The following is a 121,896-nucleotide window of genomic DNA, read 5'->3' as shown; positions in this document are numbered from 1 at the left end:
TCCTACAGCTGCATGAACTCAGGGCCGGTGGGTCAGACCCCGTGACCCAAGGGACAGGGATGATGCACAATCAAGCTGTCAGGGAAAGGGGGCGGGGGCACATCCTACGATGAACCCTGTTCTCCAGCTTGTCAGCCAGGATCAGAGCTGCCTTGTTTTCTGGGCTTAGATCCGAGCCTCATGAAGCTTAGCAACTACAAATAACAACGATCCTTTACATTGTTAATGCTTTGGTACAAGCTTTTGAAAAACTCCTAAATGGCAGAAACTCCTGACTAGCAGCCACGGAATGGCCTAGAAGGGTAGGTTAGGTGGTCTGTTTTCCTGTGCAGACTTCCAAGGCCTGACCAGATACCCGGAGCGACCCGACACGCAGTGTCCTCTGCCCTACAGGCGGCGGGGTGGGCATCGCACCAAGAACGAGCTTATAAAAAGGAGTTTTATTAAATGAAAGAGAAATCTGCTCAGTGGGTCAAATGCGAAATAGATATACAAAAACTTTACACCCGTGTCCCGGAGGAGGAAGGCCCCGTGCGCTGGCCCAGACCCGCCCCCGCCGCCCCGAGTCCTGCCCGCCCGTCCCGCAAGAGGCTGCGAGGGGCGTGGCAACATCTTTGGCACACGGCCTCCCGGGACGCTGTCCCTTAGAAAAGTAGACTTTCCATAGTAAAACCTCTAAAAACACCTATTTCTGCAAAATTATGTGTTTCTGTAAGTGGAGCTCTGCAAATATACACGTCTTTCTGGAGAAAAGGAGACCCCATCCGAGGGCCCGCACGGCCGGGAGCCATCAGGGGCCGGGGCAAGACGCGTGTGTCTGCTGAGCGCCCCGCAGGTCACATGAGGTCGTTGAGCTCTGCCTCCAGTGCCGCGGCCATCTCGTCCGCCTCCGAGCTGCTGCCCTCCTCGTCCTCCCCGCTGGACTCCCCGCTGGACGCGCTGCCGGTGTCCTCCTCGGGCAGCTTCCGCTTGTGGCCCCTGCAAGACAGGTGCATGCCGTGACACGCTCGCAGGGGCAGGCACACGCACACCGGGACACCCACGCACCTCGGGACGCACCCTCGCAGCGCGGCGCTGTCCCGTGGGGCCGTCGATGCAACAGCGCTGTCATAGTTTCAGTGCGAGGAGGAGCTGGAGCTGGGGGTCAAAACCGCGCGGGGCCAGCTCTGTCCGTTCCCATGCCTCCAGGCCCCCGCATCCAGAGGTGGCCCGGCAGCGACAGTCACGGAGTCACGGAGGAGGTGACAGAGCGCCCGTAACCGTACGGCTCGTGGGGACAGGAGTGCGGACCGGTGAGAGGGTTGGAGGGCGTGCCCCTGCTGTCCGTGTCCGCCCCCTGCCCTCCCCCAGGGAGCCCTCGCAAATGCCTTCTCCCCAGAGCTCCAGACACTGTCACCTCTGATTGGCTCCGAGGAGAACCAGACGGGAACAGATGTGCAAAGCACGACTGGAGAGGCTGAGTCGACCGTGGGAACTACTAATGCCATTCTGCAGACACAAAAGCCAAGGCACATCCCAGGGGACCAGATGGGGCCGTCACCCGGTCCGGCCTGAAAACTCCACTTTCCTTAGGCGGCTTAAGGGGAAATACCCTGATGACCAATGACACCACGATGGTGGCGGCTGCCTCCGTCCTCAGGACAGAGTTGGCGGACTCGGACCGGACTGTGCCCGCGAGATTTCCGCAGCACGGGGCCCGCAGCGAGCACAACACTCCCCCAGGAGGTGCCCGCTGGCCCCGAGCGGTGTCCCCAAGCCGAGGAAAACCAGCCTGACCACGCGCCCGCCCTGGGTCTCCCCTCACACAGGGGCACCTGGGCCTTGTGAGTCAGCCCCCCTGTCTCTTGTGCTGTGATGGTGGGGACACAGGCAGGCCCTGAAGATTTTCTGGCGCGCGCGCACACACACACACACACGTGTATATGCACATGCAGCACACATACAACGTAGAGAACCACACGCGTACAGGAAATCGGAGACCACGGTGCTGGTGGAAGGAAAGGCGTACAATTTATTTAAGAGAAATACCGCCAGCAAAACCAGATGGGACCAGCAAAAGACACGTTGCTGATCGGTCACCGTCCCACCTAAGAAGAGGACGTGCCTGCGGCAGATAAGGCGCCGGGAGCCTGCCGGGAGGCCGGCAAGGACACCCAGAAAGAGCAGCCCCCTGGGCTGTCCCTCGCGCCCCAGGCTCTACCGCGTGCGTGACCGCCAGGGCGGCAGTGCCCTCGCCCGACCCACCAGAGCACTTTGTCAGTGCCACCCGTTCAGTCCAAAGTTTAAACGACTATTATTTTCCCATCGGCTGAATATTTTCTAAGGAAACAAACGTTTACGCTGTTGCAGAAAACAAGCGGGGCTCAACACTGAAGTGCAAAGTGGGTTTCTCTTATCAGCATCTGACCGTTAAGATCTAAGGTTGCTCCCTTAGGAGATCTCTGGAAAACATACAAGCAAAACCGGTGTAAAGGGTTTCTGAGCACAGGGATGGATGCTTCAGGGAAATTACCCCGAACACTAGGCCGTAGGCCTCCTTTGCCCTTGGCCCCCTGGAGGGCGGCGTGGCCTCAAGGCTCTTGGCCCGCTGCAGTTCTTGGGACGCGCGTGCGTGGCTGCTGTTTTCCGCTCCGGGCCGTTACGGTGTTGGCGGAGCGTGGGACGCCCGGCAGCACCAGGACGTACTCGGGCACAGGAGCCACAAGGTGCCCTTCCCGGGGGCGATGCCGGGCGCGTGGTGGGCCCGCGGCCACGCCTGCTGAGGGGGTCCCGCCCGCGGACCTCACGCCCGGCTCCCATTCGCACGGAAGAAGGGGCTGTTTGGGGGCCCCACGTGCAGCGGCTCACGCCCCCCAGCTCTCTCTGGGGGCGAAGGGTGTGGACCACCTCCTGCCCCGTTTTACGAGCTGGTTTGTCGGAGCGTTCAGTCCTGAGAGCTCTTTACGTAGCGCGGACAGCAACTATTTCTCAGGCGTGTGCCGCACAGATTTGTGTCTCTCACACTCCGAATGGTGACAAGTCTTTGGACTATCAGTACACAACTGACCACGTAACCCGAGGTCACAAATACTTAGGTTTTCTTCACAATCTGTTGTGAGTCGGCCTCTGAGTTCATTTCTGAGGCAGGGTTGAGATGAAGTCTGCATCTGGACACCTGTGGCAGCACCATTTAGTCAAAAGGAAACTTGAAGAAACGTACACAGAAATCCGTATGTATATACACGCCTATGTTCAGGGAAACCTGCAGTTTGAAGGAAGACAAGAAACCCCCCAAACGATGTAGAGATGAGAAAGTCTTCGTTTGGGCGGAAGAGACCACAAGCAGAGCCACACACACGGGGTCAGGAAAAGATCTGCGGGATGAGGCCACGTGTGACCGAAGACCTACGAAACAACCCGCTTTCAAACTGGTAACACAGGAAGTAACCTGATGGAGAGAAACGCTCCCAAATCAGAACACAACTGACCCAATAAACTCAAAATGGACAGAAGACCCGAGAAAGACACCAGGGCCTGTAACTGAGGTGATCGGTGGGCCTGCTCAGGCTGGAAAAGTGAACACGAGAGGCCGGAGCCCCAAGGAGCAAGGACGGCGTCCATGGCTGCAGCACGCGGGCTGTGTGGCCGGCGCCGGGCGCCCATCTGTATGGCCAGAAGCTCTGGTTGGGCCCAAACCAGGGCAGACATGAGCCTGAGGAGACAGACAGCTCAGCAAAGGGTTAATTTTGGATCTGTAAGATGTCCTGAAACAAAAGCTATTTTAAGCACAATTACCCTGAAGCCTCTGGAATGGCTGTCCTTTTGCTGAATGGTGACAAAAACAGAGACACGTTTAGAAATGACACGTAGGCGTAGATGAAACAGACCACTGCCCGTAAAAATGTCAGGTGGCCATCTAATTCCCATAAAAAGGGGTGTCCACTGTCCATACTACTGTGAACACCACCAACAGAAATAACGTCCATGAGCCCTGCTTGGGGAAAAGAGTGGGTGGGCCCCGAGGCCTCACAGGGATGCACCAGGCGGTCACCATGCGCGTGCGGCCCGCGCTCCCCAGGCCCCCAGACCTGCAGCATAGGAACGCCCGTCCCGGCTGCTGGTGAACGGTGGAGGTTTATCCAAAGCAGCAGTGATTCTGAGCGCACTTACTTAAGGAAACTCAGAAGAGCGCTGGCTGCGCCCCATCCCCCGGGCACCCAGCTGGGCCCCAGGCCTGCAGTGTGAGAGGAGGCGTGGGGGGTGAAGTCTGTGTCCCACCAGGGTGCGCTCACCAGCGGCAGCTCCCCCGGCACGATGACGCGTCACCCAACCTGACCGTGAGCACTGGCAGAGCAGCTCTGTGGCCCGCGCCGCAAGGTTTCCCAAGCCACGAGCGCGAGCCATCTCCCGTGCCTCCTGATGCAAATGGTCTGCTCTTGGCCCAGAGCTGGGCCTGCAGCCAAGTTCCCTTTTGTCCCTTTGACAGCTTGACGCAAAAAGCAAAAACAGAGAGGAGACAGCTGCTGCCCGCGGGGACGAAGGCCCCCAGGCCCAGGAAGCAGCCGGACCCCCTGTGGAGGGGGGACCCGGAACCGTGAAGAAGCTCGGCTCCCCAGGCGGAGGCGGGGAGCACCTGCAGGCAGGGCCTGAGGGGAGAGGAGGGACCCCCCCCACACCCAAGAGCAGCACCAGGGCAGGACAGGAGTTAGCCGTCAGAACAGCCACCTTACAACGACGATGTCGTGTGGTAACATCTTTTGTGGAAACGTCTGACCTGCACTTGGAGAGCGTCTGGGACAGAAGCGGCCCACACCTGGACAGGCTCACTGCGGCAACGTCCTCGTGCTCAGACACCTCCCGATGAGGCGGAGTGTTGGCATGGGGTGACACGAGCCCTGTTTTCCACCAAATCCGTGAGGTGGGTGTTGTCGCTCCCATCGGTGGCCGAGGAGACCGCACAGCCACATTCCTGCGGGGCTGGACCACACACGACCCCACGCAGGTGCCGCGTACGTCAGAGACACGGTGCGCCCACCCTACAGATGAAGGACTCTCCCGCAACAGGGTCGTCTTGCAGGGAATTAACAGAGGGAGCGAGAGAACACAGGCGAGCCCCACTCGGGTGGTCGTGCGGGGCGTTCCCACGGAGCCCAGTGCGTGGCTCAAGACCAGGGAAAGACGGTCAGTGCCCAGGTGGCAGTGCGGTGTGCTAAGGCTGGTCTCACCCTTCCTGTGACAAAGCAGAACGTGAGACGGACTGAGAAGGGAGAAAACCCTTACTCCTGGTTAAGTAACATTCGGAGAATAAATTTTTATACACGATTAGATTTTAGTAATTAAAAAGCATCTCAGGCCTGCAGGTCACAGCTAACAAACGCCTGTGAACGATCAAAGCTTCGTCTCCCCTCAGCACAGCACACGTTTATGTTGTTTTTACAGCCACGTGTGCGGTTCCGCGGAGAAATGCGAACAGATTTAACGTGGAGAAAACGGAGAGCTGGAAACCCTCTCATGTTCAGGGTGGAAAAAACCCTCCCACGCTCAAGGCGGGAAATAGCACGAACAGGAACAAACTTCCTCCCGGACGCTGCAGCTTCCGAGCACACACTTTCACTGGCGCCCCGAGCGCGCCGAGTTACGGACGTGGATGTCTCAGGGACCGTGGCAAACACACGCCGGCATCTGACCAAGGACCCCCAAACGGCGCCCACAGGGCATGTACTTTTCAGCTCACCGGTTAAACCCGCTTGGTTTCCCGGCAGAAAAAAAGCCACAGGGCTGCACGCGGCGAAGTCACCGTCTCGACTAACAAGCCCTTCTCCTGTGTGTGCAGGTGCGGGACAGCCCGGTCTGCATCCTGCGGAACGGCGACGCGCAAGGCGGACAGAACACGTGCACGGCGCGAAGCAAGCGTGGGCACCAGTGGGCACAGTGGGCGCCTGCTCACCTATGAGGACGGACGCCAGCAGCGGCCGGCGCCTCAGGCACAACTGCAGGGAACCCGCTCCTCGTCGTGAGTGGGGACACAGGCAACCAGGTCACCTGACCCACGGGCTCGGGCCTTGCCTGGGCCGCGGGGGGGGGGGGGGGCAGCCAACCCCCAACGTGCGCTTCGTGCCGTCACAGCGGCGGCGGCCCCCAGGGTGCTGGCTCCACCCGGCCCGGCAGCAGGACTCACCTATCCTGGGCAGGACGGGTGTCTCGCTCAGGGAAGCCAGGCTTAGCGAGTGCGAGTGAGTACATAACCCGGAGTAACCCGGTTACCCGGCAACCAGGCTTATCGAGTAGATGACGGGAGCGGCGGCTGGGGCATGAAGCGTGTCCTCAGTGAGTCCTGGACACGGATGAGCACAAGAAGCCCTGCTCTGTGCGACCAGGACACGGAAGGGCCCGGAACAAAATCGAGGCCTCTCACTCTGACAGACGGGCAAGGTTAAAAAACAGAATACTTGACTTGATTCGGTGGTTTTGCCACAATCCTGCATGGAGCACGCTCCCCAAACGCGGGTGGACAAGAGGTGGGCTCGGGGCTCCGGGCGCCCCAGCCCGACGGGCGGCAGGAAGGCCGTGCCGCTTTCCCGATGGACAGGCAGGCTCCTGTCACCGAACGCCAGTCCGAGGTGAATTTCCACAAGCGTCTCGAGACCTACGGGAGCCCCCGCTTTCCGACAAGCGCCCTCGTGGGACGGCCCACGCAGGCAGCGGCTTCAGCACGCGTGCCTTCGGGGACCCGTGGTCGGCAGTCAACACGCAGGTGTCAGGGCGGGGGAGGGACGGTCCCCAAAACACAAGCGTCTGGATCCCCTTTGCTGCGACTGGTTTTGGAAAGCCTGACGACTGACGTGAAGTTACACGTAACGAGACGACTTCTAACACCTCGCAGGGAAGGGCAGGACGGCCGCCGGTGCCCCTCTTTGTCACCTCCCCGTCCACGTCCTCACGTCCTCGTGCAGCCTCACGGGCACCGCTGTCGGCAGACGGGTGGGCTCACGGGCGCTCACTGTGACCCCACACTGTGCAGGGCCCTGAGGAAGGAGTCCTCCCCGTGACCGACAAACGGGTCACCATCTGTTCTCGGGTCACGGGTCACGCGACCCACTCGTGCTGGTTACGCGCACGTTCACCCCGGCCCTCGTGCACTTCTGATCCTGCTCCTTCCTTCCTGCCTCCTCCGCACGAAACCAGCACACCCCACGTGACGCCCCAGGACGGGGGCTGTCCCCTCGGACTTCCTTCCCCGCCCAGACCCCGCGTCACGCCCTCACAACCAACAGCGGTTTCCCTGGTCGCACGCCGGTGCAGACTCGCCGCCCGGCTCAGAACCCATGCTTCCTTCCTGCGCTCCTCCTGTCACGCACGGTCCACCTACGCGTGCCGCACGCGGCCACGGTCGCTACCTTCTGTCCCTTTGCGTCCTGCGGAGCGGCTGAGGGGAGAGGCTCACAGCACGTCCCGCTGGCCCGCCCGCTCGCCACGTCTCCCGAAGCCTCTCGTACCCACGGCCTCGGCGTGGGCGCCGGCAAGCATCGCGCTTCTCCACTCCACGGGCCCGACGGTTGCGTCCACGCTGCCTCACGCAACTGCTTTTTCTCTCCACTCGGTGAAAAAAGGAGAGAACTCGGAATTCTTCCTGCCTGCCGATCGCCCGCTCACCCCCACGGGGCTCGCTGCTGTGCGCGTGGACGTGGGTTCTCAGCTCTGTCCGGGTCATCGGCTCCGTGACCGAGGAGCTCCCTTCGGGGTTTCCCGCGAGGGCAGCGAGTTCTCTCAGTTCTCGGCCGGGACGTCTTCTCCGAGCTTCGAGCTTCGTTTGCGCCACAGCTCCGCCTGGCTGACGGCCTTCTCTCCCGTGTGGCAGCGTGCCGCCCTGGGGCCTGGGGCCTGGGCGGTGTCTGATGAGAAGCGGCTGCCGGGCCCGCAGCGCCCTTGTCCGCCTCGCGCGCTTCCACCGCGATGCGTCTGGGTGTGGCTCTCTGTGCTGAGCCTGCTTGGGGTCCGTCAAGATTTCGGGACGTGTTAGAACGTCTTCTACCTGATCTGGGAGGTTTTCTGCCCCTGCCCCTCCCCTCCGCGCTCCGACGGCTCTCGCTGTGGAAGGTCGGCACGCTAACCGGGGCCCCGCGTCTCTGAGCGCGCGCTCCCCTGCTCGTTCTCTCTTCCGTGGTTCGGATGGACCCCCGGAGCACATTTTCTTCCTCGCTGCCCTTCTCAGCGCTGTCCGTGTACTAGCTCTCGTCCTCCTGCACGGCTCCTCCGGCCTGGAGCTCGCCTGGGATGGCCGTCGGGAGTCGCTCTGTGAGCTCGGACATCGGGCTCCTGGGCGTCTTCCCTTGAGTGGAAGCGGCCGGGTCCCGCCTCTCTGGCCAGGGCAGCTGCTGCGGCCTGGTGACCGGCGAGCTCATTTTCCTCCGTCTGAGGCCCAGGGCACAGCCCGTTAGAAGAGAAAAGCACGTTAAAATGAAGCCACGGCAACACCAACATTCACCTGTCGTGTTGGCCATTAGCTGCCACCAAACACTGTGCCACAGAAAATGAGCGTCATCACCTGCTCTCATGGAAAACCATTCGGCCTTCCACGGAGGCACGAGGCCACCAAGTGCCGGCCTAGAAACGCACGTGAGGAGCACACCCACACACAAGCACGACCAGCACACGTGGTGTTCACTCCGGCTTCATGTGAAACAGCAGGAGACAAAACCACGGACGAGACACAGAGGAGGTGGCTCCCAGAGTGAGGTCAGGGGGCAGGGCCACGACCCAACTGCAGGGAACAGAGGGGGTGCACACCCTAAATTACACCTCAGGTGCCAGAGCCACCGCTGGCCACACGGGGGAGATGCCCCACCAGCTGCCACAGGACAGGACGTCCTCGGGTCAGCAACGCCCCAGACTTCTGTCCCGGCCACACGCCTGCCTGGGGCTGAAGGGGACCCCGCCCGGGTCCACCGACACCACAAGCACCTTTCACGTGTGCCAGTGCCCCAGAGCATTTTAGTGCCGTCTGTCCCGACACTGCAGTGAGACTGGGGGAACCTTCTGGAAGGACGAGACCTGCACAGACTGTGGGAGAGCCCCCCCAGCTGTCCGTACGTCTGCAGCGCAGGCTGGAAAGGGGGAGAGAGCCAGCGGGACTGGGCGGTGTGAGCCTGGGACGTGTGTCAGCGATTAGCCGTCAGCCGTGGATTTCTGTGACGTGAGAGTTACCAACCACGTTATGCTATGTTCTTTGGCCGTGAACGGATTAATAATTGGTTTGGCAGAAATACTGTCCTTTTCGCGTGTCTGCTAACTCTAGAAGCGATGGAAGCAGAGTCTTACATCAAGTTCTAAGTCGCCTCTGCCGAACGCGAGCACAGAGCGCCGCAGAGGGTCCCAGTGGGAGACCTGGGCCACCGTGTCCGTGCCAGCCGCCTCACCAAGTGGTGGGGACAATGATGCATCTGAACGGTGTCGCAAACGATTTGAAGGTAACTCATTTGAGCAAATGCTTTTCAAACACATACTTGACTTTTTCATCTTAGAGACTGACCTCAAGGAGCGAGCGTACCCCACGAGCACTGTGAATAAAACGGCACCCGATGTCGCTGGTCTAAAAACAATGAATCATTTCTTGGTAGACAAGTAAAAACTGCCACCCTTCTCCTTCCAGCAAAACTGGCTTTCAGGTTCAAGGGACAAGAAGATCCGTGGAGCCACTTGGCCTCGTGGAACCCGCAGGAGGCGATGCCGAGCAGACCTTCCCGTGGGAGCCAGACCTGCATCGCTGTCATCACACGCGGGGAAATCATGAAACAAGGCCTCCCACGTGCAAAACACAACACAAAAAACCCCAAAACGTTTAACTTCAAATAAAAATACCACCGCGTAAAAACTTAAGCAAACTTCACCCCACCTCTGGTACCATTACACGAGAGTAACATACAGCCAGAAAACCACACTCGCCAACTCCCCTGGCCAAGAAAGAAACGAGGGCCCCACGCCCGAGTCCCCCGCGGCAGCTGACTGGGACCCACCGTGCGCCCCGTCCGTCCGACCCCAGTGAAGGGTCAGAGCCGTGAGGCACGTCTGGAAACACTGAAGCTTTTCCGACAGCCACACGTCCGAGTTCCAAAGCATCAGGGACGGGCCGGGGGCGGCCGACAGCTCTCTGGGGAGGAGCGGCTGCCGTCCGGGTGGCAGGTGGAAGAAAGCGCTGTGGGAAGCGAGAGGCTCGGACTTCCTCCCCAGCTCTCCGGACGCTCAGGGGCCGGGCTCCCAGGACGCCTGGCGCCCACTGGGGGCTCAGCCCGCGGCACCCACCACCACACACCCGAGGACCTCAAGCTCCTGTGGCCATGTCGGCACCTCCTGCGTGGACGCTGTCCACAGGACGGGCCGGACGCCGGGCTTCCTCTGCCTGCACAGGGCTGACCGCCGAGACACAGGACACCCAGCCCCTCGGGACCAGAACCACGCTGCTCCGCGGTCCCGTCCAGACGGCCAGCCCCCAAACCACATCAAAGCAAAGGCTCTTTCCAGCAAGCCCCGGTGCCTCTTGTTTCTGGGCACACCCGAGCAGATGGGCACTATCAGCCTGCCCAGCGCCTGCGTCCACTGCCCCTCGAGCACAGGCTCCTTCCTGCGGGCTCCAGCCAGGCCTTTCTGGGTCTTTGTGAAATCTGCTCTGAATTTATTTCCTACGTGACAGAGAAAACAAGCTCAACCAGAGCGCGCTCCCCATCCCCGAGAAGCCATCACCACCCTTGGCATCAGCCGGCACCACCACAGAGGTCCTCAGAGTGGGCGGGAGGTGGGCTCCTCGGAAACCCCAGCGGGACCTCTGCATGGAGAAGGCGACACAGCTCAGCACAAGCATCGTGCTTCTCATCAAAGTTGCGTCCTAAGACGACCGGACAGCACTTCAACGTGGCTGGAAAGGTCTGCCGTGGGACCAGCAGGGCGGCCCCGTAGCACAGCTGCGGACGCACGGACCTTCTCCGAATAAAATTCCGACACACGGACAACGAATCTCTACGTCCCCTCCGTGTGCTGCTAGAATTTCTGGCCCGACCCTGTCTTCTACGTGGACTGGCTCCAGTACACCAAACTCTCTTCAAAAGCACTTACCTACCGAACGTCTTCGGGTCAGACCAGGTGGCTTATAAAGAAAAGAGCCCCCACGCAAGCAAGGGAGGGGGGCCGTTACGTGCAGCTACGTGCACAGGCTGTGCCGGCCTGCCGACGCCCCCATTTCAAAGGGGAAAATGAAGACGCGGGGAGGTTCAAGGACTCGCCCACGGTCGCACGGCTCAGAGGAGGCTCCAGACGCGGTTCTTAAACCTGATACCTGGGACGCGTTTCTACTCGCTTCTCACGACGGCAGGGTCAGGCCCTGCGAGGAACCCCCGGCCTGGCACGAGCAGCCGTCTGCTCGCACAGGTGGTGCCCAACACTCCCGCACACGAGGGGCGGGACGGAGATGCCCGTCAGCAGGGGAGAGAGGCTCGCACAGCAGCAGGTGCCCCGCCAACGCCACACGCAGACAGACCCGGAGCAAAGCCGTCTCCCTCCCCGGGCTACGGAGCGCCCGCCCCGCGGTCAAGCAAGTGTGGGCAGAGCGAGGAAGGCATCTCCTGATGTGCCAAATTCGTTTGCCTCCGCGCACCCTGGTCCACGAAGCTCCTGGAAGATGCATCTAGTCCGCCAAAGTAAGAGAGCAAAGAAACAAGATGTTGGAGCCGGGGATCGGTGAAGGCCTCTCCGGAGGCGGAGACGACAGTCCCCAGCGGGCAGTAGGGCCCGAAGGGGAGGCTCGGGACACTCGGGACAGCGGTTCTGGCTCCGGGCAGACCGAATTGAGCCGCGGTGGGGAGAATACTTAGAAAAAGGCAAAAAGGAAGGAAACTGAGCCAAGAGAACATGATGTGACGATCAAATCCAAGCGAGACAGAAAGATGCTTCAGAAAAGACGTAGAATCCTCGCGCGCTGTTTGGTCCGGGACAAGATGCAGTCACGTGGACACTGAGCCACCACCAGCAGGCACGGTCAGGTCACCCGCGCCATAACACAGCTGGGCACGCGAAAAATCACCAACTGCGTCAAAACGTGCTGGCCACGGCGTCGTCCTGCCCTCCGTGGCAGGGCTGCCCGGGTCAGGCAGACGGAGTCTTACCGCTTACACTTACACAGGGGAAAGACTCAGATCTCCGTGAGTAGCAACTGAAACAAAAAAGACTGTGATAAAAATTCGCGTCCCCGTAAACGTAACATTCTGAAATGCTAAAGCCTGAGGAATCTGTCACGTTACCGCATCGCGCCTGCAGACCTCGCCTGGGCCGGCCCTCACCTGCCCCCCTCACCGGGCCCTCACCCGCACCGCCTCACCTGGGCCCCCGGCTGTCTGCTGTGCTCCTCTCGCTGGATGCTGTGGCCTCGAGCGTGGCCCGGGGCTCCCGGGGCAGTGGCCGCTCCTGCGGCCCCTCCTCCTCCGGCCTCCTCTTCTCGCTGTCGCTGTCATCACTGCCCTCTCCTAGGATGTCATCCACCTGGCAAAGGGGGAGAGTCAGGGCACACACCCGACGCCTACGACCCGACGCCCACGGCAGGGCGGCGCGGCCCCATCTGGTCCCGACCACGTGCGCTGGCCTTGGGCATAGCTGCGAGTCTAGGTGCGTGCCGGGCCGAGTCCGAGATGGGTGACAGCCCAGACCTTTGCAAGTGGCACGTGAGGTGGGCCAAGAAAGCAGAGAAGGCCCAGGCCGTCCCTCTAGCGGGGGGGGGGGGGGGGGGGGAGGGGGGGCCCCCTCCTGGGATCCCAAGACCCCGAGTGTGACCCTGGGGCAGGACATGCGGACAGCCCGACAGTCACTTCTCGGCGGCAAGACTCTAACAGGATTCTCTCTCCAGTGCGCTAACGAATGCTGTGGTGAAGAGTCAAAGCCTTCTGTTAAAATGCTCATGATCGGGAAGCCGCACTCGACTGCTTTCCAGGAGGCACTCTGGAGTCTGGGGAGGGGGACGGCGGCCGCTGCCAGTGGGGCCCAGCTGTGTCCCCAGAGGCTCAACAGAGGGTGCCTGTCCCCCTGCCTGCTCCAGGGCGCTTCTTTTCTCCCACAGACCTCACATTTCACCTTCACGGACGTGCCACGTGAGGGTGACGGGAACTAACGGCCATGGCCCAGGGTCAGCGCTCCCTGCTCCCCTGCAGCCTGGGGGAGGTCGGCTGCCCAGCAACCTGAGTGCCGGGCCCCCAGGGACGCCCGCTGAGGGGATGGAAGTTGCCTCCTAACAGCCGTCGAATGGCAGCAGGAGCAGTGACGCCGGATTCGGGGGAGCCTGGAGACAGAAGATGGGGTTCTAGACTGCGTCCTGCTTTCCACCTGTCTGACCTTGGTCTCCGTGCCTTCCTCTCAGATCCACCACTCTTTCAGCAAAGACACCGGATGAGATAAGAATCAGGTGGACAGGAGAGAAGAAGGGAAGGAAAAGGAGACAGCACACGGCCACAGCAGACACGTCACGCGTCGTGCGGATTCCTCTGGGTTTCCGAGCACCCGCCTCCAATTCCGCTCTTGGAACACTGTTTTCTCAGAAGGCGATGCTTCCCTGGCGCAGCTGATACTGTTCTTTTTCTTGGTTCTAAGTTAATATGTGATGGAGAAATCGTACGGCCCCCCGTCGGGTGGGCTGGGGGTCGCACAGCCCACGGGCAGCACAGCCAGCCTTTCACAGACCCATTCGCGGTCACAGCAGCCGAGCCCGGCAGGCAGACATTTCTGGACTCCACTCCCAGGCTCCGAAGCTCTGAGGCAACGCCTCTGTGACGTCCTGAACACCCGGACGAACGCCTGAGAAGTGCCAGACTGTGACAAGATGGTAACATCAACTTATTTAAAAAGGCACAAAGTGGAGTTTGGAGACCACCATACTAACACTACGCGTCGCTCAGCCCTCAGTACCCTGACTCAGAGCTGAAGATGTTTCCCCACCCCCCAAAATACCTGAGTAACAGAGTCCACGTGTAGAAACTTTACTCAGAAAAAGCAGTGATGTCAAAAATCCTGTGAGCCAACACAGTAACATTTTTAGGACCTTGAACTGGATCAGTATTTAACAAGTTTATCTGATCTTTGGTATGTTTTGTTGGTTTTTATTTTCATTCATCTGAAAGTATTTTTTTTTAAGTTTGCTTATTTATATTGAGAGAGAAAGCAAGAGAGTTCCAGTGCGTGCGCAGGGGAAGGACAGAGAGGTACGGAGAGAGAGGATCCCAAGCAGGCTCCGTGCTGTCAGCACAGAGCCCAACGTGGGGCTCGAAACCATGAACCGTGAGATCATGACCCGAGCTAAAATGGAGAGTCGGACGCTTACCTGACTGAGCCCCCAGGAGTCCCTTCTCTGATCTTTAAAGCTGCCTAAAGTGGGTACAACAGGAGGAGATGCTTATTGGTCTCTGTCCCTGGTTCCTGACAGAGCCCCCAAGCCCCTTCAACCTGATGGCTGACAGCATCATCCTTTTTCCTAATGAGGCAACTGCAGGTGGGCCTCTGGATGGGGCTGGTCACCAGAGCCCAGCCAGAGCGGATGCCTGGGGCCTGCAGCCCCACCCCCGTCCTCAGGGAGGGGAGGGGGCTGGAGACTGAGTTCATGACCCATCACGCCTCCTCCACAAAGATCCCCAAAGTGCGGGGTGCGGGGAGCTCCTGGGTTGGCGAACGCACCCACGTCCCGGCAGGGTGGCCCGCTCCCAACTCCACGGGGACAGAAGCTCCTACGCTCAGGACCCGCTGGGACCTCACCCCGTGTGGCTCTTCATCTGGCCGTTCCCCTGTGTCCTGTCACATCCTTTATGACACGGTAAGCCACTCAGCGTAAGCAAGTGTGTCCCTGCCCTAGCAAATGATGGAACCCCAATTCGCAGCCGGTTGGTCACAAGTACGGGGGACAACCCGGGACCTCCCCCTCGTGCCTGGCATCTGACGGGTGTGGGTGTGCGGGTCCAGGCAGTGTCGGAGCCACTCAGTGTGGCCCCCACACATCTGGGGAAGAGCAGAGGAGTGCCGTGCTTTCCTGGACGAGTCTCAACAGCTCAGCATGGGCCGGCGGGTAGGACAAGAGCCACTGGGTGTGAGGGCGCCGTTTCCCCAACGGCCAGCCCACCTGCCGCAGGAACCTGGCAGTGGCCACAGCCAAGGCGAAAGCGGGGTCTGTGGGAACCCTGACGGTGCGTTCAAGGCAGCTTTTAGACTTTGTGAACTTGGAACTACAGGGATGTAATGGCAACTTAGATGTTAAATTTTTAAAAAATGCATTAATTCAGAAACACGAGGTTTTCAGCCTATTCCAGGAAAAAATATTCCTTTCCAAGGAAAGGCAAGTGGTGAGACGTATTTAACTCACGAAAACTTTGATTTTTCCCACCAACAACTGGGTGGCGCCCCGAGGAACCTCCCGGCAAGTCCGGACAACTGCAGCCTCTCCTTACAAAAAGGGTCAAGGGCCTGCCCTCCTGCCCCCCCCGCCAGTCCCGTTCGGGGACGGAGCTGCTCACGCCTCCCCTCCCAGGCAGCGGGCACCCCCACGGGGCCGTGAGCTGCTCTGCACGGACCGCAAGGCCGCAGGGACACCGAGGGACAAAGCCTGTGACTGACAGAGGGAACGTTCCGACATGGAGCAGCTTCAACCCCAGACCCGCGATCCGTCGGTCGCTCACTCCCAAGGAGCTCACTTGCAGGTGTCGGGTCTCGATCAAATACAGAAACAGTGTAGCAACAGCTAACTAAACAAAGCAACAGCTTCATCAACAGGTTATTCACTGCAAGGTCCTTGGAGGTGACCCACGGGGTTTGAGCTAAAGGAATTTGGCAGAAAGCACAGAGCTAATTCTAAGCAGCTACGTTCAGGCGTCGCCGCTACATTCAGTTGGCTGTGCGTACTCTGTGTTGATGCACGAATCTATTAGAATCGTTAGTATTAAATTTTCCTCTGAAAACATTTCAGGCCTTTGACTCTGCATCATACCTTTTCAAGAGAAAGACAGGAACTTAAAAAATCAGGCATTTTATGTCTGCCCACCAAAGTACCATCACTGCCTCGGAGGCCGCGAAGTGACCCATAAAGCGTCAGCAGTGCCGCTGACCGGAAAGAAGTCTCCTCGCTCCTCCAGCGCGGCGGACGGCCAACCAACGCGCGTGCCTGCTCTGCCAGGTGTTTGGAAGGTTCAGAAACATCCTGCACGGCCAAGCTAAAATTGTGGATACATGTCAGAATCTGGTCGTACTCAAGTTATGCTTCAACTTGCTCTCCCTCGTTCTGTTTTACTCATATAGACGTATCTGCTTCAGAACAATGGACACCTTTCCAGGGCTTTCTCTTATAAAAAGGTAACTACACACTTTTTGAAAACCAGTGATCTGCAACGAACCACTTACTTTATAAATACTATTTAAAAGTTGCTAGAATACGTATTTCAGAATCTTAAGAAAGACTTGAAAAGCAAGCGTGTGAAGACAAAAACCTCGCTTTATGGTGAATTAACTACCGAAGTCTCTCAAACAAAAGGCCCACACGCATCACATCAAACGCCCTGGAAACCGTTCCCATCACTCGCCCGAAGACGCAGGCCCACGAGGAGCTGAGGAGACCTAAGGCAGCTGAGGGGGACGGTGTGGGAGGACAGACGCCTGGAACGGTGGGCGGCCCGGCCCACCAGGAGTGGGGACCCTGCAAAACAGGCATGGGTCCCGCACGTGCCTCTACCCCTCCTGCTCGCTCCGGGGCGGAACTCGCAGAGACAGGGACCCGACACCCCCGGACAATCCGCTGTGGGCCACGCGGAAATGACCGTGTTGTACGCGCTGGCTGGGACTAGGGGTGGACAACCGTGCGTCCTGGTGACTCGGGATAGTCGCGAGTCGGATGGAGGGAGACGCGTGTGCAGAAACACGTATGATCGGACTACTCTAAATGACCGGACGAGGTACCAGCCACACGGGTGCACATCTCTGCTCGGCCGCAAGCGCAAGCTTCCCAGTCACTCCAACAGGCGACCTTCTCTCTTAATGAAACTGAAATGGTGTTTAGACACATTAAGCTTTACTTTCCCGCAGATGATGCAGAGAAAAGGGGACAGAGGCAGCGCTGCCCAAGCCCACGTGCTCTGCCCCAGCCTGCCCAGGCCTGGACAAAGCCTGCCGTTCTCTGGGCTGCAGCGGCCCGGGAGCCGGGCACGCGGCCGCCGGCCACAGCTCCTTCTCCGTGGCCTCGGTGTGGCGTGCCTGTTCCCAGACTGACCTCATGGAGTGTACAGGACAGTCTGGGACACGAGAAATAAATCGGATGTATGTCCACGCTATCCTAGTATTAAAAAGCTATCTTCACGTTATTGTCTTCAACCTCAGGTGTTGTTTCTAAAGCTCAGTATTTGTTAATTATCTCAAGATCCCTGGGAAGCTCACGACATTAGTTACAGAGCTGCTGCTTCCTAGAACGCAACAGGACCCCACGTTAAGGCACGAGGAATTCGCTCACAGTGGTTTTTTTGCTGAAACACTTTGGGAAGCCTGCTTGCTCACAGAGATCCCTGAATCTCATACCTGTGTTAGGGGGTCCGCGAGCACCTGCTCCAAATGGAAGCGTGTGAACAGAAAGGTCACTTGGCAAAAGTTACCGAGGTGTCTCTGCCCCTGCCCCACCTCTGTGCCTGATCATGCTCAGCGGTGACCATGAGGCTGCCCAGGCTGTGCACTCATAAGGCGAGCCTCGCCGCCCAAAGTGTTGCACACAGAGGAAAAGACCCAGGCTGTCGTGAAAACAAGCAGCTAAACCTCTGCAAGAACTTACCGCTAACAGAGCGCACGCACACACCCGGGATCAGACACCCCGGATCAGACTCACACGACTCGGCTCAACCACGCCCGGGACTAGCCTCAAGTAACTCTCGAGTAATCTCTGGCCAACAAAAACCAAATCCCACCACACGCCCTGCCCTCACGTCCCTGCCTGGGGCTTCCTCTCCAGACGCGGTCGGCGGGGCCCTTCTCAAACGCGGCCTTTCCCACGCGGCTTGCCGTGGCCCCGGGGAGAAGGGAGCCGGGAGCAGACACAGGTGTACCACGGGACTCCGCTTTCAGGAAATCCGACGACGGGCCAGCCAGTTTACAGCATCAGAAACCAGTAAATTTATGCCTTTAACCAAAGCCTGGAGGTTTTCGGGCACCGTTCCTCCAAGAATCCTGTCTCGCGCCCATCTCCTCCCCCTCTGTGGGACTCGGACGGCCCGCACGCACGCTGAGTGAGGCTCTGATGCCAACCAGATGTGCCCGCGGCTCTGACCGCTGCCTCAGGTGGCAGCTGCAGCCCTGATCGTGGGCCCTTTCCTCCTCCTACCAGCACTGTCTCCTGCCAATTTCGGGGACAAGTGTACAGAGAGTGTATTTTCCAGTTCTGAATTTCCCACCGTCGTTCGTCGTTTTGCATTCGCTCCAAGGCTGCTCCCTTCTCCCCAGGGAGCATGGCCACTGAGATGCCTTAAGGTGCTGGTCTCCAGAGCCCGACGTCGGGGCTGGCTTGTGTGGGTGCCTGCTGCTGCTCACTCAGACTGTGCCCTGGACGCTCCAATACTGCACCCTCTTACCGCCTCTGGGAACACACGCGTGCACTGTAGCAGGTTTAGCCTGATCACAGTGGGTAAGACAGAAAGTCCCGCCTCAGCTTCCGTGGATGCTGTCTTTCCCAAGCCTCTCAGGGTGTGTTCTGTGTCTGTGCTCCTGGAGGTGAGCCTGGGGCCCGGGTAGGCTCCTGTACAGACTAGGGGGGCACTTCTCTCAGAGCACCCTGAGCTGTTGCCCAATATGGTGTAGCTGGGGTGACCCATGGGGCTAAGAGGCAGATAAGGGAGCCTCCATATGCTTTGGGCCACAGGCTCCTGTCCCCAGACCCTCTGTGTTTTGGGTGCCTACCCCAGAGTGGCAATACAGCTCCATGACAGGGGCTGACCCAGAGCAAAGCCTGGGGGAGAGACGTACATCCCTCCAAAATGAGGGCCAGAGCCGGGGACACGAGAAAAAAATGCCCAAAAACCCCACTAGCATCACTTGGCCTTCCCTGCTGCATGGTGCTGACTTCCATGAACCAACTTCTTCCCTCCCTCTCTCTAAGGAATTCTGTGTCTTTTGTTTTTTTTTTTTTTAAGTGAGTCCTAGGCCTAACGAGGGACTCGAACTCATGACCCTGAGATCAAGAGCCGCATGCTCTCCCGGCTGAGCTGGCTGGGCGCCCCCAGGGCCCTGCTGTTCCTGTTTGTGGACCTTAGCTGCAGACCTCACAGGGGGCCAGGGAGGCTGGGGTGGGAGGCAGGGGTTCACCCACCTGGGCCAGCACCGGGGCCAGTGCTGGTTTGTTCTTCCTCCCCACACAGTGTTCCCTGTGCTTCTCAGACGTGTGCTGGGGCATCAGAGACTGGTCCTTTGATTACATATGGCGAACGCTTTGTTTACTTATCTGACTCTAAACTAATTTTGTTTTAATAGGATACTGAACTTTTAACTTTCAAAATAAGTTGTTGTACATTTTAACTTGAAGGACGGAACTTTTCTACTTTGGAGCCACAGCCCACACGTCCCACCATAAAAACTGCTCATCAGCCTCGGAACGGACAGTGAGACCTCCATTCTGCACTTCCCTTGTGTGTTTGCTTAAAATGAACACACATGTGGGGCGCCTGGGTGGCTCAGCTGGTTAAGCGTCCAACTTTGGCCCAAGTCATGATCTTACGGTTTGTGGGTTCAGGCCCCACGTCAGGCTCTGTGCCGACAGCTGGGAGCCTGGAGCCGGCTTTGGATTCTTTGTTTCTCTCTCTCTCTCTGCTCCTCCCCCACTCATTCTCAGTCTCTGTCTCCCAAAAATAAATAAATGTTAAAAAAAAAAAAAAAAGCAAACGAACACACACGTGAATAAAGCTCGCCTATGGAAACCCAAGGCTGTGATGCAGACTCCCGCGGGGACGCGACGCCCTGTGAGGACTTACAGGCAGAACACAGAGCTCCATTAACCCTGTGGGTCCTGCTTTGGACAAAACACGAGTGCATTACTGACCAACCACGACCACAACTAAAACCGTGTCACAGCCACCTGCATGTGCCCCCAAAGCTGGGGTCCTGAGGAGCTTCTGGAATAAAGCTGCTTCATCTCAACATTTTGAAGCCAACGGACAACGTGCCTATTTTATTCAGAATATGTACTTGCTGCCAGATGGGGCAGACCTGCCATCGGGGGTGGGAAGCCGCTCCTGATGCCCGAGTCCCACACCGAGGGAAGCATCGAAGCAGAGGGGGAACGTGCTGGTGTGCAGCCTCAGGCTGAGGTCACCACCCGGCAGCACCCCAGCATCGTGTGACTCCTCCGCCGATAAAATGGGTGAGACCGTTCACATGGATGGACACCAGGGTGCACGCATCTCGTGGACTCTCAGGGTCACGTGGCTCCCGGGGACACTCCGGTTAGCTCGGATGGGCCCCCCTTTAACGCCCCAGACACCAGCACGCCCATGCCCGAGGCCCCACTTCCTCTCAAGAAAAGGACCACTGTGTACAGGCAGGAAAGGTGTGAGCCCACCGCGCATACTTATCAGAAACAAACCTACACGTTCCACAAAACCATGGCATCCGTACCAGAAAGTAAGGCTCGCCGTCTTATGCGTGACACAGAATTGCCGCCACGGCACGAACACGTGGGCGGGCGCGCCCAGCACGTCAGTCTGAACCACAGCACACGGCGAGGTCACCGAGCTTTGGCAGAAAGCGCTGTGTAAACCACGATACACAAAGTATAACCATTCGGCGAGGACTTGACTGGAAACAGAAAGGGGCATGCTAGACTTGCGTATACAGCAGTCCCTCCCTCATCCGTGCAGGGACAGTGCAAACCCCCGTGGACGCCTGAACCCTACACGTGCATTTACGACACGGCTCGTCCACAAGTCAGGCACAGGGAGAGGTTAACAGAAACTAACGGTAAGACCTGACGAGTGTGGTGACGCTGTGAGAACAGCTATCTGAACGCGGCGTGTCTCTCGTAGATTCCCCACCCTTCCTCCTCTCGTGGTCACGTGGGGGAGGTAAATGACAGGGGCGTGCGACGTGCCATCAGGCTGCCGCTGACTTTCTGATGCTGTGGCTGGAGTGCGGTGGGACCAAAACTGCGGAAAGGGAGGCCGTGGCTGAGGGGCGCTGCTGTGGTTTTAGGACCGTCTGGAAACAGTAACCGGAAGATTGTCTCAGACCCTGGTTTGCAAGGATGCTGGTCTGAAACGCCAGCGTGATGTCTGGTGCATGACAAGGACAAAAGCCCAGGGGCGGGCCCTGCAGGACCTAGAACACTTTGTCACCGGTGAGCTGTGCCTCTTGGGTGACTTGAGTGGAGCTCCGGCAGGACAAAATGGGAGACAGAATGAAGGGGACCGGGGCTGCTGGGGGCTGGAGGTTGTGTCTGAGCGCCTTTGATGGACCCCCACCTTGGGACACCCTGGCTGCGGAGCACCTGTCCATGCTGATGACAGGCTGTCTGAAGAGCCCCCTCTAGTGGACTAAAAAAATACAACTACAGTGGCCTCTGAGTGCACAGGTGAGCACGGGGGCATCAGGACACGGTGTGGGTGGTCACAGCGGAGGAAGCTCATGTTGGTCAGTCTTATTTTCTGGGACCTTCGTTTACTGAACTGAGTAAGACACCGGCCTGCTGAGGGTACAGAATCCTGCCAGGGGACCTGAGGCAGATTTCACAATTCCTAGAACCTAACTGTATTTGAAGTAAGTATTGGCAGATAAGCCACTAATGAACTGATACGAGAGACATTCGGTTACTCAACTGAACGTTCCCGATAAATCGAAGAACGAATACACAAAAAGCAGGCCACCCAAGTCTCTAATGCGTACCAATTTCTATGGAAACCAGAACGACGCTGAACAGCAGTCCCCCCTGAATTATCTCAAAAGGACAAAGACCACCAGAAAACAAAAGCAGTCGCACACGTCAGCGGCAGAGACAAGAGCCCCTCTATCACAAGCAGCTCCAGGTGTGGGGAAGCCGCCCGGGATTCTCTCCAAAGATTTACTTCAGAGTCTCCCAAGAGCATCACCCTCCCTCCCTCCCTTCGGCACAGGCCAGAGACCTCGGCCACCGCCTTGCAGCCCGTGACACTCTCTGAAACCTGCGTGCGCAGCACGATCATCACACATCTCCCCCTTTCACCGTCTCTGCTCCCCGCTCCCGATGGCGAACCCAGATCCGTTTGAGGGCAGCGCGCCTCACGAGACCCGGCCGAGCCCACGCGGGACTCTCAGAGCCTCCGCCTCGAGCTCACGGAGCAGCAGCCCAAGACCAGCGTCCGGGGAGGCAGCGTGCCTGCTTTCCAGAGGCATGTCTCCTGCCGCCCGACAACAGGGCTCTGAGGCCCACTCTGGGCACGTGGGTGTTCCAGGAGAAGGGGGCACACGCGGCAACAGGCATCTTCTGACACCAGGGTATCCCTCCTATCAGAGGCACACTTTGCCCAGGATGTCCCCGTGTGGCCTGGCGCAAAGCTGCTGAGACCACCTGGGGCCCCCAGCAGCCAGGTGCGCGGGAAGGTCTCTCCAGCCTCGGCCACGTGCTGGGCAGGAACACCGCCGTACACGGGCACGGTCACGCACGCTCGCTTCCCCGCCGCTCAGTTTCCGACCCCTAAACCCTGCAGCCTCCGGCCCGCCGTGCTTGCCCAGAGCCAGGAATCGGGGAAGAGGAGTGGAGGTGGAGTGTGAGCGCCCGAGCGTGGCACCTGCCTCCCTGTGGGGCTCACGGGACGCGGCCCTCTACTGCCACGGCGGCCCAGGGCTCGCCAGCTCTCAAGTGCCGGGCTGCTCTGGCCTTTGCCACTTCCTACCGCCGGGGAGCCGGATCGAAGGCTCGGAGGCTCCCTTTCCTTTCTCTCAAAGTGACAGAAAGTTGCACGTAGCACTTTCATTTCACGGTAAGATTCCGACGTCCCCTGACCTGGAACAAATACCAAAGTAGCCGTCACTACCTAGCAGGTCGGTGTGTGCGCGTCTGCAGGGTGGCTGGGAGGACGGGGGAGGCACGCGCCAGCGGCCCTCTCCCCCAGGTCTCTGTGGGGTCAGCGACCTGCTGGATCGACCCAGAGATCAAAGAGCAGCGCTGAGGAAATTCTTCCGGAGAAAACGCTTGGGAAACAACAAGAAAAAAGCACCTCCACCAGCTAAATATTCAAAAAATGGCCAAGAAAGGGAATCGACACACCTGCAGACAGGCTCCAAGCGCTGCAAGGTAAACCGGCGACGGAAAGGGACGAGGGCTCCCAGTAAGATTCCGTACCGAACGTGCCACTGACGTTCCCCTACTGAAGATAAACTAAAATGCGCTTTTCTACGCACGGGCCCTCCCACCGGTGGCAACGAGCACGGAGCACGGTGCGGTGCCGGAGCAGAAATCCAGGCGGCCGTGGGGCGGGCCGGCCGGCCGGTGCACGGCTTCCGTCCCAAGCAGAGGGCTGGTTGGGCGTGACAAGGGGCCACGTTCACTCGGACGCGCGACGTGGCTTTCTGCACTGACGCCACCCGCACACCACCTACAGACACACGGAAACCCCGACGGGGGGGCCCCTCCCTCGAGGGTACTGGCCGGGGCAGAAGAGCAGGGGTCCCGGTGCCTGGGGGCCAGCGGGCCTCGGACGGGCTCCTTTCAGGAGATGAAGCACCGGGCACATGACAAAATTACCTGCAGTTTTGGCTGTTTTGTCCCAAACGGAGACCCCTACCGTATTTAACCTCTAATCCAAAATGGATTCACGGCCCTATTATCACTATTCCCACACTTAAGGATCTGAAGAGACAAAAACGCCACCGATGTCGCCTAGAGCCATTTAGTGGCGTAATAACAAGAGCCTGCCGTGAACTGCCAACCGTCACCTGTGTTTTAGAGCCCCCGTGACCCGGGCAGGAGGTCACCTCGGATCTCCCGCTGGGCAGTGCAGGCCGCCGGCGGCCCCGGCCCTGCCCGCCCGATGCCGGGCCCTCGCCAACGGCGGGGTCGGGGGAGCGCGCAGGCACCCCCGGTGGGGCGCGGCCGGGCTTTCCGGGGTCGCCGACGCCCCGACGCATCACTCCAGGCCGCGCCAAATCCGCCAGCGGAAGCGTCCCTGGGCAAGCGAGGGCGGAGCGTGAGCGCGGTGGGCGCCCTGCCCCTGGCGTGCGGCGCCCGCGGGCCTCACCTCTTTGTCCATACTCTCTAAGTCCTCCTTACACAGCGTGTACAGCGGCATGGTCTCTGACATGCTGGGCTGTCGCTTCCTCCCGCCGGGGCCGGGCCGCTCTCCGCGTCGGGTGTCCGGCAGCTCCTGAGCGAGCATCTGTGGTGGCGGCTGAACCACTCTGAAACGAACGTCACAGGGCCCGCGTGAGGAGAGGCGCTTCCACGGCCTCCCGACTCGGAGCTCGTAAACAAGCACAAAGGGCATTTAGTTACGAAAAGCCACCCTGTCCCTCCACGGTCCCCGCGCGCTTCCCTCCCGCTGAAAGTGGACGACCCCGCCCACTACCCCCCCCCCCCCCCCCCCCACAGCACCGCTGCTCTTGGGTCCCTCGGCTCAGAGCGAAGGACAAGACATGAAGAGCTAGGGAGCACGTTCCTAGAAACCAGCAGGAGAGGTACTTATCCTCAAAGTAAGGTCGAGCAAGCCGCAAGAGTTTTTAAAAAAAAAAACAAAACCAACGCAGCACATCTCTCTATTCTGCCCAGAACAGAAAGAACGAGCTGCCCAACTGAAGACACAGGCTGCGGGGACTGAAGTCGGTGCGCCGTCCACCCGGGCACCGGGGAAGGCGACCCAGCATTCCAGCCGCACGGTTCCGCCCATCAATCAAACACGAACACAAAAGACCAGTGAGCACTTCCAGAAGGCTCTTCCCCGGAGCCGATCCCAGGACCGGCCGCACAGCATCTCACGGCGCCCTCGGCACACGCGTCCGTGTCGGCGGCAGGCCCGGAGCACGCGCTCTCAGGTGGGCCACGGGCACGAGGACACTTCCGACCCCACTGTCACCGCCCAACACGTCCGCTCCCTGAGACACTGACGACGCGGCCAAGCCTCCTGATTTTGAAGACGACGCGGGTACGAAGTCTAAGCCACAACACGGAAAAGCAGCGGCTGCGTGTCTAACGAAAGGGGGACTTGTTAGGGACGGACACGAGGACCTGACACCGGGGCCTCGCCAGTGCCGTCCACACCACGCTGCCCGCCGCCCACCCCGCAGCCAAGACCCCCGGGGCGACCGCGGGAAACGGCCACGTACAGTCTCCCTTCGGAAAAGCAGGTGCAGTTTTAATCAGGGAGCGCTGGCCGGCCTACCTCTCGGGCGCTATCCCTCGAAAGGGGGTGATTCTCTTCATCTCGTAAGACACCGAATCGGCCCCCAGGGCGTCTCCCCTCACCAACGACACGCCACACGGGAGGCGGCAGAATTTCCTCCTGTGTTTCCATCCAAGGGCGGAGCACAACAGGCAGGTGCAGAGGCCGGTGGGAGCAAGAGAGTCACAAAAGTGCAAGACAAGCCATTCTTGGCGTTACGTTCCTTTCCCGTTTGGAAAGCAGCTGATACGTTACCGCACAGCTCTTTTACCGTGGTAACGTGCAATGGCTCAGTTTCGTCTAACGTGGGGAGATCTGGTGGACTAAACCCCCAGGACGGAGAGCTCCCTCTTCCCGACCTGCAAGGCCCCCATGCCATGCTGCTCGCAGAGCTCCCCAAAAACGAGACCGTAAATGCAAGAGGAAACGAAACTCCAAAGACTCACGGTCTATTCTGAATCACAAGTTGACTTTACTCCCAGGAAGGCAGCTGGGCCTCCGCCATCCTCCTGGGGGCGCCGGCGGGGGACACAGAGAGCTGACTCGAGGGCTGACGGAAGAGGGCCAGGAGCCAGTGACGCAAAACACCAACGGGCAGACACAAGGCCCAAAGTGGCCTCATCTCTCCAGGAGAAACCCACAGAGGGACCCCGTGCAGAACAGGAAAGCTTCAGACAGTCACTTGCTCTCCCACAGGCCAATACCACACACCATGCCCCCGTCACAGGTCTCAGAGAATGCAGAGTAGGCGGTCAGGATCTTCCTCCGGGCCAGCCGGTAATGAGCACCCCCCGACTACGCAGTGTCCGTGGAGACCCTGGTGGCTGGGGCCGGGACAAGGAATGAGACCCTCACCCCAGGCTGGGAGGTGTCAGAGTCAGACGTTGACGTTCACCTGGTTGTAACATGAACACCCACCCGCCCTGTGTCTGTGGCGACCCTGGGGGGTGACCCGAGGTGACCCTTTGGCCCAGGAGCAACAAGGACCCCAGGCTCCCCACCGGGGACAGGTGCGTCCACCGTGCTGCCGGAGCAGAGCCAGGGGGAGACAGCCAAATGCGAAGTTTGAGTAAGGTCGAGGCTCTCATGACGTGCCGTGAAACCACCCAGGCTTCAGCTGAAAATCACTCGTGGGGCGCCCGGGTGGCTCAGTCGGTTAAGCGTGACCCTCGGTTTCGGCTCAGGTCACGATCTCACAGTTCACAGGATCGCGCTCCTCGTCGGGCTCTGTCTGGGCTGATGGCCTGGAGCCTGCTTTGGACTCTCTCTCCCCACCCCCGACCCCTGCTCCCCTGCTCGTGCACTGTCTCTCAAAATAAATAAATAAACTTAACAAAAAGAAAGAAAGAAAACCCCTTGTCCTCCCAAGAACAGCAAGACCTCAAGCCGAAGGAGGAGGACAGCCGGGGAGGTGCACTCTGTGGGGGCAAAGGTCGGGGACTCTCGGGCACGTGGGACAGCATCGCAATGAAAAGGATTCGACAGGCCGCCAAGCGCCGGTCACGCGGCTGCAGGAGGAGGCCTGGCACAGCCACCGCGGCCGGGGAAGCACCACGGGGCAGCGTCAGCACGAAAACACGCCGATACATGAAAATTTAAAACTGCACTGGACGGGCTCCACGTCACGGCAAAGGGGACAGAGCCTGACGCGTAAGAGAAATGGCTCAGTCTACACATCAGGGAGAAAACAGACTGAAAAGGAAGAAAGAGCAGCCTGAAGAACACGTGATTCAGTACTGGTGTCCAGGAGCCCGGAACGAGGACAAACACGACAGAACTGGAAAAGTCCTCAAAGAACAAGGGCTGCAAACATCCTAAATTTGGGCAAGACATTAAACTTCCAGATTCGAGAAGCTGAGTGGATCCAAAGAGAACACACCTCCGAGTCCACATTAAAACACTCCATCGTCAAACTTCTTATTCAAGACAAGGAAAACACTCTTGAAAACAGCCAAAGAAATGTTACTGGCCAACAAGAGAAACAGAATTCGAATGACAGGCCAAAGACAAAAAACCACGTGATATGAGTACAGAGGAGGCATCTGGAAAAATTTAATATCCATTCAGGATAAAAACTCACAGAAGAATGGGAAGAAAGGGAAATTTCCCCCAATTTGGGAAAAGCATCTACAGAAAAACTACAGGTACCACATCATACTTAAAGGTGAAAAACGAAATGTTTCACCTTAACATCAAGAAAAGGCCCAGGGCGCCTGGGTGGCTCAGTTTGTTAAGCGTCTGACTTCGGCGAAGGTCATGATCTCACGGTTTGTGAGTTCGAGCCCTGTGTGGGGCTCTGTGCTGACAGCTCGGAGCCCGGAGCCTCCTTCGGATTCTGTGTATCCTTCTTTCCCTCTGCCCCTCCCCCGCTCATGCTCTGTCTCTCGAAAACAAATACATGTGTAAAAAAAAAAAAAAATTAATAAAAAAAAATAAAGAGAAAAGGCCCAAATGTGTGCAGATCGAGGGAACAGGTGGGGACCCAGAACAGACCTGCACAGAGGTTCCCCGACATGTGACTCGGGTGCCAGAGCGGCAACAAACCTGACCCCCACCCTAGAATCTCACACTGTGCACAAACTCAGGAGACCATGGCCTTAACTACAGAACGCACAGCTGTGAAACTGCCAGATCAAGACACAAACCTTCAGAATCCAGGACCACGCAGAGCCAGCACACTCGACACCTAACGTAGAATGCGTGAAAAAGGCTGCTAAATAAAAGCTGACTGATTCAACAAAATGAAACTGCTTCCGCTCTCCCGGACTCTGCAAAGGTACAGAGCAGGAGAGAATACCTTCGGGTCTCACGGTTCACAAAGCTCCAGTACCGACAAAATACAGATGATGATTACACGCAACACAACAACCCAGCTGGCAAATGGGCCAGAGACACGCACACTTGACTGAGGAAGCCCACGAGTCGGGACAGCGCGTCCCTTGAGGGCGCACACCGTCCGACGGCCGCGGTGACATACGGCGTCTACACCACAGGCCAGCAGCGGTGCAGAGAAGGGTCTCTCCTGCCCTCTTGGTGGAACGAAGGCACCGCTGCCCCCAGAGGAAGCGGGTTTTGAATAAAACCACACGCTCCGCACACAGCCCAGCAGCTGCACCCCTGCGCGTGGGTCCTGAAGAAAGGGACTGAGCAGACGCAAAGGCTGGGAGCAGCCTTCCTGGCCAGGACCCAGGCTAGACACACCCCTGCTGTCATCCTCAGCAGGACGCTGCAGCCAAGAGGAGAAAGCCAGCAATGCGGCAGCAGTGGAGACGGATGCGAGTGGGGGTCACGTACACAGTGCCTGTGTGCGCCACACCCCAGGGAGGGGCGGTGAGTGGGGTGGGGGGGGGGGCGCGCTGGAAGGGGGTGGAAAGGGGAGGGGCGTCAGGGGCCCCCTGCCGGCGGAGGTTCTGACCATGTCAGAACAACGGCCAGGCCAGTAGGCCGTGAGACGGGCCTACAGGTTTACAAGATGCCGGGCAAACTGGGTGAAGGGCACACAGGGCCGCTGTTCCATCTCACAACTGCCTGTAGGTCTACAGTGACCTCAAACTACAACTTCTAATAAAAAAACCCCAAATGCTCACAACTAACAACACACCTTAACGATGGGCAAACAAAAAGGAATTCAGAATTCTGGCCCCATCCCTGCAGGGAGAGAGGGAAGGTCTGACGACAGCTTGGCGAGCGCTCCCTGCTCCTCTGTGGTCCTGGCCGCCCCACCCCTGCCCCAGACCAGGAGTCCCCTTCACCGCCGCACCCCAGGGTCCCACCAGTGTCCCGCCTGCGGAAGCCTGAGGTAGACTGCAGCCGGCAACCAGACGAAGCCTGTTCTTACCCCACGTTGTCCCTGAGCAGCACACGCGTATCTCACGGGGGAGAAGAAATGCCCTCGCGAACGCCCACGACGGTGGGAGAGCCCCAAGGAGCTCTGACCAGCCCAGATCCAAAAACATCGAAACAAAGAGAACAGACACCCACGATCCTCAGGGCCTCAGACAAGTGCACGGAGCGGTGTCCGCGCCCACAGCTCCAGGCGGCCTGTCACAATGGGGTCTACGTGGGGCTCCAGGCTCAGAATGGCGCCGAGCCACCGATCTCGGGGCCCGCCTTCTTGCAGCCCTGGACACACAGGTGCAGGGGGCCCAGAGCCTGGAAGGGGCAGCGGGCAGGGGCCCCGCAGCCCACGGTTCCATCTGCGAGGCCTGGGGGTGTGGATGTCTGGGTGGCCGCGGGTGCCGGGAGGATTACGGACACAGGCGTGTGGGGCACAACGTGAAATCCAATAAACAGGTCTCAATGGAAAGGAAGACCTTACTCTATGGCCGCGAAGACGAAACAACGCATGGGGTCGTGAGCAGCCCCCCAATGCCCGTGAGCGCATGTGCCCGGCCCCCTCCTGTTCCCCTTTCCTCTGCTGCTGAGATGGGCGTCACCTTCCCTGTGTGTCATTTCGTCAATTTTGAGAACAGGACTACCCATAAACTCTACCGACAATGGTTATTTCCAGAACATACGGTTTCCTACACACAAAAAAGGAAGCACAATTGACACAAGGTGACAAGTTACTTAACACAGCCTCAAGCTGCCCCTGGTGCAATCGACCACAGCAGGGGGACATGTTGGTCTGGAAACAGCGGTGCTTCCCACCACCCTTCCGTGATGAGGAAGATTCAATGGTCGCCGTTAATGACCTTCTGCATACCTACGCGGACCGGCAACGATTCAGTTAATGTTTGGCGGAAACCACGCTTCCAAGTTCAAAAAAGAAAATTTCACCGAGAGCCACCTCTGAATAAACCACGGCTCAGTGTGTTTTCCTCCAAGAAGACGGAGCTGAAACGCTGCTTTTTCAGTCATCTGAAACTGTTCACACAAGCCACACACACGTGTCACAACAGAAGGGCAGTTGTGCGCTGCTCGACCGTCAGCGTTCCGGGAGATCAGCGTTCCGCTCTATTCACGTCCACTCCCCACCTGCACGTGTGCTCAGACAACACCCCGTCACTTCTTCTCCCACGTCCTGGATTTCCTGGCATCCTTCCACTGATTTCGAGCAAGGCTGAATGATCCCCAAACCGTTCTGAACCTAAGTCTGAAACGTTCCAAACGTTTGTTGTCTACGCTTACAATTCACTAAAACGTTTGTTACTGAACCTTCAACGGCACGAAAAGCAGGTTCTAAAGAACAGGAACTGTTCACGTGAACATCGGTACGGCGTGGATTTCAGGCCTCCTTCCACCACGAGATGACCGGAAGCTGTGAGTCAGGTGCTGTGCGCGCTCTCAACGCACACGCCGCCCCGTGACGCGCACTACAACTCCCTGCAGAATGTCACCCACGAAAGGAACCTGAACCACACGACCATCCCAAGGGCGGCATCACGCCTCTCCAAGGAGGGGGCTCTAGGTGCTTGACGGAGGCCCACAGCTTGTACCCCCTGTGAGCGGCACGGGCCCTACGGCTCCGCTCGAAGTCAAGCGCTAGTCCTCCGAGGGGGCCCGGTGGGGGGCTTCGCGGGGCAGTCTCAGGGGGCTGTCAACTTTAAAGCCCACGAGGAAGTGCGTGGACACCGAAGGCTGAGGCCACTGCAGCACACGTTTGAAGACAGGACACACCCCCGCCCCAGTCCCATGGTCCACGAACCCCCCAAACCCGACTCAGGACCACCAGCCGCCCAGGGTGCAGGGGAAACACCACCCCTTGCAGCCCATCTTGGCTGAGCCTGGCAGTGGAGACATCAGTACAGAGGGTCACAGCACTGCCTGCGAGAAAGGGTAAGAAACTCGGGCACGCCCCAGTGACGTTCCCCTCACCCCGCCTGCGTAAACGCCTTCTCCCCAAGAAGCGTGACGCGGGGAAGGCTGGCACTACGGCATCCCACAGCCCCACGGACTCAGGCACGGGGCCCAGGCCCCACCTTCCCACCCGCCACGTGCCTTCCCACCGCACCCCAGTGTCCTGCACCAGCACGTGCGGTACTAGCACTGACGTTCACCGGGCGTGTCTCAGCACCAACACTCAGCAGCGTTGCTGAAAAGGCCCTGTCCCAAGTCCCAGCTGTGCCGACAGCTTCAAACCCCAACCTCTGCCCCCCCAGCCCCCGTGTTTGGCTTTGCTCCACACAAGCTGGGCCACCGTGTCGGGGCCTCCCAACCACAGCTTCCAGGACTGTTCGCCGTCAGCAGGAGGATCAGACCTGTAAGAGGCAGGCCACGGGCCACCGCACGAGCCGGGGCACACGCCCCAGGGGAGACGCCGGCTAAGGGGGCGCAGAACCGTCTATGCTCCTTGAGCAGAACGAGTGCACTCGGTCCCGTGACCTGCCGGTCAGCACAGAGGTGGCCCCCTGTAAGTGGTCTGCCAGCTGACTGCACTGAGTCCTATTCTCCTGACCACCCCCCCCCCCCCATTCCTGCCCCAGTCTCCCCTCCTGGAGCGTCCACTCACACCTGCCTCCACCTGGACCGCATCTCTGGTGCTGCATTGGGCTGAGGCTCCCCTCAGGCCTCCCTGGCTGCCCCCGACAGCTCCGGGGCCACACGTTTCTCGTGCTGCCATGCTGGCTTCCGGCCGAGCTGGCACCACGGTCCATCAGTGTGTCTAACAGCCTCTGACCAGAACTTTATCAGAAGCACCTCTAAAATCTCCGCTAATCCCGTCCCTGTCTTCAGGCCTCCTGGGCCCCGGCGTCCACCTTGGACCTCACGGGAGTGGCTCCCTTGACCTCACCTCTGCAGACCTGTGCCCGCGTGGCTGGGCCCGACACTGCCCTCCCCAGACAGCCCCCATGGCCTGGCCCGACACCAGCCTCCCCAGAGCCTCGACAGCGGCCTGAACCCCACCGTCCTGCACACCTGTCAGGCTCCTCTCAAATGGAGGGACCGCAGAAGTGGGGTGAGCTCACCATCTCAGCAGTAGAAACGAACTCTCGCGACACACAGAACGTGCCAGCGGGCAAAGAGCGTGTCCTGAATCCTCAGACTTAAGACAGGGGAGCGCAGGACTGACCCAGTGAAGAGTCTCCCCTCCGTTCCCGTTTACAAGCAGCCACCACCTCCCTCACTCAGATCTCGGCAGGAAGCAGGACCAGACACCAGGGGGTGCCCAGAGCTGGCTTCTCCGCCGCCACCATGGGGTCGGGCTGGGGGAGGTGGGCCGACATCAGGGCACGGGTCCAATCTGCAGACGGAACGGCCCGTCGGAGACAGCGCCGGGTAAATGTGAGAGCGTGCCTGGGGTGCGCAGAACATCTCACCGGCTAGACCCTGACCCGACCTGTTCCAGGGTCAGGGAACAAGACGGGACAGACTGTGCAAGAGGCCGATGCCACAGCGGGTGAGCCCAGCCCCAACGCAGGACAGAGCGAACGCCAACTTCATGTCCCGCCAGCACCACTTTGGGTCCACTCTCAACGTGTGCGCGGTCTCAGGGGCTCAGAGGGCCGCCTGCTGCTGCACGGCCGCCCCAAGCTCATGTACCTGAAGGAGGAGTGTTCCGTGTGGACCGCCAGGGAGCTGGGGGGCCCGGGGCCCACAGCACCTTTCCGGATGAGCTTGCCCGTGTTGGCATCGTAGATGCGAACTTCCGGCCCAGACTGGGCCCTGGGGTGGACGGGCGTCGGGTGGAACAAGGCGGTTGGAAGTGCACCCTGCCTGTCGGGAAAGGCTGCGGGACCGTCCTCCCTGCAGGACCAGAACAAGGGCCGAGAAAGCACTGGAACAGACCCAAACACCCAGCAACCGCCGCTTAGCGGGGCCGCAAGCGAAAGCCTATGCCCCGCACCTGCCTGGAACCTCAGCCAGGGCCTGCGGTCCCCACCCCCCTGACGCCCACTTCCGAACTTTACCCCAAAACAAGCTCAGACACAGAACAGGAGGCGTTTTCTCAGGCCGTTCTCGACAGAACAGGCCTTCCCCCTGCAAATGCATAGACGGGGCCTCTCCTGCAGCACCACCAGGTCCGGCAGGCTCCCCTCTCCCCCCTCACCATCCCTCTGCCGCTGGCACGCTGCTGGCACTCGTGAAGCCACCACATGGCTCACGACACCGCCCCAAGGCCAGGAAGGAAATGCAGGCAAACCGAGCTTCCCTGCTAAGACCCAAGGCGGCGTGGCACCGTCCGGACAAAGAGCGCGGGCAGCGACTCTGCACAGCGCGTGCTCGGCAGGGCTGGGAACGCCGGCCCGGCAGCAAGGGCCCGGCCTGGGTCGTGGGGACCCCAGGGGAGGGGGAGGCGGGTAGTGGGCACGGCACTCACCTCTGGGCCCGGCCATAGTCGGCCCTGAGCGGGAACAGCTGCTCCTCCACTCTGTCCCAGCGCTCCAGGCAGCTCCACAGCCAGTCGGGATTGACCACGTGCAGCTGCCCGCATTCCTGGGCCTGGCGCACCTTCTCTGTGCCTGCAGGGGGGGGGGGGGGGGGGGACAGCCTGACACTCCAGCCTGGCTGCGGGCAAGGGGCAGCCCTGAATCACTCTGCCTGGCACAATCAACGTGTCTCAAATCGGGATTTCATTGTCCGTGCTGCCGGCCCCTGGCCCGCCCCACGCAGCAGGGGCCCGCAGTGGGGTCTCGCTAGACCCCCTCACCCCTGCCAGGAGGCGCCCATCTGTTTCCGTGGGGAAGTTTCCCACTGCCCCCGTGACCTGCAGCCAGCTGCCCAAGGACTCTTCCCTGAGACCGTGCACTTGATGTGTGCAAATGCCCCCAGCTTGCTGCTGCAGGAACGCTGCCCAGATGCCCTTCCAGCTGCGTCTCGTCTCCGCTTCTCTGCTGGATGCTCAGGGCCCCACTCAGCACCCCTGCACCCACTGTAGCCCAGGTAGGGCAGGCACAGCCGGGCTGAAGCATGGACAGGCCAGGTGCAAGCTGGGAGGGAGGCATGCAGCGTCCCCCGACGTGCATGCAGCTGTGTCCCTGGAATGGCTAAAAAGACAGCCGGGACACCTGCTGCGCCCAGGCGGGGGTTCTGGGCTCGCTGCACACACGGGGTGCGGGGGCTGCCATGAGCCGGCCCCCCTCCCAGTTAGGACCTCCCAACATTTCACACCAACACGGAGCTTCCTTCCATCTGCCCCTTTATGCGACCATCAAACAGGGTGTGATGCACGCGGGGACAGAGCTGGCCTGATGGGGAAGCCTGCCCCGTGGGTAGGCCGCCACCTGGAGGCCCCGGCCTGGAGCATCGGGGGCGTCCCTGCTCAGAAAACACCATGCTGCGGTCTGCGAGGACCATGCAGAAACGATAATTGTTTTGTTTTTTTCTTTTAGCAACCAAGTGGTTTTTCCTGACGCCGCCCATTACTGGGGGGGCGAGGGCGGGCGGGGAGGCCCGTTTTGTTGGCTGAAATTCCTGCAGCCTGAGCGTCTGAGAGGGACTTTCCTAGAACGACTTCAATTTTCACTCTCCGGGTTTCGATCCCTTTTGACTTACTCGGTTCCCGCCAGAGCCCGTGTCCGGTTTTCAAACCCAGGCTCAGCCGCCCTCTCACCCGCTGAACCGAGCACCCAGACGACCGGTAACTGGGCTCCCCTCATGCTCAGCTGGCCCGCGGGCACCGCCCACTCCAGAAGGAGCCCGACTACAGGGAGCGTGTGGCGGCGACCGGGAGGCACACGCGCACAGCACACACCCACACAATGCCACACGGGCACAGAAACAAACTTCTGAAAACTCCCCACGAAACGAGCAGACGTGCTCGTTCGAAGAGCGGTCACCCGAGACCGACGCGGACGTGCTCGGCACCGGGGGCACCACGGGCAGGACTGGGGCACGGGCGCTTACCTGCCCTCGCGGCGATCAGGTGGGTGGCCCTGTCGGGGTCGTCGGGGTCAAGCACCAGCTGAGTGAGGATCTTGGCTCCAAGGGCTGTGGCGTGGTAATGCTCCCGCGTCTTCTCGATGGGGAAGTTTGTGGGGTGCAGCCCGCTAAATATTATGGCCACGTCTGCCAGCACCCTGCTCTTGAGCTCAGGGACGATCTTGCGTATGTCGGGGGGTTCCTGGCTGTCCCCGCGGAGGTAGCGGTCGTACTTGGCGTAGTAATCAGAGTGCACCCGAGCGAGGATCTCCTCCAGGTAGACCAGGTGGTCGTCCTCATCCGTGTCCTCCTCCTCCTCCTCCTCCTCCTCCACACTCTGGTCCAGGGACTCGCCCGCCGTGATGCCCGACTGCTCGCTGTTCTGCGACTCGGTCTCGGCCTCCTTCCTGTCCGCAGAGCCCCCGCCCAGCCCGCAGAGGCCGTCCCGCTCGTCCTCGTCCTGCACATCCAGATGCTCACCCGGGGCAGACTCTCCACAGGGACTGGCTCCCGCAGGCCTCTCCCCTCCCGGACCAGGAGGGCCTCCCCGCTGCGCCACTTTCCCTGCATCTCGTGAGCCCGGAGGCCTCTCCAGGCCCTTCCTCTCCCCGCTCTCGCCTTCAGAGGATGACTGGGCGTCCGACTCGCTGTCACTGGAAAGGTCAAAGTCCAGGTCACCGCCTGCCGTGCCCTGAGCGGGCCGCTTTTCCAGCGACGTCCGACCGTGCGGCTGAGCACATGCTGGGGGTCCCCTGCCATCAGCCAAGGGGCCATGGGTGGCGGGCCGGGCGCCTCTGTCCTCCTCCTGCCCAGGCAGGGGCCAGCCTCCCCGTGGGGAGACACCCCCGTTGAGCTCCCTCGTGGGCTTCCCAAGGCCGTTACTTTGCTCGACCCCAGGGATTTGCCGTCCCTCCTCGGTCTCCCTGACGGACGGAGCGTGTTCCGCGACGTCGGCAGCTTTAGAAGACTGAGTCACTACAGGTGCACACAAAAGGGAAGGGGACCGGTATTTAACGTTCGCTTGTCAGAGCAATGGCAGTGCGCCCTGCGTCTGCTCTCACCATGCTTCCAACCTGGGCTCGGCAGCCTGTGGCCTGGAAGGACCAGACAGCCAACATTCCAGGTTTGTGGCCATAGATGGCCACTGGTTGTGTTTTTTTACAGCGGTTTAAAAACGTACAGAACACTGCTGGTTTCCACGCTGTGGGCGGACAGCCCGTGGGTGGCACCCCAGCCCTGCTCTGGCCGCCCCATCCCGTCTGTGCCCCGCAGGAACGCCCTCAGGTCCCGCCTTCTCCTGGCCTGCACCTCCGGCAATCACTGCCCACCTCAGAACATCTTATGAAATAAAGATCATCAGAAACACTTCCAACCAAAACTCTGGATTTTCTCCAGACAGACTCTGGCTTCAAGCTCACCAGACAAGCGAAGCCGTGTGGCACCCTGAAGGCTCTGGGCCAGGGCACAGCGCCACCCACCAAGGAGCTGGAGGTGCTACAACCCACAGCTCATGCTTTCCAAGGACCGCGATGGCCAAGTTCCCAGCGTCCTGCTTGTCTTCTCAGAAACAAGGATGGGGCATCCGGGGGGGTCAGTCGGTTACGCATCCAACTCCTGATTTTGGCTCCGGTCACGATCTCGCAGTTTGTGGGTTCGAGCACCATTTCGGGCTTTGTGCCAACAGCATGGAGCCTGCTTGGGATTCTCTGTATCTCTCTCTCTCTCTTTGCCCCTCCCCTGCTCACGATCTCTCTCCTCTCTCTCAAAAGTAAATAAATGAAAATATTTAAAAAAAAGAAAGAGAACCAGGATAACAAGTCTCAGATGTACTAAACTAAGCAAATTCCTTAACCTTTATTCAATTACGAAAATACTTAGGTTAGTGTTATTAAAAAAAAAAAAAAAAACCCAAGTGGAAACCAAACATTGGTTTGGGTGTCGGTCTCAACCACTGAAATACAGACGACGACAGAGTGAATCTCGGACTGACAGCAGCCACGGCAGAGACGGGACACGGGGCACACGCAGGGAGGTCTGGGCTAGCTACTCCTCTCCCGACCAGGTCACCCACCTCTCCTCCTCGCCTGGGACTCCCGTGACCCAGAGGGAGCATTGATGTCCCCTGTGCCCTGGAAGTAGACGTATTTCTTCACGGTTATCAGGTTGGGGGCAAACTTCCAGACATCTTCCCGGTCATCGATAATGCACACCATCGAGTCTCCACAGGGAAAGAGATTTCTGGAAGTAAAAATGCACCAGAACTAGCACACTTTACAAAAAATAATCAGAGTCACGATAATCTTTTCTAGTAGTCAGTAGATCACAGATTCATCAGAGACAGCCGGAAATCGCACTGCAGGACTTTGGTTTAGCTCCTATTTAAACTCTCAAAGTTCCCAGGTGAAGTCAGAGGACAGCAGCTACACCTTCCCCACCGCCTGTGACGTTCCTCAAGGCAGAGCCACGGCGCAGAGAGGTTAGCGTCTGGGGGCCGTGCCCCCATCCTGGGCAGCCGGCAGACGCTGCACAAACGGCCACGTCCCAACACATTTACAAACGCAGGTTAACGAGCCAGCGTGCTGCTGCCCCTCCACAGCGAAAGGCTTCCAGATCAAGGCGGGAGGACGTGACCTTACAGCCCAGCTATCTGAGACAACGGTTTCCTGCAGCGCGCCTGCGTGGTCTCTTTTTGAGTCCAAAAATACGATTAGAATGCGCGGGGTCAGCAGAAACGTTACCAAGGGTCCTGGTACCCTCACACAGCCTTGTTAAATTCTATTTCTGTCCACAATTCTGAGCTTTGGACAAGCTCGGAGGACTCCAAATTCAAAGTGAATTTGTTCTCGGATCTGGAAATAAACTCGGGGGGACTGCCTCCCACCATTCCGTTCTCTGGTGGCTGACGGCTACAGCCACCCAGGTACGCACGTTCACGTGTCCAAAAGTATTATTACTCGGAGTCTGTTTCCCGTGGGTAAAATATACGGCAGCTAAAATAACGACAGAGTTGATGCTTTCTGGCACCTGTAACTCTAGACGAGGGAGATAAAAGCTGGGAAGAGAGCCCTGCTGCCTGCACCTCCGTGAGCCACGTGCCGGTCACCTGCCGGGGAGGGAGTGGGCCACCTTTCCCCAGTGCTGCTGCTGTAGGCAGCCTCCCCCCGAGTCAGTCACGGACAGCACCGCTCATCGTCCTTTGTTTTCATCAGTGTGACGCTAACTAGCAAACACAGTAGCTGTTTCTGAAAGGAGTGCTCATTCTCCTCTTGGCTCCTACGGTCTCGAATAGGTCTGGGGTGGCGGGGGGGGGGGGGGGGGGGCCTGAATCTGAAACACGGAACACTCCATGAGGAAGCCCAGCGGTGGCAGAAGGCCACAGGCCTCGCTGTCACTGCCCAGGTATCCTTAGGAAGCAACATACAAGGAAACAAACTACAGCTGATGCCGTATCATGATGGGGGGGGGGGGGGGCTATCTTTCTGGGGAGAAATGGGCCAAGTCCTGAAATGTCCAGGAGCCTTTGGATGGGGTGGGAGCGCCCGCTCTAAGAGCAGAGGGGGGACAGGCAGGGGCCCATGGCGGTGCCGGGAAGAGGTGGGAACGTGACTCCAGATCTGACGAACCCAGCAGGACTCGCAGCGTGCAAGCCCCTAAGGAAATACCAGCCCCTCCTCCTCTCAAGCTGTGGTGCCTGGGAGGGCTCCGATCCCCTGGCTTGTCACCTCCCTCGTCCCTCACGTCCCAGCCCTGTTCTCAGCTGCCCTCCCCAGACCCCCGACTTCTGGGGCCCCAGCCAAGCCCCACCCCAGGAGCCCACCCCTGCCTGGATGCTCGGGGAGTGGGGGGAGGCAGGGCTGTGGTGGGAAGACAGCAGGCTTTCTGAGTGCCATGGCGGGGGGCGGGGGGCGGGGGACGAAGGAATGGGGGGAATAAACCCAGAATCACGGGTCTGGTGCTCTCTCCACCACAAACTTCCCAGTGAGCCCCGGAGATGAACACAACCAGGTACGTACCTAAGGTTTCCTGTTTTAGAAAATGGGTCAATACATTCATCCCTCGATAATATTCGATGAGAAAAAAGCTTCTTCTCAGGGTCTAAAAAGCCTTTGGAAAGAAAACAAAACGAAGGTCAGGCATGTGAGCCGCGAACGTCCTGCTCTGCAGGTGGTGAAGCCCCTACTGTGCTGTGAGGGCAGCGGGGACACAAAGCGTCACACACGGACACCCACCGCCCTCGTCTTTCCTGGCAGGACGGTGATTCGCTCGCGGTGCCTTTTACCGTGTTTAAAGGCATGAGTTTGTGGAACGTTTACCGAATCTAACACCGCCTGGAACTTGGCTGAGAACAGAAGATGAACACGGCTCAGCAGCACGCCCCGGGGATGCTCGCGGTGCGCGGGGCGACAAACACGCGAACACAGTCCTGTGGCGTGTGGGGCGCCGGGACTGAAGAGTCCGGCTGGGCCGCCACGTGCGGCTTCCCCGCACCTTCGGCCGTTTGCGAAGCAGGGAGCCAGGCGCCGGGCGGCTTCGTGCCCATCCGGCGATGTGGCCGCGTCCTCTGGAGACCCTCTCAGGGTGTATCCCCTCATCGCTGTGAAGGCAGGCACGGCAGCCCACCTCCACAACTCGCTGTCGGCCGGGACCCCAGGACCACCAGACACACCCCATCAAAGCCAGTGCGCCCCAGGGCCCTGCTGTCTGCACCGCGTGCCCCACACCGCCGTGCACAGGGCCTTCCACATAGCACTTAAAGGGTTTAAATCTGTGCGCTTATGAACAAACAACGCTCGCTCAGAGAAGAAACGTTACAAATGTACATGCTTACTAAGTAAGAAAAACGTTAAGTCCCACACGAACACTGATGTCACTCAGTGGCTAAGCCTGAAGCTTCTCAGAGAATTATTGGAATCTCTACAGTAAGTGGAAAAGCACCTCAAACGCGTAACAGTTTTATCCGAACAAAAAGAGACGTATCCCGACGACACTAAGAACATACACTCCGTGAAAGCGAGAACTTTCAGAACGCGAAAGGTGACAGGAAGAGGAAGGTGTAGAAACCATGGCTGGAAACTGGTGAAAAACCACGGCAGGGCCCCAGCAGCCTCCTGCCAACAAGCAAGACCACCCACCTGGTGCCAGAATGCACCCACCCGGCCCCAGGGCCTGCCCGTGCCAGCGTCCTGCCCTCCGAAGGCTCGACCACCTCAAAGCCACGTGGGGCACTCATCCCTCGGGCCACGGGTTTCCTCCCAGGGCCTGTTGCGTGCGCGGTGCCGTCACCCGTGCTGGAGGCGGCCACGCGGTGACTGTGGGTCCCCCAGACTCAGTGCTGCTCGGCCGAGGGGCTCTGCACCCGCCCGTGCGGGGACGCTGGACCACGGGAAGGGGAACTTCCTGCCACGTCTCTGGATGTGGACTCTCAGGCACAAAGCGCATGAGGCGCAGAGGGCGCAGACGGCCCGAGGCGGGCCTCGCTCTGGAGGGCTGAGGCCCCCGGGAACATCCTCTGGACTGCCAGGGACGCCTCCCCCAGGCCCTTCTATTTACACCGGTGTTATCTTCTCTACCCCATGCAGGTCCTCCTGATGGAGGTCCAGAGAGATGCCAAGGCTCCGCAGGGGAAGGGCAAGTCGTCCCGTGCCAGGAGGCAGCCTGGGGGGGGCACCCGAGGACCTAACCGCTCCTCCACCCGGGGTGCTGGTGCTCACTGGTACGAGGCTTCCACGGAGTGGTCCCACCACGTTCACATCTCAGGAAAGTTCCTTCTTGCACGAGGAAGGAACTTCCACACACAGCCGATGTGCTCGTGGTAACAACCTCCTACGGGGCGCCAGGTGTAGAGGAGGATTCGGAAGTCACTTCTCCGTCAACAAAGACCAAAACCAACCCGTAAAAATATTTCCGTTCGGAAGTACTTTATTTGGCCACGAAGGAGCTGTGAGCACCTACAACGCAGGTGCCAACATCCACAGTCGGTCAGGGCGGACCGGGCCCCAGCTGCCCCTGGGCGGGGTGAAGGCCGGGCTCGGGGCTCCGCCCCCAGCCAGACAGGCCACTGGTGGGCCCCACCAGGGACACCTACGCACACACGAGGCACACGCACGGCCAGCACACAACCACTAAGCTGCACCAAGACAACAGGTTAACACTAAGTCACCACGTCATTCATTTACAAATAAGAGACAATCGTTTTACCTGCACTTAGAGCGTCAGTAAGCAACACGGCTCCAGAGGTATTTCCAAACCGAAACAAAAACACCCTGAGAAGGCTTACGAAGCAAGTTCCGACGTTTCCACACAGCTGCAGTGCCGGGCAACCTTCACACCAGCCCGCGGCATGCGCCTGACCAGAGAGGGGGTGGCCTGCCCATTTGGGGAGGCAAGAGCTAGCTCGGGGACTGGAAAGGAGCCTGGGAGAGCTTCGTGTGTCCCCTCGTCTTTAAGGACGTCACTGAAAATGAAGGGAGACCTAACCCACTGGGGACAACGCCCACGCGACGCGACCGAGGACTGAGCCGCCCACCTGCGATGGTGTGAGCGTAGAGCCGGCTCCCAAACGTGAAGACGTGTAGCTCGTACAGCCTGGCGATCTTCTCCAGGAACTCCCTGCAGTGCGGACGCACACGTGTGTGCAGCATCGGCTCGCCGCGGCCCAGCTGGAAGTGAAAGATACCCTGGAAGAACAGGCGTGCCCGGTGAGAAGGCATGAGGCGCCTGGACGGCACCTCCGGACTGCGCCCCCCACCCCCTGCGGTAACCACCCAAGACACGGTCAGTGAGGGTCCCGGCAGCGAACCCACCCACGTCGCTGCCTGTGATGAACCGCCACGGTCACCACGTTCGGCAACCACGGGCTTCAGCGGTGTCAGCAGATCCTCGCACCGTTTGGACCGTGGTCTTTGTCTGTTAACAGCAAAGCAAGGAACTGTGTCCTCAAACCCTAACACTTGCCAAGTAGCTCGGCCACGGCGGATCACTTAGAACAGGTCTCCGGTGATCCACGCATGATCCCCCCCGCCCCCCCCCCCCCCCCAAGTACTGATGGGAGTAAACCAAACAGTCCCACGGAACTTAGTCTGGCTCAGTGACTGCTTTAAGATACGGGTTTACTAACTTACAAATACAACACCAAACCTGAAATAGTATTTCAAACCACTTTTAGTAGACAAGTAAGATTAGTAATGCCAACAAGTTACATGTCATTAACATACAAAGAAACTTATTTTCCTTAGGAAACTAAACGTTGATCCTTTTAATCCCTATTTATTGTTAATCTTCTCAGTAAGATAACTCTGAAACACTGAAAACTAAAAGTAAGCGACCCTGGGCTTACTTAACTTTTTACTAGCTCTAAAGTGGTCAAACCCTTCATGAAGCAGCTGTTCTGTTACAACATTTTGGAGTATGGAATTCTAGAAATCACATTCCGTGTCCTCCACAGGTGCATATAAACGTCCTTAAAAACACAAGTTCAGATCGCCAAAGTGAAGAGTTAAACACATCTTTCTAGACGTCACAACAGGTGTGCGGGTGCACACCTGAGTGCTGGGCAGAGCCGGCCCGCAGGTAACCCGTGGGCACAGGTGGGGGTGGAGCCACGGAGGCCAGCCGGAGCTGAGGCCCGTCCACGTGGATGGGAGGAAACCTTCACCTTGTAGATCACACAAGCTGAGGAACAGGCATGTTACGACGAGTTTAAACTGCTGTGAAATGAATTAAACGTGCCGACTTCAAAGGCACGATGAAGACCAGAGCCGGCTATGGCCACGTACACACAAGCACATACGTGGAGAAACTACTGCTTTACGTAAAGTTCTCCAACTCTTTTTTTTTTAAATGTTTATTTCTTGAGAGAGAGAGAGAGACAGAGAAAGAGAGAGAGAAGGGGAGGGGCAGAGAGAGAGGGAGAGACAGATCTGAAGCAGGTTCTGCACTGACAGCAAGTAGTCCAATGTGGGGCTTGAACTCACAAACCATGAGATCATGACCTGAGCCAAAGTCGGAGCTCAACCGACCAAGCCACCCAGGCGCCCCTGAAGTCCTCCAGCTGTAAGATAATTAAGCAGAGTTGTTATGAATGAAACAGTCGCAGAGTATTTACTAACACCTTATGCTGCACACAAAAATATATGGTGACACGAGATGTTACGATAGTAAAAAAGTGCTAATACAACTAAAACGTGCTGCTGGGGCTCCTAGGTGGCTCAGTCACTTCAGCGTCTGACTCTTGATTTCGGCTCAGGTTATGTGCTCACAGTTCGTGACTTTGAACCCCATGTTGGGCTCTGTGCTGACAGTGCGGCCTGCTTGGGATTCCCTCTCTCTCTCTCTTTCTCTCAAAATAAATAAACTTAAAAAAAATACACGCTGTTTTATGGGAGACAGAACTGAAATGACAAGGACGTTGCTGGAGGACAAGTTCTCCGCTCACGAGTATGAGATCAGTCCTCACCGTCAGCAACGTCCGGAGGCAGAAGTGACTCTGCAGCCTACGGGACTAGCGGAGATGGTCCACGTTCGCGCCTGTGTCACTGGATTTATTCACAAGGCCAAACTAAAACGGCCTGGTGTGTTCCGAGAAAAGTTTGCAGCGAACCCCCCCACGACACACGCCTATCCCGGGACCGTGAGCAGACCTGTCCTGCTGCTCTCGGGGTCTCACATCCCCGGCTGCTGGCCTGTCAGAGGCTCTCCCACCACGCGCAGCCACAGCTAGGAACCGACACCTGCAGGCACCGACAACAGTCTGCACATCAACCCCACCAACAAAGACTTTAAATAACTGACCACGTCCACGCCGGTGAGGCCTCCTGAGTCAAGGAGGCAGAAGCTGGTGCCAGCCTTCAGACAGCCATCCGTAACGGGCACGACTCAATGCCTTGGGGAGGGGCCAGAAATTTAAGTCCCCAGGCTCCACACAGAGGAAAGGAGCGAACGGTGGGAAGAGGCTCGACGTATACTCAAACAGGGTTCCGCCCCTGACCCTTTACTTTCTCTGGAAATTTAATTTCGCGGAAGGATTTATGCAAAGCGGACCCAGCCTCTTTCTGCTGTCGTGAGTGCAGGCCCAGGTACCCACCTGCACCCCCGCCCCCAGTGTTCCAGGTACTTCCGGAGGTGTTGCCGGCTTGTGTCCCCCCCCGGACCTCTCCTCCCTTGCCATCCACCCCACTGTCTACCGCTGGGCCTTGGGTCCTCCAGGCCCCGAACCCTCAACCTTCCTGACTCATGGGACCACGTGTGGACCAGGCGCCGGAGGGTGGGAGCGTGCCTCGGCACCTCCCGGTGGGGACCAGCTAGGGGAAACGGCCCTGGGAGCATGGGCCCTGGGCTCCCGCCCCAGCCAGCCTCCTTGGCCCAAGAAGCGTCGCCGAGAGGAGCTGCTGGGGCCGCTCACTTTGTTTGACATCTGCTGGCAATGCTGTTCCGTCGTGTGGATGAGCGTCTGGTCCAAGTCGACCATGAGTACCAGCTTTCTGTTTCGATGTAGCCGCTGCTGGTCTTGCCTTCCCAGCTCCTTGGCTTGCTGAAGTGAAGTAGAAAGGAAAGTCGGTAAGTACATCTGGATCCAAAACAAAATTCGATTTTGTCAGGAGAAACCAAAGGAAGCTGGGAGAGGTGCTTCGAGGCTCTCTGCATGCTAACACAGCACATGGGGCCACGCTGCCCAGACCCCAGCCTCCCCAGCCAGTCCACTGGGTCCAAACTCTGATGACGTTATGATTTGTGATCGTACCTGTGACTTAACGTGTAAACCAACGAAAAAAGAAATGAAAAGAAACCGGTTGTGTCCACAAAAACAGACGGGGGCACACCACAACAGACTCTTAACCACACAGAACAAACTGAGGGTGGCTGGCGGGGAGGTGGGTGAGGGAGGGGCCCGGTGGGTGACGGGCACTGAGGAGGGTGCGGGCTGGGATGAGCGCCGGGTGTGGCCCCTGAGTGACGCATCACCGGAGTCTACTCCTGAGACCGACACTACGGTGTGTGTTAACCAACCAGAACTTCAATAAATTTTTTTAAAAGCACAAATCTCATCAAATCGTGACTGAAAAAGTTTCACCCACCACCTACATAAACGGGCAGCCGGGAGACTGGTCCCCACCAAGAGCCGAGTCTCTGCACAACCCATCAAGGGCTTCATCCTGGTGCCTCTCCCTCACCCGCCATTTGCACCCCTGGCCTATGAAAACGGGGGTCAGGACACCCCTGACCCACACTGCCTGCGTGACTTCTGAAATGCAGGGGAAGTAAGGGTGGTTTCGTGCGCTAGGTCCGCGGGTACGGGGATGCTCGGGGACTGCCCCACAGGAGGGCCGAACTGGCGTGCTCTCCTGTCCCCTCCCTGCCCCCACGTCCGCTCCGCCGGCGCTGCCCGCTCAGGTCCGACGCACAGCCGCCTGCTCCCAGCCCTCAAACTGCAGCCTCCGGCAGCTTCCGGCCTTCCCCTCGGTCGGCCTCCCAGACCCACTGCTTCCGGCCACGCACCGGGGGACCATGTGAGCCACAGCACCCGGGAGAGCTCCCGGCTCTGAGGCTGTGAGGCCAGCGCGTCCCCGGTAAGCAGGACCCTCTGGGGAAGCAGACAGAAGCAGGGGGGCGGCACGCTGCTCACACACCGCCGGTCCCACCAGCGGCTATGACGCCCGCAGACGCGGCACTTTCTGCAACCGTCCTCTGCACGGCACAAGGCCCACACATGCTCCTTGCCGTTCTCCGGAGATGTTCTGTCCGACACGTCGCCCCCGCCAGAGGCAGGACTCACCTCGGAGCTCACCATCAGCTCTGGGACGCTGTGCACCATGGACACTGTGGCCGTGGACAGAGGCACCTGCTGCTGCCCGTTCTTACTCTGCAACCTGCACACGGGAGAAGGGCCAGACGTGAACACCCTGAACGAGTTGTACACAGAAGGCACGCAGGACCGTGGGTGACCCCACGACCCACGCCCGGAAAGCACCCGGGGCTTCCAAGGTAGGATTTTAATTCACACTTCAGGTGAGGCTCACTGCTAGCTCAGCGCAGCACGTCCTTCTGCGGCCAGCTGCTGAGAGGCCATCCGGGGTCTGACAACAGGCCAAGGTCTCACAAAACACGAAGGTCTCTTGGAAATGAACTGTGATGGCCACACGGCAACAGAGGCCCTCACCTACGCAAACACAGGACAGTCCGCGCTGCTCTGCACAGACAATGAGCGCGACCGCACAGCACTGGTGGTGAAGGAGCCCAGGGAGTGGGGCGGGGGGGCCCGGGGGGCCCCGGGAGGATGTGCAGTGTGCTCGGCGGGGAGGAGAAAGCAAACCGAGCACGCCTGTGAGCATCCGACGTGCTCCATGCTTTCGGGACTTATGGAAATAAAGCCAGAAAGGACACCTCCCCGGGAGACTGCCTCGGGTCACCGGACACAGCAGGGTGCCTGAGGTCGCCCGTGCCACCTCCAACGCGGAGAGGCGCCGCCTTCCACCTGCAAGCTGCCAGGACTTACTGGGTCAGGTCTTGGCCACACTCGGCACACAAGCCTTTCATGACAACCGGGTGGCTACAGCCTTCCAACCGCACCAGGACGGCCCTAGAAACAGAGGAGAAGACGGTCCCACGTCAGGAAGGGGAGAAGCACAATCCCCTGGTTGACCACACGCCCCGAGGGTGTACAGCCCCCGGGGTTCAGTACTGATCTTCCCAGCGACCCCCACCTGACCCGGCACGCCTCACCCCGCGGCGGGGCTCTGCTTCCGGGGCGGGAAAGGAGGGCTTCTCGCCCACGGGTCCCCACGGGGCGACCCAGAACCCACGCACGACAGACGAAAAACTAGGCACGTCCTGTCGGGAGAACGGACTTGGGACGACGTGAAAGCCTAGGGTATGTGAAATATTGACACTCTCAGGCTTCCGAGAAACCATTTAAAACACGGAAACCTACGCTAACGTGGCAAGGAGCAACTTGCTAGAATACCAACAAATAACCAACGGTGGTTGTCGTCTCCCAAATAGCATTCCCAGTCTACAGAGCGGCTCTGATTCAGCGCAAGTTTTCTGACGGAACTCCTGTAGTATTCCTAGTTTTCACCCCACACAACGATTTCCACACAAACCCCAAGGCTGCGTGGTCAGAGCTCTGGAGGCCCTGGAACTCGGGACCACGGGAGTCTCCTGCCCCTTACCTAGACCCGGGAGGGGGCACCCAGGCGGTGGTCAGGCCAGCATCTGGGACGCGGGGCCTTCCTGGGTGCTTCTTCACAAAGCAAGGCCGCACGGATGGCCACCCAGATGGCCCCAGAGCTTCCGGACCCAACGGCCTCCACGGGCGCACGGCTGCCAGGGACGGCACCCCCCTTCCACACAGGGCCTCCTTCTTCCCCTCCTGCCCGCCTCTGCCGCTCACGACCGGGTACGCGGTGCCCCGACGCCCCTGTGTGTCCGCAGCCCGGCGGCCGGCTTGGCCGCAAACCAAGCGCGGGGCAGGGCCACGCTCTGCCGCCTGCCTTTTCCCTCTCCGTGGGTGCGCGCTCCCGCCTTCAGCACCATCGCCACCTCTACCTGGAACCCGCCGTCTCCCCAGTCCTCCGCCAACCGGCCCAGAGATGTCTTTGGGCTCTATATTCCTGCCGGCAGGCCCCGGGGACCCCCCCCCCCGCCCCCGCCCCGCTCGCTGCCCACCTTCTCTGGGTGCCCTGTGCTGTCTCTTCAGCCTTCTACCACCAGGCCCTGTGCTGCTGGCGTCCGGAGCGGGCGCTCGGGTCTGGCCTTCCCCACCTGCCCGGCCCCGCAGCACCTCGTCCCGCCAAACCCGGTCCCCACTCACGTCCCTGCAGAAGAACCCTTCCTTCATCATCCAGACCCCACCCCACCCCCACCAAGCGGCTGCCACGGTCCGGGCCTCTTGTACCCCAGCCCTCACGGCGGGCACCCCCGAATCAGCCCTCCCTCGGACAGCCGGCTCGGCTCCTGCCACACGAGGGACACTCCCTCCCACGGAGCTGCCCGCCGGGTAGCCCACCTTGCGGACGACCCGCTGTTCAGACTCCGTCCTGCCGGGGCCCCTTCCTCGCCTGTCCTGCTCTCCCGAGTGCAGGCGGGGAAGTAAGAGGCCCAGAAAGGCGACACGTCTGGGAGGACACGGGCAGAGCCGGCAAGAGGACAGCCGTGCACCTTCCCAAAAGTCAAAGGTGTAGGTCAACTGTTGGCTGATAGGGTTTTCCGGGGGGTCTGTCGGGCCTTCTGGACCCTGGCAAAAAGCTGCTGGTTGCCCCCTGGAATGCTAGGGGTAGGTTTTAAAAATGCTGATATTGCCTGTGTTTTAATTACAGGTTCTGGGGACCCACAGTCGCGTAAGAAGGCGCAGGCCACCCAGGCACCAGGAGCAGAAGGACTCCAGTCTCGGGTGTGGTGTGACCTGCTGGCCAGGCCTCCTTTGTGGACACGGCAGACACGCAGGACATGAAAAAGCCAGTCTGCACTTACCCACTTCACTCGTTTCTCTACGCAAACTCATGGCTTGGGGTGTATTTTTTCCAGGAATCCCCAAAAACGGGAAAGGAAGATTTCACCCTCTCCTAAAACACTAGCCCGAAGACACATTTGCTGTCCAGCTCGAGCAATAAACAGGTCGAAACACTTTGTGAGGTATGTGTTTCCAGTTGTTAGTCAGCCTTTGCGTTTTCTTAACAGTGGTTTTTGAAGATCAGGTTTTAAATTTTAACCCAGTCCAATTTATCAGATATTCTGCGTCCTTAAGAAATCCTGGTCTTGCCCAGGTCACTGACATTCAAGGGGAGTCCTGAATGGGCAGCTAATTCTAGAGGACTGATTCTCCTCCAGTAGAAGGAAGCTTCTAGGACAGCCCCTCTTCCAGGACAAGGTGACAGGAGGGTCATAACAAACCAAGAGGAAGCAGGTGTGGGATGGAGAGGGGAGCCAAGGCGAAGCCACACAGGTGAGGCACAGCTGGCTTCAGATCGCCCAAGCTAAGAGCACGTGGCAAGTGGCAGACTCGAGACCAACCGTTCAAGGGTCCAGAGCCCTGAAAGCAGCAGGGAGGACCCACAGGTGGTGCCGCAAAGGTGCCGGGAGCGGGGCGGGCAAACGAGCTCTAAGTGCACCAGTGCGGGCAGGAGATGCCAGGAGAAGTGAGAGCCGAGGGACCCAGGAGCGCCGTGGACACTCGCAGATGTTCTTGGAGTGAGCCTGCCAGGGACCAGGCACGAAACGGACAAGTCTGCCTGGAAAACCGAGCGAGGGAGGCACAGGCACCACCAGCTGCCCACACAGGTGGACGTGTGCCTGGACGTGGACAGGACCACGGAATACAGGTCTCGTGGGCTGCTTCTCCCAGGCTAGGGCTTAACCGCTGCCAACAAAACAGATGGCAGGCCTTTGGGGAACCCCAACAATTAAGGGACAGGCGGAAAAAAGAATGCCAATCGAAAAGCAAAATCATCATCGCTTCTCGGCCTTTTGGCTAAGATCAAGTGTAGCAGAAAACAAAATCAGTGCTCGCAAGGGCTGAGGAGCCGGGTCCACAGCAGACACTAGGGAGGGAACATTCTGGGAAAGGAGTATCAGTGTTAAACGCCCCGAAGAGACACCGGACAGCATTAAGACACACACCAGGACGAAGATGTCCACATCGTGACTACGGGTGGTGCTTTCCAAAGCACACACATTTGTCAGAACTCGCCAAACCATGCAATGCGTATCTGGTACCAGCAGACCACCAACGAACGAGGACACGGCCACCAAACTTGGTGATTGAGGGCTGCTGGTGGCCTTTCCAGAGGACCCTGTGGCAGAGCACCGCAGCGAGGCAGAGAGGAGCACGTGGCTGGTCCCTGGGCACCTGCACTGCGGCCCGGCCCTGTGCCCCCAGCACCATCCGGTCACCGGGGGGCTTTGCACGTCACCTGCGCAGAGCGACCCAGGCTAAGGGAGGCGTGCCATCCAGTGTGACAGCCAGTGTCACGGCAGCCGGCCTTCCTGTCACCCCGCAGATCCCTAGGACCTCGCCATGCCACTCCATGGCCACTCAGCTCCCACGTGCTCCACCAGTGGTGTGCCCCCCGAGTGCTGCCGGAGGTCCCCCCGACACGGGGGCTCCCTCGGCGTAGACCAGCCTGCCACTCGCCACCTCTGCCTCTTCTTTCTATCTGAACCCATATCCAGAGCCACACCTCCTCCCAGAAGTCCTCTCAGCTCCCACCGCACTGCGTGAAGCGCATATGCGCTCCGCCAGGCCATCCCGTGAAGGCCCAGGAGACACAGAGTCCTTGCTCTGTCAACTTGTTTCCAAGTCCCAGGCAAAGCCTAGCTGCCAGCAGGCAACCGGGAGGCAGGTGGGGACGAAGGGGCCCGGGGGTGGGGGCACACACTCTAACCATTCCACACGCCCTTGGCAACATGGCCTGAGCGTGTACCTTTCTCTACAAAGTCTCCTCTCTACAGATGACATTAAAAGTCATGTAACTTTCTGTGCTGCAAGGAGCTTTGCCTGTCTTATTCCACAGAGCAGATCAGGGCTCAGTCACCTGCTGTGTTTGCTCCCCACGGGAAGCTGGGCCTGGAGACACCTCCAGCTGTCACAACCTGGGGGCAGCTACTGGCACCGACAGGGAGGGGCCCACTGGGCACAGGATACGCCCTTGCAAACCCCAGGGCAGATGATAAGCACACGGGGTGTCAGCTCAGAAGCCCTTCCTGGTGGACCATCCAAGCCACGTGCCTCAGCAGCATCCATCCACCCCCAAGAAGAAGGCAGTCAGTGACAGCCAGGAAGCAGGTGCAGGGGGCCCTGCTCTCAAAGGCACTTGGGATGACTCGAATGACCCCAAAGACCGGAAAACAATATTTAACGTTGAACAACGACTGGCACATGAAACGGACACCACACAAAGCTTCTATGAGGACCCCCTCTGTGGCGACACTACACGTTGTCATCACGTGACACGTGTAAGAGCTACGTGAATGACTCACAAATCAACCTACCCCCCCAGAAGATGCCTTCGTTCCAAAACTCAACACCTCTCTCTGATATAAGAGTCACCCATAGCGTTCAAAGCTCAAAGCTCCCTATTGTGAATACGAGCAGAGAATGTTCCTATTTACTAAGTTTAGACACGAGGTCTCCACCTAAATTCACCCTGGCAATGTCTGTCATGTTACACCTGACACAGACGTGGGATCAGCACAGGCGGGTGAGTCCACACAGCAGGGGGAGGAGGTATACCATCATCTGAGGCAAAACAAAACATCCCTCAATCTTCCCAGACTACCCAAGTCAGAAAACACTAACGTGCCGCATCTAGCAAAGCGGCCCCCAAGCCAAGCAACGTGACAGTAGAAACCGACCACTTGTAAATCCATACAGGGTGCCGAGGCCACACCCACCAGGCGAAGCAGGGGGAAGTGGTTAAAAACACAACACGGTCTCCACACACAAGGGAGGAGCCACGTGTCTTCGCAGAGACGTTTCCGGCAAACGCTGACCAAGGATAAGGTAAAAAGATGCCCTGTGCGGCCGCTGAGCCACCCCAGCTGGTGGTGTGCCCCTCAAGACCAGCTTCTGGAGTTTGCTGCAGCCCAGGAAGGAGAGCAGGAGAGCTGCACACCGGACTGGACCACACGGGACACACACACACTGCACACACGGCACACGTGCCCGAGTGCAGCACATGACGACTTGTGACTGTCACAAAGGACGGAGACGTGTGGCCAAGGCAACGAGCTGTCTGTCCCCCACCCCTTTCCCATTCGGCCACACCAACACTCACACGTGGCCCAGGGGACAGCAGCTCGGAAACATCTCGTCTAAATTAAAAGGAGAGTAAAGAGACCCTATTTTCTGTCTGAATTAAAAGGTCATTCAGAACTGTCTTGCGGGGTCAGAGCGGAGCTCAACATTATCGGTGGACTTCTTCTGCATCTTTACAAGGGCTAAAAGGATTCTCAAAAAAAGTAACGGATGGCCAAGAGAGAGGGAAAGGGTATTTTTAAGAGGTAACAGCAATGCCCTTTTTCGGTACATGATTTCATCTGCAGATACTGATGCGAGAGGGATGAAAGGCAGGCAGTGACCCTACTGTTTCTACCCTCGACCCCACAAAGAGCCAACACCACCACACCCTGCGGGGAGGGGCATGCTGTGACCTCTGGAGAAAACACTTCACCCGGGAGACCAGCCCCAGAATGTCAAGTCAGTCACCAGTAAATGCTAACTTTCCTAGTCTGTCCTTGAAAAAAATCCATAGGAAAATCACGACGCGATTCCTAAAGAAGTAATTTTTCCCGAAATACACAAATATCGAATTCTTCCTGAAATTTTTGCACGCATCAGCTTTTGTGTCTGCTCTGATGGGAAGGTCCGAGGGCACAGGAAGAGCACAGTGTGAGGAAGCCGGGCACCCCGACTCTCTGCTGGCGGAGCCAGCGCTATCGCAGGCTGGGTCTCACCTTCCGTCTTCCTGCGACAGGCCAGGGCGGCTCACAGCCCTCCGCCAAGCTCTAAACACGGAGCTCAGCACACAAGCGCGACGGGCGAAACGTCACTTGTGCGCCCGGATCTCGGTTCACAAATGTCAGTCTCCATTAAAAGGAAGCACAATTTCTTGGAGAATGGGGTGATTCCAGAGCTGGGGAGCAGGAGCCTAAATACCACTTGTGTCAGAAAACACGGCCACGCGCCGACCCGAGGGCCTCACCAGAGGAGTCAGCGTGAGGGGCTCCCGCTGGCCAAACCTGGGACAATCGGAGCACTGAGAAAAAATGGTAGTAATGGACTACAACCCATTGAATGAAACAAGAATCCCAGAGTCTAACTATTAAATGAAGGGTTCTTACAGTAGAAAGCCAACCAGAAATGGAGAAGGAACGACGAAAGGCTTGAGAACATCACCACTGGACAATCCTGGTAAAAAACAGGAAATTCAGACAAGAGTCCTCAAGATGCCAAAAATGATGGGCGGCCATTTGATGAGAGAACTTAAGATATTTACGGAGTAACAAAGTATCTCTCACAAGATGCTGAACGATTACGACAGGAAAGTTAGTAACATCTCACCGGAACAAACCAGAATGGGACAGACCGAGGCTACCTGTCGCCCGACAGGCCTGCTCGGGACACGCACAGGTACCCAGGCAAGCCCTGCCCAAATGCACACGGCGATCGGAACGGAGTCAGTCTGCAAAACCACCAGCTGACGAGAAGAAAACGGAGGACCAGACAGGAGAACCGCTCGAGGCCGGAGATCCAGGAGCTCAGACGGCTGAGCCTGACACAGGACCCGTGTTCTTTCGCTTCCAAGGACATTACTGGCCCATCAGGGGAATCCAAAGAGCAGAAAATAGCCCGGCATGGATGTTATTTCTGATTCTGGCCGCTGCACCGTGGTTAGGTAAGAAAATGTCATTCTGAGGAGACATCTGCAACGTCCTCAACTTGAGGAAGATACCGCGTGCGAGGAAGAAGGGTGAGCAGCCGTGGCAGCGTCCCGACCGGTGGGAGAGCCGCGTGACACCCGGAGGAGAATTCCTGGCACTATTCTTGCACCTTCTCTCTAGGTCTGGAATCACGTCCAAAAAGAAGCAAAAGAGCACCCTTGCTTTGATGGCGAATACCGCAGGAGCGGGGGAGGCGCCGGCGACGAGGCGGAGCGGTGGTGGTGGCCACAGCGTCACCCCGCCGTCGTTCAGGCTGGGCGCACGCTGAAGTCAGAGCGGGGACACAGCTACTTCACAGAGCCTCGGCCACCTGTGGCCTGGCGACGGAGCGTGTGGTTGGAAGAGACAGAACCCACAGCATCCGAAGAAACTAAAATAGGAAGACTATCCACTCTCCGTGCCCGCGGCAACCCAGAGTCAGCCACTCAGGTTCCGCGAGGAATTCTTTCTAGAATTCTCTCAAAACTGTATGAGCTTCCAGTGGGTCGACTACGATTTATTAGACAAAACTCCATTCCTCTAACGCGTTTCAAAGCAAGCGCTCCCCTGTACCGCTGGGCTCAACAGGCTGGGAAGGACTCACAGAATCTCAGCGTCGTCTCCAGTCCGCGCCTCAGAGGGCCACCAAGGTCTTCAAAGCAGATGCCAGCAATCGTACTGCTTCCGGTCTTACAAAGCAATAGCCCCCTCCCCACACCCCACCCCGGTCTCCCCATGTTGGTCCTGCCCCACCACCAGACTTGTTCCCTGAGTATTTCACACACCTTCCTCTGCAGACTTCGACACCTCCCAGTGAATGACAATGAACATGAAAGGAGACAGGTCGAAAAGAAGGACATTAGGTAAAGTAACAATTAACAGACTGAATTTCTGACAGCGGCTTGTCCTAGTGTTTTCAAATCAAAATAATTGTGATCCACGTGAAAGTTACAAAGACAGATGTGTACTCTCATTCTGTTTCCCTCCCCACACTGGCACCCCCTGGATGAAACGTGGCCTAAGGAGAGAGCGGCAGGGAGGAGGATATAAACGTGAAGCCTCGACAAGGCAGTGTGCTGGGCGTGCCAAAGCCCCTTGGGACCCCAGCACCCTCCCTATCTGAGAAGAAAGGATTCGGTTCCTACCTCTACCTGACAGCAAGCACAAAAACGTTCCTCCCACTATCGGCCAAAACGACAATCTAGTGACGAATTCAGGCACACCCAGAAGCGCTATTTCTAAGTTCCTAGAACTGACTGTTCGCTGCCTGAGAATAACCACGGACGTGGATGGGACGAACCCTGCTGACGCCAGCGAGGACGAAAACAAGGACAACATCGAGCAGGTGAGCCTGGCTGTGCTGGTGCCTCACCTGTGCCCACTCACCCCTGCGCGCCAGGAGCAACACTGTCATCGGGTCCGCAAAGAGCCTTACGATGAACCACGGCAGTAAGACACCCTAAACCTCAAATGCCAAAAACACACACAAAAAACTCCCTACTGAGAACTTGTCATCAGGTACGTTTCTTTGCTGACTGGTGAGATTAACGTGCTGGGTTACTCTGATTTGCTAGTCTGGCTGATGGGATCAAAGCATTACACATGGAGATTCTCACTGACTAGTCCCCGGCCCGCCTGGGCCCTAATGGCCTTTTGTGTACAATGGGAGGCACAGAAAAACCAGGGCCTGACCTGTCTGGGCCTCAGTGGCCCTCTTTGTATAATCAGAGGAAGGCGAGGACACGAAGAGCCTTCACCTCGGGAACTTTCTACACAGCCTTCTACACCAGCACTGGGCTTCACCTCCACAACTGTGGGCGCATGGGTTTATACGTCCAAGCGGCGGTCAGGTGAACTCTGACTTCAAAGTAATGAGGACAGCAAACCACAGGGTGCCATATACACACAGCCCAGTGAGCTCCTCCCTTCCAAAGGAGGCCGGCCAGACGGCTCCGGGGAGGGTGCAGCCCCGAGGCAGCTCCCATCCCATCCTGTCCATGCTCACTGGGCAGGTGCGGGCACCTTACCCATAGGCCAAGGACCAGAGTGCCGTCTCGAAACGAGTGGGGAGAAGTACACACAGGAGGAGGCTCCTGGGGTTGGGATGGAGGCCAGTCCTAGCCCATCCTGTGGAAGGGGAGCAGATTCTCAACAGATGCAGAGGCAGTGCAAGCCACAAGGAGAGGGGCAGACCAGAGCACATAGCACAGCTAGAGGGCCAGACTGTGCCCAAGGGGACCAGCCACCTGAGATGTCCCGTGGCCCTCGCAGAAGGAAGCTGTGAGCCAACCACTACAGCAGGAAGCAGGAATGGTCACCTGCCCCGGTTTCTGTCCCAGACAATAAAAACAACCACATGAGTCATGTGTATGTACACACCATACCCACACACCAGCCCAATCTCAGAGCACAACACTGGTAAAGTCACACACGAGGTGTGGGTGGACAGGTTCGCCCCCTAAAAAGAGAAAGGTCCCTTTATGTGATTAAAACGGAGATAACCAACAGCTAGAGTCTATCCGAGGAAAGCGTACTAGCATATGTACTATTTTGTTACCCTAAACTAACTGGGCTGCGGCTGCACCCCCCTGAGCTATGATGCAGAACTGCACCCGGCTTTACAACCGCGTTTGTCAAGGTTTACGAGAAGCTAAAGATGTGCACCCCACCCCCAGCAGTTTACACTGCGATGACCAGCGTGGAGCGTGCCTGATCGTCCCGTGCTCACTGGGCAGTTAACTTACAGACGCGGAGTCCTGCGGCGGGGGGGGGGGGGGGGGGGGGGGGCACCTATCACAGAAGAACAGAATACGCCTATTTCCTAAAACTGCAATTTTGGCAGCTGAAAACGTTTTAAGTCATGCTTCGGAACGGTTAAATCCCCACAAGTACTGACTATCGTCCAGCTTTAGAAAGACACGCAGATGCACAACTGCGGTGTGACCCACCCACCAAAGTTCTCCCCGAGCTGTCCCTCTAGCTTCGGCACCGGGGACCCCTTCCTGCCCAGTGCCCGGCCCAAGACCCCTGCAGATCCCGCTCCTCCGACCCCACTCACCCGGGGGCCACCACCTGGCCCGGCTGCGCGCACAGCTCCCGCACCACGCCGGCGCGCTCGGACCTCAGCCTTCGCTCGGCTCGCACACAGCCTCCGGAGCCAGCGCGGGCAGGGGCGGGACCGGCGGGCGGCGCGGAAGCGGCGGCCTCACACACGGCCAGCACGGAGCCGATACGCACGGCCGCGCCCGCCGCCACCTTCCACTCGAGCAGGCGCAGCGGCCCGGGGCCCGGGCAGCGCACCTCGGCCACGGCCACCGGCGGGCCGCCCTCGGCGGGAAGGGGGCCCGCTGAAGGCGCCTCCATCGCGGCCGGGCGGGGTCGCTGTGGAAAGGGAGGCCGGGCGGGGCGCTCAGGGCCCGGTCCCCATCGCGGACGGGCGGGCGGGCCGGCGACCCCGGCCCAGGCAGTGAAGGCGACGGCGCTGCAATTCGCGCTCCGGCACCGGCTTCCACCCGCCGCCCGGCCCGCGCCAACTTCCGGGACAGCGTCTGACGTCGCGTGACGCTACGTGCGTGCGCCGCGGGGCCCGTGTGTAAACACACGCCTACGCGCAGCCCGGAGAAGCGGCTGCGCCGGCCGCGGATGCCGGCCGCGTCCGGGGCCGAAACATGTTGTTGGCCCGGCCCGGCGGGAACAGCGTGGCCTCGCCCCATGTGCCCCGGCGGCGTGGGGCTGCGGGTCCCGGCGTGCAGCGCGCGCCGCTGCCCAGAAACCCCGGCATGCACTGCGAATCTCCACCCCTCCCGGCGCGCGCTGGGTCCCGGCATGCCGCGCGCCGCCCCCCCCCCACCCCCATCCCCCGGTCCCAGAACTCCCTTGGTGCGCGGAGGCCCAGGGTCGTTAAACTATGAGTCCCAGCATGCAGCGCGGGCTGCTCCCCGCAGCCCAGTCACGTGCCGAGGCCCCTTTTGGAGACTGCGAGTCCCGGCATGCAACGCGGATATCCGGGCGCTGCGGGCCCGGCATGCCGTTCGCCACCCGGGGTCAGAGGGCGGTGGGCGCCTCGCCCAGGTCGTTGCCGGACTGCGGGGTTGAGGGCGCGGGTTGGGTGCCACCTGGCGGGTGTCCGCGCGTGGGCGGACCCCGCCAGCTGGGCCCTCTCGCGCGTGGGGCGGCAGAGGACAAAGGAGCCAGGCAGCCGCGGCGGAGGGGAGGGAGAGCGAGAGCGAGAGCGCGCGGCCGCGGGACCCAGCCGGTACCTGGGCACCACTCGCTCCGAGTAGCAGCATCCCTTCCCCAGGGCACTCTGTGTGCTAGGACGTAGCACAGTGCTCAGGAAACGTAAAAGGACTGAAATCAGACCACGCTCGTTCTCCAACCCCAACGGACGTCGTCAGGAGCGCGCTGTAAAGGCGCGGACAGGAGTTGTGTCTTTGCAAAGTCAGCTTTGCTCAGTCGTAAGGCAGTGGTAGCCATTGTAAAGCAGGTTCAGGATTCCAAGCTCAGTGACGTTGCGTTACACGTTGAACTTGGCTTCCTGCAAGTCACCTAAAGTGACAAAAGAGAACAAGGGATAAGAAGTTTATGCGCCAACTGCAAAGCCGGTTGAGATGAAGCCGGGGTCTGGTTCGAAATGCGTCAGCGGTTCATGCACGCCGCTCCCTCTTCGAGCGGAGCAAGCATCCCCTCCGTTCGGAGAGCCACGGGGCCGAGAGCCATGGAGCCTCCCGGGGCAGCGCTCAAGCCCTCAGACGTCGGTTTTATTTGGGCGCGGGGAGTGGGGGGAGCGCCAGCGTCTGGAGAATCTGGAGGTTGGTTGCGGAACTCCTACTTTTCGCAGGAATTTAATCAGCTTTAGGTCTTTCCAGACCTCCTCCGGTTCTTGTGATTCTCGGCGCCTGGTTCTTCCAGGTTCCATGGCCTTGTGGGTTCTCAGGCCTTAGTTCTGCCAGAGTTTGGGTGAGCTCTGCTCTCGGCTGCTTTCCTGATTCTATCACAACTTGGCATGAGTGATGCCATCTTGCACTCTAGAGAACTAAGTTAGAAATCAGCAACAGAAGGAAACCGGGGAAAGTCACAGTTGTGTGGACATTAAGCAGCGGTCCTCCGTAACTAACAGGGCAAGGAGAGAATCATGAGAAATAAGATGCTTGTGAATGAAAATAAAAACCTATACTAAAACTTGTGTGCTGCCTGATAATGCAGCGCTTAGAGGGAAATTTATGACAAAAACCCCATATTAAAGATATCTGGAATCTAGCCTTTGGCCATAAGAAATGAGAAAAGCAAACTAAAAAAGCAGAAACAAAAATATTGATTAGGGCAGGAATAAATAGAAAACAGAAGAGCAGTGGGGAAAAACTTACAAAACCAAAAGTTGGTTTTTTGAAAAGATTAACACACGACAAAACTTTAGCTGCATTGACCAGGTTAAAAAAAAAAAAAAAAAAAAGAGGAAAACTCTAATTACCGAAATCAGGAAAGTGAAAAGAGCACTACTGACTTCGCGAAATTAAAATGATAATAAGGGAAAAATATAAAAACTGTGTGCCAACAGACTAGATAATTTAAGTGAAATGGATAAAGTTCTGGAAAAACCAAAATACAGAAATTGAAGAAGAAATAGAAAATATGAGTAGACCTGTAACATATGTAGAACTATTGCCACTTTTTCTGAGTGTTATAAAAGGCCTCGTGGACTCCAGAACTTTCAAAGAGGGGTTCTATGTCAGTACTTTCTCAGTCCTTGGTCCCCACCTCTGATCCTGCTAGTGGTCTCTGGAAGCTTCTTTCAAAGCTCCTGAGTCCTCAGTCGTGGTCAGGTGTTGAAGGAAGCCACACTCCTCAGCAAGATAGAGCTATTGTGGTTTTTCCTCTGGTTATCCGAGAAGCAGATACACCTCACTAAAAAGTATCATTTTTCTAGAATTAATACAGTCTAGCCTTGGGGTGAAAGCGTACATTTTCTACTAACATGACTTTGATCCTGGTCCTTAGAAAATACCAACACGTGTTTCATGTTGTTGCCATGAGGGGCTGCCGGCTCTACCCAACCCTACTGTGCAGGACAAGAGCCCCACACGGTGTGGACTCCATCGTACGTACCTTGCAGTGGTGGCATTTGTATATTTTTCCGATTGCTGATGAAAGGAAGCGACCCTGCCTCCTCACCGTCCTCGGGCCACTCCAGCTGTCACGGAAATGTGCTCTTTTGGGGTCTGGCAATTGCAAGTTCTCCAGCCCCCGCCCTCCCCAGATGTACCCAGTCCCAGAAGCCTCAGGAGGTCAACCTGCAGTGTTCCAGGTGCTATCCCAAGGAGATCCCCGGGACTCATTTCGTGGGGCCCCCAGCCTCCTGCGTGGGTCTGACGGGCCTGGTGCTCTCCGTGGGGCTTCTACAAAAACACATCACACGGTGCCCAGGATTGTTTTCACTGGCGTGCCGGACGCTGTGTATCCAAAAAGCACAGAGCTAGAACAGCCTTTCTCCCGCAGGCACACGGGGCGAGAGGCTGGTCGCCCGATCGCAGTCAGCCTGATCTGGGGCAGGTGGAGGCCGAGGTCCGGCTCAGTCCGCTTCCGGGTTCAGAGTATCTCCGAGGTGAGACGTGCCGCGTGCTCTCGTAGGCCCTTCTTGTTCGTGAGGGGTCGTTTAGTCGCAGTTCCCACAACTGCAGGAGGTCTCCCGCGTTCTTGCAAGCCTGGCCACACGGCCAGGACGCGCATGCTTCCCTAGCACCACGCAGATGCCCTGTATTTGGGGCTCCTTTGTTTCTGGTCGATCGCATCAGCACCCCCGCCCCGACCCCTTGAGTATCTTCCCTTCTGTGTCTCCACCTTCTCAGATGTGGGCCAGACTCGCCAACTGCCTCACGGACGGAAGGGGGGCCGTGATGACAGTGTGCTGAAGAGCGGCTCTTCCCTCTTCGGGATTTCCTCCCTTTCGGCCCTCTTAGTTTCTAGAACTTTCCGGTGTCTTTAAAGACACCATGTTCGCAAAATTGCCCATTTCCCCCATATTCTTGCAACAGGAGCGATGGCTGGTTTCTGCCTACCTCACCCCCACTGGAAGGCCACGAATGGGTTTCTAACAGGAAGTGGGGAAACGGGACGAGGCACGAGGACCGTCACGGTGGGGGCTCTGGGGGGGGACCCCTTAATGGAACGCTTTGTGACACAAATGGGAACAGGACTAGGATGTTTAAAAGTTGCTGACGTCACCGGTCAAAACTCTGACTTGGGTTTTGGAGGGGACCCGAGGCCAGGAGTTTTGCTCACCGGGTTGTTCCGATGCACGGCAAGGTTTGAGAACCACCTTTGCGGGCCGGGGGTCGTTACTCTGTGTTTTTGTTTTTGTTTTTTTTTTTTTTTTAAATTTTTTTTCAACGTTTATTTATTTTTGGGACAGAGAGAGACACGGAGCATGAACGGGGGAGGGGCAGAGAGAGAGGGAGACACAGAATCGGAAACAGGCTCCAGGCTCTGAGCCATCAGCCCAGAGCCCGACGCGGGGCTCGAACTCACGGACCGCGAGATCGTGACCTGGCTGAAGTCGGACGCTTAACCGACTGCGCCACCCAGGCGCCCCTACTCTGTGTTTTTGAGCAAACGTGCGAGCTGTGATCCGTGCTTAGGGCTTCGGCACTGCCGGCCGCTGAGGGCAGAGTGAGCCTGGAGGTTGAGACCCCTCGCCTGGGCCATCTCGACAGATGGCAACGGTCGCAGGGAGACTCGCCGAGTCACAACCACCAGGTCTTGTCGCTCGCTGGGCACATTAGTGAGAAGGAGGAGACCGAACCGGCCCCTGGAAGAAGACGCATTAACCGGGAAGGGAGACCATGAGCTCTCTTGGCGTCTGTCAGGTCTGAGCTGCACGGACACGTGGTGGAGGCCGCCAGCGGGTGGGACAGCGGGGTTGGGGTGCAGATTCCTGGGGACACCCGGCAGCGAAGGTGGCACTAAGGGCAGCGTTTCTCGTGCGGGAAAGGTGGCCACAGCGATGTAGGCAGAGAAGGGAGCGACCGGCAGGGAGCGGCCAGCGGGGTCCGGGGCTGTGGCGAGTTCCAGTGAGATCCGGGCTGATGTCGCCCGCAGGGAGGGAGCTGGCCGGCTGCTGCGGTCTTTCTGTCTCGCAGACAGGAGTGGGGGCCGGGGAGCGCAGACGGGCATCAGAGATACTCCTTACCCAGTGCTAACATCTAATAGCCTTTACTTGGATCCCTTCCTTCGTTCTTTCTCCCCCCATTACAAATTAGTGGAGTGAGTGGATTCCAAAATCTATAGGTAATCCTAAAATGAGCCCCTCGGCCAACCTAAATCTACAGCATTATGAATATCGTTACGGCTGCCTGTGCTCCCGTCAAGCCCATCCCACCCCGAGTCCCTCGATGTGCTGTTTGTCACGCTTCCTTTATGTGGGGTTTTACCGCGTGTGTGCGTGTGGATGCGGTTATGCTTGCTCTCGCGGTTTGCAAACATGCGTCACATATGTAGGTTGTTGCTTCCTTTGTCTATGAATGGCTTTTTCATTCATCGTAACGTATCCAGAATTCATCCACATTGCTTTCTGCGGTTATAGTTTGTTCACCGTGACTTCTCTATGATAGCTCACTGTGGGGGTGTGACAGGACGTATTTAGCATTCTCTTGGACACTGGGGTTGTTTTGGATTCTTAGGAAAAGTGCTGCATGTTTCCTGGTGCCTCTGAGCTAGTGTCCGAGGGTGAAGCTGCTGAATCCCAGGATAGGTGATGCAGATAGGGGGCAACCCCAACCCCTTCCCTGCAGCGGCTGCCTCAGCGTGCACGCCCACCACGCCCTCGGCAGCTCTGTGCCACGCTTCCTAATCTCTGCCAATCTGGGCGATGGTCTGTGTGACAACCAAAATTGTAACACGATCCCATGCGGTAACGTGCGGGTTAGCTTGCATTCTCTCAGTAGCCACTCGGGCTAAGTCATTTTTCCTACTGTTTACTGGCCTTTCGTCTGCAATGCCTATCCGTGCTTCTCGATCACTTGTCTATTGGGTTGTTTGTTTTCTTATGGATTTGTATAGTTCCGTATGGCTTCCGAACACCTTTGTCGTTTATATGTTACCCACATCATCGACCAATGTTTGGCTTGTCTTTTAAAAAATTTTTAAAAAATGTTTCTTTTTGAGAGAGAGAGACAGACAGTGTGAGCAGGGGAGGGGCAGAGAGAGAGAGAGTGAGAGAGAGAGAGAGGGACACAGAATCCGAAGCAGCTCCAGGCTCTGAGCTGTCAGCACAGAGCCGGACGCGGAGCTCGAGCTCACGAGCTGTGAGATCATGACCTGAGCTGAAGTCAGACGCTTAACCGACTGAGCCACCCAAGCGCCCCTGGCTTGTCTTTTTTATTTCCTTTATGAAATCTTTTGATGAACGGAATTTCTTAATTTTAGAAATGTATTGCCCAGCTTGGGATCATAAAGATAGCTTCCTTTTTAACTTCTAAAAATCTGTAAATCTTTGCTTTTCACAGGTCCTTAAATAAGAAGCGGATGTTTGTATGTAGTGTGAGGTGGGTGAAGAGACTTCTTTCCCATGAGGTGACCAGTCGTTCCAGCCCCACGTACGGGAGAACTTACCCCGCGCTCCTGATCTGTGATGCGTCTCTGGCATACAGCAGGCCCCCATTAAGTGCGCAAGCCTGCCTTGGACATTCTGTCCTGTTTCTGTGATGCATGTGAGGTTCGGCAGGTCCCCATAAATGCACGAGCCTGTTTTAGGTGATCTGTTCTGGTTCATGGTTGCACTGTGCCAATTGCTGTCGCTTCGCGGTAAGTCGTGGTATCTGGGAAGTTTCTTCACAAGCTTTGTGGATATTCTGGGCCTTCGTTGTTTTGGAAATTTTAGAATTAGTGTGTCGGGTTTATTGGCAAAACCTGGTAGCGTTTTGATCAGAACTGCATGGAATCTGTAAGTCAATTTGGGGTGAAGCGACATCTTTGTGACTTGAGTCGTCCCGTCCACAAACACAGTTAGTCAATCACTCCATTCATCTAGCCTCTTTTTAACGTCTGTGAGATTTTTATAATTTTCCCCATATACGACTCGCACATTAAAAAAAGTTTATTTATTTTGAGAGAGAGCCTGAGTGCAAGTGGGGGAGGGGCAGAGTGATGGAGAGAGAGAAAGAGAGAGAGAGAGAGACAGAGACAGAGACAGAGAATCCCAAGCAGGCTCCATGCTGTCAGTGCAGAGCCTAACTCGGGAATTTTTCTCCATCTTTTACTGTTGACTTAAATTAACCTCATTAGGGTTAAATACAATACTCTGAATGATACTACTTTTTTGAAATTTAAGGCTATTGGCATAATTCCAATATAGGGTTAATATGTGCTTTCAAAGAGTGTGTATCCTTTCCTTATTTGATGCAGGGTTCCATATCTACCCAATAAATCAGGCTTGTTGAATGTGTCTGTCAAATCTCCTAGGCTTACATATTTTTCTGATCGACTAAGCAGTGGTTGAGAAAGATAAGTTGAAATCTCTTGGATGGTTGTGAATTTGCCAGTTTCTCCCTGGAGTTTTGTTACCTGCATGCGTGTGTGGGGTGTGTGTTTGTGTGTTTGTGTTCGTGTGTGTGTGTGTGTGCATAGAGAGAGTGGGGGGAGGCTGTTACTAGAGGAATTCACATTTAGAATTTTTTTTTTCAACGTTTATTTATTTTTGGGACAGAGAGAGACAGAGCATGAACGGGGGAGGGGCAGAGAGAGAGGGAGACACAGAATCGGAAACAGGCTCCAGGCTGTGAGCCATCAGCCCAGAGCCCGACGCGGGGCTCGAACTCACGGACCGCGAGATCGTGACCTGGCTGAAGTCGGACGCCTAACCGACTGCGCCACCCAGGCGCCCCATCACATTTAGAATTTTTATATCCTTGATGAAATGAACCTTTTTCATTGTGTGGAGCCCTCTGTACCCTGAATGATGCTTATCATTTTTTTTTTTTTATTAAAAACACTTTTTTAAATGTTTATTTGTTTTTGAGAGAGAGAGCAGAGTGCGAGCTGGAGAGGGGCAGAGAGAGAGGGAGACACAGAATCCGAAGCAGGCTCCAGGCTCCCACTGTCAGCACAGAGCCCCACGCGGGGCTCGAACTCACAAACCGTGAGATCGTGACCTGAGCCGAAGTCGGACGCTTAACTGACTGAGCCCCCAGGCGCCCCAAGGCTTATGTCTCAAAACATATTTTGTTTGAAGTACTACGATGGTCGTAACTTTCTTTTAAAAAATGCTTGCCTGGCATATTCTGTTTACTGTTAGCGTTTGTATACCTTAAGTTTACATGTTTATCTTATAAACGCAGTCTGGCTTAGACTTTTATGACTTAGCCTCATAATCTCTATCTCTTAGCTGCTCAGTCCAGCATGCTTATATTTAACCTCATGTTCCTATGGCTATATTTTCTCCTCTATCATCTCTTTTCCCCTTTGGTGATATGTTGAAATCTGCTTTCCTATCTTTATTTTATTTTTTCTCACTCCACTTTTATTCTTCTGATTGTCACCATTGAAATTTTACTTTGTGTTCCTAACTTAGTAAGTGTGGAGCTAAGATTCCAACCAGTTTCTTTGCAAACAATACACGGCCTTAAAATACGGCTCCTCTCTAGATTTACATACTACAATTGTCCAGTATTTTGGTTCTGTGTTCTTATGTCCCCGCATTAGGCACTGCTATGATTTCATAGACCGTGTTTGTTTTGATTTGACGTATATTTACCAGTTGATTTGCTCACCATGTTTTCTTATGTTTCATGGCTCAGTCTTTTCAAGTAAGAAACCATTAGTTAGGAAAGAGAAACAATCCAGTGGAAGGGAACTGGTTCTGTTAAAACAACGGATATCTAACATATATCTAAACTATCCGTGTGATGTGTCACGACCCGTGACGCGACGCTTACACAAACTCTGCTGCGCGTGAGCCAATCATAACCTGCTCACGGGATTGGCGCCCCCTTCTTGGACCGCACCCTCGCAGTCCCGACCCACGCTCACACACCCCGTGGCATCTTCCAGGGGGCCTTTTATATGAACCTTTCCGGGAGCACTTCCTAGCACTTCGGAGCAACGAGGTAATCACGGCGTCAGAAATAGGCCGTGACCCTTCCCGCTTCTTTTCTTCACTGTCGTGCTTCCCGGGGACGGAGATGCGGTCAAGTCCGGGGCTGGCTCCGCCGGAGTATCTGTGGGATTATGATTCTCGCGACAGCCCGCAGAGTTAGAAGATTCTCTCAGATTCTCACTGGGTGTATTGATTACAGCAGGCAGACGTGACATTGAAGTCTTGTACCGTTTCAGTCTTCCCCTCTGGCTTAGGTTTAGCTTTTTTAATTACTATTTCGAGTCAGGTGTTGAGAAAACATATTTTAGAGTGAATCTGGTGCTCTGAGTCACAGGTTTTCACTTAAAGGCCCACTTTATCGGGTTTAGAACGAGACAGTAAGCTTTTCTCCCAGCTGGAGAGTTTGCAGGCAGCTCGTGGCTCATGTGGGAAAAGTACATATTTTGGGGAAAGTAAGCATTAAACTTGTTTGACTTTACATCAGGAGATGGGTGTAAAAAAGTCTTTTAAAAGAAGACTCTAGGCTTTATAGACTGAATGTGGTTAGTCCGCGCAGCTTATGAGAGGGCTTTTCTGTTTATTAAAACAATTCCTATGGGATATTACTGCTAATTTATTTGATGATTGGTTTAAAAAGACTTTATCATTTAGAGATGTGTGCTGAAATATTTACAGATGAAAGAATACGGTTCCTGGGATCGACTTCCGCAGACTCTGGCAGGAGGAGTGGTAGGTGTGCCCGGAGCGAGAGCAGTAAAGAACATCATTTTGCACACGTTCTGAAAACTTTCATAATAAAAAATGTTAAATGTCATGTTAGAGGAAATAATCTTCCTGTACGAATTCCACATGTAATTTATGTACAAATTACCTTCTAATTTGCTTCTCCTCTCACGACTGCCAAGTTTCCATTACAGCCACTGGAAAGAGTTTCTAAAAAACAGGTCCCAAGATGAGCATCTTAGGGTAATTCAAAACAGAGAATGGGGTGGAGTCATTGCCTGTCAATTCATTCTCTGTTTTGAATCCAGCACAAGGTAGATATGAGGGTACACTACAGGGTTGACAGAGTCCTTGGTAGAAAGAAATCTCTCTCCAGTGATTCTTTACGATGTTGTTTTGTGCTACATTTTATCACGAGGACCATGAACACCCCCGATTTCAAGTTCTAACCCGCTGACCTGCGTGTCTGTCCTTACGCGAACACCAGCTGGCCTGGACTGCCGCAGCTTTCCAGCGAGTTTGAAATCCGATAGTGTAAATTCTCTAACTTTGTTCTTTTTCAAAATCGTCTTGGCTCTTCTAATAGGATCACTTTGTCAATTTCTACAAAAAACATGCCAGGATTTTGGTAGTGATTGTATCAAATCTATAGCAGTTTGCAGGGAACTGAAATATAAATAATGCTGAATCTTTCCGTCTGTGAACACAGAATGTCTCTTGATTTATTCAAATCTTCCGCAATTTCTCTCAGCGACGTTTTGTGGTCTTGAGTGAACAAATCCTGCACTTCTTTTGTTACATTTGATGCTAAGTATTTTATTACTTTTGATGCTGTTATAAGTAGAATTGTTTTCTTAATTTAATTTTCAGGTTGTTGATACTGTGTGAAAATCGGATTGATTGTTTTGCAGAATGATCTCGTATCCTGCGGTCTTGTGAAGATAATCTCATTTATTAGTTCTGGTTGTTGTTTTTTGTTTGTTTGTTTTGGTTTTTTGTGGAAGTCTTAGAATTTTCTCTACATAGACTCAGGTCATCTGTAAATAGTTTTGTTTCTTCGTTTCAACATTTATGGTTTAATTTCTCCTGCTTTCTCTCATCCCCTCCCTTTCCTCCTTTCTCTGAAGGGATGTGGCCATTGCTCTGACTGAAGCCCCCACACAATGCTGAGTAGAGGTGAGGTGGTGGGAGCAGACCCCCTGGCCTTGCTCACAGTTTTAGGGGGGAAGGCACTCAAGTCTTCAAAAACTATCAAAAACTATCGTGATGGGAGCGTGTAGGCTATTTGTTTTTATGTGTCCTTTACCAGGTTGAGGACATTCCTCTCTTTTCCTGGTTTATTGAGAGTTGCTCCTTAAAAAACTATGAATAGATGTTAGATTTTGTCAATCATATTTTTCCGCATCTACTGATTGATCGATTTTCAGATACTCACCCAGTCTGCACTCCCGGGATCAATTCCGACTGGTCATGGCTTACAATCCTTTTTATATGCTTCTGGATTCGGTTTGCTGATATTTTGTGAAGGGTTATGTGTCAGTGTTCATCAGAGATGCTATGTGAAGCTTTCCTGTGATGTTCTGTCTGGCTTCGGCCTCGGGGTGATTCACATGGGCCATTTCCGAGGCCCCGGTTTCCCCACAGGAACTTCGATGCTCAGCAAAGACACAAGACGGTGGGTTTCGTTTGGCTCATTCGTGTCTTCGTAGCCGCTTGTCCATTCGTCTTCATCGGCACAAGGCTGTCCGTGACGTTCCCATACCGCCCTTTCCGTGTCTGTGGTTGGGAGAGACCCCTCCTCTCCGATCGCCGGCTTTGCAGTCGGACCTCCTCTCTTTTCTCTTGGTCGCAGCTCAGGGTCTCTGGGCCTTAGCACTGCTGACGTCGTGGGGGCGGCCCCACACGTTACAGCCTCGCTGACACACGAGTGGACCCGCAGGGGTGAGGTGTGTTTAGGACCAACCCCTGTGGAGGGCGGGGGGGGGGGGGGGGGACGTGGGACCTGTCCCGGGCTGTCAGGGCTGTCCCCAAATGCTGCTGGCGTTTTCCTACCTGCCCCGCTTAGACTGCAGGTGTGGGTCCCTGGGGTGGGTCCCTGTGGGTGTGGGTCCCTGTGGGTGTGGGTCCCCTGTGGCTGAGGCACTGGGGCCGGAGGGGCTCACGCGGCTCGGCCTGGAGCAGGGCGGCTAAGCCCTCCTGGGGGCAGATGGGGGGCCGGTGCTTCTGTCTCCCCAACGAGGGCCCTTTCTCTCTGAAGCTTACACACGAGGAAAACTAGCAGGGCCGTGAAGACACAAGCTGTGACAGTGGCAGATTCTCTCCAGATCTCAGGGCCGTATTTCCAATGTGTTTTTGTGGGATCACGCGCCCCCCCCCTTGCTGGACACAGAGAGACTGGTGGTGTCCTCCCTCCCCGAAAATGTGCTGTGCGCACGCGGCTCTGTTTTCCCCTGTCCCCACACCTGTAGCTGTGTGAGGCCGGGGCTGCATCTCAGCTGGAAAATTAACACTTGAATCCTAAATAATAATAATTATTGTTGCTGGTTATTTTGAATCCGCTGACAAGGACCTTTACAAAATAATTGCACTGATCAATCCCCTATGAGTTACAGGGGAAGGTTCTGGAGTTGGTGTGTGATGAGAACATTAGTGGGGATTCTGTAATGGTATTCTGTTTAGCAAGTGTAATTGTGAGGAATATGTCATGTTAAAGCGCCTGACGTAGCGTCTTGCACTAACTAACACATGGTTTCCATCAAGCGGCAAACGTTTCTGAGCCTCCCCTTAGAATGAAAATCATAATTTAACCACACCCACAAAGTCCGCGGCGAAGCCAGAGCAAAGGCGTGTGCTGCACATTTCCCATCTGTGTTTTTGCCGCTTGAAAGCACGTTGTAGGGAGAGCGAGAGCCTTAAAAAGAAACAACTTTTCAGAATGTCAGCTAGAAGACTCTGGGGAAAGTGTGTCTAATGGGAGCTGTGGATGCGGTTTACAAACACACAAATAAAAAATCCATTTCTACGTTTAAGACTTCCGGTCCCTGGAATCTAGACCCGATATCCACAAGACAAAGCACAGATAAAGACACCCTCGCCATGCTGTAGACAGTTTAACATCCCAGAAGAAGGTGAGGACAGTTTTCTCTTTCGGCTCTACTGGATACTTCCACGAGACTTCTTTTGTAAAACGGAGGTCTAACTTGTGCCGTGTAATTCGTCCTTTCAGAGCGCACGGTTCGGTGGGTTTTAGTACAGTCACAAAGTCACGCAACCGTCACCGCCCACGCGGGCGCTTTTTCATCCCCCTCCCCCTCCCCAAAGGAACCCCCAGGCCCTCACCGGGGCAGGGCTCACGCCCCAGTGTGATGAGAGGCGACCACCACCAGATGGAGACATTCCTCCAGCAGATTCCGCCGGCTCCGCGCCGCGTGGGGCTGTCCCGGGAGCACCGAGGTCGGTGGGCTTCCGCGGGCTTCTCCGAGGGCAGGCACTTTCTGCAAGACAGTTTCCCAAAGTTGCTACGCTGGATCCTTCGGTTGTGCAAGAGGCTCTTTAGGTAGCATTTGGACAAACGTTCTTCATTTTTACTTCCTATGTAGTTCCTGTGTGTTTGAATGTGTAATAGAAAAAAAGCCACATTAAGCCGGTGGTAGTATTTATTTTACTTGGGCTAAGGCTAAGTTAAAAAAATAATTGGGGCTCCCGGGTGGCTCAGTCGTTTGAACGTTTGGCTCTTGATTTCGGCTCAGGTCGTGATCCCGGGGTCATGAGATTGAGCCCTAGGTCAGGCTCTGCGCCGATCATGGAGCCTGCTTGGGATTCTCTCTGTCCCTCTCTGCCCCTTCCCAGGTTGCACACGTGCTCGCTCGCTCTCAAAATAATTGAAAAGATGATTAACATCTATGAAATAGCCGATAGCACAAGTGACACGTGGACATGGCCACCGTCACGTGGGGTGCTCCAGCATCTGAGGTTTGGGGACGGTGCTGGGAGGAGGATTGCGGGAGGCCTCGGTAAAAATCCCTTAAACGCAGGGAGAAGGGGGATTCCATTTTCAGAATCGTGTAGAAATCATCCTCCCTCCTGCTGGTCAGCAGGGAATGATTCCAACTCCTTTGCTCTTCTCCCAGCCTCTGAAGCGAGAGGGCTTTGATTTATTTCGTGCTCTTGGAGAGCTGTGCAGGGGAGAGCGGCCCCTCAGTAATTTGGAACTTCCTCATGCTGCTAATGCAATCAGGAAGCTGGCCCTTTATAGAATTAGAGGCTCCCGGCGCGTGCTTGTGCTTGGAGTTCCTAACCCTGTCACTCCGCGCACAGTGGGAACATGGGGGGTGTGGGGAGGCTCTTTGGGGGCAGAGAGCAGCCCGCGGGCTTAGCCAACGACTCTGAAACCTGGAAATCGGGCGTTTGGACATAAACCGCCGCAGGTGAGTCGCTCAGGGTTCTGCAAACTCTTTCTGTGCGCGCCCTCGCCTCCGCTCCCTGCCCGAAGGGTCCTCAGCTCTCAGCGCCTGATCTCATTTTAGTGACAATCCTGTGAGCTGAGAGGTTTTATTACCCCATTTTCTAGATTAGGAAGCTGACGTCCAGAGCGGCTGCAACTAAACCGGTTCCTGGAGTGAAGGCATCTGCATTCTGGTCTGTGACGCCACGATTGTCTGGACGGGTTCCACCGTCTCAGGACTGTCTGCGCCCAGTGACACAGCGTACCTGCTTGCACGACGCATACACTCAACCTCCTGTCACGGTGACCGTCAGCTTTTTGGCGGGAAACCCGAGGCGTCGTAGACTCCTCCGTGTCACAAAGAGTTGGATTTGGGGGAGGGGATTCACATACTGAGTCATTGCCTTTGTCAGGAGGACAAATTGTGGCGGTATAGAGTCACAGCGCGTAAGGGGGACCTTATTTCCTGCTTGACCTGCTTGGGGGGAGGGGGCACCTGGGTGGCTCAGTCGGTTGAGCGTCAGACTCTTGATTTCTGCTCAGGTCATGATCCCAGGGTTGTGAGTTCAGGCCCCACCTCGGGCTCTGTTCTGGCAGCGTGGAGCCTACTTGGTTGGGATCGTGTCTCCCTCTCTCTCTGCTCCTCCCCCACGCATGCTCTGTCTCTCTCTCTCTCTCTCTCTCTCTCAAAATAAATAAACTTAAAAAGAAGAGAAATATTTGTTGAGGACATAAATAAATGAATAAATCAGATAACCGACATAGTATCTGGTCTTAAAGAATGAACAGGGTGATACGATGGGGCATTGCCAGAACCAGAGTTTCACACACAAGCTGGCGTGGCCCTGCCGTCGTCCATGCTTCTCTCTGGCTGCCGAGGACCCCGCAGGTACGGGAGACCCCCCCCACCCCGTAGGTTTCCCTGTCCGTGCTCTTTCCTGCCACCACACGGGGGCACAATTGGACCTTTGAAAATTATGTGTGCAAGATGAAATGTGTTTTCCTGTATTTATAGCATCCACCAAATGAAAAAGGCAAAACCCAGTTTACTACACAGGGAAAGAGAGGGATCAGGCTTTAACGAGAGGGGTGTGCTGTCACTGTGCCCAGGGACGGGGAAGGGGCTGAGGAAGGGCCGGGATCCCCTGGGGGGGGGGGGGGCTGGTCCAGGGTGCCGGGAGCAGCTGATGGCCTGAGCCCCAGTGAAGGGGAGGAGCGGGGCCGTCTGCACGGACCTCGGCTGGGCCGGCTCCCCGATGCCGTCCTGGTCTGCAGCCACCACCCAGTGTGGTCATTGGTGGTGCCTCTGGCACCCCAGAGTGCCTGGTTGAGAGAGCACCCGTGAGCATCCTGGTTGTAAGGGGATGCGGGGGCAGGAGGCCTGCGGGCGAGAACCCTGGGGGCCTAACTGGTACCCGTCACGTGGACCAGGAGAGGACAAACCATCAAAACCAAAGGCAGGGGGTGTCCGGGGGAGGCAGAGCTGGGGAGCGCGGGGACAGATGAAGGAGACGCCTCAAAGGATCGCAGACAACACGTGATAGGAGGCTCCCCGAGCCGGGGAGCCTGGAGGTCCGAGCCATTCTTCCCGATGTGGACCCTGGATCTCAGAGCCAGGCGGCGTCAGAGAGACTCCAGAACTCGGCCTGCGGCTCACGAGGAAGGACTCCTGTGGGAAGTGCCCACGGCGGACTGTCCCCAGGCTGGGGCCTCACTGAGGAAAAGTGAGACCGGAATGCAGGCCTGGGCGCGGGGAGTGGCGAGGACGCACAAAACTTCCCTCCCGCCCGCCCCTTCTTCCCCCTTCCTCCCTCCCTCCCTTCCTTCCTCAGTTAATGTATCTCAACTAATGAATGAGTTAAATTTCACAAACTTGTGTAAAAGTGGCTTAGAGAAATAGGAGATCGCATATTAAGATCCAGTGAAGCCTGAGTGTATTCCCCGAGGAATCAGAAGCGGGGTCTCCAGAAGAGACTCGAATGCTCGCTTCCTGCCAGCTTTACTCACAAAGGTGGACACAGTCCGTGTCCGGTGATGGATGGGCGCACAGCAAAACGTGGTCCATCGTGCCACGGAGTGTCGTTCAGCCTGAAAACGGAAGGGTGTTCTTTCAGCTGCTGCAACATGCACGAAGCTGGAGGACTGTGCTGTGTGAAACGAGGCAGCAGCAGAAGGGTGAGGGCTGTGTGGTCCCACGTGTAGGAGGTCCCGGGAGCCATCAGATCACGGAGACCGAAGGCTGCCTTTGGAGTGAGGGGAGCCCAGGGCACAGGACTCACGGGATCATGCAGGACTCTCCCGAGGCCCCAGCTCCTCCGGAAGAACCCTGATGCTCTACAGTCGAGGACACAAAATGGGTGGGTTTTGTTTTCATCCCTTTTTCAAATAGGAAGGAGGAATTCAAGAATCACAGCGAGGAGGGCTGGCCGAGCTGAGCTGGTGCTTTTAGGGACAGCAGAGGTGAAGCCCCCTGGCGCGGTGCAGCAGGGCCGTCCTGGGCGTGGGGACACGTCTTGCGTTCTGCACATCACCACGGACCTGCTCTGTGGGCTGTGGGGGCTGCCGACTCTGGGTAGTGAGGCCGGCACATTCCATTCATCCCATGAAAGGAATTATGGCATATTGTAAGCAGATGTCACTCTCTTTTTTCCACGTCCAGTAAAACCTGTCCCAGTGGTCCCACGCCTCTCCCTCCCACCGACTCCAAGTGGAAAGGTCTCCGGGCCACCCGCGGCCTCTACGTGGCTACCTGCCCTGTGAGCTGATCCAAGGGCACCCCAGGGTGCCTCCAGGAGGGCGAAGCGGCCTCAGACCCTGTCTCCTCCATCGGGAGATTTCTCGTTGGCCCATGACGCTGGTTTGAGGCCAGGAAAGCCAGGTCAGAACGACACAAACGGCCCAGGAGGGGCCTGGGGACGTAGGGCGAGCCGGCCACCTTCTGTTTGAACAAGAGAGACGCTTCTTAACACCAGGCTTCTCAAGAAATGTTACTGCCCAAGTATTTTCACTGCAACTTTGAAGCTTATAAAAACCTTTAGGTTGGAGTTCCTTATTTACGGACTTCAAATGCTGGCAAAGTTTTCCTTGGCACAGATGTCCGGGCCGGTGAGATCAGAACCCACAGACTTTCGTTCTGAAACAGAGACTGACAGTCTCAGTAGGTCTGGGAACGGCTGCAGGCGGGGGTCCACTCCCAGTTGCCCCCCCTCCACCTCCCCGCACGCTCACTGCTGATTCTGGCCTGGACACAATTAGGGCCACCAGCCCCCTATGGGGAGGCCCCTGGACACCTCGCGAGAAACGCCCGGAACCTGCCTCTAAAGGCACTGACGTCTCAGAAACGGGCTGACCGGCACGGAGAAGGTGGGCTCTTCGGCCAGACGCCTCTCCACACTCTGGGCTGTGACGTCCGTGCAGCTCATTCCAACGGGGGATGGGAGTCTGGGGTCCTCTGCTGCCTTCGGGGCCCTCCCTTTGAGCCCCTCCCTGGCAGCAGCTGCCGTTCCTGCCACAGGACGCACGCAGCCCTCTGCCACTTGGCCGAGCCCACCCACCACAGGGCCAGGTGGCGGTTTCCCGGCCCCCACGGGCTCATGGCCAGGACAGACGGTTCCAGAAGCCAGTGGGCCCGCATCTGGCCCTCAGCCCATCGCTGCGCCCGAGCCGGCGGCTCCTTGCACCTGGTGGCCTTCAGGAGCCGCCAGGCCCAGCCCATCCCCAGACTTTTGCAGACGATAGTTCTCACGAGTGGGCACGGCGGCTTCAGGTTCCCCTCCTGGCCCGTCCGCCGTGCTGCGCCGTCCAGGTTCTGCGGGTGGAGTGACTGCCCCCGTGCTATTTCACAGAAAGTTAGACCCGTGATACTCTTCCCAATTTGGAAACGCAAGTCGGAGGCTGTCCCTTCTGCAGCTTGTCCTTAACCATCCTGGGCCCCAACCAGAAAGTGCAGCCCCCAGCTGCGTGACCCCCAGGCTTGGGTGTGGCCCCAGCTCCGGTGGGACCCTAGCTCCAGTGTGACCTCAGTTCTGTGACCCCAGCACGGCGACCCCAGCTCCGGTGTGACCCCAGCTCCTGCGTGACCCCTGCCCGGGGCTGCAGAGTCACATGAGCTAGAGAGCATCGGGGCAGGGAGGGGTACTGTGCTGGGTGATTTCTCCTTCCCCCGGGGACCCTTTGGGTGGCTGTGTTTTGGTGTTGGCCCAGTTCACAGCCCCAGACCGAAGCCCTTCCGTGACATCACGGTCTGGGCTCCCATTTGGTTACTGAACGTTGGCCTCTCGCGTGATGAAGCCGTGCCGTGGGGAGCCCTGGTGGCCGAGTGCTGTTCTGTGGGCCCAGGGGCCTCCGGCCCCTCCCCAGGTGCTCGCCCCCGGCCGGCAGGATGCCCGGCCTTCCCCTCTGACCTGCAGGGGAACCCCTCCTGGTCGGGCTGTCCCGTCCTGAGGGCGACCACAGGGGCCGGGACCGGCCCGCCGTCGTGTTTCGGGAAGTCTTGGGTCAACAGCTTGTGATAGAGCTCGCGGGGGTCTGGTTCTAACTGCATGTGACCTGCTGTTTCCGGTGGTCTGGCTGGAGGGGGTGCCCCCAAGGTGAGTCGGCCCCAGCGAGGACCTGCCAGCCAAGTCACCCGTCCCACCTAGGTTCTGTTTCCGTGGGTTATGCTTATGCTCACGGTGCTCTGTCTGCCCCACGGCCCTTCGCAGGAGTGGTTTTAGGCCGTGTGCGTGTACGTGGGAGTCTGCATGTGAGGTGGCGCCTTCGCGGAGGAGGGTGTCGGGCGGGTCCCGATGTCCCCGGGGAGCGGTTGGGGTCGCCGCAGGGGCCGGGGGCCGGGCTCAGGTGGCGTCTGTTCCTGCTCCCACGCACCACACCTTCACCCAGCACAGGTGCTCGGTGTTGAGTCCTTCCCGCTGGGTGCAGGGCCTGCTCCATCCAAACGCGGCACGGAGCCCCTCGTGTGAACCGTGGCTCACACGTGCCAGCCCCGCCTGCTCTGGGGGCCCCGACATGCACGCGAGCCCCGAGCCACCCACCCGCCGTGTCCTGCTCGGTGGTCCGCCGCGACCCCCACCCCTGGTCCTCACTGCCCTGGGCCTGCAGGGACCGGATCGTCCGCACGCGCCCCTCCCAGCGCGGCCAGGGGCCCCCTCGTCACTGCAGGCTGGACACCTGCGCCCCGAAACGGCGAGAGCTTCTAACAGCGGGATTGGTGTATGGATGGACGAGTGGGACCAGAGCGAACTCAACACTGAGGGGATGGGGTGCGGGGCAGCGAGTCCTGACTGCCCGCTGGCCTCAGCCCGGCGCTCCCCGGCCCCCACCCCTACACGCACAGGAGCTTGGGAACTCGGCCCCTCGCGTGGAGAAGGAGGGGCCTCCTGTCTGCGTTCCCAGATTGATCTTGAAGGTCCGTGACACAATGGGACATTTTGCCAGCCTGTCCACCGCGGCCTTTCTCTCGTCCTGTTTTTGTTCCCAGCCCCCACCCCAAATCTCCGTCTACCTGAATCTGGGTTTGAACGTGTTGCCCCACGTGCTCTGTGGAGCTGGGCACGGGGGGACGTGCACGTGAGGCGAACGCTCTGTGGCCTCATTCCAGAGGACCTGTGGGCAGCGGTGTTTGCCTCCTGCCGGCGGATCTGGGGCCCGGGGGAGGTGGGGGTCGGGGGCCTGGAGCACGTGTTCACACAGGTCCAGACGGTGAGCACGGTGGGAAGGCCACGTCCAGCAAAGCACAGTCCGCCGACTTCCTCCGCCAGGAAACGCCCCTCGAGAGGACGGCTGGAGGAACCCCCCAAGTGGCAAGCAGCCAGAGCCCTGTCGTGTTTTATTTTTATTTTTTCCTTTTACAGAGAGAGAGACTGTGAACAGGGTAGAGGCGCAGAGGGAGAGAATCCCACGCAGGCTCCCCGCCCAGTGCAGAGCCCAAGGGGGACCTGAACTCACAAACACGAGATCAAGACCTGAGCCGGAATCAGGAGTCGACTGCACAACCGACCGAACCCCCTGGGAGCCCCGGAGCCCTGAAGTGTCGACGACTGGTGCCACAGACCCCTCTCTGCACCTCCCTGCTGGAGGCCTGCCGGGTGCCGGGCGCTGTGGGGCTGCAGGTGCGCCGGGGGACACAAAGGGGACCTCGATTCCAGGAGACAGCAGTGGTGTGGGGTGCAGTTAAGTGGGAGGAACAGGGAAAAGGTCATCTAGAGAGTGACTTTGAGGGGAGGGTGCATGGATGTCCTGAGCGACCAGGACATGGCCAGCATGTCTGGTGCACTCCAGAGGGGCCAGGCCCAATGCTGGGTGGGAGAGCGGGGACGTGGGGAGAAGTGGGATGCCGGGACTTTGGGGAGGAGGGGCCTCAGGGTGCTGGGGAGCAGGGGTGCAGGGTTTGGGCGGGAGCAGGTGCAGGCTCTGGAAGCAGGGGTGCAGGGTTTGGGTGGGAGCGGGTGCAGGGGCTGGGGAGCAGGGGTGCAGGGTTTGGGTGGGAGCGGGTGCAGGGGCTGGGGGGCAGGGGTGCAGGGTTTGGGTGGGAGTGGGTGCGGGGGCCGGGGGGCAGGGGTGCAGGGGCACAGGCCATGTGAGGAGCATAGTCGGGGGCACTGGAGGACTGACCTCAGGGCCCTGCAGGCTGTGGGGAGGTAACGTTGGCTCAGGATGGGGACGCTCTGGTCATCCACCCAGAGCCACCTGGAAAACTGGACAAATGTGCGGAAGTTGGCCCCCCTCTGCCCTCCTGCTGCAGCCCCAGGCCCTGGGATGGCCCGGCTCAAGGGTCCAGATGCTCTGGGTCCCAGCGCTGCCTCTGTCCCTTCCTGTGTCCTGGAACCTTGAGCCTCAAGGTGGGGTTGTGCAGGGGGTTCTGTGGACTGTTTAGGGCCCCTCTCAGGGTGGGGGTTGGAGAGGGCTGTTGGCCCCCCAGCCGGGCGCACACAGGGCCTTGAAGCAGCAGTGACCTCCAACACCCAGCCGTGTGGGGCCAGAGCCCCGCTGTCCGATCCTGAGTGTATCGTGACCCTGAGCACGCCTGTGTGTTTTGTCAGAAATCCCGCGTCTGGGACTCAGCCCGAGGAGGTGGCCAGAGGCTTGTGTGGCGTCCCTGTCACAGGCGGCGTTGACCTCGCCCGGCGGAGCACGGCTGGCGGGTGGTGGTGTGGCCGTGTTCCGGAAGGTGCAGCCGCCAAATCTGCGGTTTCCAAGAGGGTCCGTGCCGTGGAAGTCATGCCCTGTGAGAGCAGGCAAGGACGTGAGTGTGCGTGTGGACGTGCCACGGCGAGAGCCGCTGCGTGCAGGGCATGACGTCCTAGGGGACGTGCCATAGTCGTCAGGTGACGCGTGGGGTCTGGGTGGTCGGACGTGCCCTTGCTGACCTGGGCGTTTTCCGGGAATTGGCCCCTCACCCGGCCCCCAACCTCCAAGTGACAAGCCCCACACTGTTCGTGCTGCCCACGTGCCAGGCCTGGGCTCCAACCCGTGGCCGCGAGGGTTGACCTTTGCTTTAGCTGTCTGAGGTCGCTGTGCACTGACGTGGACACGTACACACACGTGCACACCTCTGTATACACACACACGTGCACACCCACACACACGCTCTGTACACACACGTGCACACCTCTGTGTATGCACACAGTGCACACCCGTGCGCACACCCCTGTACACGCACACACGTGCACACCCACACGTGCTCTGTACACACACGTGCACATCCCCGCACACACAAGCACACACCTGTACACACACATGTACAGCCCTGCACACATACACCTCTGTACACACACCCATGCACACACATGTGCACACCTCTGTAACACGTGTGCACACTCAGCACACACACGTGCACAGCTATGGACACACACAGACGTGCATACTCCTGTACACACACATGCACATCCCTGTGCGTGCACACATGTGCATACACGTGCACACTCATACACACGCATACCGCAGGAACACACACGTACGCACGCGTGGGTACACACAGCAGCTGCACCTGACCAGTTCTCCTTATCCTCAGTAACTTTAACGGATACAAATCTCCCCGAAAACAATCACAAAAATTCAAAGACAACCGACACCAGGCTGGAGGCCCGTGTTGCCCGGGACAGAGCATGTGACTCACAGCTAGTTCTGCGGTGCCTCAGTTGGGGAGTCAGGCCTCACCGTGTGCTGGGTTACAAACCACGCTTCCTCCTATTCCCGTGACACATTTTATTTTCTGTCAGCTTAAGCATTTGCTCGCACACATACGTGGGAAACTGAGGCACGGGGTCGGGGACTGTCACGTGACCTCCCGCATGCAGCACCTGCTGGGCGTGGAGCTCTGCCCACAGACCCGCGCCCCGGGTCCGGGTGGCACTGGGACTCCGTGTGAGCCACGCAGTGCCCTTGGGTTGCCCCGCACGCCTCGACCGAGCCGGGGGCTCCGGAGGGCTGGGGAATCCACGTGCCGTGTCTGAGCCAGGATCTCGGGGCCGATGAGCCCTGGAGCCGACGGACGGACTTGCACATCCGGCGTGGTCTCATCCTGGAGACGCGTGAAAGGGCAGGGCTGTGGATTATGAATCGTTCCGTCGCAGCAGCGATAATAAGGGTGCCCGGCGTTCACGTCCGGCGGGCTGCCCGTGCCCCGGAGCTGTGCCCGGGGGACCGCGCCCGCTCTGTGGCCCGACACCCCGTGTCTGTTCCCGAGGGACGTGTGTCTGTAGCCTCTGTCCTCTCTGATCCTCCCGGGGCCGTGGGCCTGCCCTCTGGGGCTCGCCATGTCCCACACGAGCCGCGCTCGCTGTCTCTTCACTCGCTAGGTGTGGGCGCCGTCCCCGGCCGGCCGTGGTGAGGGATGGAGACGTGGCTCCCCCCACGGCCCTCCCCCGCTCATGGGCCTGTGGTGACGGTGACCCGGAGCCTGGCACGGCCCTCTGGCTCCCGGCGCTGCCTGGCACACGGGAACCGTTCCCTGACCCTCGTGCCTCTGTGGGACCCTCCCTTGGGCCACGTGCTGGCAGCCGCCGGGAAGCCGCGGGTGGGAGGGCTTCCGACCTGGAAACCCACAACTTCGGTTCTGGCGAATTTTCCCGGGATTGCTGGCTGGTGCCACCTGCGTTCCATGGTCCTCGCTCTCCGCTCCGGACTCCCGTTGGCCGAGCCCCGGCCCCTCCGCCGGCCCCGCGCTTCCCCACGCTTCCCTCCCTGTGTCTGGCCTTGCTGCGGAGCTGTACTTTCTGGCGGCTTCCCCAAACATCGCAGCCCACGGGCCCTTCCTCGGTTCCGGGCCTGCTCGTGTGTCGTCAGTGCCGTGTGACCGAGTGCGCCCGCGTCCTGCCCGCGGTGCCTCTCGGAGGACAGGAAACGGGGCCTCGTGTGCAGGCTGTGCATACCGGGGGCCCCCTGGCCCGGAGACCAGGTTTCAGTCTCTCTGGAGAACAACCCGGGTCCACCCGGGGAAGGGGGAGGCGGCCCCCCGCGTGGATGTGGGGAGAAGATTCTCGAGCCGGGTGGCGCCCACGGGGCCGGAGCTCCCGGCTCCCGGGCTCTGGATCAGGCCCGCCTTGGCTTCCCTCTCCGCCGACTCAAGTCCCCCCGCGCTCTGGTCTGTCTGCTTTTCGTTCTGCTGCCTGCTCTGGTTTGTTTTACAGAACGTTTGTGCTGATTTCTACAAAAGTAGGTGTGCTTTCCCACTGCACCTCCCGCTGGCTGGGTTAGTGCCAGCGACACCGGTTCTCATTCTTTACGACACCCCGGACCAGGTATGTGATGAAAACAAAACGTCCGTCTGCCACACTCTTTGTTGTTTCAGCCACCCGTGGAGTGGGGGCGGGTCCCCAGCACTCCCTGGGGCTCGGGAGAAAGTGCACACGTGTGCCCTGCTTGTGTCTGGGTGCTCCCAGCGTGGAGAACGCGGCAAACGCCTCCCGCCGGTTTCCGCCGGACGATGGGACCTCAGGCCGCGTGGATCTGTCCTTCGTGTTTTCACGTGTGTCCCAGGCAGCTTCTGCTCTGGGACCGTGCGGGCGTGGCCGGCCTGTTCCTGCCTCTCTTCAGAAGCGGGCGGGCCGTCTGAGGTCTGGGCTCGGTAAGCGGGAGACAGAGGCGGGAGAAGACACTTGCATTTCCAGATGTCACCACCAAGCTGACCTCCTGCAGCCAAACAGCTGTGGGCTCCTTGCAGGCTGGGGCCCTGAGGTGCGACGGCCTGAGCACGGCCTGGTACTCTGGACAGCTCGCGGGAGACCCGCTGCCCCTGGTGACCCCGGCGTAGCTGCGTCTACCCCTCCTCGGGCTCTGTGCGTCCCTCCGGCACCCCCCTGTCGGACATTGTCCCGGTGCCCGGCTCCTCCGCCCTCGCCAGTGGGTCCCTTGTCCTCCAGGCCAGGGCACGTCAAGCAGAAGAGAGGGGGGCATCTGCATCTAGAGGTCCGGCCCAAGACTGACACCCGCTTATTTGGGCGTTGGGGGTGAGCGTCTCAACTGGATGGTCACTGCACTCGTTCCTTGGAAATCGACCGTCTCCTGGTTGCCGGTGTCGCCTCTGCACGTCCAGATGGCCGTCGCTGGACCCAATGAGCCCGTCAGGCTGGCTTCGTGTCCGGCAGGATGTCCCCGAGTGGACATCCAGCTGGCATCTGCCTGTTAGGAGCCCTTAAACACAGGCTTCTCCCAAATGCAGATTCCAAATGTGGGTGGAAAGCTCCAGTGACTTCCTGACGGCGGTGGCCACGAGCGTGATGTGGGTATACTTAGCACCGGGTGACAGCTCCCTCCCCGGGAAGACAGCCGTGGGCGCTAATAGGTGCCAGCTGTTGGTCTGAACGTCTGTTGTGTTGATACGTTTCAGAGACCATGCTTACATCCTGTGAATAACAAAACACGAGTAGAAACGCCCCTTGCTTCTAAAGAACTTTACAGACCCCCCTCCGCTGGACCCTGCCTAAGAGGCTTTGTCCACCTGAGGAGGACTTCAGGGGGGTGGGAAGGACCAGACTTTACAGAGGCCAGTTGGTTAATCAGTTTAAATCAGGTGTGATTCCAGAAGGGGCTAGTGATGGAGCTTATCGAGTAAAACGCATAAAATTACGAGGGGAAGACAAAAACTCCCCGCCAGAGACAGCAGGAGGTGGAACCCACGTCCAAGGGGAAACACAGAGCAGATCTGTGGCCCCCAGGACATATGCGTGGACTGAGACTCGGGGGAGAAGGCCGGCAGCCCGTCATCGTGCCCGAGAGGGAGCCCCTCCTGGGGCCCAGGCTTCACCCTGACCGACTGTGGGGCCGGGGCTGCGGGACGCAGAGCCCCCCAGAAAGCGCTGTCTTGGGGAGAAGGCCAGGGGGTGCATGTCTGCTCTGCTCTCCGGAGCAGGGGGCGTGGACGGGGGGGGGGGCCCTGACGTACCTTCCTAGGCGGCCGGGGCCCCAGCAGGGATTTGTGTCGATTTTCTCCGCGTTTTGTAACGGGACGCTGCCACGTGCACCTGCGGACGTGGCCGCAAACAGCTCGGGCTCAGTCTTGGCCCCGGGTAAGAAACCTCAGGAGGAGCCTGGTGCTGCAGTCAGGAGCAAAGCGGCCCCACCGGTCACCGTGCCGGGGGCAGGGCTCGAGTCGGTGTGGAGTTTATTTCGGCAAACGCTACCTTCTGTGTTAATTTTCCGAATCGTCTCTGTGCCACTTCCTGAAGAACTCATTGTCCCGCTGTCACCTGTGTGACGTCTACACATGTTCGGGTCTGACACAGGGCCGTCCCGCCCCTTCTGCCCGCCTGCCCCCCGGCTCGTCCCTCACCGTTTCGACGTTCTGAACCTTTCAATGTACTGGCAGCACAAGTCCTTCCTATGATGGAAGTTTTTTGTTTGGTTTTGCCTTTCTTGTACTTTTCCAAGAAGAAAAGCTCGGAGGCGCGGGAAGGAACCCCGTCTTGTCTCGCTCACCGTCTCCTGGCTGTGAGTGTGTGGCACCTGTGAGCGTGGCCGAAACATGACTGGAAATGGCTCGTCAGCAGCACCCAGGCCCCGAGTCAATGGGCGGGAGGGTCTCGGTGGGGGCCTTCCCTGTCCAGACACCCGGCCTCGTGTCCCTGCACCTGCGAGGGTTTCCACAAGAATACGGAAGGGGAGACTTCTGGTTTTTCTCTGAAAGGGGAAGCTTGGATCAATCCTGAGTATTTTCGGTCCGTTTATTGTTTCTGCTTTCTCCAGAAATAGCTCTCCGCTGGTGAGACATGTCAGTGTCACAGACTGCACACTCACCCAGGGCAGCCCCTCGTGGCCCAGACGCCTTCCCTCGGGTTCTACATTTTTAATCAAAGGCTCCTTCACAAGGAAATGAATGAGGAATTTACAAAGCTGGTTGCTGGCCCCGGGGACCGTAGCTGGGACACCTGTTTGCTCTCAAAACCAGAACGTTGTTGTTATTTTCAGTATTGTCTTTAATGCAGAAGCTTAGGTTCAGACAGGAGTCTCAGGACGTGGCTTTTCCCCGGTGGGCGCTCAGTCCCGAGTGCCGTGGGCGGTGGTTTACAAGCCGTAAGTTAGCAAATCTTTACGAGACATCGTGGAAGAAATTCCCTCGCATAGTGCCATTCAGGGCTCATTTGGCCTATGTAGGATTTTCAAGGCCGTACGAAATTCATTCTAGCTTTCAACTTCTACCCAGCTGTATCATGAGGTCGATTCCAACACACTCATAATAATCTAATCAGGAGATCTGTTGGCTCCTAAAGCTGATAGGTCCAGAGGACCTTCAGGGATGGTTTGATCCAACAGCTCAGTGGTGACTTCAGACAATTGTAAATATCTCTGTTCTACCTCATCCTGAGGCTGGTTCCACCTGCCATCGTGAGGCGCTTTCTGGCAGGAATGGTGCGTGAGAGTGAGGGTCTTCCTATGCCCATATCGGACCGGTGCCCCACAGGACGAACTTCAGGCCGCCTCACCCGGGGACAGTGCTGTGCTGGACGGCACCCTTGAGGCTGGGGCAGTTTGGTCTTCCCACATGTCACGGGTCACAGGCACCAGCGTCTCCTGTGAACACAGGATCTGGGCAGGTCCCCTCTCGTCCTTGACACACTGTTCTCACGCTCCCAGCCTCAGACAGGGGTCTCGCCCTCAGAGCCGATAAAATCTGAGAAAGACACAGGGCAGGGGCATAGGAAACCCCTTCCTCTTCTGTGTACAGGTGATTGTAGAAAATTCTGGAGAATTCTAGAAAGCAAGGCCTTCCCGTTTCCAGTGCTTGGTTTATTAGTACTTGGATTTAGGACATGGTTTTGACTCCTGCTTTGGCAAGGTGGATTTCTCCCGCAGCCCCATCAGGAGGGCGTCACTAAGAGGTCCCCCAAGAGGGTGTGCGACTCAATCCATCCATGTGAACAGCGGCTTATATTTGGACGTGGTTCCCTTACTCGAAGAAGGACGGATAGGACAGCAGCACCATCTGCCATTGTGACGCTGACTCTCCCCCTCCCCCCTCCTCCCTCCCTGACGAGTGCCCAGATGGACCGGTTGGGGCACAGGCAGAGTTGGGGTGTCAGGGGGCTCCCGGAACAGGGCCTCCACTTTGAGTCACTTGGAGGCACTGACCCGGGAGACCCTTGGGGGACAACACAGCTTCTTGCTGGGACCATGGTGCCCACTCCAGGGTGGTCCTGCCCCCGGGGCACGAGGCAGAGTGGGGTCAGAGCGGCTGGGTGGGCAGGGGGGACGTGCAGGAAGGGGGGTGGGTGTGGAGAAAGCGGCATCAGCCGCGTGGGGGTCCCACCCCGCCGCAGGTGCAAGGTCAGCACAGGTGCGGGGGCAGGTGGCCTCTGTGTGGCCTCCCCTTCCCTCCAAACCCAGGCTGGGACCCGCTCAGACCACACCTGCTGCCCACGGCCCCTGCCAGCGTCTCGCCCTCTGCAGAGAGCCGGACGCCCACCCACTTCTGCCCAAGGTGCTGGAGGCCGCACCCCTCGACACCCCAGCCCATCAGCACCGCGTTTGCTGCCCCCTTGCTGTGGCCGGGGCTGGAAGCGTTCCGTGTCTGATGCACACGTCTGCTTGGACGCGTCCTCTCTGTGGTTCCCCGCGGCTCCCCCGGGGAGCACGAGGCGGTGAGGGTGCCCCGGGGGCGGAGGGCCCTGGGCCGAGGCCTGGGAGAGGGGGCAACGGGGTCCCCGCGAGGCTCCCGCCCGGTGGCTCACTTGGCTCCCTGGCCCCAGGCCGCGGGGACCCACAGCCGGCACCTTCAGCTTTCGTTGCGTGTTTTATCTCTGCCGCCGCTTGGGACTGTGCGGATGCTGTTTTCACGCTCAGCACCTGGTCCATTGGTACTTGGATTTAGGAAAGGATATGTGGCTCGTGAGCCCTTTCCAGGAGCCAGAGAGCACGCGGAGGCCCCAGCGAAGGCACCCCACCCGTGCCTTTGCCCCCAGCTCCGCGGCGTGGGGGTGTCGGTCAGCTTCGCACGCTCTTGCCCAGAGACGTGCGAGCCCATTTCGTGTCTGCGGAGGCTCAGTGCACGGACCGAGGAGGGTCCCTCGTTAATTAATGTGTAAGCAACACGGGACACAAGTTCATTTTACATTTGTGCCAGGGTCATAATTTTACCTCTAAAAAATCTATCCTTTAACAAAACTCAGAAACATTTTGGGTGTTAAGGTACAAACGTTTGCAGGGTCCCTTGCGAACTCCGTCAGGCTGTGCACTTTGCATGTGTCCGTCTTTCTGTACGCACAGAATTTTCCATATGCTGCTGGGTGCACCCCCACCATGGAGTCAGTATTCGGGGCCTTCAACACCCTGGCTCGCCCAACCCTCTCCTGATCCTGGGGCGCCTCCTCCAAACTCAGGGGCAGAGCAGCCCCCCCCCAACTTGTTCCCCATCACAAACCCTGACCCCCCCAGCTTGCCCACCTTGCACTCACCTGTGCCCCCAGGATCTGGGACCCGGTCCCAGTAAAGATGACCAGGACCGTAACCCTCCTTTGCCTAGACCGGCCGTCCCGTGACGCTCTGGTCACCGATGGTGGCACACCCGTGGGAGGGAGCCACCACGCACACGCACAAAGTGCTGCCCGGCCGGTGACGTGCGCGGAGGCGTGAACGTCCTCACACAGCAGAGCTGAGAACTGGGTCTGATAAAGAGAAAGACCCTGGATGGGGCTGGAAGTGTCTAACTTCGTCCCATGCATTATCCCCAAGGCTTTTCGCCTTCTTTCTCTTGGAAGTGTTGGAGTCCTCAGCACAGCCAAGTAATCGGGCATGAGAGATAATCACGTGTTCACTCTGTAAAATATAATGATGGGTCTCGACGTTGGAAAGTTACCTTAGGTTCAGTCTATATGTAGTTTTTATTTTAAAAGTATCGGTGACAAGATACAAGCCATTTTCACGGCTTCGAATAAAATCTCTATTATGTGAGTTACACGCCAGACATCTCAGAAGCTAGAGATTTAGTTGAGGGATTTTGAAACATAATTTTGTACGAGTAACCTGCCTTGCCCGGTTTAGACAGAATGTATCAATACATTATCTAAAAGCCTCAGTTGAGAAATATTTCCACATTTCTCTGCTCTTGGTGGAGGTATAATTTGCCCTGAATTGTCGTACGGGGCTCCAGATTTCACAAGAGCCCTGCCCACGCACACGCACGTGCACATCCACACCCACACCCACGTGACCTGTGCGCACTCACGTTCACACACACACATGCCCCACTCAGGGGAGGTGGCCTCTGCCATCGGGAGCACGAGGAAGGCCGTGAGGGGCCAGCCAGCTTGGGGCTTGGTGACCCTCCCTGACCTTCCTCTGGCCACCAGCTATGATGGGTACCAGAGGCCAGCGGGGGAGGGGGAGGGGGAGGGGGGCTCGCCGTGGGGCAGTAGGTGATGGGGCCAGACGAGAGCAGCTGTGCAGTGGAGGGCTGGTCCCTGAGCTCCAGCCCTGGAGCTGTAAGGTGACGCTGTCTCCAGCCACGGGACCGTGTGTGTCATTTCTCTGCGGCCTCACAGCCAACACCCCCAGGCGGCTCCCCCGCACCGTGTAGAAAAGCGGTAGACAGAGGGGGTGAATTCCTGGTCCCCCTGAACCTCTGGCTGCACCGGGTCCCCAACACAGGCCTGTGCAATCTGGCAGAAGCCATCGTCTCAGAGTGCTCCCGGGAGCACAGGGCTGCGAGGCCAGCCTGGCCCAGGGGTCATCTTCCCAGCTCCTTCCTGCCTCCCACGCTGACCGCTTCCAGATGCCGCAGACTCAGGACGTGCCCCCGAGGTACCGGCCAGCTGCACACCGGGCGGGGCCCTCCCTGACCCCTGGCCCCGGCTCCCTGGCCAGGGGTGTGCCGGGGAATGCCAAGCGGGAGCATTTGCGGTGTTTTCCCTTAGTGCGTGTGGACCCGGCTGCTTCACACGGTGAGGGCCGAGGCAGAGGGCAAGTCTCTGCCGGCGAGTGGAGGGATCGTCCTCGGCCACCGGCCACCGGGAAGGGCTTGGGGCGACGGCGCCTGGCCGGCAGGGACCGTGAGAGCCCAGCCCCCACCCGCGCTCCCAATCCCAGCTTCTGTCTGCAAAGCAAAGAGTTAGAACCGAGGATCCTAGCACCCAATCCTGTCTCCGTATTTCCTTCACAGAAGCTCCTCCTTCGCTCATTGGCTGTTTGTTCTCAGTAAGTCGAAGAAGCGGGGGTTTCAGCGTGTTCCCAGCGTCGTGCAAACGTCGCCACGGTCAGGTTAGGACGTCTTCGTCGGCCGTCCGCACCCTCGGCTGCCGCCCCCCGACCGGATTCACCTGGGTCCGGGTTTTGCATGAACGGGGTCGAGGGCACACGGGCCGTTGGGACTGTTTCTCACGCGGCTGGCGGCTGTTGTCTTCAGCTGGGAATCCCTTCTCGTGGTGCAAAGTACCGCTCTCTACAGACTGGCTTAGGTCGCAGACGGTTTTTTAAAAATCTTCCTGCAATGTTCTTAAATTGCCGAAAGAACCCGAGTTTGAAGGTCTTCTCGGGGGAGCTGCACACGTGGCCACCAGTCAGAAGCGCTGCTGCTCGGAGGAGGCTGAGCCCCGCCCGGAGGCCAGCTGACCGTGAAGCATCGGGGATGACGGCCTCCGTCAGGCTGGGGGAGGAGGCGCGCCAGGGGCCGAGCGCCCGCGGGCCCGTCTGGTGGAAGCAAACGTTTGGTGGAACGTTCCAGGCCGCTCTTCAGAAGGGGCCGCAGTGACCCAGGCACGGGGAGGGGAGGGGGGGGGGCACACGCCCTTCCCCCCTCAGCCTGTGGCTCCCGACGGGGCGCGTGGCCTGCAGCCTGGTCCCAGCAGGCCTGGCGTGTGGCCGGAGAGAGGGGGCTCCCAGGGCCCACCCCCCTCCTCTGCCGGTCCCGCAGCTGCTGCCCCTGCACAGCCTGCTCCCGCCTCCCCCCCCCCCCCACCAGTGACCCCTGGGCTTCTGTGTCTTCTCGCCTGCCCTCTGTGTGGCCCCGCTGCCCGCCCATCCTCCCGCCCTGCTTCTCCAGTTGTGGGCCCAGTGATGACGGGCGTGAAGATTATGTCACAGTGGAGAGGACGCCGTGACGATGACAGTGATGCTACAATGATGACGGCGATGATGTCATCATGGCAGTGACGCCATGGCAATGGTGTCATGATGTCATCGCGACAGTGAGGATGACGATGGTGACGGTGGTGACCAGGATGGCGCCTGGCTCCTACCGCGTGCCGGGCATCACTCTACCCACGTGGCAGGTGTTAACGCGCGTAACCCTCTCAACCCCTTTCACAGATGCGGAAACTGAGTCCCGGAGGGCTCTCTGCTGTGTCCGGCTCTGGGCACCCTCCGTTCCTCTGGCCTGGAACGCGGCACCACCCTTAACCCTCTGTCTGCTGGTTGGAGACTTGTCATTCAAGCCCGAGCCAGAGGGTCAGGTCCGCCCTGGTGATTTTCCAGAATTCACTCTGCACCTACCCCCCGTTCCTTCTTTGGGTGCCGCGGGCAGGCTCTCCCCGGAGTCCTGAAGTGACGGCCTTTGTCCAGGCCCGGGGCAGGTGGTCACAAACGCTGCGTGCCTGGTCACGCAGGTCCCACCCTGGGACAGCTGGGGAAGAGCCTGAGCCGCGTCTGTGTGCAGTTTGGCAGACGGACCACTGGAAACCGTCTTTCACATCCTCGTCCTTTACTAACAAAGCCCGTGGGGGCTCTGTGTCCACTGGCCATTCTGACTGTAGGCAACATGGCACCGTGCCTCTTTGCGGGTGCGGCTGTGCAGTTGTCCCACTAAGGACACAGAGCCCAAAGCAAGCGCGCCTGCAGACCTCGGCTCAGGGGAGCCCCTCGCGCGTGGCGCCGACTACTGACTCCGCCAGCCTCTGCCTCGGCCTCTGCCTCCGCCGTGCCCGCCCGCCTGGTCCTGCCTCCTTCTCGCCCAGGCCCAGGCCCTGAAGAGCGTTGTGCCCTGGTCGCACTGGCTTTCTGGCCCTTCTCTTTTCTGGGTTGCCGAATTTGAGACCCTGGAGCGAGTTCCCGGAAGCAAAGGACTCTCAGTAAATTATGGGGAAAGGGTGTTTCTTGAAACCAAAGCCAAAGGTCAAATTGACGTGGGAACAGAGCACAACCTGCTCTAGGCCACCTGAGCCCTGAGGTGTGTGTGTGCAGGGTGAGTGTGGAGTGTGCCATATGTTGGTGCAAATTCAGTCATGTCAGGCTGGGAAAAATATCTGTAGAACACACACAGTCGGAGCCCCATGAAGGCGGCATCTCATATTCGTTGTACTTACGTCAGCGTTCCGGATCATACATCAGTGTTCCGGATCGCATGTTAGTGTTCCAGATTGTACGTTAGTGTTCTGGATCATATTATGTTGTTTCTTGGCTTATAAACACCAATGTAGAAATTAAGCATATTTGCCCTTTCTATGAAAATTGTGCCTAGGGGCGCCTGGGTGGCTTGGTCGGTTAAGCGTCCGACTTCGGCTCAGGTCATGATCTCACATTCCGTGAGTTCGAGCCCCACGTCGGGCTCTGTGCTGACAGCTCAGAGCCTGGAGCCTGTTTCAGATTCTGTGTCTCCCTCTCTCTTTGCCCCTCCCCTGTTCATGCTCTGTCTCTCTCTGTCTCAAAAATAAATAAACGTTAAAAAAAAAATTAAAAAAAAAAAAGAAAATTGTGGTCATCAACTTTTGCTCAAAATAAATAATAAATAATAATGTTCCTTAATTTATATGGCAGAGGTGTCTTTAAAAAGCAGATTAGAAACAGAATTTTGCTAGATCAAGTCTTGTTAACTATAGTCTGACTACACTAGAGAATCTCTAAGAAGAAGGGGTGAACGTCTTAGTAAAATAAAATCCTGCCATAATGAAATTCTCTAATTTCTCTGTACTATTCACTTAGATTTGGTATATGAGACTTCCTTAAACTAAGTCTCCCAAAGCAATGAAACCCAAGTTTAGCTAACAATTAGTGTCACCACATGGGCATTTATCCTCCGAAGGCAATAGATCAGTACCCACCGTCGGGTGTGTGTTAGAGACTAATAGTGGGTATCTCATAACTTTTACTATTCCTGCCTATTTATGATTTTAGTAAAAATTGCAGGTTGTCTTGGGACTCTTCATTTGTATTATATTCTACCGCTAGAGGAAATTGCATCTACAAAAGTCAACTTAAAATTATTTTCCAGGGTTGTGGAAAAATATTCTGACATATCACCAGATTACTTGTATTCCAGACAATTCTTGTCAGCTGCAGTGTCATCAAAAAATCTTGCTGGTGGCTGGAGCGGAGAGCACGGGTCTCTGTCCTGCTGACTGTATCCATCCGAATAAGATTTTCCACGTTACGCAGACGCAGTACCGACGGCCGTCACTGCCACCGCGATGTCTCCATTACGCAGGTGTCGGGGGCATGGAGTGGATCTCGTATTTTCTCTCTGCGCCCCACCCCGCCCGGCCTGGGTGACACGGAGCCCTTCTAACCACTACCCCAAACCAGGCCACCCTTTTGAAGAGCACTTCTGGCCCCTGTGTTTGGTGGCAGGATGGCGGGGCGGCACCTGGGCGCTGAATCACACCCGGGGCTCTGGAGGTCAGCTGGTAACTTTGCTTCCAGACGGGGTCTGCACCTGTGGTCCCGAAGCCTCACTTTCTTGTACCCATGGTTCCCGTGGCCCCATCTCGGTGGCCCTGCTGAGACTTTGCCCCGAGAGGAGGGAGATGGTGAGCAAGACTGGCTTTTGTTGGCAGAAGGACTCAACAGTGAATTATTTTGATCTGTTTGGGAAATTATTCCTCTCTCGGTGAGACCTATCATGACGGCTCCTTTACCATCAAAATTTAATGCACGTGTACCAGCCCAACCTTCACATTGGTCTCTAAAACTACCACTTTAGCCTTGGCCTTATTACTTTGCAAAGGGACCCCACTTTGTCCAGTCATTCATTCATTCATTCATTCATGCATGCATGCGTGCCTTTTTTTTTTAATGTTTATTTTATTTTTAAGAGAATGAGCGGGGGAGGAGAAGAGGGCAGAGAGAGAGAGAGGATCCCAAGCAGGCTCTGAGCTGTCAGCACAAAGCCTGACATGGGGCTTGAACCCTCGAGCCCTGAGATCATGGCCTGGGCTGACGTCAGACACTCAACCAACTGAGCCACCCAGGTGCCCCTCCCCCACATACGCCTTTGACAAACATCGGCGTGGGGCTGCGACAGCATGGGATCCGGCCACAGGGCCCAGCAGAGGTGGTGATGAGTGTTGGGAGAGGTGGCTCTGGGTGCTCGAATGAGGTCCCCCTGGGACAGAAAGCAACTGGAATGTGTGTTTTCAGGGGATTGACGTGGTCAGATCTGTAGGTTTTATTATGTATTTATTTATGTCTTTTTATTCTTTTTATTTTTTTACGAAGTGAGCTCTATGCCCAATGCGGGGCTCAAACTCACAGCCCTGAGGTCAAGATTTGCATGCTCTACCGACTGAGCCGCAGGCGCCCCGTGGGTTTTATTTTTTAAGAGTTATTGTATACATTTTTATCAAAATAATATGAGAGGCGAAATAGAGCCACAGTGTTTATTAAGAAAGGCAGCGTCCCGGCCCACCTCCCCACGCCCCAGAGGGACAACTCGTGATGCTGGCGATTCCAGCTGTCGTCCTAGGCACTGCGTGCACCTTCTCTGCTGTCCCCACTGGAGTTTTCTGCAGCACCTACTGTCACCCTCCTGGCTTAGACGAGGGCTTTGTTCCCCAACCTGCCCCCGCCCTCCAGACTCCCCGTGTAACCGCGCTGCACTTTGGTGTTGTTGAGAAATCAATGCTCGGTGTTTACAATATTCTGTAAGTTTTGCTCACTGCCCGGCCAAGTGGTCTGAAGGATGGCCATAAAGTCTGGAACGATAGACTTTTTTTTAAACATGGACTGTATTACGACATCCATAAGCAATTACATTAATTTCTGTATTCGTCTATGTTTTCAGATGGCAGCCGCCCTGTGCTATAACTACATCCTCTCTTGTATAGCTGTTTTTGGTTTTGTTTTGTTTTGTTTTTCTTCCGAGATTTTATTTAAATTCTAGTTAGTTAACATACATTGCAATATTGGTTTCAGGAGTAGCATTTAGTGATTCATCACTTAACAGGTACCCTCCTTTGTCCCCATCACCCATCTAGCCCATCCCCCACCCACCTCCCTTCCAATAACCCTCAGTCTGTTCTCTGTATTTAAGAGTCTCTTATGGTTTGCCTCCCTGTCTGTTTTTATATTATTTTTCTTTCTCTCCCCCTATGTTCATCTGTTTTGTTTCTTAAATTCCACATATGAGTGAAATCATATGGTATTTGTCTTTCTCTGACTGAATTATTTCACTTAGTATAATACATTCCAGTTCCGTCCACGTTGTTGCAAATGGCAAGATTTCATTCTTTTTGGTCACTGAGTAATATTCCGCTGTGTGTCTGTGTGTGTGCGCGCGCGCGTGTGTATACCACGTCTTCTTTACCCATTCGTCAGTTGATGGACACTTGGGCTCTTTCCATAGTTTGGCTATTGTCAATAGTGCTGCTACAAACATTGGGGTGCATGTGCCCCCTGGAATCAGCATTTTTGTGTCCTTTGGATGAATACCTACAGTGCAATTGCTGGGCCACAGGGTAGTTCTATTTAGTTTTTTTGAGGAACCTCCACCTCGTGTAGCTTTTTGATTTTCTGGAGTTAGTTGCTTCTTTTGTTTTCTTGGTTTCTCTAAGTTCCCGTCACTAAGTCTTCCTGGACTCCCCAGCAGCTCTACAAAAACTAAGCACGATATCCTCATGGTCGCAGGGACCAGGTAACCCACCCGCTTGGGGCGGGGTGGCTGCCCTCCTGGCCCTGGGGAGCTGTCGGCATGGGGCCCCTGCACCCATCCCCCGCTTCCTGAATCACACACCTATCTGTTCCTTGGCTCACCCCCTCACTGGGTGGAGCACACTCCCAGCTCCCTCAGGGGGTCACTCTCTGTCAGCCAGTGCCACCCTCTCCAATGCCACTGACTCCTCTCACCAAAGGGTTTTAGGGTCTTCGATCCCTGGTGACCTAAACCTTCACAGTAATGTACTTCTTTTTTTTTAATTTTAAAAATGTTTTTATTTTATTTTTGAGAGAGAGAGACAGGGAGACAGAGCATGAGTGGAGGAGGGGTAGAGAGCGAGGGAGACACAGAATCCAAAGCAGCTCCAGGCTCCCAGCTGTTGGCACAGAGTCCAATGCGGGGCTCGAACTCATGGACGGTGAGATCGTGACCTGAGCTGGAGTTGGACACTCAACTCACTGAGCCACCCAGGCGCCCCAGGACTTCTGACCAAGCAGGCCTCTGCCTCTTCCAGCGACAGGTGGGCCAGGGAAGGCGGTGGTCACCCAGGTGCCACCCCAGGGCTGGCGGAGGGCAAGGATGCTGGTTGGAGAGGGAGCACGAAGAGAAGGAGTAAGGAATACCCAATGTTGGGGCAAATCAAAGCCCGTCCTGGGGACCCTCGAGGCATCACTGTTGCTCTGCTGCTCTGTCCTGAAGGGTCTCCTCTGCCAAGGGTCAGGGGACAGTGGAGACCAGGGGACCCTGTGGACTCTGACCTCCCTGCCCTCCCTGCCCAGGGCCCAGAGCCCAGAGCCCAGGGGGCTCTCCACACCAGGGGGCCGGGAAAGCGCACAACTCAGATTCTCGCTGCCCTGAGCCCTCGGGGGCGTCCCCTGAAGCCAGGCTGCCATCGACATGAGTCCATGGCAGGGTTTTCAGAGAGCTGAGTGCACTCTTGGCGTGAGGCCTGGGGCCGAGGGGAAGTGGCGTAAATGGCCCACACCGTTGGGCCGCTCCAGGGTCGAGTGTCGTGGAATTCACTCGGCAGCCACGGAGTCGGGGCCTGTCGGGCGTGGTGCTCACGAGGCCCTGGGCACCGGGTCCAGGCCTGGCCCAGCCCCACGCTCTGCCCGGGGCCCCGTGTGGCCTGGCTCCTCAGCCCCCGCCCGCAGCGCCCCTGCTCACCGGTCCTCCCCGGCGCCCTCAAGGTGGCCCACAGGCCACGGGGGAGGCCCCCGCACGCTCCCCACGGCGCCCCTCACCCCCGCGTCTTGGTCTGTGCTTTCTCTGGCCGGCTGCCCCCTGGCCCGCTCGGACTCCAACCCCAGAGGCGGTGCTGGCGCCCGGGAAGCTGCCGAGGGGCCCCGCGGAGACGGGCGGGCAAGATGGTTGCTTCCCCTGCCCTTTCCCCTTCCAGATGAGCAGTAAGTAATTTGGGGCATATTTATACTAAAATACTATTTGTTGTTGTTCTGAGATTCAGACCTAACTTGGCATCTGGTATTTTCGCTGGCAAACTAATAGAGGCAGGGTAGGAAATCCCTGGCTGGGTTCCCTGGGGCCGTGGAGTCCTGGCGGCTCCAGAAGCCACCCCCCCCCCCCCCCCGGGAGTTCCTGAGCCCAGGACCAGGGTTGCGGCTGGGCTCTGTCCCCTGCAAACGTCCATCAGGAGCTCTGCCTGCTCTCTCAGGGGTCACCCGTGTCAGCCGGGCAGGCTGTGGGGAGGATGTGGGCTGCTCAGCAAGCCAGGGTCACCTCGCCGTGTGTGCGTCCACGCGATGAGGCTGCTGTCTCCTCCCGCGTCCCTCCTCCGTGGGGACACTTTCTCATCACCAGGGAAGGCTTGGCAGGTGAGACCCTCAGGAGGGATGTGGGGGCTTCATGCCTGGAGACACACAGCAACAGATGTCACCGCCAGCCTGCGGGCCTCCCTGGCACCCAGGGGTGGATGTCCTTCTGCCGAGGGGAGGTCCCCCTAGGCCGCTCGCTGGGGTCAGGCTCTCCGGGGTCAGGCCCGGGCACTGAGGTTGCCAGAGTCATGGAGACGGGGCCCCAGGGAGACCGGGAGCTCGCAGATGAGGAATGGGCGTGCAGGCCACTGGTCCCCACGTCACCTGACCCGACAGACACTGGCCCTCAGTGTCATCTTGCTCGGCTGTCTGTCTGGATCCCAGAAGAAAACACGTGGTTGTGTCCACAGACCTGCTGCTGGTGCAACGGAGAAGCCAGAACGGTTCATAGCGGGAGCCCCTCCTTTCCCGGGTCCGGTCGTAGCGGGAGGCCCCCCTTTCTCACATCCAGAGCCCCCACTGCAGTGGCGCCTCTGACCGCCCTTCCCCTGGGGGACTCTCCCCGACCTCACGCCCAGGACAGGGCACATAACTTGGTGTCGGTGACATTTCCAAGGGCTGTCACTTCCTCACCTCTCTGCCCCAGGGCCCCAGCTCGGCCTTCGGGTCACTCCCCACTCAGATGTGGGGCCTGGCCTGACAAGGCGAGGGGCCGCACGAGGTCTCTCTTCCCGATGCACTTGGGTGTGGCCGGCCGTCTGCTCTCCCTCGCCTCCTGGACGGTCTGGGATTGCCGCTTCTTGTCCGTCCGTCACCAATGCGCTTTGACCCGAGTGTCCACGGCCGTGCCTTTCACCGCAGAAAAGTTTGGAAATATGGAGAAAGTATTCTGCGTCCAGATTCTTGAAAAGAAGTAGATTCTGAGTGACTGATGTCTTTACCTTTAGCACAAGAAGGTGACGCACACGATGTCATCACAATCCCAGACCCTGTCACGGAAGCGAATGTGGCACAATCCCCTCCGTGTGCACGCGGGCCGTGGCCAGCCACGCCTCGGGCTCAGACCGCGAGCACGGGCCCTTACGGCCTACTTAGCGCCACGGTCCGCACATTCGGGTGGTTTTTGTGGGCGATGTCGGGGTTTAAAACGGCCCAGGTCAAGTGCCGGAGAGCCGTCTAAGTGCCGTGGGTGCAGGAGGGCGTGATGTGCTCACGGGGAAAACACGCGTGTCACACGAGCTTCCTTCAGGCCGGAGCTCCGGCCACGAGCTCGTTAGCGAGTCCACAACACGTGGTAAATACGGTGTCTTTAAGCAGAAACACGCATACACTGGCGGTGTGTTGCTCGGTGGAGGACAACGTGACCAAAGTCTAGAAGGAACCCAGCGCCGTGTCTCCCAGGGCCGGCCACGGTTCGGCGTTTGCTAGTCGGGTGCGGTGACTCTGGAAGGTCAGCGCCGTGAATTAGGAGAGCCTGTCGTCAAAGAGCACCTGCCTTGGCAGGAAGACCTTCACGGGTGGGGCGGGGGCTTCCTACTGTGCCCAAGACGTGCAGCTACACGCGTTTCATAGGAGATAAAGGTGTGTACATAAAATACGTGCACTCCACGTGAAGGCCCAACATGCACACGTGCCGATGGCCGTGTGCGTGTGTGTGCGTGTGTGTGCGTCCTTGAAGCAACCGTTCCGGACACGGGATCTGCTAACACTTCCCTTCTGGGTTGAGGGCAGTGGGTGACGAGAGTCCTGACCACCCCTCCCTGGACACCCGTGGGGGCCGATGGAGGCCGAACGCGGCCCCGTCCAAGCTCTGAAGTCCCCGTGACCTGGCTCCGACTTGGCCTGCTTGCCGCCCTCGATGCGGCCAGCGCGGCAAGCCGAGGGGGCCGGGGGCCTCCGTGTGGCATGTGTTTTACAGGAGCCGGCCCGGGGGTCCACCTCCAGCCCCACGGAGCTGCTCCGTCTTATTTTTCGTGATTACTTTTCCAACGTTGTAACTTCAAAGCCACGTTCTCTTCCCGCCTTACACGCCGGAGGCAAAGCTGGGGCCTGTGGGCCAGGACCGGGGAGCCCGGGCTGGCTCGTCTGGGGAGGACCCTCCCGGGAAACAGGCCGCCGTGTGTGCAGATGGTCTGACTCTAGGTACCCGGAGCTCACTCTCTGCCGGGACCACGCGACAGGCTCAGATGCTCACAGGCCTTGCCCACCGGACAGGACCACCCACAGACAGGGAAAGCGACCCTGCGGTCTGACCACAAACCCACACTGCTTTCCCGGAAACGTCCAAGTGCGGGGTGGACAGCGTAGGGTCCGAGCAGCAGAGGGCACCCGAGGGGTCCATTCTCCAGGGCGGTGAGTACACGGGGTCCCTGCTGCTGAGGCTTCTGCACTGACCCCCGGCCCCCGGGATGCACGTTGGCGCCCCTTGGGGCCAGCCTGGTGGCCCGTGGCCGCACGTCTCAGTGTTGAGCAGCATGGAGGTCAAAGGTCTGAGGGGTCCCTTGGCATTTCTCGTAGCCAGAGAGGCCAGCACGCCCCAAAGTGCATGATCCCAGAGTGGGGAGGCTTCTGGATCGCGCCCTGGTGAATGCAGGTCAGGCTGTGGAGGACGCACAGAGCAGCCTTCCGCGACGGCTGGAGGCTCCAGGCCAGCGGGGGGAGGGGGGACAAGATGGACCCTCCAGCAGTTCTAGGGCAGAGTCACGCGAGTACAGACCGTGCCCCACCCCCCGTGCCCCCGAATTCTGAGAAAAGATTGCTGCGGCCACCAGATCCACAGTCAGTTTATGAAGCCCCAAGCATCGCCTGGTAGGGAATGTTCTTTGCTGTCAGATGCAGGTGTAGGAGGAACCCCCGGGTTCTTGGCAAGTCAGACGGGAGGGTCTTGGTCTTAGGAGAATGGGTTGGGGACAGGATGAGGTTTAAGAGGGGAATTCTCATGAGTGATGCTCAGGGATGGGCCAGGGAGAGAGGACGTGAATCCAGACGTGATGAGCGATCTGCTTCTCGTGGAAAACACGAGTCAGGTATGAAGGTCACTGTGGGGTCAGATGGGGTGCAGGCTTCCAGCTGGGGGTCCCAGGTTTTGTCTCGTCTCCGGGCTTCTTACTCTGCAAACCTGGGCGCGTGTGAAATGCCACACTATATTTTTTCTTTCAAATCAAATTAATCCCACTCCCAGCACTGAGGGGAACTAGTGTCCATCATTCCTGGGGAAAGTCTCTGTCTCCTGTGGCCGCCCCTTGAGTCTAGGGGGCCTTGGGGAGGCCTTGGGGAGGCCACCTTGGTTGCTGTCCTTCCCACAGGGCTGGGGTCTCTGTTGTCCCCTTGCCTGGTCTGGGCACTGGTCTTGGCCATTTCTGGAGACACAATGCCTGTGGCCCAGCCTCCCCGGGTGCCACACACAACCACACCTCCCCAAGTGAGTCCTGCCAGCCCCAGGGGGCAGGCCCCAGCCTCGTCCTTCCCGCTGTGGGGTCTCTGCTCCAGGACCCCGGGGGCCAGGCCCCAGCCTCGTCCTTCCCGCTGTGGGGTCTCTGCTCCAGGACCCCGGGGGCCAGGCCCCAGCCTCGTCCTTCCCGCTGTGGGGTCTCTGCTCCAGGACCCCGGGGGCCAGGCCCCAGCGTCGTCCTTCCCGCTGTGGGGTCTCTGCTCCAGGACCCCGGGGGCCAGGCCCCAGCCTCGTCCTTCCCGCTGTGGGGTCTCTGCTCCAGGACCCCGGGGGCCAGGCCCCAGCCTCGTCCTTCCCGCTGTGGGGTCTCTGCTCCAGGACCCCGGGGGCCAGGCCCCAGCGTCGTCCTTCCCGCTGTGGGGTCTCTGCTCCAGGACCCCGGGGGCCAGGCCCCAGCCTCGTCCTTCCCGCTGTGGGGTCTCTGCTCCAGGACCCCGGGGGCCAGGCCCCAGCCTTGTCCTTCCCGCTGTGGGGTCTCTGCTCCAGGACCCCGGGGGCCAGGCCCCAGCGTCATCCTTTCCGCTGTGGGGTCTCTCCCCAAGGCTGGCTCTCCTGTGCTCCAGGACCCTGGGGGCCAGGCACTGGCTCTGCACGCAGGCCTGGCTCCTTCCTGAGCCTGCGTGTGTGATTGGACCGGGGCAGGGGCCACAGACCGGGCAGGGCCTCCAGGTCAGGGATCCCCCCACACCATGTGGGGCCCTTGTCGCAAAGTCTCCGAAAAAGCACACACTGTCCCCAAAGGCTGGGACCGTGGGCCGTGAAGATCTGCCCAGAGACTGTCACTTCCAGGCCCGGCTCCCGACTCCGTCACCTGCTGCTGGGTCTGTGCTCTGCCTTCACTCCCGGGCCTGTCCCGGGCACCACGTCGCCTGCACTGAGCCCAGCTCTCTGGGGACGTGGGGTGACGGCGGCCAGAGGGCCACCGAAGAGCCACTGCCACGCACAGGGTTTCGTGTGGGGTGGACACAACCACGCACACAGCAGAGAGCCACCCCACCGCACGCGGCTTCCCTTTTACCGACCGCCGACTCCATCGTGCCATCGGCCGATGAGAGCGGACCCTGGACCGTGCTGTTTTCCAGCCTCTGTCCACTCCTCTAGCCCGTGTGTGTGTCCGTGTGTACCCCCTGGTTTCTGTCCGTGGGCCCCCACCTGGTACTGGCCGAGTGGGGTGGGAGTGTGCACTTCGGGTCACACCTGCGTGTCTGACTTGCACACGGCGAAGCCAGAGGACCCCGGGCTGGTGTGGCCCATCCACGGCCTGGGCCTCCGAGCAGGGCGGTTGGTCCCCGTGTCCCGTTTGTGTCCCGCCCCACCCCCCCTGCCAGATTTGAGTCGTTGGCTGGTTTTGCCGGTCACCGTCTTGACTCAAAGCTGATTTCCTACATAAAAAGCATCTGCCGTGTCCCGCAATGGCTCACGGTCTGGCATCCCCGATGCAGATGCTTCAATTGCGTTTGACACACCGGGTACCTTGTCACTCCTCACGCCCGGAGCCCTGCCCCTGGACTCGACCCAGAGACGATGCTCGGCCTGGAAACCCTGCTGAACGCTCACCATCCCCGTGTGAAAGTCACGGCCGCGTTCAGGGTTTCCTGACAGCTCAGAAACATGACAATCACGCCGGTCGAGATGGGCTCTTTAATCAAGGAAGCGAGTTACCATGCATTTGCAGTCCCCCGAGACGGCACAGCACAACAGATGCCCGGTGGATAGTTGCTGAATCAGATTATGTTTTGTTAAATGAAAACATAGGCACTCGAAGGGCCTGGAGGCAGGGAGATGGCTGTCTGGGGGAGGGGCTGAACGAAGCCTGCTTCCGTTTCAGACCAGAATCTGGACAGAAGCTGAAGGGGTCTGTGAGTGGGACCAGCACAAAACCCGGGGAGGCAAAGACAGGAGCTTGGCCTTCAGTGCAGAACTCACAGTGCCAACTCCTCCAGGCAGGCCTCGGGAGATGCTCTTCCACATCCACAGAAAGACCGCCCCATCTCACTTTCTAGAAGGCACTTTCCAGCCATCACGTGGGGGAAACAGACTGAACATTTCCTCTACTAATAAAAAGGCCTCTTAGAAATTGCCGTCTTGGGCTAAGCAGTTATTATTTGTTTCGGTCTCAGAGCACCTTTCAAGGTTACTGAGGACCCCCAAGAGCTTTTGTGCATGTGGGGTGCACCTATTGAGACATATCATAGTAGCAATTAAAGCTGAGAAATTTGAAAAACATTGGTTGATTGATTCATTTAAAAGTAACAATGATAGACCCTTTAAGTATTAAGCAACCTTTTATGAAACATAACAAAACGTTTTTAGCGAGAACAATCTCTTTTATGTCTGGCTTACTGGTCAGAATCTCATCTCTCTCCCAAATATCTAGTTGGAAGAGAGGAGCACTGTGTTAGTCTTCTCAGATAATTGTGAGCATTCTTTGAAACGACACAAATTGTGATAAATTCTAGGTTCTCAGGGGCCGGCTGCCACGTGGACTCTGGAGCCACGCCACAAGCCACTTTGATGGGCTGGAACCACCAAGTGCCCGCGTGTTTCTTTATGCCACAGCACGAAGCCCAGTCGTCAGCATCACCCCCAACCTGCTCAGAAAAGTGGGAAGCGGAGGAGAGCCCAGGCCGGTACGAGTTTTCCAAGTTCTAACGCTGGCTGGGAAGCTGACATCTTGCCATCAGCAAACACGTCGGGTCGTTTGCCTTAAAGCAAAGTGCCAGCCGTGTTCGCTTTTGAGAAAACTCTCTCCTGACGCCCACGTCTGAGTGACCGTCGGTGTTGGCTGGGTCTCAAGTGAGAACGTGACGAGGGGCCGGTTCGGTCTGGACCAGGCCTCCTCCTTCCCGGCGTGCTCCCGGAGGCTCACACGGAATATGACGAAGATCGGTGCTCGAGGGTTGGAATGTGATAGAGCTAGTACTTCCTTGCTTTATGAAGGGTGCCGGTCAGTGACCTGGCAACACGTGGCTTCGCAGCCCGCGTGTGATCGCGGGCCAGCGTGCTTCAGAGGCCGGCGGCAGCTCAGCATCACCGTGAACGGGTTCTGACCTCAGGGGCTGGCCGGTGGCGTCTTGGGCCTGGGGTCCCCGGGGCCGGGGTTTGCCACCGAGACTGCAGCCACATCTCTCACCAGTCAGCCGCCAGCTGCCGTTTGGCGGGCGGTGCTTTGGTAAGCCAGCGGGCGAGGCCGAAGAAGGTCCGTGGGCCGGGGCCGGGAGCCGCGGGGTCTGGTCCTGGTCTGACAGCCACCACGGCGGCCTTCTGGGGAGTCGTTGAGTGTCCCTTGATCGTGAACCCGAGGACGTCACACCACGGCCTCCAGCACCCTTGCCGTGTGAAAGCGCCCCTGCGCTCTGTGGATGGACCTCCTCCTGGCCCTGGGACCCGCGGGCGCTCGGACACGCCTGGTTCTCACCGAGCCAGGGACCCGGCGTCTCAGTGCAAGCTCGGAGAGACTGTGTGTTTCCATTTGTTTTTGGTCGTTGAATTTCTGTGAACACAGTTCTCCTTCATCTCCGAGTCAAGGTCCGGCTGCCGGACCGGCCGGAGCCGAGTGCCCATCCGCCCGGGGCACACACATCCGTGGGGCGAGTGACCAGGAGGCAGGGGCGGTCTGTTTTCTGTGGTTGGCGAGCTCCACCGTGGAGTCCAAGTTTGGCCAGTAAACACTATTTATGGACACCCGACGTGGACCCTCGCTCCTCGTCAGACACGTACTCCGTCGACCTCCCGAATGTGATTAGCAGCGACCTCTTCCTTCAGTGCACAGGCTGCTGGAAGCAGGGGTGCAGGACGCGCGGGGAGGGCAGGCCCCCAGGACCGGCCCGGCCGGGCCGCTGGGTGAAGCAGGTGGGGCGGACGCTCGGGAAACGCGGGCACGGCTGTCCTCACTCGTCAAAGCTACGCTGTTGTCTCAGCCCCACGTCCCCCATCGCCGAAGATACCGAACTAACGCAGACAGACGCCAGACCGGGTGTCGTTCACTGCCTTCCCCTGTCTCTTTCTCGCTTCGCCCGCGACACGAGGCCGTGCGAGGGTTCCTGCCCGGGACACACGCGGCTCCTGCGGGCACGCTTTGGGCTCGAGGACCCACGAGGAAGCACGCGGGGGGACGTCGGGAGAGAACACCCACAGCGAATGAGACGGACCCGCGCCGTGCGGCTGGCGTAGCCTGGAGCTCTGTCCCGCTGTCCACGCTGACCCTCGGGCCGAGGCTGCTCCCGGTGTCGGACGCCATCTGTGTGGCTCGCACCTGCGGACGGCCCAGGGGGGCACTGCGATCAGGCCGGGGCCACCTGCGAGGTCAGGCGGGAGCCCCGTTAGGGGCGGGGCAGCGGTGACCGCCCGCGTGTGCCCGTGTGCTTGTGTGCCCCCGTATTCCTGCGTGTGCCCACGTGCCCATATGTGTCTGCCTGTGTGCCCCTGTGCCCGTGTGTGCCCACATGCTCGTGTGTACCCGCGTGTGCCCGCGTGTGCCCGCGTGTGCCTGTGTGCCTCGCTAACACAGTCCTGCTCCCGCTTGCGTCCACTGGCTGGGCGCTCCGGCCAGAGTCGACCAGACCCGGGGCCTTGGTGGAGGGCACGTCTGCCCTGGGTTCACACTAGAAGCCACAGGCCAAGCCCTGTGTCCTGTCTCTTGCGAGGCCAGCTCCCGCCAAGGGCCACCAGGCTCCTGGGTTTGCGCCCACGTACGACGGAGGTAACCACGTGCATTCTCTTTGCAGAGCAATTGCCGTTCGAGGAGAAGAGACACCGTGTCCTCTTGCCTGTGATGGCCTCGTCCCCTCCAGTGGCCCGGCCTGGGTCACCATGCATGGGTCCCTGCCCCCCCCCCCCCGGGTGGGTGCTGGCAGAGACCTCAGCTCCGGGGCCTGGGTCAGGTCTTGGGCACTGAGCCGTTTCTACTTAACCCCCGTCTTGCACATCCACCCACCCTTCAAGTCACCTGTCTGGGGTGCCTGGTGGCTCAGTTGGTCGAGTGTCCCACTCTCAGTTGCGGCTCAGGTCACGATCTTGGGGTCCGTGGGTTCGAGCCCCGCGTCGGGCTCTGCGCTGACAGGGTGCAGCCTGCTTGGGGTTCTGTCTCTCCCCTCCTCCCCTCTGCCCCTCCCCCGTGCTCTCATTCTCTCAAAAATAAAACGTAAAATAAAACACTGAAGGTCGCCTGCCTGTGGCTGAAGCAGTCGGAGGCTCAGGGCCGGCTTCCTTATTGTCCTCCCCAGAAGACAATCCAAACAGAGGCTCACTCGATGCTTCGGCTGGTCTGCCCGTCCGACACCAGGCAGCCTGAGCCATGTGGCCTGAGGGTGCTCCTCGGAGAACCCACGGGCACGGCTGCTGAGTGACCGTGTGGCTGTTCGTGTCTCCCACCCACCGGCCGTTCCCACTGTCCTGTGCTGGGTCACAGGGGGAGCTGCAGGTGACAGCCTCTTCCCAGCAGTCTAAGGAGACCCTCCCGGGCCCGGGGCTCTGGGAGCCCCTCCCAGGGGACAAGGGTCGCCCTCCTCTGCTCACGGGGAGCGGGTGGAGCACGTTGTCACGTGTTATCTATGGCCAGGGTCCCAGAAGCCCCCCGGCTGCCTTTCTCTGCAGGGAACCCCCCCCCCCCTTGCAAACACACAGCTGAGGAGTTGCGTCCCTCCGCAGGCTGGGGTCCCTGGCACTTCGGACTTTGCATAACAAATGGAAGCATCGGCTGGACTGGGTCTCAGAGGCTGGATTCCCTGTGGTCACTAGTGACAAACACCCCACCGTGGAGCAGAACATAGACAAACCCACACACAGGCATCGCAGAGCTGGCTGCGACCCCTTCCGTGTGAATCGTCACGGACGACGAGCACTCGATTCCAAGCGTGTCTGATGGTACTCCTGTTCCCCCGTCCTGGGCCCAAGGGGGACTCCCGGGTGCCCTCCTGCCCCGCACCACCTCCTTGCCTGTCTGCAGGGAGTCTGGACACCGAGGGAGGGGCAGGCGATGAAGGAGGCCCAGACGAGGAGACTTAACGATCCAGATGGTTTGGGTGGAAAACCAGCAGAAACAGAACAAAGGCTGCTCAAGCAAAAGACTCCGGATCCCGCAAGGACCCCGAGAGGGCGAGGGGCCCTCCGCTCCTTAGATCTTGTTTCCGTGGACTGTTTGCCAGGCCTCTGTGCAAAGGCGTGTGCCCGCTTCACACGTACGGTGGGCTGGGCCCTTTCACTTGTGGCGAAGGCCATTCTCAAGCCGGTGGGTGAGGGAGACAGAAATGCCAGGCCCCGGCGCCACAGGCGAGAGAAAACACGCAGACGCCCCCCACCCCCGAGGCCCCCCCAAAGCCCCAGCCTGGCGACGTGAAGGACAGAAGCACAGGCTTCGACGACCTCAGGAGCCCCGCTTGGCCGAGACCCTGACCGCAGGCACGAGGGGCCGCGGGTCTGCCATCCACTGGGCCCTCGGCCCGGCCGGCTCCTGGGGCCGGTCCTGCTGGTGAACCTCAGCCCCCCCCCGCCCCCGCCCCCGTGATGCTACAATGCTGCGGAGTGTGGGGAGCAGGCGGGAGAGACCAGGAGGACCGGGGCCCGATTCTGCATCCGGGTGCAGAGCGCTTGTGCGGCAGCTGAGGACAGCCCAGGAGCCGGTCCTGCTGGAGGTGCTGTGGTGCGGGTAGAAGCCCCCGTGAGATCTTGGGGGTCTCCCGTCCTCCCGGGGGGGCCTCCACCCCCAGGCCGGTGTGGGGGCCGCTGCCCCAGTGCACGTGCCGCTGTGTTTCCTCAGCTCCTGCTTCTGGGACAGCACGTGGTGAAAAGCAGGGGAACTTCCTCAACTGTATAGAAAGCACCACGAAAGTCACTTGTTCCGAAGGGTGTTTAAATGTCAGGAAGAGGGCTACGTGTGACTTCCTGTGGCCTCTGAGGTGTCAGACATGGGACATGGAGCTGTCCTGCACTCAGAGCCTGTCAGCTGTCCCTTGTCTCCCTCTGTGTCCCTGGGCCGTCAGCCTGGACCCCGCCTGGCGCCCACCTCGTCCTCCTGTGCTGACCGCGGAGCCAGCACCGCGACTGTGCTCCTGAGCTCTGGGGGGGAGGAGGCGCTCCGTCCTTGCGGGGCCTCGAGCGCCCGGAGGGTACAGGTGCTCTGGAGCCCGCCCACCGTCCAAGTGTGACGGGGGCTAGTTCTGCCCTCCTCGGCCCGCGGCCCTTGATGGTCACCCGACCGCCTGCAGACGTGGTTCCTTCCTGCTCCCAGCCTGACTTACCCGGCACTCGACCAGAGGGGACCTTCCGGGCCCCCTTTGGGCCTGACAGCAGGCTTATGAGAACACGGGGGTCTTAGAAGGCCGCTCTGGCCATCCCCATGTTTCCCCAGATGGTGGGTCATAGAGCGAGTTTAGAATTTGCTGTCGGGGCGGAGTGACCCTCACAGCAGAGTTGGCCTCACGGGCCGGTCGGGCAGGTGGGCCTGTGGCCGGGCTCAGCTTGCGGCCTGTTCCTCACAGAAGCCCTTGACTTTGATTCTGCAGGGAGTTCACGTGGAGTCCAAGATGGCCCTTGGTGGGGTGGGGACACGGCCGGACCACGTGGGAGCCACCCCACCTGCAGCGGAGCCGGGCCCGGGGCCACGGTGTGGGACAGGTGGGACGGGACCCTAACTCCCCAAGGCGGACGTCCCTGCCGAGGGCCGGGTCAACCTGCCGCCAGCCTCAGCGGCCCCGGGGCGGGTGGGACGAGCTCGCCGTGCGCCTCGGGCCTGAGCCACACGAGCTTGTGTTTAGCACCCGATCCCCATTCTGTGAAAAAGCCACTCCTCACGGAAGGTTTTCTGCTGTCTTTCAGTGCGAAGCCCAGACCCCCGGCCGATTCGAATGGGGTGGGGGGCAGACACGGGGGAGGAAAGCCGGCCGCGCTGGGGTCCGGAGCCGCACTGCCCCTGGGCCGCAGGCTCCTCTCTGCCCCGAGCCGGCCCCACCACTGGCCGAGCTCTGTGGAAAGTAGCGGGAGCGTCTGAGACGTGCCCAGTGGGGCCTGGATCACGCTCTCAGCTTAATAAATGCTGGTTCCCTTTGCAGCAAATAAAACAACCCGCTGGCTGTAAGTTAATTAATACAACTCTTGCCGTCTTATTATTCTTAGATACAAAGCTAATTTGGAAAGACACATGTTTCTTTTAAAGTTGCCTGGTTTAAAGGGCTCAGGGGCCGAGGTGATTGAGAGACAGCGGCCCTTAGCGTGCGATCCTTGCAATCAGAGGGAATATTAGATCACGGCTCCCGCTCCCTCCCTCCCTCCCACCACTGCTCCTGGACACCAAGTCCACGTGAACTTCTCATGCTCCCCGTGGGCCCGAGATCCTGAAGCAGATGTCTGCCAGGCACCCCTGGGTGGGAATCCCGCTCCAGGACAAGCCCCATGGGGGCACAGACACCATGTGGCCGCCCCACAGAAGGGGCCCCGGTCACGAGACTCCGGGGGGCCGGGGGCTCCTTTCTTGTCACCGGGGGAGCCGGGACCGGGGCCCAACCTCGCGGCCAGCCACCCAGGCGCCTTGAGGCTCTGCGTGTCTGCAGTGGGCCCGGCCTGCAGGCTTTTCCCTGGAGGAGACCCCCGTGGCAAAGCTGTGCCTGGACGTTCCCGTCGGGCAGAGGATGCTGGAGGTGTGGGGCCGGCGCTGGACTAGGGGGCGTCTGTGGCCGGCCCCAGGCAGAGGCCGGGCCCCGATGGGGCCCCCGGGGTGCCCACTTCCCCGAGGTGTCGCCTGCCAGCACGGTCGTGGAGGCTGGAGCCCCTCTTCCTGCCCCGGGGCTTGCCTGTCCTGCGGGGCCACAGACGGCCGTGTGGCAGAGTGCACGAGGCGCTGACCCTCAGCTGCTGGAGGCCTGGGTCCTGCCTGCTGTGTCCATCTCTTCACCTTGGGGTCCCCACCGTCAGTAGGCCCCTCAGCTGGTGCTGCTGCTCCCCGGGTTCTGAGAAAGACACAGCAGAGGCCACACACGGTGTGAGATGTGTGGGACACTGCACACGGGCGCTGAGTGACATCGTCCTCGTGCAGGGCTCAGTGCAACCTAGGACTGAGTGCTCAGAAGCCCATTTCACAGATGGGGACGCTGAGGGCAGAACGGGGGCCGAGGGCAGGCCGCCTACCCCTCCCCCCCCCACCGCCGTACCCCACATAATGTCTGTGCAGGTGCCACTGGGCCGAGAGCTGGCTGTGGAACAGAGCCGTTCGTCTCTGACCTGGAGCCCTGCCCCTCGCGGGTCTTGACACAGAGCCGTGGGGACCCGAAGGTGGCCGGGCAGGGTCCTCCTCGGCCATCCGTGAGTACCTGCTTTGGGGTCTCTTATTTCCACGTACTTCTGTACAGATTAGATTCGGGGGCATGATGGGGTGGGGTGGAGGGTGGGTGCGGTGTGACAGGGAGGGGGACGCAGGCGCCCAGGAAGTTGGGCTCAGGGGCAGAACGCCCCCCCCCCCCCATTGGTGGGGCCCTCGGGGGAGCTGGAGAAGGTGCTGGCCGGGGAGGGAAGCGTTTCCGGTCTGGATCATCAGATTACACAAGAAGCACATAGGGGCCTTGGGGGCCTGTTCTGTTTCCTGGTGGAAAAAAACGCTGCATCGCCTATTTCTAACAGAGTCCAAATAATGACTTTCTAAAAACCTTAGGAATTATCATGTGAGAAGTATGCCGAGGGAGAGGACACACGGGCTGTGTAGAATTCGAAATCATTGTGGGGACTCTGCGGGGGTCTCTCCACAGAGAAGGGGTTGGGGCGATCCACGTGGGGACCCCTCAGGACCCCCAGCCCCACAGCCACACCAGGGTCAGCTGTGATGACTCCTGTGGATGGCGTGAACCGTGACACTAGGGGACAGCGCCTCTCCCCCCAAGTCCGTAACTGCACTGTCGCTACCGGAAAATTAGCACAACCCCCCACCCCCCGCAACCAGGGCACCTAACACTCCCTCAAAACCGTGCAGGCATCAGGCACGAGGACCATCTGAGAGGCTGTCAGCCCCGAGGAGGCTAAGGTCACGTATGGTCCAAATGGGACGCTCTGACCTGCCTGGATGGGGTCCCGGGAGAGAAGGAGGACGTTGGGGGCACACCAAGGAAATCTGAACAAAATGTGGATTTGGTTAAAACTGGTTCATCATGCGTTCATTTAGCTCAGCATTTATGGGATTGATAGCAGCACAACGGGAGGTGTTAGTGGCAGGGGCAACTGGGTGTGGGGACCACAAGAACTCTCTGTGCTGTTTTTGTAACTTTTATGCAGAATGAAAATTTTATTAAACAATTTTAGAAATAAATTTAGGGGCGCCTGGGTGGCTCGGTCAGTTAAGTGTCTGACTTTGGCCCAGGTCATAATCTTGTGGTCCGTGGTTCAAGCCCCGCGTCGGGCTCTGTGCTGATGGCTCAGATCCTGGAGCCTGCTTCCGACTCTGTGTCTCCCTCTCTCTCTGCCCTTCTCCTGCTCACTCTCTCTCTCTCTCTCAAAAATAAATAACAACATCAAAAAATTTTTATTTTAAGAAGAAAGACATTTAAATTACAGACGTAAAACAGAGAGAACACCTCTTCCTTCTGTTAGAATAAAAATATTCCCACCCTTGCGTCCTGTGACTTCTGGGGTCTTTCTGCCAGATGCTCCTGCCAGGATGCTCTCTGCCAGGATGTCCCGAGTGCCGGTCCTAACGGTCCTGGTGAGATGGGGTCAAGGTGAGGGCTGAGAGCCTGCCTTTTAAGCCGGGGTGCTTACTGGAAGTATTAGCTTTCCTACCTCAGCCCCAAACCAGGGGGGCGATTCCCACGTGGCCGAGTCGATAAAGTGAGTCGATAAAGGTTCCGCAGCTGACCCCACTCGGAGAGATGGGATGGGCTGACCGTTAGCCCCCTCCGAGGATGCACCGGGGGTCTCACCTCAGATCTCTGCCAGCCTGCCAGCCACTTTGAGCAAATTCCCGGGCGCTGGTGGGGACGGACAAGAAAAGCCCCCTGCGGGGAAGCCTCTGCTCCTGCCCCGGGGTCTCAGGGGGCGGCTGCCCCGCCCCTCCCTGGGGCCTGCAGCCCTGCCTTGGCATCAGGGGATGGCCTGGAGTGGTGTTGTAGGGGGTGGGCTGGCCCCGAGCCGGGGGAGGGACCACCTTTGCTTCCTCAGAGTGGCCTGGATGGTCAGCAACTTGCAGGACGTGGTGCCCGTGCCCTTGGGGTCCAGCCTCAGCCATGCACGTGGACACTGTGGGTGTCTGCAGACTGAGGACCAGAGGACCCTTCCCCACGTGTCTAGGGTTTGTCGGACCCCCAGACCTTGGGGGAGGAAGGGAGAAGCCCCGGTGAGGAGACTCAGTGCCGCCCTCCAGCAGGTTGGGGCGCTGATGGGCCTGCTGCGGCCCGAAGGCACACCTGCCACCCAGGCAGAGGGTCTCGTCCCAGGACGAGCCTCTAGGATAGAAGCTGGCGCCTTTGGAAGCAGAGGCAGTGCGGTCGTGCCGGAAGGAGCGTCCGGGTCTGAGCTTGGGCTTTTAGGTCTTTGTTCACCTTGCGTGCGCGGGAAAGTTCTTCCGTCGCAGGATGTGAGTGGTCGGATCAGAGCAAACTCACAACACGTCCTCGGGCGCCGCGTCATACACAGCCTGTGCTCATCTTTCCGAGCTTGGCGAGGCGTCGGGCCAGGACAATGGCCGTCTGGACGCCGAGGACACGAGCTCCCACGTGCCGCTCAGGGCCGACCACCTGGCATCCGGGGTGGGGTCCGCGCGAGCGTCGGTGGGGTTTTCCGTGGTGCACCGAGCTGGGAGGCGACCCTGCACCCGGTGATGCGGTCCGGCAGCGGGCCTGCCCCGTGGCCCGTGGTCAGCCTGGGCTCCAGGAGGCCACGGACATTTGCTGCTCAGAGTCTGGGATTCCGAGCAGCCGTTCTGCGGATGGCGTCCGTATGCGTCCCACGGCCCGCCAAGTGCTGCGACTCCTGGGGTCTGGGATCCCAGAAAGACTGGCAAGGACACCGTTGAGTCCACAAGGATGGGGTGAGCAGAGCCGTCTCACTCCTGCCGCGGAGAGGAGGTGTGCTGGGCTGAGCGGGGTCCCCGAAGAGGATGCTCAGGGACTTGCAGGTGTGACGAGCTCAGAGGGTGTCGTCCGGGATGAGGAGGCCCGGGAGGGACCGTCGTCCTCAGACAGGACGCCGCAGACCCCACAGAGGAGCCACGAGATGACGGAGACGGAGACTGGGGACGCGTGGTCGAAAGCCAGGGGCTCCGGCACGACCAGACCTGGAAGAGACGGGAAGCGTCCTCCTCCAGATTCTCCGGGCAGCGTGGCGATGAGACTCTCGATCTCGGACCTCTGGCCTCCAGAGAGAATGAATTTCCCCTGTTTGGAGCTGCCCGGTTCAGGGGGCTTGGTCAGGGCAGCCGGGGGCACTCACAGCCCGGGAAGCAGGCTGCAGGGAGGAGGTGGTCGAACGGGCACCCCCGCTTCAGGTTAGCTCCCCTCTTGCCCTTGGCTCCCTCGGGCCCCAGACGGGGGGGGGAACCACAGCTCCGAGGCCGCAGCACAGTGACTGGAGCTGGGGGCCGGACGCGCGGGTCGGGCTTCAGGGCGGCCAGCTGTCCGGCGTGTCCACCCCAGGGGTTCCTGGGACACGGGGCTGGGAGCACTAAGGCCAGCCAGGTCCTGGGGACGCTGGGTGGCTGGTCACCCTCCTGAGTGTCCGGGGACGGGCAGTCTGTGGGAACGAGGGCCAGCCCACATTGCTGGCCTACCTGGTGACGCTGTCTTTGGGTGAGACTCTGCTGAAAGGAGTGTCCCCGAGCCACAGGCCCCACCGAGGGCGCCCGGAGGAGGGCCTGCCCGCCTGGCGGGGGCCGTTGGCACGAGCCGGGCCCAGGCCCTACCCTCTGCTCCTCTCACTGCAAGGAGGCCGACGGGGCTCAGGACCAGAGGCACCTGTGCCGGGCAGGGGGGAGGGGCCTGGGCGGGGGCGGGGCTGAGTTGAGGGGTGGGGGAGGCAGGGTTTCCTCTGGGCATGTCGTCAGGATGCTGGGGACAGGCAGGAGCCAGCGTGTCCCTCCCTGAGCCCCGGGCCCCGAGGCTCTCCTGCAGGCAGGATGAGGCTGGAGCAGCCGCCCCGGGCACATTGCACCCCGGGCACCATCACCAGGGTCCCGGCCTCCGCGCCGAGGATTCGCTAGGACTGGCCCTAAGTATTTAGTGCGTTAACGTGAAAGGACGCTTTACTGCCTCGTCATCGTGGTTGTGAAGAAATGTCTCTGCACGTGCCTCTCAGTCTGTCCCTCCAATTGTCACAGCCCTACCTGTTACTTTATCACTGAGATCCCGTCTCTGAGGAGGGCGGGGGGCCGGGGGCACCGGGCGAAGCAGCTCTGCACAGGATGGGTGAGGGCGTCCTCCCTCTGGGCCCAGTTACTGCCCGTCTGTTTCCAAAAGGGATTTGGGGTTATTTACAATAAAGAAAATACCAGTTAACGGGAGGGGGTGGGGGGAAATGGCAGAGAACAAGCTTCTGGAAACTCAGAGAGGGGTAACTGGGCCTTTACCTCCGAGCTTCCTAGCAGACAAGGCACAAATGACCCCCAGCCGTGCAAGGAGGTGGGGACCGGGGGTGTGTCTGCAGGAGGCTGTGTCCGCCTGCCCCAGGTGACTCCGGTGACTCGGTGACTCGTGCACCAGGCTGGCCCGCCTCCTCTCCTGCCTCTTGGCCCTGAAGCTCCAGTGTGGCTGGCCGGTGTCCCTCCCCAGGTCCCGAGAGGGGGCCGCCCTCACCGAGAAGTCACTCCTCTGGGCGCCCACTGCCCGGCCCTGCAGTCCTCCAGCCGTTGGCTGGTCAGTTCCTTACGGTTTCTAGTTTCCGTTGGAGAAGACAGAGACCAGGTGCCATGAGATTCGAGGCACTCCCCTGAACTGGAATTATCCAGTTTTACCTGCATTGGATAAAGATCCACCCGTTTACTGTTTTTGTCTTAAACAAGGGCGTGGAGAGTTGTTCCTGGATGTGCGTCTCTTCGGGGCCCCCTTCCATTCTCTGTGGTGGCCCAAGGCTGGCCCGGTGTGCTTCCCAGCAGGGTCAGGGTAAACCCAGGGCTAAGGCTCCCCGAGGAAGGGGTCCCTGAACAGATGGACCATCCCAGGCACACAGACCTTCCCCAGAGACACAGCCCCTCCTGGGCACAGACCCTCCTGGGCAGACATGTGGGGCGGGCCCAAAGGGCCAGTCTTGAGTCGAGTTGTTCAATATTGTGACACTTTGCTCCTGGGGGTTAATTATGTGTTTAATCACACAAAGACGTTCAATTCACACCATAAATCATACACCGACATGCTACCTTTTGGCATCTTGTTTTGTTTACTTAAAGCAATTTCACAGACCCGGCTTGGAGGTGAGGAATGTTGCAAGTTGCTGGGTGTTTGGGGCAAGATTCATAGATTATCTGTAGCTCCTATAGAGAAAACGTCACGCACCCCAGCTACTGGTCCCATCATGCTCATTTCTCCGCTGCTAATTGCCATGGGATGCAGGTTCCGTTACGAAATGAGGTGCCATCCATGACCTCAGCCACATTTATTAAAACATAATTGCTTTAAGGAAATTTTATGAAATAAGGCACAGTTCAAACAAAACATTGCCTTCATAAGGCTTGATTTTCCTGGCCAATTACAGAAATGACTACAGGATCTCTAGCTGTAAATTTGACGGGCTTCTGCCGGCAAATGCGTTGGAGGGAACATTCCAGGCAGGGCACCGGGCTCACTGCGGCTGCTTGAACCTGCCAGCTTCACCTTAGTGACTCCCCAGTGGTTGCTGGCAACCCCGGGGGGCGCGGGGGGGGGGGGAATCAGGGAGGGGCGGGGAGGGTCAGCCTGCAAGGTAAGGAGGGCCGCACGGGTCCCCAGGGCCCCGCTCCCTGAGCCAGCCCGTCCCGGCCACCGCCGGCGCTCGCCGGTCTGTAATGACCCTGCACAGGTGGAGAGCTTCTGCTTGCTCGCTCACGGCTGGAGCTTTTTAGGCAAGTTAATGAGAAACAGACAGAATGACGGGACGCTAGTAAAGAGAGGCCCTCCACGCCAGGAGATACCCCTCTTTGCTTTGTGGCCTCGAGCAAGCACTCGGCTCCGAGAGACTCGGTCTCCCTGTCTGTAAAGGGGGTCACAACAGACACCGTCCACGGTCGCCCCTCCCGGGTGTGGCCTCCGTGTGAGTATGGTTCAGTGTCAGCTGGCCTCTCCCCCCTCTTCCTGGCTGCGGCAGAACTAGTCACATTTTGCCACAGGATTCCCTGTTTTAAAAAATCCGATTGAAGTGATTTGGAACATGAACGGCTCACCTTTTGCCTGCCCTCCTCTGGGGAGTCCTGCTCCCTGTCCTGCTGCTGACTCCCAGGTGGGGACATGTGCCTGTGTCCCCAGGCCACCCCCGTGCAGCCGAGACCACGGACTGCCCCCACCTATCGCCCCAGGTGACAGGCCAGCATAGGTTCTTGGGACAGAAAGTGAACAGAACTGTGACTTGCACGCCCCGTAAGTGAGAAGCTACCCGGTGTCACCCGCTGGCGGCTCGGAGAGCCATCGAGGCTTTGTTTCTGGAGGTGAAGCCAGAGGCCCTGACTGTGGTCCTGCTGCTGGGACCCCGTTTGGGGCAGATGCCGTGGGTTGAGCGTAGAGGATACAGTTTAGTGAGCTCCCGGGGGGCGCAGGGGCGAGCACGTGTGCTTGGAGCACCTCCTCCTGCAGACACCTGCCAAGGCCCGTTCGGGTCCCCCGTGCCGTGCCAGTCGTGCCAGGCTTCCTTGGGAGCAGCGTGCTGGGCCTGTGTGGCCTCAGAGGTGACGTCACTGTTTGAGGGCAGGGCAGCCTGACCTGCCTCCAGCCTGCAGCCCTCAGGCCTCGCTTGGGACTCTCCCGCAGTGCCTGCCCTGGGCCAGCCCTTTTGGAGTCCCCCCCCACCGCCCCCGGTCCTCAGCGGGGTGCAGCCCTGGTTCAAGCAGGCACCCTAGGAGGGGAGAGGAGGGGAGTGGAGGGGAGAGGAGGGGAGTGGAGGGGAGAGGGGGAGAGGAGGGAAAGGGAGGGGAGTGTAGAGGAGGGCAGGAGGGAAGGGGAGAGGAGAGGAGGGGAGAGCAGGAGAGGGGAGGGGAGGGGAGGGCAAGAGGGGAGAGGAAGGGAGAGGAGGTTTGGACAGGTCCGGGGCAGGACCTCTGAACGAGGAGGGCTGTTGGTTCCCTGGCTCTGTCATCAGCGGTATGGGAGTCACCATCTGTAACTTGGCCGGTCACAGGGGGATCCTGAGCCACCTGCCCTGAGGGGAGACCCTGGCTCCCCGGGTCCTGCCCGGGTTCTGCCCCGGGCCCGGAGTTGGGAGCTGGGCGAGGCGCATCTGTGTCCCCTTCCGTCCATTTTGCTGGGGGCCAGACGTGCTCAGGCCTGTGTCTTGCTGGGACATGGGCGTTCTGTGTGGCCTTGGGGAGACACCGATTTCCCCACGCTTTCACCGCCTGCGCGCCTACTGATGGGGGAGCTGGGCGTCAGCTCAGTCCGTGCGCAGGCGGGCCGGCCGCGTGCCCTCCGTCCACCCTCCTGCCGCCCACCCTCGCTCATCCCCGGGCCTCAGCGGGGGGATGCTGATTGGGGCTGGGGACGGGGCAGGGTCCCCAGGAAGCTCCTAGCACCCCCGGTCTCCCAGGGGCAGCCCTGCCCCACGGCTCCCCGTTGGGCTGCAGTAGCCGCGGTGACACCTGTCCTGTAACTCCAGGACAGCTGGTGACTCACTGGGGGTGGGGGTGGGGGGCCTCGTGAGGATGCAGGGAAGGGCCGCCAGGTGAGAGGGGTGTTGGTCAGTGGAGACGTGGGGTGGGCCGTGGCTGTGACGCTGGCTGGTGGTGGCATGTGACGTCCCTCCCTCAGGTAGGGCAGTTAGAGGGCGCGGTCCGCGGGGTCCACCCTCGTGAGCTCCACGTGCTGTCCCCAGGACTTTCTCGGCCTCTGCGAGCGGGGGCTTGCTGGCCCTCCCCGAGCCCCCCACAAAGGCGCCCTTGGGGGCCTGAATCACCACGCCTCGATTTCCCGGGAGAGCCTGGGACCGTTACCCTCACGGAATATGCTTCCTGAGAAGTCTCACACGTGCACGGGAGGCGTGCGCGTGGTCAGCAGCCACACTGGCTCCGTTCGGAGGTGGCGGGTGTGGGTCCCCGACGCCCCGGTCGGGCTCTGCAGGTGTCCTCCCGCTCAGCCCTCTGGCGCCGGGGCGCGCCCCCCGCGTGATGCGGCGCCCGTGTTCACGGGCTGGCGGGCACCACACAGAGACCCCAAAGGAAGCGTTGGCAGCAGGCCTGGGCCACGGGAGTCCACGTGGGCCTCCTCAGGGTGGCGTCGACGTGGCCCCGGCCCCTATCAAGCCTGTCCCTGGAGAAGGCTCCGAGGCAGCGATTCCTGGAGGCCAAAGCCTGGGCCAGGAGGGACACCGGCAGGCGGTCCTGGGCCTGCCTCTCCGCCTCCTGCAGGGGCGTGGGGGTCTGTGGGTGACAGGCTGGTGGGATCGGGGGGGGGATCTCGAGTGGGCTCCTCAGCCTGACGAGGAGGGGGTGGCCGGGGACCTCTGGAGGCCACGAGCGCCAGGCAGCCGTGTCACTGTCTCTCTCGGGCGGTTTAGGGCCCCCAGCCCACTCCACGCCTTGGCCTCTCCCTGAGCAAGACTTCACTTCACCGGCCCCCTCCTTGCACGGAGGAAACTGAGGCCCGGGTCACTGTTAATTAGTGGCTGCGGTTCCATTACGACACTGCCTCCCACACGGGCGTAGAGGATGCGTTGATCCGGGAGGGCGTCTACGGGCCCAGCGTGTCTCAGTGTGAATGCCCCTCCCTCGAGGACCCTGGGCCAGCGTGCCTCCTGGTGTGGTGTCCTTGAAAACAGGAGGGCCTGCATCCACGGGCCCTGCGTCCACGGGGCCTGAGTCCATGGGCCCTGCATCCATGGGGCCTGCGTCCACGGGGCCTGCGTCTACGGGGCCTGAGTCCACGGGCCCTGTGTCTATGGGCCCTGCATCCACGGGGCCTGCATCCACGGGCCCTGCGTCCATGGGGCCTGTGTCCACGGGGCCTGTGTCTACGGGGCCTGAGTCCACGGGCCCTGTGTCTATGGGCCCTGCATCCACGGGGCCTGCATCCACAGGGCCTGCGTCCATGGGCCCTGCATCCACGGGGCCTGCATCCACAGGGCCTGCGTCTATGGGGCCTGCATCCACAGGGCCTGCATCCATCGGGCCTACGTCCATGGGCCCTGCGTCTACGCCTGCATCCACGGGGCCTGCGTCCAGGGGGCCTACATCCAAGGGCCCTGCGTCCATGGGGCCTGCATCCACGGGGCCTGTATCCATGGGCCCTGCATCCACTGGGCCTGCGTCCACAGGCCCTGCGTCCACAGGGCCTGTGTCCACGGGGCCTGTATCCACGGGCCCTGCATCTACGGGGCCTGTGTCCACGGGGCCTGTATCCACGGGCCCTGCATCTACGGGGCCTGTGTCCACGGGGCCTGTATCCACGGGCCCTGCATCTACGGGGCCTGTGTCCACAGGGCTGGCCTCTCCAAGGAGCCCCTGCTGTGGACCCTCTGCCCTTTCAGACACAGTGGGAGGTAGTGGCCCCACTTGTCCCAGCAGAGGAGCCTGTGGGGGGACAGTTGAGGGTCTTGGGGCTCCCTGGGAGTGTGTGTGTCACTGCAAGAGGTTGCGTGGCAGCCTCTCATCCCCCTCGATGACGCGGCCACCGGGGTCTGGCTGCAGTTCTGAATCATGGCCCCTTCCCACCAGGTGCAGGGGCAGCTGGGGCCCCCCCTTCCCGGAGGCCCGCTTGTTCTAGGCCCTTCCAAGGGCGCCTGGAGGGGAGGGGGCGTCTGCCAGGAGCTTGGCTGACGGCCAAGTTGGGCCAGACCCTTCCAGATTCAGCGGGGCCCACGTGGCCACCCGAGAGCAGACGTGGGCTCGAGGGCGGCTGGCAGCTTGCCCAGGGCGGGCACCTCGCAGCCTGAGGGGGAGGGGGAGCGGGCAGGTGAGTACTCGTGGGGCGGGGGCGGCCGCCAGCCGCTCGGCAGGATTCTTCACGAAATGAGACGGTTTCAGATGAAAACCTGTCTGGCCCAGGCAGAGGCCCAGGGGCGTGGGGGGACCGAACCACGGTGGGGGAGGCATCACGGGAGCTATCCGAGCCCCGAGCCGTGAGCCCCGCACCCTCCGGATGGCCCATCATCCGTATCAGCTGGGTCCAGAGGAGGGCGGCCATCCACAGGCAACAGGACAGGGAACAAGCCCTTGCCTCTGCTTCCTGGCTCAGCAAACACAGATTTCAGAGTCCAGGGCTTTGAGAGGCCAGCGAGGGGACAGGAGCACTGCAGGCGGGCCCTCAGGGATGGGGCTGCATAGTGCGGGGGCCCCCGTGCCGTGGAATCCCCTCCCCACCCGGCTGGAGACGCCTCGGCCCCTCCCCAGGGACTCTGACGTCAGCACTGTATGGTATCGTCTCCGGGGCTGGGCACTGATGCAACCCTACTCTCCTCGCTGATGACCGACGTGGTGTATTGCCTTTCCTTTCCTCCTTGGCTCACAGCCTCGCTCCCCTACCAGTGTTGGTGGGGTCGCCTCCCAAAGTGCTCTGAAAGTTTTATTTTTTTTATTTTGAGAGAGAGGGAGAGAGAGAGCGCACGCATGAGCAGGGGAGGGTCTGAGAGAGAGCATCCCAAGCAGGCTCAACTCTGTCAGCACAGAGCCTGACGTGGGGCTCTAACTCACGGACTGTGAGATCATGACCTGAGCCGAAATCAAGGGACAGACACTTAACCACCTGGGCCCCCGGGTGCCCCACAAAGTGCTCTGGCCGCGGACTCATCTCAGGGGCTCCTTGCGTGGGGCCCAGACGCACACTCCTTCCCTGCGCCTGCACGGAGCCCCGCACCGTGTGCTCGAACCGGGTGGCCTGGGGAAGTTCCGTCCTGCTGGCGGCACAGGGACCGGGTGGGGATCTCGCGGGGCAGGCCTCACAACAGACGCGAACTGCCTGGAGATGTTCAGAAAACCGGGCTCCCGCGGCCCAGGGACGCCGGAGTCAGAGGGGGTGAAGGGAACGTGCCGGCCGAGCTCTGCGGTGGCCGTGCTCACGAGGCCACGCGTCCTCTTGGTCTCCAAAGGCATGAGGCCCCCCGTGGGCCTCCCGTGGGCCTCCCCAGGCCCAGAGAGCCCCCCTGCAGAGGGCCACGAGGGGGCGAGGGTGCCCGCAGAGAACAGACTCCCTGTTGGCCACTCGCATGAGCACTAGAAAGGACGAACCCCAACTGGGTCCCTCACACTCTGCCTGGACGGGCCTCATGTTTTTTGTTTTTTTTTTTTTTTTTTTCAACGTTTATTTATTTTTGGGACAGAGAGAGACAGAGCATGAACGGGGGAGGGGCAGAGAGAGAGGGAGACACAGAATCGGAAACAGGCTCCAGGCTCCGAGCCATCAGCCCAGAGCCTGACGTGGGGCTCGAAGTCACGGACCGCGAGATCGTGACCTGGCTGAAGTCGGACGCTTAACCGACTGTGCCACCCAGGCGCCCCCCGGGCCTCATGTTTTCTCAGTGCTCCCAGGTGGTGTGTGCTGGCCCGCCTCCCCAGGCCCCCACAGCGCCCGCGTTCCCTGTCGGTTTGCAGCCGGGTGGGCGGGGAGTCCGGGGCGGCCTGGGGGGACGGTGTCGGGGGGCCGGTCCAGGGGAAGGGGCGCGTAGCAGTGAAACCGGTCACGGAAACGTCAGAAACGAGATCCGCCCTCCAAGATGGTCTCACGGGCAGACGGTTTTTCTCCTCTATCACCTGGACTGGTTCCCGACTTGGGGCTTCGCACGTCGGCACCGCTGACCAGCCTGGGTGGCCGCCGTGGGTGTCTCGTGCCCTACGGAGTGCTGAGCACACCGGCCTCCGACCTCTAAGGCCAGCAGCCCCCTCGCCCCACCCCGCCCAAGTCTGGGCAACCAAAACCGTCTGCAGAGGGCGTCACGTCCTGGGCGTAAGAACCACTGGGCGGAGACCTTCAGCCCCCCAGGAACCTCAGCCGGGCGCAGGGCTGCCGGGACTCCACACTCTGTCCGTCTCCCCCATTCTCTCTACCCCCGCGTCTCCTTCAGTTCATGATGGGACGGCGGGCACTGGGAGACGTCCCCTCCTCAGCCCGCGGGAGGGACCGCGGTGGACCACGGCCAGCCTGCCCGTGAGGCCCGGGGAGGATAAGCCGCTCCTGTGTCGCGAAGGCCTGGTCTCCTCCCGGCGTGCGTCCCTCCCAGGAGCCGGGCGTGGCCGGAAGAGGCCTGAGAGGAGACTGCCCTCCTGAGGGGTCTCCCCTGGGCACCTCGGTGTTGGTGTGTCCCCGATTAGAGATGAGAACGATGCTTTTTATAATATCGCTAAAATATCGGCGTGTGCAAGGCTGCCGCAGAGACACGGAGGGCAGGATCAAAATAGAATGTCTAGACAAACTCCTACTGTCTGACCTTTTCTGTATTTCATAATCCGCCCAACCTCGCCAAGCTCACTGGTGAGTAAGCAGCGATTCACGCGGCACCCTGTCACCAGGGCCTGACGAGGCCCAGGTCACTGTTATAAATTTCAGTCTGGCTGCTGCGGCGACGCGCGGCTGCCGTCACCGTCAGGGCTCCTGTGTGGTTTCTGAGCTGCGATGCGTGTCTGGATCGTCAAGCACTGATCTCAAGTGTGTGAAGTGTAAAAGCCGCGGGGCTGCCGACAAACAGAGCTCACTTTCAGCCAGCGGGCCCCCAGAGTCTGCACGGACGGGAGGGGAAGGCGGGTCGGCCCCGGGCTCTCCTGGAGGCGCTGGGAGGGGCCCCGGCGGCTGGCGCTGCTGCTGGGAGGCCGGGGCCCCGAGCACAGCCAGCCGTGCACACGGTCCTCGGAGAGGCCGCCCGGGGCAGATGGCTGGCTGGCAGGGGGACGTCCTTTGTGGTGCGAACATTTGGCTTTGCACAGCAGGGGACTGATTCTCCCCCCGAACCTGGTGCCGGAGCGTCAGCATCGGGCTGGGGCAGGGGCCCCTCGGCCCTGCCGAGTCGGGGGTGACCACCGGCTGTGGCAGTTCCCAGGATGGCCGGGGCCGAAGCCGGTGGAAGGCCTGGGCGATCCCGTGAGGGGTGGCCCGCACTGTGAGCCCTGCCCCCGCCCAGGCTCCCCTCAGGCTGTGGGCTCTGGGGCCGGTGGCCGCCGTCCAGAGCCACTTGCGGTGGTCAGGCCGGGGGCAGGCGGGCGCTGGCACCCCTCGGGGGGGCCCGGGGGTGCTGCCTCACCTCCTGCGGGCACAGCGCCCCTGGGAGTTACACGGCCCCAGTGTCCCAAGCGCCTAGGTGGGGGGCCTGCTCTACTGAGAAGGGAGGGGTGTGGCGCTCACGGCTGCCGGGGCTGCGGCCGAAGTTCGCGGACCCCACGCTGGGAGGCACCCCCGGTACGGCAGCTTCACCGTGAGCGGAGCTGGGACAGCGGGAGGCTGGCGTGTGGGGGCCCAGCCTGTGGCCGGCGGCACCGACGGCCGTGCAAACCCACCCTCTCTGGTGGCTTCACAGGAACCTCGTGAAGGTCAAACCTGCTCCTGGAACCTACCTGTGCCTCAGTTTCCTCCTCTGCAACAGGAGAAGAATCCGGAGCGGTGACGGCCGTCAGAGCCCCCACCGGGTACGTGGTTAGCCCTCCTCGACGTCCTTGGATCGCTGAGGCCGCTGAGGCCGCCCCGCTCAGTGAAGCCTCCACGGGGGCTGATGTTGCCCAGCCCGAATGCCCCCCAGAGCTCTGCACCATGACCCGGGCTTTGCGAGCCTGTGCTCAGAGCTGCCGGGAGCCCCTCTTACGAGGCTGGCTCTCGTCGGGACGAACAACCACTGCAGGCTGTCAGTCACGTTTGCCTTGAAACCTCGGCTTCCTAACGTGCCTTTCTCGGCCTGCCCGATCCCCGGGGCACTGTGCCAACTCCGTGCCCTCAGCAGGCGCATTTAGCTGCCGCTCTGAGGGTCTGTTTCCACCTCGATGCCAGGGGCTACAGTTCCACTGCGGCTTTAGAGCACGCCCTGTGCAACCTCCCGATTTCAGAACTTGCTACAGAGTATCGTCACCAAACCGTGTGGCCCTAGCCCCAAGGAGCCCCACAGCCCAGACAACAGAGAGCCTGGACGCAAGTCCCTACGCGTGCGGTCCCGCCGTTCCCGACGAGAGGACCACGACCCCGTGCTGGTGGAGAAGCAGCCTCCTCCGCGGGCAGCCCTGGGAAAACCGCACGTCCACGTGCAGAAGAACGAGGTGGGACCCCTGCCTCACGCCACACACAAGTCAGCTCAACATGGATCACAGACCTAAAACCACGAAAGTCTCAGAAGAAAACGTAGGACAAAAGCCGCGTGACATCGGATTTGGCAGTGATTTCATGGATGTGACACCAAAAGCAAAGGCAACAAGGGCGCCTGGGTGGCTCAGTCGAGTGAGCGCGTGACTTCGGCTCAGGTCATGATCTCACAGTCCATGAGTTCAAGCCCTGCGTCAGGTTCT

General features: G+C 59.0%; 1 protein-coding gene and 3 long non-coding RNA genes across 9 annotated transcripts; 1 reads left to right on the top strand and 3 right to left on the bottom strand.

Annotated features, from left to right (window-relative positions):
• Positions 1 to 421: 421 nt before the first annotated feature.
• On the bottom strand, positions 422 to 57,302 carry CTDP1 (CTD phosphatase subunit 1). Of its 4 annotated transcripts, none has more exons than XM_045458020.1 (13): positions 56,632 to 57,302; positions 46,651 to 46,734; positions 45,931 to 46,024; positions 44,560 to 44,688; positions 41,686 to 41,836; positions 39,173 to 39,263; positions 37,231 to 37,397; positions 35,145 to 36,134; positions 33,619 to 33,760; positions 32,841 to 33,044; positions 24,222 to 24,381; positions 12,344 to 12,504; positions 422 to 978 (listed from the first exon to the last, which is right to left on the bottom strand). In XM_045458020.1, the coding sequence occupies exons 1-13, from the start codon at positions 56,934 to 56,936 to the stop codon at positions 837 to 839; spliced, it is 2,820 nt and encodes a 939-aa protein (XP_045313976.1). In that variant the 5' UTR covers positions 56,937 to 57,302; the 3' UTR covers positions 422 to 836. The 4 variants fall into 4 exon arrangements, with proteins under 4 accessions (XP_045313976.1, XP_045313977.1, XP_045313975.1 ...); XM_045458019.1 differs by lacking the exon at positions 422 to 978 and adding an exon at positions 1,986 to 5,209 and having other exon boundaries at positions 56,632 to 57,111; XM_045458021.1 differs by lacking the exon at positions 12,344 to 12,504 and having other exon boundaries at positions 56,632 to 57,111.
• LOC123587929 lies at positions 5,271 to 11,967 on the bottom strand. The gene is made up of 2 exons (XR_006707617.1): positions 10,289 to 11,967; positions 5,271 to 10,171 (listed from the first exon to the last, which is right to left on the bottom strand). It is a non-coding gene; the product is annotated as an uncharacterized LOC123587929 (long non-coding RNA).
• Positions 57,303 to 57,568: 266 nt separating the features above from the next.
• Positions 57,569 to 71,394, top strand: LOC123587928. Of its 3 annotated transcripts, none has more exons than XR_006707614.1 (4): positions 57,569 to 60,174; positions 67,255 to 67,560; positions 67,812 to 67,985; positions 70,955 to 71,394. It is a non-coding gene; the product is annotated as an uncharacterized LOC123587928 (long non-coding RNA). The 3 variants fall into 3 exon arrangements; XR_006707616.1 differs by having other exon boundaries at positions 57,573 to 59,484; XR_006707615.1 differs by lacking the exon at positions 70,955 to 71,394 and having other exon boundaries at positions 57,570 to 60,174; positions 67,812 to 68,931.
• A 7,624-nt stretch (positions 71,395 to 79,018) lies between these two features.
• LOC123587926 lies at positions 79,019 to 86,880 on the bottom strand. The gene is made up of 2 exons (XR_006707612.1): positions 85,717 to 86,880; positions 79,019 to 81,672 (listed from the first exon to the last, which is right to left on the bottom strand). It is a non-coding gene; the product is annotated as an uncharacterized LOC123587926 (long non-coding RNA).
• Between the last annotated feature and the right edge of the window lie 35,016 nt (positions 86,881 to 121,896).

The sequence above is a fragment of the Leopardus geoffroyi genome, chromosome D3 (assembly GCF_018350155.1).
Source record: "Leopardus geoffroyi isolate Oge1 chromosome D3, O.geoffroyi_Oge1_pat1.0, whole genome shotgun sequence".
In the NCBI taxonomy this organism is placed as follows: Eukaryota; Metazoa; Chordata; class Mammalia; order Carnivora; family Felidae; genus Leopardus; species Leopardus geoffroyi.
This window is presented reverse-complemented; position numbering and strand designations above follow the sequence as displayed.

Coding starts and splice junctions, on each gene's coding strand:
- CTDP1 (XM_045458019.1), bottom strand. CDS start 56,936: ATGGAGGCGCCTTCAGCGGGCCCCCTTCCCGCCGAGGGCGGCCCGCCG. Junction 39,264..41,685: donor CTACGCTCACACCATCGCAG/GTGGGCGGCTCA, acceptor TTCTTTCCAAAG/GCTTTTTAGACCCTGAGAAG. Junction 12,505..24,221: donor TAGAGAGTATGGACAAAGAG/GTGAGGCCCGCG, acceptor CCCCTTTGCCAG/GTGGATGACATCCTAGGAGA.